This window comes from Molothrus ater, chromosome 1 (genome assembly GCF_012460135.2).
Source record: "Molothrus ater isolate BHLD 08-10-18 breed brown headed cowbird chromosome 1, BPBGC_Mater_1.1, whole genome shotgun sequence".
NCBI classification, from domain to species: Eukaryota; Metazoa; Chordata; class Aves; order Passeriformes; family Icteridae; genus Molothrus; species Molothrus ater.
Genome location: NC_050478.2, coordinates 50,141,755 through 50,279,683, shown reverse-complemented (window position 1 = coordinate 50,279,683; position 137,929 = coordinate 50,141,755). Strand labels below are relative to the sequence as shown.

The 137,929-nt window shown below is 39.0% G+C and overlaps 2 protein-coding genes across 4 annotated transcripts; one reads left to right on the top strand and one right to left on the bottom strand.

The window, feature by feature from the left end:
- The first annotated feature begins 30,127 nt into the window (after positions 1 to 30,127).
- Positions 30,128 to 82,481, top strand: CUL1 (cullin 1). The gene is made up of 22 exons (XM_036406487.2): positions 30,128 to 30,230; positions 45,159 to 45,448; positions 57,808 to 57,982; positions 58,657 to 58,824; positions 59,880 to 59,930; positions 60,834 to 60,924; positions 61,630 to 61,793; positions 65,044 to 65,206; positions 68,849 to 68,979; positions 71,687 to 71,794; positions 71,894 to 72,000; positions 73,139 to 73,187; positions 73,579 to 73,710; positions 74,248 to 74,365; positions 75,311 to 75,387; positions 76,137 to 76,268; positions 77,077 to 77,169; positions 78,351 to 78,398; positions 78,491 to 78,573; positions 80,033 to 80,138; positions 80,902 to 81,015; positions 81,940 to 82,481. The coding sequence occupies exons 2-22, from the start codon at positions 45,309 to 45,311 to the stop codon at positions 82,018 to 82,020; spliced, it is 2,331 nt and encodes a 776-aa protein (XP_036262380.1). The 5' UTR covers positions 30,128 to 30,230; positions 45,159 to 45,308; the 3' UTR covers positions 82,021 to 82,481.
- A 2,011-nt stretch (positions 82,482 to 84,492) lies between these two features.
- On the bottom strand, positions 84,493 to 134,979 carry EZH2 (enhancer of zeste 2 polycomb repressive complex 2 subunit). Of its 3 annotated transcripts, none has more exons than XM_054516696.1 (20): positions 134,919 to 134,979; positions 114,050 to 114,173; positions 113,433 to 113,561; positions 110,535 to 110,651; positions 109,004 to 109,142; positions 106,608 to 106,751; positions 105,954 to 106,056; positions 105,190 to 105,353; positions 98,569 to 98,660; positions 97,385 to 97,625; positions 96,125 to 96,294; positions 95,652 to 95,746; positions 89,988 to 90,028; positions 88,689 to 88,814; positions 88,148 to 88,326; positions 87,199 to 87,294; positions 86,488 to 86,569; positions 85,771 to 85,851; positions 85,574 to 85,658; positions 84,493 to 84,821 (listed from the first exon to the last, which is right to left on the bottom strand). In XM_054516696.1, the coding sequence occupies exons 2-20, from the start codon at positions 114,164 to 114,166 to the stop codon at positions 84,761 to 84,763; spliced, it is 2,262 nt and encodes a 753-aa protein (XP_054372671.1). In that variant the 5' UTR covers positions 114,167 to 114,173; positions 134,919 to 134,979; the 3' UTR covers positions 84,493 to 84,760. The 3 variants fall into 3 exon arrangements, with proteins under 3 accessions (XP_054372671.1, XP_054372682.1, XP_054372675.1); XM_054516707.1 differs by having other exon boundaries at positions 109,022 to 109,142; XM_054516700.1 differs by lacking the exon at positions 134,919 to 134,979 and adding an exon at positions 115,275 to 115,368 and having other exon boundaries at positions 109,022 to 109,142.
- Between the last annotated feature and the right edge of the window lie 2,950 nt (positions 134,980 to 137,929).

Here is a 137,929-nt window from a genome sequence, read left to right as displayed (position 1 = left end):
TGATTTTGGGATGAAGCATGCAATCACAACTCACTCACAGTGTCACAGCAGAGACTGAATTACCCAAGGGAAAAGGGTTGGAGGAGGAAAAATCTGTGAAGCACCATTATATCTTCCTTCTTTTCTACAGACCTGAACTGCTTTTAGGGCAATTCAGTGCTGGCTACACCAAGGAGACACAGGTAGGAACTTGAGCTAAAAGAATGGGGAAAAGTCTTATTATGGTCCGTCATAAATGTGATTAATGACATCTGGCAGGCAGAGACAGGGGAAAGAAGGGAAGGCAGCACAGAGGATGGAAGAGTAGCACTTATCACAGGCAGTGCAGCCAGCAGCTCGTGGTCAGAGAGAGACAAGGATGGAAGGCAAGGTGAGCCCAAGTTGTTAGTATAATTTCATTTTTAAGGGCATCAAGGATGGGAAAACACAATGGCAGCCATTTTCCTGGGTGAAGAAATTGCTGTGGATGGCAGCGTAAGGTATTCTGTAATTTCAGGAGGAGCATTCAGCATGGCACAACAAGAGATGAGAAAGGTTTGAAAAAGGGCAGCGAAGACAAGACAGAACTGCCAAAATATCTGGAGTCAGTTTAGGAGACTTTGGGTGCCCCTGGACACCTCATATCATCCAAATGGTAGGATTCTAGTACTAATGATGGGTATTGTCACTAGGGACTCAGCATCAGTAAACATTACCAGCTTGTTCTCTACATCACACTTCTTCCATTTGCTGCAGAGGGTGCCCTTGAGATTTATGGTGGAACAGCAATGGCATTTTGGACTTTTGTCAGGACTTGCATTTTATTACTGGAATCTGAAGAACTGGGGGATAAAAATAATTAAAGCTGTTTTTAAAAAAAATAGTCTGAACTGAAAGTATTTTAAAAGCTTCCAGTAACAAAACAACCATCATAAGTTAATACGTTAACAGCATCTGAGTGTTATCTTTTATGCACTGACTGACTGGTTATGATTTAGGACACAGTCCTCCTTCTTCCCATCTCTTACAAGGGTTGGTAAGGAGTAAGGAGGTAAAACCTGGTATATAAAACATACTGGCCAGCTTCTCTTTTCAATGGTTTTACCTCTCTATAAATCCATGTGACAGAACTGGGGTTTCAAACTGCCAGCAGAGTCTCAAAGAGATTCTGCTTCTAAAGAAACACCATGAATCATTTTCTTCCAAAATATTTCCTGTTGTACAATGGAGCACCCGAATCAGAGTGTTTGTGACCTGGTGTAGGTGTGAGTGAAACAAGATGCCAAGTTAGTTATTCTATGAGCTGCCATGACAATCTTTGCCTCCCCAGCACAGACGCAGTGTGACTGGCACCCTGCTATCCCCAGCACAGGCTGATGTGCATAAAGAATTTGCTATAGTTTCAGATTAGGGTTTTCCTTAACTCTGTCACACAATTATTGCTGTATTACTGCACAGCAATTCCTAGAGAAATCCACAGAAATTTCTACCACAGAAAGAAATTAACTGGGCTGGCCATCTGCTCTTTGGATTTACAGGAATTACAGTGCATCAGTTGCATATCTCATCATGTCAAAGACCTCAGCAGAGTCATAAGGCTCCACAGGTGGAGCTTGCTGTGAATTCAGAAAAGATTCTTAAAAGAGAGTCTCAGGAACAAAAATGAAATTAAAAAAAAAAACAAAAAAACAAAAAAAACATAACAATACAGCAAAAAACAAATAAAGCCAGGCAAAAGCAACACACAATTTACTTTCCTATGAACTCTAACAAGCACAGTGCTTCTCTATGAGCACAGAGAGCAAGGGCTGAAGTTTGGAGTTTCCCTGACCTTATCAAAACAGCAGGGCCTCCATGTAGCCCATTGGATGAGTCCAGAAAAGGAAGATAAAATAGGAGATGGGAAAGCAGAGACCAAGCAGGACAGGCTTTATGTAGGCAGCCCTTTGTGAGTTTGTGCCTTCCCACTTTTAAAAAGAGTAGGAAAAAATTTATCATCCCATCCCATTATTATACTGGGATTAGGGAAAAGCTGTAAGAAAGGCTGGTTCTCATGTTGACACTGGATGTTCATCTGTGCAGGTAATTTAGCAGCCTTGAAAGGTGTTATTGGAAGATAAGATGGAAATAGAAGGTGTCTGTTTACACTAAGGAGTTAAAAAGAGAGATGAGAACATTGGAAATCACTTGCAGTGCAATGGCAAAATCCTGGAAACTAGATTAGACTTTGTTCTTTCTCACTTTGTTTGGGCTTTTTTTAAATGATGCCTAAAGTAAAATTTCAGACAAACAGATTTTTGTTGTATCTTTTTTTCTGAGAACCAAATATCTCTCTCTGTGTCTGTGTGTGCATGTACATGTGCCTGTTTTTATTAATATAAAAATTTCTCAGAGCAATTTAATCCAGAGTGCCATCTACTGCTCACAAGAACAAGTTGCATGTGTAAGCACAGCAAATTTGGGTGCTGGATATGGCTTCCTGCACAAAGATGGCTTTATGATATGAAGACTTCAGGCATCTCAGACCATTTTAGATTCTTCTTGGGACTAACCCAAACCTGGGAGTTCTGCTACAGGGGCCAGCACACCCAGCAGTGCCACAGCTCTGCTGTCAACAATATTGAAAACTATTTTTTCCTTTTGTTCTCAGGTTACTTTCCAGTTTATCATCTCAAGGCAAGCTTAAACTGGCACTGATGTGCTTTGTGTGATGGTACACCTACAGCTTTCAAGACATTGGCTGTCTGAAAGCACAGAAGTTAAAGGGAAGGCTTCAAGATTGCTGTTTGGCACGCTGCTCAAATAGCAGGTTGCAGCCAAGCATAAAGACCATAAATTGCCTCTATGCCCCCATTACTCTTCCCTAGTCACTCACAGTTCTGAAGCTTGTCACAGTATCATTACACCTCTTCTCTTCTTGGCTGGACTAAAAACCTACTGGGGTTTCCAGGGTGTTGCACTAAGGTTGGTGCTGCCTGTCTGCAAATAACAAATTGAAACCTGTATAAATGCATCTTGTGTAATATCTGTTTGTATGTTAAAGCACCACTAAATGCCTTCCTGTGGACTGGGTTTTTTTACAGACTAGCTCAAGCTGGGAACTGAGTGACTTTTCACCTGACCTGGAGTACTTTTAGTAGTTGTTACACATTTCTTGTTGCAGCTGTGATGGTACAAGATCATGAGCTACCTGTGTGAAATACTCCACATTCACATATAAGGAGGGTGTTACTGCCAAACACCTCCAGCGAAGAGAAGGAAATCTTTGTATGTTGCCTGAGGAAAATACAAAAAGTAGGATCTTAAAATGTCCTTTATCCACCTACCTGGAAAGCTTAGATCAGTGTGTATTAAATCAGCATACTCTGAGTTCTCGGTTCAAAGTACATACATTTCATATAGTTGCTCTTACATAAGCAATTGTTGAAAAAATAACTAAATGCCAGTCATATCACAAGCATCACATGCTGTTATTGAATCATGATGGGTCCAGATTTATTATCTTAGAGTTCCTAAATTATGATTTTTGAAACACTGATACTCAGATGCAGATGTTTTCCTTTTTTCCTATGATATTGCAGAACATAATAACCACTTTATCTCATCCTGCCAGCCCAGAGAACATAGTACTGTAATCTGGATAGCATATTCATTCCTGAAGGAGAGCTGGTCCATTCAGGCCCAGATATGTTGCATGCACAATAGGCTCCATTTAGGAAACACAGCAGCATCTCTGCTACCCTTAGTTGTATCAACCCTAAAAAACCTAATCAGTATCCAGATCAAAGTTTATTATTTGACTGGAAAAATAATGAAGACATCACATGTGACCAAGAGTCTTTTTTGCAGCAAAGCTGCTCTCCCAGGCAAGGAGTGTCTGGCTGGGGAACTGGATGGAAGGTAGGAAGTAGCACCTCAGTGGAGCTGTTAACCAGCACCAGCACTCACTAAGCAAGATTAGCTTATACCTAGAGCCAGCCTGATTTTTTTCACGCATCCTGATTTAGATGAGATGTGAGAACTGCCCTGTCTACCTCAATAAATGTTAATCCAGGAGTTAATAGCTGATATCAGATACTAATGCTAACTACATTCCTTATCAAAGAATGGCAGAAAGGAAACTTTCTCAGTTAGGCAGAATTTGGCATTCAAAATATTTTCCAAGCAAGCCAGCTTCATTCAAAACAGCATTTTCTTGACAAAGTTTGGTTTCCATTAAATGGAGCTTTTGTCACTGAAAATCTCAGGAAGAAAAATGTAACAAAAGTCCTCTGACATCTGCCCAGGCATAAAAAATCCTCACCAGGTTCAGTGTCATGGTAATGAAAATTTCTGTAGGTGCTTAGCAGGGCAGGCCTCCCAGATTTTGCAACACTCATGGCTGCACCACTGGAAAGGGTAGACTGTCCCTCTTAGGGACTCCAGCAGAGAAGCAGAATGCCATGGGGAAGGTGCCCAAGTCATTGGCCATAGTAAGAGCATCCCTGCTGAGTGGCAGGCTTTCCTGGGCTGCTGCAGGAAGGCATAGGAGGGGTGACAGCAAGTAGCAAGACCCTCCTTTGTTTTCCTCTGCTGGTTTCTTGCTTCAGTTGCCAGCACATCTATTCAGCTCCACACCATGACAAGGCCACAGGCTGTCACCATGATGATTATCTGCTGCATGCTGAGAAGACATGGTCTGTATTTTTTGGGAGATGTACCAGGATTCAAGCTGTTTGCTGATTACAACTACTGTCTGGCCAGCCACCAGAGCATGCCAGCTAATCCTTTGGAATAGGTCAGTAACAGTCCTGGGAGGAGGATTAGAAGGGGTGGAAGTAAAGTCAGCTAGGAAGGGGCATCCAAGCAGGTGAAGTGGTTGGTTTTGGTAAAATGTGTGCCACTAGCTGAAGTGACATGACAGCTATAGAGATAAAGGAACTTTAAGGAGCTTTCTGCAGGTAACCTGCAAGAAGGAGAAGTCAAGCCAGCAGATGATGGGATGTGGATGGGTTATGGACAGGAGAAAAGTGCAGCAAGGCTTGAATGTTGGTCTGAACAGAAGCTGTTCCTGCAGCTTTTCCTGTAAAATGAACAGCATTTCAGGAACTCTGAAAATCCTTCTCTAACTTATTTAGTCAGGGGCTAGATGGCACTGTGTACCCAAAAAATAAGGTGCTAGCCACAGATTTCATAGTCAGATGTTTCTGAACAGGCTGTGAAAAGTGAACAGCAGTGAAAATCTTGACAAGACAGGAGCAGCAGCCAGAGAACCAGACTTCTGATGCTGTGATCATATATACAGAAGCTTTATTTATGGGGGGGGGGGGGGGGAAATGAAGGACCCACTTTCTGAGCTGAATATCCCCATGTTTCACCTCTTTCCAGACCTGCACATCTCTTTGCAGTCCCTTGCCACCACACGTGCCTGGTGTGTCAGGCTGGTTGTCGGTGTTGGGGAAGATCACAAGGCCTTTTTTGTCAAACCACAAGCTGCTTTTCTGCCAGGAGCATGTGGAAGCACTAAGCACAGCTTGTCCCCACCAAGGGGAAGCTGACCTCCTCCCACAATACCTGCAGGGCTGCTGGGACAGGTGCCAGGGCATCCAAGCAGCAGATTACATTGCCTCTTGTGGGGAAAGAAAACTTTTCATCAAAATAATTGATAAGACGTGATAAAACACAGCAAACTGCATTCAGCTCTGAAATCTAGTGGGATTTAAGACTTTTATAGTTGGGAGAAGGTCTTTTTTCCCCTTCCCCACTAAAGCCATGAAGGCAGAAAATTCAGCTCGTCTTAAAGCCACAAGAACTTTTCAGAAGCTGTCAGTTTACAAAAACCTGGTATTTGCACACACAGAAGTATATGGAACTTACATTGGCAGGTTGTTTGGGGTTTGTTTTTTCCTGTTTGCCCCCACAACACTCACAGCTTGAAAAGGTGGAAATGATTCCCTCAGAATTACCCCATGATGATTTATTCCAGCAATTACCCCCTGAAGCTCCAAGTGTTGCTTTCTTGATTATGGTACATTGGCACACAAGTGATGGGAAAGAAAGTGGCAGCTTAAGCAGTGAATTCTTTACAGGCTTGACTCTGAAGCTCTACCACTGATAGAAGCTGGCTACAACAGGAGGAAAACCAACTTGGATGGGGAGAGAAATCCTGTGTCCTTCAGGTGGTATCTTCTGAGGGCATCATTTGGCATTTTGCACCATTTGAAGAAGCACAGAGTAGACCAGAGGTCACAAGCATCTATGGATGAAATTGCCACCATGTTATTTTTCCTGTCCCAAGAGTATTTGGTGTCTGAGTTGCAGATTGAAGCCTGCAATGGTAGGGAAGAAGAAGAGGGACCTCCGGAGGAAGTAAGCCATTCTCTGAACCATCTATAAATTACTTATGAACCCTCATCCACTATCCTGCACACATTGATCGAGCTGCTGGGTGCTTGTCACAACATGCATCTTTTGATTAATTTCAGCTATCCTGAGGGGATGAAAGCTTTACTTGCTTGTTTTGGCTCAGAAGGACGTCCCTTCTACCTCCTCCTTAGAGGGGCTGTTGCTCTGAGTTCCTCAGACCAATAATCCCAAGCAAATCAATGGTATGGCTGACTCTTCCTTGACTTGCCCTAATGGGCCATGGAGATGAATACACAGATTAGGTGTGTTTCGAAATGCTCTCTCCCACTGAAAATAGTAACATGCACAGAAACATAACACAATCTGAGTTGCTGTTCTATAATGCTTTCCTGCAATTGCCATTTAGATTTTTTCTGAGACACCAACGAGTTATGTTTTGTTAAACCTTAGGGAGATGAGTTCTATTGCTCTAGAGTGCGGATGCGACAACCTGGTCAGAGAGCAAGAAAACTAGGTAAGTTTTTCCAGCATTGGCTTGTGAGACTTTAGGAGTTGAAGATAAACAATGATAGCTTATTATTATAAACAACCTGTAGGTGTTGTTTTCCTACTCTGTTTTCTTGTTTTTCTCAAAGATTGTTTCTAAGAAAGGCATTTTGTTAATTAGCCAATCAGGTGAAATGTATTGCTCAATTGCCAATCAGGTCTACCTGTATCGGAACAATGTACAAAAAGGAGAATCCAAAGTAAAGCTGCAATGCAGTGCAAACCAGCCCTCTGGTGAATCTGTAATGTTTCTTACTCATCAGTGACACGGGAGAACCAAATGAGAAGTTAAGTAAATGAAAAGAAAAGCTGTCCAAGGCAGTTGATATAAATAAGTGCAAGTGGAATATGAAGACTTAAGTCTTTTGGGGGCCTACAGGGAACAAAAATGTTTCCATCAAGTGGGCAGGATCAAATAGTAACACCACAGTGGGAAATAATCTGTCATATCATCAACAAAGGTCTCTGAAACCATAAATCCATTTTTTAAAAAATCCCCAGTGGATTTTCTGCTACTTCCAGCTCTCCTCTTCCTACCTTTGTCCTTCTTATTCTCCTATTTACCTTCAGGGCAGTATGTGCAGACATACCCAGAGCAGCCATTAACACAGATAAACTGGTTACCAGCAGCAATCAAGTTATTTGGCACATCCACATGATGTTTTGCATGGAGTTATGAAGTTACCTGCCCTGAACTCCTGGGCTGTCCTGACACAGCTGTCCCCAGCCTGGGTGATATCCACAGCATGACATTAAATATTTGGAACCTTGAGCAGATTTCTACAAATGATTGATGCATGTGCTGATGAGTCTTCATGTCCAAAGCATCAGCCACAGTCAGGCCCAGCATATGCCCAAGCCCATTTCCTTGTCTTTCCTTCTTTTTTTTTTTCCTGTTATTCATCCCTAGGCCTTCTAAAACACCTCTATATTAGGAAGTTTTAATGAACTATCAAATTCAGCTTATCGTCTTCAATCATCACCTTTTCTTGCAGAAAGGAGTGATATCAAATATTTGCAGCGCTGCTTCATCCCCTACTCCTCCATGCTCTCATTTCCAGCACAAGGAAGCTGTAGTTTCAAATTTGTCTCACCAAGCAGGTCACCAAGCACAAAATATACTTATTAATACTTATTATCTTTTCTCTCCATCAATCAGAGAAACTAGGACAAAATTAACCAGCAAGCAAGCAATTGCTCTGATGGCTATGGAAATGAGCCATTACATTTTATGCTCTTGGCTTGCACAGTACAACCAAGGTGCAGTCTGAGTTCATCTTCAGATGAATCTTGTTTTCAAGATCCAGCCCTGGGCAAGGTGGCAGAGCAAAGCAGTCATGGTAGGTGAGAGCATGGCAGGTGAGCTGAGAGACTGACCAGAGCATTATTTAATTCATGTGGAAATGTACCAACAGACTCTCGCTTCCATATGTAAAGGGATGTCTCAAGAGACTGGTTGAACTGGTTGTGATGACTGATTTACATAAGCAGAGAAGTGAGAATCGATTAGGGCAATGCCAAAATTTGTCCAGAAGTGTGGATTTATCCTGTGTTCAACCATGTAAAATAACAGGAAAAAAATTTTCAACAACTGTTTTGCTTCTAGTTCATGTAAATCACACCTAAATCACACATTTGCTTTTAATGGCAAAGTTAAGCTGGGCATTAACTTTCTCCTGCGGCTCCTCAGGAAAATTGCAAGCAATTGCCCAAGTGTAGGTTCAGCCAGGGTGTGTGCAAAGCTAACACAGGGAGCAAAGGTGTTTGGTGTAGCTGAGGGCTTATTTTGGTCTGGAGCATGGCTATTAACAACAAAAAGCATGATAAGAATGCTGTCAGAGTTCAGCATCCTTGCCTAAGTATACAGGACTGAGAGTTAATAAAAACACGTTCTCACACATGCAGAAGGTAAATATACACCAGCCTCCACAAAAGCATTGTAATAATTTCATAACTATGATAATTTAATAATTTTAGAGTGTATCAAAGCTTTACAGTCATCCTGAACTTACAGGTTGCATTACAGGTAGCACCACCATTGACCTGGGTGATGACCCAGTTAGCTGACCTGGGACTCAGAGTAACATACAGAGAAGTGAGAGGGATTTGACATTAAACTCAAAGCCTGTCTCTGCACAGATACTTCCACAATTTTTTTTAATCTATAACATAGTTATTCTGCAGTGCCAGTTTTCCAAAGCCTGTAAATTATTTCCAACTATATGAGTTTAGACTGTATTTCTACAAAGATCACAAGATATTGTTGCCATGTCATGAACTAAATATTTTGTGTGATATGTGGATGCAGTCAAAGAATGAATTATTGAGCAGTTGTCATGTGGTTTTTGTGATTTACCACACAATAATTTAGAAACTGTAGCTCCTGCTAAATTCAATTATTTCTCCTGCAGCTTGGCTTTTAAAGGTGCCATGCTTGTCTTACATTCAAAAGACTTTTCCTCTGCCCTCGAAGAATTAAGAGAATTTACAGGATGGACGTTAAGTGCTAGTATTAGGATTAAAAAAAAAAAAGCATTAAAACCATTTAAAGCAAGTACTATAAACTGTAGATGAACATCTAATAAGCTGAAGAAAAAATACCTGATTTAGCTTTCATACATGTACCTGATAATCCCTGAATATTTTTAAGTGACTCCAGGATGGGGTTTATTTTCCAGTTATACTGCTAATACAGACATGTAAAATTAGCATAAAAGTTCATTTAGAAGGATATTTTTTTAATATTACTGAAAGTATTAGAAATTTTCCTGCAATATATCACAAATGCATAGCTGAATTCATACTTATAGCACCAAAAGCTCTTGCCAGTCATTATGAAAATGTAGAAGCACTGCCAGGAAAAGAGGGATGTGGGCAGGAGTGATAGGTCCACTGGGTTAATCAAAACTGATTCTGCCATTAAATATGTATATCTATACATATTACATATACACACTCACATATCTATAGTATGCAATAGAAGATGTGTATGATATACAGCATATTGAATACCACATATACCACATATTACATTACATATTATATAGTATGAATATAATACATACTCTGGATTCTGCTATGCTATGTTGTGCTACATCATGTTACATTATTTATAGACATACTTACTGTATTTTAATGGTTCTTTGATAGTTGACTATATCAGAAATGTCCATAAATTCATAGAATCAGCTTTTTTCACCATGTTACTGCCAAACATGCCTTCTTTTACTGGACCAGTCTTTCTGAGAAATCAAATGCTTTTCTGTTCTGGATGGATCAGCTTTAGGGAAGGTACAGGACCCACATGCACTGTCACAACAAAAAGTCAACTTTTGCACAAAGTTCATCCCCTCAGTGCTTTCCTGTGGGAATGGGTTGTGAATGAAAGTAAAATATAATATTTTAAAGACAAGATCTAAAGCAGATAGTAACTTGCCTTCTGCATTTCAGGAACTGCAAGGATATTTTGTCCTGATTATATCAGCTGCCTGGGAGTGCTTTTTTTCTAGTCTATTCTGTAAAGATAACTCTCATGCAAATTGTGCCTTTGGAGTTAGAAAGATGGGCTGGTGTAGAAGTTATTAGGCCGTTGTTACTTTCCAAACAGTTTGAAGAAATTTCAGAAAAGGTTGTGAACAATGTGCATCCTCTCTTAGACTTTCATTTAAACTTTGTAATGATGCATGAGAGAACCCCCTGGGCAAATACCATGGTAGTTCAGCCATGGTCTGATGGCTATTTTTCTTATGTGTGGTAGCCTTGCTAAGTACATTAGACCAGGGCTGTTGATAAAGAGCTCCTGGAAGCAAACAAGAGGTAGTGCCATATTTTTATGGAAGAAGGGTTTTAGATTCTACAGCAGGTACTCCTGGCACTTGGATGGCTTTCAGCTAATCTACAGCATGCCTAATCTCCATCAGTGCCCAAGCTATGACCCATGACATTTGGGTTGTTAAATTGTACCTCCAATTTGGCTTCTGTTGTTAAATTGTACCTCCACTTATACTGTAACACCATGGAGTTCTTCAGCAACATATTCGGGCCAAAAAACCATCAGAAGTGCAGATCAGATGGAGCTTTGAGCAACCTACTCTAGTAGAAGTTGTCCCTGCTCATGGCAGGGGGCTTAGAACTAGATGAGCTTTAAGGCTCCTTCCAACCCAAACCATAAGTGATTCTAAGTACGTGTCTATAATGTGAGCTTGTGTGTGTCCTCATGTGTGCATAGAACATATGTGTGTATATACATGTGCAGGAAGATTTGGGCACTTGCATATACATGTATACATGTATATATATATATACATGTACACAAAAATTGGGTTCAGAATGGACTATTTCAGGCAAATATTTATAAGCAGAAGATCTCATAAACAAAAACAATGTACCATACTCATCAGTGATGAAAAAAACACTTTGTAGGACAGTGTTCTGGAGCCTGCAATATTCCTATTACAGACCCTCAAAGCCAGCTTTTGCTCAGCCAGAAGGTACAATGCAGGCAAGTCTGGCCCACTTTAAAAATATTACTCCCAGACTTTCAGTTTTCTTAGCACAGTCAAGTTTTGTTTTCAGAACTGCTGGTAATATCTTAAGCTAATACTTTGCATCAGTCCTATTGCTTCATTTAAACCAAATGACACTGCTACTAATCCAATCTGTTTCTCAATCATATAGTCAGCTATGTACTTAGCCATGCCCTTACTGTTCCAAGGTAGTTTTAGGGGTAGTTTCTCTGTATGCATCTATAAACTACAGTTAAACATACCATGAACAACTCATGACAATGAGTTGCCAACAAAAAAATAGACATCATCAAAATGCCTCTGATTTCTCACCCAGCCAGGATTCCTCATGGAGAAGCTTCCTGTGGGTTTGGGAAAACTGTTTGCTTCTTCCAAGCAGCAGTAACCAAAGAGAGAACATGATGGATTTTGCAAACAGGGTACATGTTTTATAGGTATATGCTCTAGCTCGTGTCAATGAAGCCAGGAAAGGTGGAAGAGGGTTGCAGAATGGCCTCTGAGTTGGATTTTCTTCTTGTCCTCTGCCACACACAATGACCTGAAAACACCTGGTACTGATGCTACTTCATTCCGAAGGCAAGTATTTTCTGTGCAGAGTACTTAAGGGTGAGCAGAAGTTCTTGCTTCCTGTTGTCAGACCAAAGAATTTACCCAAGGAGATGAAAGACTTCATTATTCCTTCTATCTCAGAAATATAATAACATACTTCTGAGATATCCCCCTGCAACAAATGAATAAATACATACATACATACATATATATATAAGTTTAACAAAAATTCTTTATGATCTGTATTTATCTAAATTGCATTTAGGGACTCTGGCCAGATCAGAATGGAGATTATGCTCGGAGAGAATTAAACCAAAAGTATCCTACTTGTCTCTGTGGAAGTGCATGTGCAAAATACAGATATATTACTTGCATCTGACCAACAGTTGCTATTACAAGAAACAGCTGGAAGTCAGCCCATGTTTGTCTTTCCCTGCTGATCATCTTTCTATTCATCTTCTATTCTTTCATGGCAGACTGAAAAATACTTTGAAAAAATTTTAAACTGATAACTACACATAAACTCACACCCATGTCTCTGTCTGAAAAATATCATAGTCTTTCCCTGCATCTAGAATTGAAAATAATTGCCCTATATGTAACATTAACATTTATTTTATCAACATTGCTGCTGATTTGTTTTTATTTTACACAGTATCCTAAGAAGCAACTCTTGCGTTGGGAGCACCATGAAAATTGCATTTTTTTCACCTTTCACCTATACCTGTTGTTGAGAATTCATGCTTCTGGATAAATGAGAAAAAAAAGCCCACATCTTATCTTCCAAGACAGGAAGTAACATGAATTTATGGGGCAAATAAGACCTTTTATAGGTCCTAACAGTAGGTGACAGGTCTCCAGTCAGAAGTCAGAAGGAGACAGTGAAAAGATATCCATGGAGCTGGTCTTAGCCACAGCAGCAGCCAGTATCCTCTTAGTCCAGGGGCTGGCTGGACACATACCTGAGGTCATTACTTCCATTTCCTAGCATTTGTTAAATGATGAAATTAAATTAAATTGCAACCAAATATGAAGTATGGAGACTTGAAAATATTCCTCCCCAAATTGTTCTGCTTTAATGGAGCACTGGCTCATGGTTTTTTAGCCAGTTACACTTTCTGACAGCATTTTAAAGGTAGTGACTTTGATTTGCTCCCATCCCTATGTCAACAGGAAGACTTTTAATCTATTATTTTCACCAGAATATTTTTTGTAGCTTCCCTTCCTGTGTCAGTGTCTGAAGATTTCCAGTACCAGTTGTGCATCATGGAGCATGTCCACTTGGTTTAAGGTGTGGAAGTCAACAGCTAATAATCTTCAGATTGAATAAAAATAATGATACTAAGGATGACAGGTTGGCTTTTTTTTTTTTTAATCTGAAAATTACATGTTACAAAGTATTTGCTAACAGTAAAAACAATATATAAATTCTTTTGCAATATTTTTAATTAATAACTGTACGGATACTTATATAAAGTTAAGGAGCAGTGATTCTTGAACAAATTAACTGAAAAAAAAATTAAATGGTGTCTGTTCCTAAATGCAACTAAAATATGAACAGAGAAACTTCAAGAGCATCTTGAAACAAACTTAAGGAACTGAAGGCTCTGTGATACAAAGTGTGACCATCAAGAGATTTCATTGTACTCTAACTGGGGCATGTTAATTTCTGCTAATACCTTGTGGTGCACTCATCATATAAAGGACTGGACTTACCTGACTTGTGCAACTGACTGGATGAATTACTATGTTATTTTCTAGGCAAATGTGTTTCAAAGTCTTTGTGCAATAAAGATAAAAAATTCTTTTTTTTTTTTTTAATTTGAGAGCTTGAGAGCTGTGTAGGGTGAGGGTATTTTTTTTCTTTTTTTAAGTTTTATTGATCTTTCCTTAGAAATGTGAGGAGACATTTTTATGTTCAAAATATTTGCTATACTGAGAAGAAATGAACTGAATTATTACTGAGATAACACTGTTACAGTTTCATTGAATTTTTTAAAAACTTTTCCATGAGAATGATACCTGAAATTGCTTATTTTAACATGGCATTTATTTAAACTGTTTAGGCATTAATTTGTTCTCCGTTTTATGAGTGTTTTTTCCTTTTGTCTTCTTCCTTAGGATCAGATTCATAGGTGGTTACAACATATGCCATTAGAATTGGGGAACTGAAAAGGTCAGTGTTAGATATAGCAAAACCTCAAGAATGAGAACCATTTTTAAAAAAAAATCTGGAATATCTTCCCTCTCCCTGAGCTCTTTCACTTGAGGAGCTTTCCAGATCTATCAAAACAGATATGCATACCAGGTTATTGCCTGTCATAGATCACCATTGCACCATGGGTGCAATCTCTTCTGCTGAGCCAGACTTGACCTAGAAACACCAAGCAGCTGAAAAAGCTGACACTGTCAATGTCTCAGGTACCACTGTGGGGCACAGAGGTTTGGAGACAGTCTAGTATGTGGGTTGTTTCACCTCTTTAAAATGGTCATTTTACTTCCCATTTCCAAATGGGGACATAGCACCAAGTCTGCTGTGAAGTGAAAGCAGCAGCTGGGCAGGGGAGGAAAGGGCAGGGGGGAAGAAAAAATTTTGTCTGCAAATCTTTTAAACATGAGTTTATTGAAATGTTGACATCTATGAGGAAACAGCCAAGAACAAACCAATCTTCTTCTTGAAGAAGCCAGCTGTGACCTTCCTGGTGAGCTGGAGCATGTCCTTGTGGAGACAAAAATTTTCATGAAAGATTATGAAATGTACATATATATAATATCTTTAGGACCTCAGTATTTCTATGTTAGCTTTTATTTGGATTTATAAGATTAATTTTATTTCTATTTGCAACATTCCAGATGGGGGGAGCAAAACCAAACCCACAACATCTAAATCATGGCCTAAGCCAAGGCTTAGAGTGGCAATCAAATCACAGACATAGTCTGTCCCATGTTACATGGGTATGATAGCATCCCCAGCATCTGCCCTGCTCAGGATGCTTTGGTTATTACAAAATACTCCTGCTAATAAAAACAAGCACCCCAGAAGAGCCATTAGTTTTATCTTCATTGCTGGGGGACCATATATAACTTATGCTAATAATTTTCCATATCTGAATCACATCAAATCCATAATTTTCCATTTCTAAATCACAATGCAGAAATCACTGTAAAAGATAAAAACAGACAGGAATCTTGCAGGTGAAAAATTCAATTTCTTTAAGCATCTTCTGTAGTATTTTCTAAGCATTATTTTAATTGATTTAAGGTAATCCCAAGCAGCGAATGTGTTCTTTCTGTTCTACAGCAAATCTGATTAGAAAGCCAGTTAAAATTAAGAGGATGCTATTTTGACATGTTAGCATTTTTTTCAGTCTCACCTCCTGCAGTCTCAATCCCCCTGAACAGCTTAATCAGCTCAGGTTGGGTCAGCTCCTCCTTTCCACTCCACAGCTGCTAGTGGACATGCCATTGTTGAACAGCAAGGATACAACCTCTGCTGCCTCTCTCCCTCCTTTTCCTTAGGTAGGCTTCACACAGGTCCCTGCTGAACCCCAGAAATGCAACACCTCTTCTCCTGAGGCTGTAACATCAAAGGTGACTGAGCTTTCCTGCTTCCATACTGGCCTCTTTCCTGCTGCTGCCACTCATCCAGGCAGTCATCCTCCTGAGATCAGGCACCATGGCCAAAGACCTGCCCAGAAACAGGAGGACAAGCAGGTTCAGCATCTGCTTTTGGCTGCAGCACAAACTAACCACCCCGCTTCTCCAGATCTCATTTCTGCCTTTCATAAATACTTGTGGTCTTTTCACCATGTTTTTGAGATCTGGGAAGGAATTTGAGGGAGTTATTGATGCCAGCTACAGGCACTGCCAAAAGAGGTTATTGTGTATGCATAGACTTAATCCAGTTTTCAGATGATATGGAGGCAACCTGTAAACAGACCCAGCCACATCCTTATAGGCCTCTGCCAGGTATGTTACTCTAGCTTCTGTAATGATACATTTGCAGGAATGCAAGATGAAGCAGAGCTTATGACAGAGACACTCTCTGAAAACTTGGGCATGCCACATAAAAAATTATTTGCCTGTTGTATTTTGTAAGACTACCATAGTACCATTGCCCTATGTATATTTAAAAAACCCAAGGATGACCCATGATTAATGAACAGAGTTGACATCTGGAAACCCGAGATCTGAATGATGGCTCTCCCAGGTTTTCTATGCTACTTGTACCAACCTCCTGCAGGTAAATGTTTCAAAACCAGTGGCCTGACTTTAGATACTCTAATAAAGTTGGTCTGTTTGCCAGAGCCACTGAGTTTAGTTGCTGCATATAAACCATGCAAAAACTATGGGTACTCAATAATTCTGATAATCAGGCTGCTGTTTTTCTTTTAGGTTACTAAATTGAGATACATCTCAGCACAATTAGAAATTCATCTTTGTAAACCTTGTTCTCTGTTTTGATGAAATTTGCTCTTGGGAAATGTTATATAAGCATATAAAGCCTAGATGAATATCAAGTTTAGGACCAGGAATAGGATATTTCTTGTCTGTGTTTAATTGTAGAATGGAGCTATGGGTATTAACCTGATTCACCAAAGGCATTAATAAACACATCCATTAAATTTGTATATTGCTAATCTTCTGTTTGTGGTTCTCCAAGATCAAGGATTTTCTGATCAATTGAAACTGTCCCCTGAGCCTATCCTTCACACCAATGATATCTTCTCTTTTTCATGTTCCAAGGATTGACTTTCAGTCTTTGAAGTCAACCTGAACATTTTCTGTTGTGTTCTGAGTATTATCATTCATGATTCTCAAAGGTAAACCAGACAGAAGACAGAGTTAAACAAGTTAGGAAGACTAAAGAGGCAGTAAAAAGAAAGACACTGATAACTGGAAAAGATAAATATGAATGAGCAAAATGCAAAAGGTTAATTTCAAATTTCATAAGAGCAACAAAATACCAAAGAAGAAAAGTTCAGAAATGAAAAATATCCAGAAAATCAAGGACAAATGTCCAGAACTAATTTTGTTGTTTTGATTTGCTTTTCTTTGTTTTTTAACAGAAATGTCACATAGCCTATTAAAACATTTAGGATTTAAATAGAAAAAAAAATGAGGTCATGAAATAGAAAGATTAGTAAAGAAAGACCAAAAAAATGGAGAGAAGGGAAAAAGAAAATATTTGTGGTAACTTATATTGCTTTTTTAATGATAGAAATGCAAAGACTGAGAAAGTTACAAAGAAGGACATCGGCCCTTATTTAAAAAGTCATGATTACTACACAGTTTAGCTGTAATGGCTTTGGGACTCCTCAGCTTTTCAGATATAAAATCCTCTCTGTTCAGTACCTATGAATGTTACAATATTATAAATTAATTGCTGCAGATTCTGTGATTACTGTGCAACAATAATTCAATAACTTTTAAACATGTTCTTAAAAATGCAGAAACTTGACCTTATTAATGCAATAATATTACTATATAGTTTTAATGTTAATATTCAATATAATATTAATGCAGGAACAGTATTTTTCTGAGATAATATTATAATTTTTCATCTTCTTCTGTCTCAAACAAATTTCTTCCCTGGGCATATTTAGTTCCCTGGGCATTTCATTTCCCTGGGCAAGTACAGATGTTTTCTTGTCTGACTGTGCTAGACCCAGCACAAGAGACAGAGTTCACAACGAAGGGAAGAAGGCTTAAAATTGCCCATGAAAACAAAAAATGGGCTGGCTTCACAGCCAGCAATATCTGTCCTGTTCTGGTGAGGAACTGCCCTTCCTATTCCTGGCTTTGATGCCATTTCACAGAGCTAGAACAGGGTAGGACAATAGCAGGGCTCGAGCACCTCCATTGTTGGGCAGGGTAGGTGGGATTTACATTACTTTAGCAGCATGAAGGTAAGGTGCCTGTCTCTCCTGTACTGCAACCACACTCAGCTTTCACTGGTACTTGTTTACCTAAAATTCTCAGCAATCACTGGTTAGAACAGAGGTTAAAAACTTGCCCAGTTCATTGACAGCTATAAAATGGAGAACAACCTCAATTCACAAAGTAGCTGAGTCCTTGCTGAAATACATTCCTGCATCTAGTAATCTCTGCACAGGTTGTGGTGTTTCAGTTCATAAATATTTGCTTTTGCTTTGATTAAACACAGAGGCAGTGAACAGCTCCTGGTGGTGTATGAGGTACTGAAAGGCCTGTGATGTTAAATACCAGCTCCCTGCCCATCTCTGTCCAGCTGGGAGCATGTTACAATTCAGGCAAAGGGACAATTCTGTGTTACTTCAATATGTCCCATTCTCTATGCTGCCTCCATGTACCAGTACATCACTCACCAATGGTTGCAATACATTTTTCCTCTGACTCACCATATTTTCTTCAAATGCTTTCAGTACTGAAGGTTTCTCTATTTTTTTTCCCAGAGCAAATTCTGTAGAGCTAGTAAAGAAAGAAATGAGAGGAAGGGAATCAGTTCCTGCAGGCTTTTGAAAAGGAATTGATCTATTTCAACTTGCAAATCATAATTCAGGTAGTATTTTTAACACCATGTCCATGCCTAACTTTTCTTTTAATGCATGAGGGGCTTGGAACCCATGTGATTTGGGAAATCTCCCTGTGTACTTGCCTTCATCTTTAGACGTGAAAAACAGGATCTTAAAATTTCAGTGCCTCTTGCAGTTTCTTACAAAAATAGTACCTCCCTACAACATGGATGCACTTTGAAGAGAATTGCACAAAATTATGACTGAATGATTCTTAGATTCTCTCTTGTCAGGATCTTATAAATTAAACAGCAATGTTAACATGCTTTTTTAGTTGCTGTGATGTTCCTGCTGTTGGTTTATTCTGGTATGTTGATGGCTTCAATCAGACCAGCTGATTGCTTTCTGTTAGGCAATATTTCTGTAAATACTTTTGGTATTTTATATGTATACTGCAGAAATTCAGACTGCACCTGCAACTAGCACTATGTATTCAACTCTTTCACTTATCAGTTTTTCTCTGGCTCACACCCCTAAGAGAAATCAAGTCTTTTCAATCCATCATGAGCTGCTATAAAAACTTGCTTCATAGAATTTTGCACTTTCCACTAGCAATACTCAGAGCTGAAAAGGCACAACAGCTATATGAAGCACACTGCAACCAAGGACTATGCTTATGAAGTCATGGAATAATCTTGCTAAGTTTCTGTGCTTTTTTATAAAGGATCACATTTTCAAACTTGGAGCCGTAATTGTTTGGCACTTCTATAAAGCTCCTTCAGTGCTGAAAACCAACAGCAGGCATAGAAACTTACATTTCCTCAGCACCTCTAAAAGTCAATCTCTATGCTGTTTGGCTGCACAAATATAAGGCAATATACCTAATCCAGCTATGAATAGTTGTTCTATGCTATACAATATACTTCCAGCTTAAAAGTAGGGCATTTCAAACCCCTCTAGCTATACTGAAATAGAAACTATGCCTGTTAAGATACCATTATTGAAAGGTTCCTTTCCTCCTCCTCCCCCTCAACCAATCCACTATCTTTGGAAGCATATGCACCATCTTATTCTGGGCACCACTGAGTTCCAATAGAGCAACACTGGCCCATTAATGACCTCTTTGATGAAAATATCCTAATAACCAGCACACGGGGAGTAACAGAGAGGGAGGGAGTCCCGATTCTTCACCACGTGCCCCCAAGGATATGCAGATTACTCACTGCCTAATGGCACACAGGGACTGTGCTTTGTGCTGCAGCCAGAGCTCAGCACCTCCCCATCATCTCCTCCCATTGCTGCATTTGCAGCTTTTATTTAGCAAGAATTTAATGAGAGTGATTGTTGATGCCTGGAATTTTGGAGGGTAGAAATGTCAGGGACAGCAAACAAAAACAACAGCCACCACATGTCCTTGAAGAAGATCACACAAGCCTTCTGACCAGCCTCAGAAGTGTGAAGCAGCCAGGACTCAAGCATCTCTAAGTAATTTGTAATGCTTTGCAAAAATGCCTGCCCAAACTTAATAGAGGAAGATCTGTAGAGGTCTGTAACTCCTACCTTTAAGTAAATTCTCAAAATCTTAACAAGGAGGAATGAGGCTAATATAAGACAGTTACAGTAATAACACTGTCATAGTGCTCCTTAAATCCATAAAAATTGAGGAGTCATTACAAAATAGGGGACACTTGACTTTACATGATTTTTATAAGGGAGATCAGTATTGCTTTGAAAAAAAAAACAACTGATATATGAATCACTTTATTAAGTTAGGATAATTTTACTGTTTGTTTAATCAGAAGTAAAGTGAGAACAGATCACAGTTCCAAAGTAATGGAGGCTTTAATGACAGGGATCACTTGAGTCACTCACTGAGCAAATGAAAATTTTTGGCTCACTAGAGATTAGTTTAACAAGTATTAACTAATAGTTCTGCTAAGTGCTAGCTTCTGAATATTTTGAAAACCAGATCAATAACTAACAATACTTCAATAAAATAAGGTGCAAGAACATAGATTCACAATTAAAAATCTCTCTGTGTGTACTTCATATGAACAGTAATAGTTGTTGTGGAGATTTCTGTAATAGTAGAGCCTATTGGCAATGGTAGTCTTCTGCTACTGAAATAAATCTTGGTTGCTTTTCCAACAGTAAGCAATTCGTATTTGGGATGTTTCAAATTAAATGGAAAGTTGTTCATGTTTGTGTCAAAGAGGAGTGATATTTAGCATCTCAAACATGTTTACACCAGCTGCCATGCTTGCATTAGCTACTACCAGACATTGACCAATAACATTGATATTAAATATTTGGCAAAACCAAAATTATTCACATGAAAAACTTAGTCACACTTAACATTTTATTCACTTATGTGTTCTAAAGCATGGTAAATATTTTTAGAAAATCCATTGGACACATTTCTTGAACATGGAAACAAAAAAAAAACAAACCCCGAGCAGCAAGCCCGGCATGTGCTGTCTAGAGCATCTTGGTAATTATTAGTCCCAGCTTATAAAGTCTTCTTACACAGAATGGAAACAAAAGGATCAGTATCATATTTACTGTAAGAACAGAGGAAAAATGTCTGCAGTCCAGCAGCTGGTGTGTGTTCGGCCTATAACTCTACAGCTTGTCAACTGTGTGTACTATGAGGGTGTACAAAGCACCTGCATGATTTACTGACTTTGATGTCATTAGAATTATTTCCAAATGTTTTCATATGTTGTCCCCCGGGGATTAGTTGCCTTGGGAATCACTGGTATTATTTACCATTATTTTCCTTACTGACATAGCGTGATCTTGACTGATAGCCTTAACTGGTGCAGAGGTGGGGGTAGTGTACTTTCTGACCATCAGTCTCACACTCTGATGTAACAAAATTGCCATGATTTTAAAGATAAGTAATCCTTCCCAAGCATATTGCCAAGCTTGTGTTAAAAGGTCAACATTTATGCTATTTTGTGTCCTCAGCAGAAAAAAATAAAGCTAACATGAATTAAAAACTGATCTGCATAGTGCCGAGGGATGTGTGTAGTGTCATAACACTTACCCTGGATACAGCACCTGAGCCCAAACACTACATGTAGCTCTTGACAAAGCATTTTGTTTTGTTGTCTTGCTATTTTGTATAACTGAAGTCCATGAGGCTCATACAGATAGGTGCAGTCATAATAATAATAATAATTATTATTATTGTTATTATGTGGAATACCTTGTTTCCAGAAACCAAAATACAAAAACAGAGGAAAATGAGCACATTTTCAGCTTTTGGGGCTATTTTTGTGTATTTATTTCTAACAGGGGTAGATGTGTTTTGGTAATGACTCTAAGTAGATGGCATTCTAAACTGTCCCAGATTTTAGTCAAGTCTAGTGCTATCACAATTTCTATGATAAATTTCAAGGAGTGGAGGCTTTGTTGCCTGTAATTATTGCTCAAGTGTACTTACAATGGCTTTTTGGAGCACTAGATTTGTCCCATACTAATACTACTATTATTCATTTTATGTAGTCTTTTGTTTAGCAAAGAGATAAGAGCATTTATTATCCAGAGAAGTGAGCTAATTTGGCAATGATATGCACAAAATCCTCTGTATACTGTTGAATTTAAAAAGCAAACATCATGACAAATAACTAAGAGCATTAGTCATAAACAACACAAGGTACTTGGTTTATTTTGCAACAGCAATTTTAATTCCACCAAAATTGACCTGTAATTTACCATTTTAAGAAAAAATGTACATCATCTATTACTATCTGGGTTTTGTGTACTTCACTCTGAAAAAAAACAAGGGTAAAACATTACTTGCTGTACTGAGTTTAAGCCTACCACTTTTTTTCTTGCAATGATGTGAAGATAGTTGCTATTAGCCAGCAGAATGGGTCTCCAAGCTATAAAGATTCATCAGGTTTTTCTCAGACTTCTAAGATAGGCACATTTAAGGCATTTTGGCAGTTCTCATTAGGCAAATCACTAAAATCTGTGTGATGTAGACAAGAATCACACAAACTATTTTTGGACATTTAGTCCAAATATACTACCTCAATAAAGCAAATTAATTCAAGGTTTTGACTTTACTGAACCTTTAAAGTCTAGAGACCAAGTCCCTGTGGTCAGGAGGCCATCCCTGTCCTTGGAGGCCATGCATTGTGTACAGCTGCAAGGCATCCCTGTAAATTCATCTGGAGATCCAGACTATGTAAAGAAAGGAATTTATACCATGGGTATAAATGAGTTCTCACTAGGGCATTACACAATCCACACCTTTCCTATGGAAAGGCTTGGAGCAGTTCAGAAATCTCTTCTGCTTTTGTTACAGAAGGGGTTTAGGAATCTTCTGGTGCTCATTAACATGAGTATATGTCTAGTTTGGGAGTTTACCTGTTGTATTACTACTGCTGATCTCAAATGCAACACTTCACTGATTGCAGCTTAATTTCATGTTGTTGACAGATCAGTAAAGCACTCAGATCCCAATTTGCTTTAAGTCATGTGGACTGAAAAGGTTTTCCCTGCAACACTCAAGGAAAACAAATAACCAACTCAGTTGTGCAGATCAGTTTAAAACACCTCAGATAAATATCACTGAAGGAAAGGGTCCTGTATAGAGGATAGAAATTGTGACTTTGAGAACATATCACCCCAGGAAGTTTGTTCACACCCTTGGAATGCATAAGGACTGTTGGTCTCTCCTCCATAAGGTTTATTTCTTGAGTGGTCTATGGGGGAAAAGGGAAAGCCACCCAGTGTGTCATTGGAGATGGTGTAAGCTACTGAAGACAGATGGATTCCTATCTGAAATGAGGAAACACTTGTGTCTGTCTGAACAAACTGTTCTTTTAGGCAAAACACCATTATTCACATTGAAAACAGCAGCAGAAAATGCTACTGCCTCTGCCCACTCCTGGTACAAAACAAGCATAATGATCTCTTAGAAACAACCAGGAAGAAAAGATGCAGGCACACACTCCCACATCTACACCTATGCCTGTATCTATGCCTCCCGTGAGCTCCTGAGTTAGTGCAAAAAAACCTCACACTCCAGCAGCACTGCCAAGGAGGGCCTGTGCTGAGGATCAGAGACAGCAGAGCTTTGCAGCCAGGCAAAGCTGGAAGAAGCTGCAGCAGCAGCTCTTGCAAGAGCTGTTCATAAGCAAAGGCAGGAAACAGAAACCATGAAGGAGCAGCTGGTTTCCAATCCCTGGGAGGTCCTGACTTGGTACTGAAAGAAAAGGGTCAACCCTAGAAGTAAAGGCTCAAGAAATAGTAACCCCCCTAGCTGGGAGAAGAGCTAGGGCATGGGGGAAAATAAGCAAAGGACTGAAATCTCTGTGTTAGAGAAATACATTACATGTTCAGTAAAGGGCAGCACTGCTGAGTTTTTGCAGTGCCAGGTGAAGGACTGGTGTCCTCTGGCACTGGCTGATGTGTCTCTTCGTAAGCCTCACTGTCAGTCCCACAGCAAGGGTCTTTTCATGGAAAGAGCAATTTTCTAAGCCTGCAGAACCCCAGGAGGTGCTGGAGCTCCTGTCACTGTCATAGGTACCCACAGACCCATAACACAAATACCAAAAGCAGGGACTTGCAGAGATTTCTGTGGTAAAGGCTACATTTCAGACAGCTTTTCAGGTATCATCTGATTTCCTGACCACAAAAACCACCTGTCTTCTTACCATTCCTGCCAACATTAATCTTACATTGATGCCATGCACTGATGCCATGCACATGTACAGATAACACATTAACTTACTACAAATCCTTCTCTTAGAGATTGTTTTAGAATAAGAATGTTAAGGGATTGGAAGGAAGCTTAAAGACCATCTCCTTCCAACCCCGTTGCCATAGGCAGGGACACTTCCCACTAGACCAGGTTGCTCCAGGGCTTATCCAGCCTGGCCTTGAACACTGCCAGGATTGGGACATGCACAACCTCCCTAGGCAACCAGCACCTCACCACCCTCAAAGTAAAAAACCTTTTTCTAATACCTCACTCAAATTTCCCCTCTTGCAATTTGTACCCACATATTTAATATATTACAAGTCACTAGGTTTACCTGTCAAGCTAGTGAGAAGTTAGCATACAAATATTTCCTCCACCTATTTTCTTACTAAAAACCTCAACAAGACCTAAACCATAAGGTTTAAGCACATAAACTCTGAAGTATCATGGCACTGAAGGAAAAATCAGAAGCTTGTCAGTATTTGAATACACTACGAAAAATCTTCTGCCATACTCTTTACTAGACCTTCCTTTTTTTAGGAATTCTGTGTATAGAGGTTAGACCCAATGCTGATCAGAGAGAATCTAAATACCCTACAAGAGAATGTGTCCTGTGAAGCATCTCAGTGGGCTCAAACCAAGGAAAGTGGGCCTTGGAAGGTCTGAAGTTTCAGCCTGAGGAAGAATGCAGTAAGGATAAACTCTTGTTTTGAATATGCTGAATGTGAAAAGCCGAGGTCTGGCTTGCTCCGGTGACACTGCTCTTCCTTGTTCTCCCTCCCTCAGGTAAAATTATAGTGAGAAACAAGTTAAGCCCAAAGAGCAGTGTTCCTCTATGAAAAATGTTCATACAGAACATCAATTTCCTTCATTACACATGCTGTGTCTGTAAACAGCTGCCTGTTCATCATAAAATATCAAATAACTACAGAAAACAAACAAAAGGAATATTAGCTTTACTAAAGATCAATGAAACAGAGTTCTGCTACATTAGCAGCAGATTAGCTGCTACTCAAATTTTAAAAAAGAAAAAAAGAGAAGCGTAACCGAGGTTGTCTTTCTGTCTGTAAAAACTCCTATAAAGAAAGAGCTTTAACGAGTTAAACCAATGCCAAGTCTTGGATCTCAGGCCCAAGAGAAATCTTCAGCTCAATGAAGGACAGGATGGAAAAAGAAAAGGCAGTGGATCAGTGCATTATTTGCCACAGTAGATAGCAGAGGCATTAGTAGACACCATTTTTGATTGAAAGCTTGTAGTCTAGAAATTACTGCAAAGAAAAAAAGAAAACAAAACAAAACAACAAAAACCTAACCAACCAACCAAAAAAACTGCCACCATCTTTCTATTAAGAATTCCCAGAGCACATGTGTGCCTTTAGATGTATGAACAAATACTCTCCATTTTGGAATTTAAATATCCTAAAGTTGACAACAAGGTGATTATTTGCTCATTTTTTACCCAAAGAGACATTAATATTCTTTGCTCTGAATGGGCAATGATGCTTCACTTCTTGTGATCCTATTCTGCATAATATCTCCACATCCCAATTTGAGGTCAGAACTGTTGGAAGTGATTAGGCCAAAATGCTCATGGGAGCGAAATATGGTTGTAGCTCTCTTCTAACTCAACTTTTCTTTCCTCTGTTTCTCTTCTCTGCTCTAATGCTGGAATTCAGACTGCTGCAAACCTCTAAAAAAATCAATCATCCAGGTGACAGACAACATGTCAGAGAAGAGAAAAAACCAAAGGCTTGAGGAGAGCTGGTCATGTGCCCTCTATACACACAGTTGTACACACATTGTATTGTTCCTGCTGGTGATACAGCCAGAGTGCTTGACAATAAAAACATTGACCTTTGCTTATAAAAGGAGCAGATTAACCAAAGGTTACCATGTTTGTTAACTCTCCTAGGCTGCCTTTTTATTCAATATAGGAGCCTGGCACTACCTGTCTGACACATGCAGGAACTGGCCTTTGTGAAGAACAATTTGATCTCTGCAAAATGATTTCCACCTTCCCACAAAGGTTCGCAGCACAAGAAGCAGCAGAGCAGTGGAATATAATCTGTCATTCACAGATTCTTTTGGGCAACTTTGAATTTGGAAGCACAGAAGATAGCTCTTCTCAGTTACTTTATACAAATGTGCATGACAGACTGAGCCCAAGACTGATTTACAAGCAATCATGGAAAATCCTGAAACTTAAATTTTCTACTCAACAAAAAAGCTGAAGAAATGGTAGTATGCTCACATACTGTACAGAACTATATATCCCTTTCACAAACATGTTTTTTTTTTATTTCCTGTATCTTAGCTTGCAACCCTCCCAAGAAACAGTAAGAGGAAAAGCATGCCTGCAGCCTCTCACTACCTCAAAAACAGAGGCTCTCAGAGCTAGGGAGTACACTGGGCTCAACTCAAAACCAGGAATGAAGCATTTAAATGGGGAACCACCACTTAGGAGCTCAGCCAAACATTCTTTACCAAAACACCAAGGAAAACAAATCTGCCAGAAAAAGCAAGAGATATTCAATACAATCATGCAACCTTTACCAAATCTGGTTGTCATCTACCCTGCCTATACCAAGCCTGTCCTTCTGGCTGCATGGAGGGGGTGATATAATTAATTACTGTTTTCAGATCATCACTGCACATGATAGCAGGGAAGGTATCCCTCCAAATCAGCCCAGACTCCTGACAGTAGTAATAAACTAGCAGCTGCTGCAACTCTGTGTCTTTCAATGACTCAGGCTTTTCTTCTTTGCTGAGGAAGCTACTTACTTAAACTGACAGCAAACATTGTCAGGATAATTTTCTTGCTTAGTGTATGCTGATTCATTGCTGATGCAACAAGTGTAAGACCTGCAAGTTATTTTGAAAACAGGCCCCTCTCAGCAGCACCGCAAATTCATTTTAGTAAAAAAAAGACTGGATTTCTCTCATGAAGTCTGTCTTTGAAATTCTGGCTGCCTCAGTCTCTAGGGGAAACTTCTCTCCTTTCACGCAAAGTACATAAATTCTATTGGACAATTTATAATGCAGGAGCCATCCTGCTATGAGTAACTTGGTAACAGGTATTTTGGCATTCAATTCCCTGCATTCAGTTCCCTTTGCTCTCTGTGATCACTTACCCTGCTGTTGGAATTCTTTCAATGGATGTACGAAGAAGCCATGTTATGCACCATGTCAGAATTGTCTAGTGAGGCTTTTTTTATGGCCTACCTTTTCAGAGTGTCAACTCAACTACCAGTACCATGAATAAAATCAGAAAACTGTGTCTTGCCTCTATAAAGTGAGCACAAATCATAATGCAGGATCTTTTTTCCCTGAGGAAAAAGATAAATAAATTTCGATACTCCAAACTGTCAAATCTCAGGCTTGTACTGCAGTTAATCACAAAAGCTAAAAAAAGAAAATACAGTTTAGTGCAAGATGGTGCCAATTCAGGTCTTCCTTCTCCCCTAGGTTTGTTCCTTTCCTGTCATTTTTTTTTTCACTTTTCTTGCTATCTATAGCTCTATTGTCCTCTTGTCTTAGGCTTTAAAACAATGATGCCTTTACCTCTTGCAAAGACAATTGCTGTAAAATACAGCACCAAAACCTAACTTTCCAAGACCAAAAAATCAGTTCTTATTTTTCAAGATCAGATCCTTTGGATTTGGTTCCTGTCCCCCACAGACTATTCTGTTTGCCCTCCCTGTCCCAGTGTTGAACACACCATGCAGAACTAGCCACGCTGATGCCAACTCACACAAACTGTCCTCTACTACAACTCACGTATGTCAGCAAACCAGAAATTTAGTCATGCCCAGGAATGGTATTTGCAAAGTACACCTTTGCAATAAGCAAAATATAAGCGTCGTGATGCCACTGAGACAGTGTCCCTGCGACACATTAAACCAGTTCCTCAGACAGTGCTCCTTAGTCAGCACTGTCTCATTGGAAGAGCTTTGTCACTGACTTTGCTTGTGTCCACTTCAGTAGGCTGGGCCATGGGAAGGCATTATTATACAGGGAAATAATTTTTCCAGCACCAACATGACTAAGGAGCATTAGCTTTGAGAAGGCCAATTTTCAGAAAAGGTGAACAGCAGGTAGAACCAGAATGCAAGTGAAGTATTTTGCAAAGAAAAGAAATCTTCTGTTTCTTCCTATTGCTTCCCCATTTCTCTTTCCTTTCCCATGAAGCTACTGAATTTCACAGGTTTAACTCTTGATACTAGTATAAAGGAAAAGTACTTTTTATAACATCTTTTACAAACTTTGGTTTTTTTCTTCGCAATACTGCTCCAGCAATATAATTCCAGTCTTCAGGAATAAACAAGACAGAACTGACTCCAAAATACTACTTTTCTGAAACCTGTCCTAATTTTGGTATGATTTTGTATCATCAATTTCATACTCTTAGTAAGAAAAAATAACTGCCCCACTTCCAATCCGCATATAAGAGATGCAAATTTGCTAGGAGGTTTATGTTTTATTATCATACATTAAAGTTACCTAGTAGGTAGCTCTGCTTTAACTTGTTTGCAGATTACAAACAGGTCCATGAAATTCCATATCCCTCAATAAGTCAGACCAAATACCATCACACATCTTCCAAGCAGCTCACAGCTGAACAATGTCATTTCCTTTCTTTCAATTTCTACCCTCTTCTCTCTGCAGTGTTGTTTCCAAGTTGTCTTCCTGCTACTCTGAAACTCACAATTACAGAAAGATTTCTATGCTCTTACAAAAGCCACACTTTAATCAAAGTTTTCAAGGCAATGTTCATGCACTTAGAGGCAATGATTCCTGATGTGAATAATTCAGAGAAGCTTCACAGTTTGGTTTAACACTTGCTTGACAAAGACACACTGTTAACTCACAGCTGTACCATCCATTTGGGCTCCCACACTTGGTGTGGTGCCATTCACTGTGCCCAGGACACTTTAGAAACCTGTGTTTCTCATAAATACAGAAGCAGAAGCAGTTGCTTAGCTATGGATGGGGGAAAGTCTTACCATGTCTAATATCATCCTGAAACACATGGAATGATAGAATGTTAAGGGTTTGGAATGGACCTTAAAGATCATCTAGTCTCAACATCCCCTGCCATGTGCAGGGACACTTCCGTTGCCTTAAACACTGCCAGGGTTGGGGCATCCACAACCTCCCTGGACAACTTATTCCCTTGTTCCAGCACCTCACCACGCTCACAGTAAAAAACTTCTTCCAAGTATCTAACTTAAAATTCCGTTTGTTGAATTTGTACCTAATTACTCTGTGTCTTATCACTACAGTTCCTGACAAAGAGCCCCTCTCCAGCTTCCCTCTAGGATTCTTCAGAAATTGGAAGGTTGCTGAGGTCTCCACACAACCTTCTCTCCTCCAGGCTGAACAGCCGCAGCTTTCTCAGCCTGTGTTCATGGCAGAGGTGTTCCAGTCCTTTTATCAGCTTCGAGGCTTCCTTTCGGCTTGCTCCAACAGCTGCATGTCATTCTGATGTTGGGGACACCAGAACTGTACACGCACTCCAGCTGGGGTCTCACCAGAGAAGAGCAGAGGGGCAGAATTACCTCCCTCGCCCTGCTATCCCAATGCTGCTTTTGATGCAGCCCAAGTTCGATTGGCTTTTTGGCTTGCGAGCGCACACCTGCCGGCTCACGTTGAGTTTTTCATCAACCATCACTTCCAACTCTTTCACCTCATCCTTCAGCTCTTCAGACACTGGACTAACTCGGGGAGGGGTGGGAGCAACGACCCCTCGGGCAGGGCAGGGCCTGGCAGCCAAGGAGATGGCGGCTGGCCGGCCTCTCCCGCCGAGCCGCTCATGCGGGCGGGCAGGCTCCGCCGGAGGCCGAGGCCGAGGCCCAGCCCCACCGGGCCCTGCCGGCGCGGGCAGCCGCAGCCCCGGTTCCCCGCCCGCCGTGAGCCGGGGCGGGGCGGCTGCGAGGGGCGGCTGCGAGGGGCGGTGCCTCCGCGATCCCCGGGCCGCGCCGGGGGGAGGCGGCGGCGGCGGCGGATCCGGGCCTGGCGGAGGCGGAAGGGGCGGGCGGACGTGGCCCTGACTCTGCGGGACGCGCGATGCTGGTGAGTGGAGGGAGGCCGCGGCGTTGTGTCGCAGCGAGGCCTGGCCCGGCCCGGCCCGGCCCGGCAGGACGCGAAGGCGGCGGTGCGGGGCACGGCACTGAGTCACGCCGCGGAGAACGGGGGAAGGGGTGGTCGGGCCCGGCCGGCCCGCCCGCCTTTCTTCTCCCGAGCGCGCTCCCGGCCCCGGAGCGCGGGGGTGGCGGTGGTGGCTGCCCGGCTCGCTTGTGGATCCGGCCCCGGAGCCGCGGGCCGGGCCGGAGCGGGGAGGCCGCGAGCTGCGCACTCAGAACGCTTCGCCCCCGCCGGGGTGCGGGAGCGCCCCGCTGGCTGCCCGGCCCCGCAGGATCTGCCCGGCTGCCCGCTCCCTCCCTTTCGTCCCCGTCCTTCCCCCGTGACCGCGGCCCCCGCATGGCCAGGGCGCCTCGGTGGCTGCCCCAGCCTTTCCGTCCCGCCCCGGCGGCTCTCAGACCTCGGGCCCGTCCTCCCGCAGCCCTCGCTGTGCCCTCCTCGGCCCCGCGACTGCCCACCCCAGCCATCCCAGGCCCTGCTCCTCCCACGCCTCTGCCCTCTTTTTTTCCCTGTGAGCTTTTGTCTGTAACCTCACCGGGCACTCTTCTGGGGAGTTCACCTGCTCTCTGTCCTCCCTGTCCTTTCCTGTGCTGCTTCCTTTCACCGTGTTCATCCCAGCAATCCCCACAGCCCTAGTGATACTTATGTCTGTCTAGGAGCTTTTTGGTTGTACCTAGAGACATTCCCTAGTGCTCTCAGTATCATTGTGGCTGGGGGATTTTTGCCATAGTTCATCTCGGTCAACTTCTCTAGGTTTCTCTTGCTCTCAAGGAGTGTGCGCCAGGCTTCCCCTTGTTGCCACCTACTGTTGTGGCCTTAGCAGAGAAGGTGCCCCCATAACCTTTTGTTTGTCTGTTTGTGTACTTATTGTCTCTATCCAGATGACTAGTCTTGCATTTTTTTGTTTCAAATAACCAGCTCATTTGTTTCCCTGTAACTTTGCCAATGCAAGCTAAGTGTGCCCTGATTGGAATCCTTTCCCCATCCTTCTTGTTTCCTTTTGAAGTTATATTCCAGCACTGTCATTACCCCTCTGTTACCTTTCCCCTTCCAGTTTTCTTCTGCCCAGTAACCATTTCCTTCTTCATGTTTTTTTTCCCTTCTGATCTTACTTTCCTGTCATTAAAACCTTCTTTGTGATCTCACCTAATACTCTTTTCTTTGCCCATACTCCTTTCCTCTGTAGATTCAAATGCTGTCTCCCCCACTTTGTATTTAAATCCTCTAGCTATGCCTTTGAGGAGAAAGGAATTTTACCCTGGGTTATCTGAATACTTGTGTTCTGGTTTCAGCTGGCATAGAGTTAAACACTGAAAGGGCGGAGATTAATTATTTGTTTTACCTTATTTTGTTTTGATTTTTTACTGACTTCTTCAGCAACTTTTCCCTTGATATATGTGTTCATATATAATTACATACCTCAGCCCTAATACAGACACATGCCCTGATGCTACTCAGGGAGAAAAAATTCTCTATTGGAAATCCTTTTGGCAGGACTGGGAGCAATAGTCCATGGGGGCTAGACATACCTGGTGGCTACATAGCTTGAATTAGGCTAAATAATGTTTGTAATACCATATTGTGAATTAGTTGATATGGAGCGTATTTGGGATGCCTCCTCTTTGGGGAAGGAGCAAGATACTATGCAGGTACCAGAGTATGTAGTTTTTACTCACAGTGAACTGCTGTAATGTTGTGTGTTGATGATTACGTGTCTGTGTGGCATCAGCACTTTGTGTTTCTGGTGGTGACTTGACCAGAAAGAAGTCTTTTCCATCTCCTCGTAGCTTTTTGTTTTCAGTGTTTGTTGTCCAACTTCTTAATTTGTGTCTGTCTTGGTTGCTTTGGTTCTTAAGATTTGGTTGCGTTTCATAGTCACCTCATGACCTCATGTTTGAGGTGCAGTTTAAGCACTGGGCACACTTGCCCCATGGAGGCATGGTGAACACATTAGATCTCGGGAATAATTTGCACACCTAACTCAGAATCCCAGTTCAGTGCCTCGCGTTAAGAATATCTCTGGAGGAAACTTTCCATTGCTTATCCAGGGATCACGTAGAAAAGAGTCCTAGTTTGGGCACCTAAATTAGGCATATGTGTTTTGCTCCTTGGCTGACAAAATAGTGGTGGTGGTTTAGCAAAATGATTCTTCTTCCACCTTGCTCCCTTGTACGCTGGTTTGAACTGGCATTAAAACTTGGGCCTGTTGCTTGGAACCATTGACATGAGAAAATCACATTGCTTTAAATTAAATAACCTAAATTCATTTAAGATAAATGAATGCACACCCTTATTTGGATACTGCTTTGGGGGTGCCTCTTTTTTGATTTAGCTTATTTGTAGTCTTGGTGCAAGCTCTTGGATTTTAGATGTATTATTATGAAAACAATACTGAGTCCTTAGAGAAAGTTCTCAGGTACTCAGCTTAAGAAGTATCCTATAACTTGTGTGTTAACATCTCAGAGTACTGCTTTTCATCTGTTGTGGTTCTTAAGATAGTGCCTAGTTTTGTGTAGTTACAATTATTTCAGTAGGGCCTAACTTAATGATGAGTCATATCCCAGGTGCCAGTGGTTGCATGGATTGGAAATACCTGGAATCTTCTCTCTTGCCATGAAGTTTGATTTTTTTTTTTTTTTAATTAATCAAAACCCCCACAAAATTCTAGTGAATTAAACAGCTTTAAAGATGCTCCACTTGCACTTACACCACTCTCAACATCAAAAATTTGTATTATGAGCATGAAGGGAGGAATTTCCTAGTAAGAGGTCAGCGTGTTACAAACTCTGCTGTTGTACTTCCTGTGCTGTCCAGCAGGGTCTGTCTCTGTGCATCAGAAGGAAAACAGGGCAGATGTCCCACTTGGATGGGATATCAGGAGGATGTGCACAGGCAGTCATAGCAGCCTGCAGCTTGGTGCAGTCTTCCTGCTGCACAGACCTGGAAAAAAGAAGAGTATGGAAAATTTGGCCTTGGAAGTTCTGCCTCTGCTTTACGAATGCATGATCTCATTTTAAATAAAATACTTAGGTGCTAGCATGTTTTTTAGGTAAAAGTACACTAATAGGAAAATTTTAGTTAACTGTATTTTTCAAGCTTACCTCCATGTAAGAAGTGGTTGTTGGAACCAACATTTAGAGGTCTGGTTACAAATTACAATCCATTCAGCGTGCAAACTTAAACAGCTATTTTTTTGGTTTGTCATGGAGACCACTGAGTTTCCCTTGCTTGATAAAGGAAAATTTTCAGTAAGAAAATATAATTATTGGAAAAATTACAGAGACATGTTGAGTTTGTCTACATGAGTAACTTACTGTTTTATTGTAAGAGTTGTAGGTTTTTCAGTAGAAGAACTACTAGAACAAGAACAGATTGGCTGTTCATGTTTCTACAGCACTGCAGTCCAGACCTGTTACAGACATGACTAAATGACTTGGTAATAAAATTGCTCTGAGCTGATGTGCCCTGCTATAGTGCTGTAACTTGTAGCCTTTAATGTAACCACAGATTTAAACACTCCTTGTGTTATCCCAGCTTCTGGAAAGAGCACTGCTTTAGGAAATAATCTGTGTCCCAGTGGGTAGTTCTCTGTCAGTTTTCTCTTTACCCACAGAACCTCTGATGTCACAAGAGAGAACCTCTTCCTGTTGCTGCTTTTCCTCTTATAAATTATACAAGTCAAATACATATTTTTTAACTGAACCAAACATTGATTACATTCCACTTTATTTAATGTAGTGTTTTTCAACTCCTTCTTTACGTATGAACCTTAGAAAAATTAATGAAGGCTACTGTGAAAATAGGAAAATAGTAATTTCATTTTGCACTTCAGGGAATGGATGTAAAGTCATACGTAAATTTTTGCCAGAGTTGGTGTCTCTTTCTCTCCAAAATGTCACTACTTTCTTTGCCAGTAGTATCCTGAACTTGTAAAAAGAAGCAGGTGATTCTCACTCTCTGTTCTGTTCCCTGGTGACTCTTACCTGGAGCACTGCATTCAGCTCTCTGGCGTCCAGCGCAAGAAAGACATGCAGTCATTGGAGCAGATCCAGAGAGGGCCACAGAAGTGATCAGTGATGGAACACCTCTCCTATAGCTGAGAGAGTTGGGTTGTTCAGCCTGGAGAAGAGAAGGTTCCAGGGTGGCCTTATTGGGGCTTTCATTCAGTGTGTAAAGAAGGGGGATTATGAGAAGGATGGAGAGAGACTTTCTACAAAGGCCTGTAGTGGCAGGACAAAGGACACAAATTTTAAATGGAAAGAGGGTAGATTTAAATTGGTTATAAGGAAGGAATCCTTTACTTTGGTGGGTAATGAGGCATTGGAACAGGTTAACCAGAGAATTGCGGATACCCCATTTCTGACAATGTTCAAGGCCCGGCTGGATGGGGCTTTGAGCATCCTGATCCAGTGCAAGATGTTTGTCTGTGGCAGAGGGGTGGTTACTAGGGATGTTTAAAGGTGCCTTTCAACCCAAACTGTTTCATAGTTCTTGAATAAACAGTATAACATCAATGTGATATTCTTCCAAAATCTAAGGAAAAAAAAGTATATTATCTCCTTTTCTTCCCTTTGGATTGTTCTGGTTTTGGAATCAAAAGGTTCCCTGCTTTAGTTTGGTCTAGTGAATACAAGTAATTGCTTGACAGCAGGACTAAGAATAAAGGATTAAGAAATCTCTGACATCTTTGTAGTTATGCACTAGATTTGAATATCAGTTCAATACCATTGACTTCTGTTTTTCTTTAAACTAGAAGTAACTAAAGTTGATATAAAATTATCCTCTGTCTTTGGATTTGATTAGATTTGCTCTAGTTTATGTTGCTGTATGTCTCAAGCTTGGTGTTACTGAGCAGAAGAAATGGATTTACATGTAGGATGGTGAGGATCGTGGGGATGGAAAGTTTCTGCAGTGCAGGGAGCTTCTCACTCTGCTCTGATAATGTACTTATCTTTTGAAGACATGCACATCTCCTATTTTATTGGAGACTGGTGGCTTTGCTACTGGGACCTGGATGTATTTGATTCCTTAATAAACACAGTAGAAAAAAAGTTAAGTTTTTAAATTTGAAGCAGGGAGCTAAAAAATATGGGTTATTAGTAAGGCTATTTCAGCCATAACTGAAGTCAGAAACTTCTTGTATTTTTAATATGCATTTGATGTAACTTGACTTTTTGTTCCTCTGTGTTTCAGGTTGGACAAAAACTTAATGTGGATTAGAGTTCAGAACTAAGACTGTGGTGTGACCTTAGTTCACCCTGTTTTGCTCTGTAATTTAAACTTAATTTCATATGTAAATTTGCAAGCTCTTCTAGTCTCACAGGCAGTGGAGACTGTCACTTGAAAGTTTTATCTAAAGTTTGGTGGACTGAATTAGGGAAAAAAAGAGAATTTTAGGAAATAGTTGATCGTTTGTTCGCTGTTAGTCTTTTCATCTTGCTTTTCATGGTAGTAATTTCACAGGCAAATGCTCTGCTTCTGGGTATTCAAAGGATAAACTTTTCACTGTAAAATTGAAAATGCTTTTTTAGAATGTTTGCTTTTTTTTTAAGAAAACAGACTGTTCTCTTACTCTCTTTTTTTCAGAGATAACTTTGAAGAAGTTTTGTTGTTTCTGAAAGTGTGCCTATGCTAGGATGCTGTCACTAATAGGAGTTGTATAAAAATAAAAGTTTATATCCTTAAGTAGTTGAATTGATTTTGTTAGATTCTAATGCAGGCTTAGCTTTAAAACTTAATGGTGCAAGCTTAATCAACAAGAAGGAGGATTTAAATGTGGGTGTTAGGGATGTGTGGCAATTTTAACTTTTACAAAATTAAGTTAAATTGCTTCACTTCTATACCAAGGGTGCCTGTTGCAGTCATTAGAGATCAAAACTGATAAATAATTTGCTGAAATGGTACTAAATTTAAGCATAACTAACTTTTTGTTAGGTATAAATTCTTTACTGTAAGTTAAGGCTGCTAGAATTCAGACTTCGTAGTTGAACCAGAAGAATTACATACAAATCCCTTTCTAGATTTTAATGAGAAAGTTCTCATTCTTTTTGGGCTGACTGTATTTAGGCATCTGGAGTGAAATATATGAGAGGTGTGCTGTTCATTGCCAACAGTGTTTGCAGCATTACACCACAGTAGGAATCAAGATCAACCCATGCACTTAATGTAAACACGATTTAAAAGGAAAAAAAGAAAATAAAGAGGGAGCAGCTTTCACAGGTTGTGATTTTGTCACATGCAGGAAATGAATGTAAGTAACTGCAACAGTCCTTGATTTATCCATTATTTGTCACTTCAGAATGAAACATTACTATGAAGGTGTTATGGGAGGAACTTTAAGCTGTACTTTTGTAGTACATTCAAATATCTGAAAATACCAGACTGTTCGCAAGATTAATCTGTGTGACCGTCATCTTTATTTATAAATTGAAGTGGCAAACTGGATTGCCTTGATCAATTGAGCTCTTGCACAAATAACAAGAGGGAAGAAGTTGTAAAATTATCAAGCTGTTGGGAAGAGATTCCAGCCAGAATTGGTTTTTGCTTGTTAGCAACATGTTAATGGTTTTTTTAAAGTTATTGGTAAGAACTGCTGCCTTCCAAGAGCATGGAAGAACTGTGGAAATATTATTGCAGGTGAAAATTCCTGTTTGTGTCTTTACAGGACAGTGTGAAAGTCTGTGTTGTGGTGCATTGAGTTCTGTTATAATGTTGGGGGATTTGTGTTAGGGTTCAGAGGCTTGACCTGGATGTTCTGGTGGAGGTTATGCTGTGTCTGAAGCAGACTGTAAGACCAACGCTGTTTTCTTGGTGGAGATCAGTAGGATTATGATGTTTTAACTTATTAAGTTGGATTTAGTTGAAGTTTTGATGTCTGGTAAGGTCTTTTGGGAAAACAGTTATGAGTAAGAATTGTCCTTGCAGGATCATTAAGGTCTCTAAACTGGCCCAAGGTATTTCAGAGTTTCCAGCCTTTCTGTGTTTTTTCTTTCTGAATTGCATTGGATTTAACTCTTTGCTGCTGTTGTTTTGTTTTTGTGGCTTTTTGCGGTGGTGTTTGGTTGGGGTTTTTTTTGTGGGGTTTTTTGGGTTTTTTTCCCCCTTTCTAAGGAAACAAGGTATGTTATGCTGTCTTCTGCTTGGAACATTGGGTATCTAGCAATTTTCATGGCTTTTCCTCCGTCATTTTCCTTTTCTCCATCTTCCTGACTGAATCAAGAAATGCATCTTCATGTGCATTGTCCTTCATTATTTATGTTTGTTTGGGTTTCATTGGGCTTTGTCTGGTCTTTTACTTTCTTGTTTGTTTTGTTTTTTTGTTTGGTTTTATGTAGGTTGTATCATATATATGATTAAAGCCAGAGGAAAAGTGGGAATATTCAAGGCTCTTTATCTTATTGTGGTTGTTTGACCCTGGTTGCTCGCCAGGTATCCACCAAAGCCCCTCCATCACTCCCCTCAAGTAGACAGAGGAGGAAAAATACAGTGAAAGGCTCATGGGTTGAGATAAGGACAGGAGAGACAGATCTCTCATTGATTACTACCATGGGCAAAACAGACTGGTCTTGGGCAAATCAATTGAATTTATTATTAATCAAAATCAGAGCAAGTTAATGAAAAGTAAAACAAATTTTTAAAAGACCTTCCCCCCCATCTCTCTGTCCTTCTTGGCTCTACCTCCTCCCCACCAGCAGCGCAGGGAGGCAGGGGCTGAGATACGGTGAGTTTACCACAGGCTGTTTCTGCCACCGCTCAGGGAGAAGAGTCCTTCTCCTGCTGTGACATGGGATCTTCCCATGGGGGACAGTTCTCCATAAACTTATCTTGCATCAGGCCTTCCCATGGGCTGCAGATCTTCTTTGATGTGGGTCTCTTTCCACAGGGTGCAGTCCTTCAGGCACAGCCTGCTCCAGCATGGGATACCCTCACAGGGTCATAAGTCCTGCTAGGAAACCTGCTCCAGCATGGGATACCCATGAGCTCACAGCCTCCTTTCAGGCATCCACCTGCTCTGACATGGGTCTCCTCCATGGGCTGCAGGTGGAAATTTGCACCCCTGTGGTCTGTGAGTGCGTCTCTGCATCCCTGTGTTCCTCCATGGGCTGCATGGCCAGGGCTGTTTCACCATGGTCTTCACAGGCTGCAGGGCAACCTCTGCTCTGGTGCCTCATCCTCCATTGACCTTGGTGTCTGCACGGTTTCTCTCACATATTCTCATTCCTGTCTTCTCTGAGTGCAATTACATCTGTGCAATAATTTATTTTCCTTCTCAATATGTACTCACAGAGATGTTACTGCCATCTCTGGTTGGCACAGCCTTGGCCAATGGTAGATCCATCCTGGAGCCGGCTGGCATTGGCTCTCTTGGACTTGTGGGGAGCTACAGCCAGCTTCTTACAGAAGTCACCCCTGTAGCCTCCCCTGCCACTGCCAAAACCTGCTACACAAACCCACTACACTTCTGTAAAACTTTCTCCCTTCTCTTCAGTGCACCCATATCTTGACTTGATTCTTTTTGTACTTTTTCTAATCTGCAGCATTCCTTTTTCCAAGATGTAAAACTGAGTGTTTGAAGAAGCTGTGAAGCACATTAACTGCAGGTTCAGTTAAAAAATACTGTAGGGTCTCTGTCCTGTTTTTGACACAGGAATATGCAAGACCTTAGGTTAGAAAGGACATTCGGTTTCGGAGCAATCTGCAAACTTTCTACATAAGGATTATTTCATCAACAGCAAAGTGAACTCTCTCTGAAGATGGCCAACCAAAACCTGAAGTGTTTTACCTATGTAGTACTTAAGGGTGTCGTCCCTTGCACTGTTTTCCAAATTGATGTTGATGCAGTAAAACAACCATAAAACCTGTTGTTTGTGGGATTCTAAATATTGACCAGAGTTTACTTTGGCTGGAGTTGTCTACTCTTTGTTCATGAGGCAGCATGTATATGTTAGAGTATGGCGTGGGTTGTTTGGGTTTTTTGTATTAGCTGTGGCATTATTGTAGGGAGATACCTGTCAAAAGCTGCTGGAATTGTTTGTTCGAGGAAGACAAAGGTAAAGCTGTGAGGAAGAAATAAAGAATGTTAAAGAGCTGGTAAAAGAATAGGCAAAGAGAAAAAGTGACACACTCCAAGTTTCTTGGTCTTATTCTGATGAATAGTTAATATTTTAGAAAAATCCTTGTATTCAGGCATACAGATAAACCAACCACATGAGTTAGAAAGGCTTTTAGTGAAGACAGCAATGGATAATTTAAGTAAATAAGAAAAGCATGAAAACTGCAATTCCAAGTTACTTACATATATTGTGTTTGAATTTGAACATAAAATTGAATTTTAGAGTTTTTCTAGCTGTGAAGAGCAGTCCAGGCTTTATTTGTTCAGCTGGCAACTGTATCGTTGGCACATGAAGTAATGTAGGAGTGTATTAATTACAGTGCTTTAGATATCATTGATCAGAGCTATAAAACACAGAGGAGCGGGCGTGGGGAGAACATTGGAGCCCAAAATGAAGTCATCGTTAGGGAGGTACAGTATTAACCCCTCAAAATTTACACCAAATTTACACAACTTGTTCTTAAATTACTGCCAAATTACACACACTTGCTGCTGCTTTTTTTTTTTAATGCTGTACGGAATTTTTTACCACCCAAAGACAACTTTTGGAAGGGATGAGTGCATGCATACATCTCTGTTTTTTCTCATAATGAACTGAATTTAACTTCCTTGAAAATGAGATGACCTAAAGCTTTTCACACTACATGTAGCTCAGTGTTTCGTAATAATACAGAGGAACTGAACATTGTAATTTTTGTCATTTGTCTCTTAAATATCTTTGTTGAAAAGGGAGAAAAAATTCTAGTATTTCTCTTCTGGTATTGATTTCTAGAATAACCATTTTTTGCAATAGTTGTGTCATTTTGCTGGGGCACAGTGAAAATGTCTGCTATAGGCAAATTCTCCAGATGTTGATTAATTACACATTTGTAGCATGTGAAGTGCCAAGGACATTATGCTTGTTCCTAGTCTTGCTTTAAGAATTGTGTCATGTGAAGTGCATAAATGGTCTACCTAGCTCATAGCCTTTATATTTAGTGGCCTAAAATAATTCTGGACAGAAATGTGAGTGCTATATGTGAGGACCATGGCTCAGCTAAGCAATGTTACAGTGTAGGGCTCATAATGCTAACACATCAGCTGAAGTCAAGATACTTTAGAAACTTCATAATGCTAAAGGTTTTTGAACTTATTTTTAGTGACATTCGTTCCACCATAGCTTATTAGTGAAACTTGCTTCTCTTCCCAAATGGGTTTGGGTGTAGTGTGATTAACTCCGGTCACTTAAACTCATGCTGTTAGACATCACAAGAAATTTTCCTCATATTTGAAGTTAGACAGGAGATAAAATAAGTCTAGAGCTTGTGCCACTTTATTGCATCTTTAAAACAGTGTTATCTGGGCTCTTGCATCAGCTGGGAAACCTTGCTCTGAACCTCTGAGTTCTTACTGTGCAAGAAGCTGACGAGTTCATATTCTATCTATAATTACTGAAGTAAACTATCTTGAAGTATGTAATTTAGAAATAAGGGGTTGTGGGAGAACAACAGGTGATGCACAGGCCTTGGGGCTGTAGAGCTGAAAGTTGTGTTGTGTTGGGATGTAAAAATCAGATATTTACTCCAGCAGATGGCTTGGGATGCTGAAAAGCCGGTGGGATCCATTACGTTTTTTAGATGGGACGTATTTTACGTTTAAAAGATGGGTTAACTTTCACATTTTCCTGAAGGCCTCTTCCAGCCTGCACATTATTTTCCAAAGAGGTGGGATATCTAAAAAAGACTATTATTAGATTATCAATAAAAACAAGCCCAGTATTTTGTAATGCAATGTGTTTCTTCGCATATCATGTTTATCTATCATGATGGGTGTCCCTAAGTAATGAAATAGAGGGAGTAATGTTTAAGTCCTTCAAGGCTATTTTAAAGTTTTGGCAAACGTGTAACCTCCTTTTGTTTAGACTGTTTTAATTGCAGTACTTGAGTGAGGGTTGAAAGATTGGCTGGCATTGAACACTATCATCCTGCTGCATCAAATTGTGCATATATTGTCCGGAAACTGCAGGGGTGATATTTCTCATGCAAATATAGCTGCTCTTGAAGCTATAATGAAGTTTGGGTTCTCTGGTCCAAAGCTGCAGAGTGGATGTTGCAAGTCAGGCAGCTGATTTTATCCTTGAAGCAGGTCAGCAGCAAGTCTGATCTGTTAGGGGGAGAAGTTCAAGACCAGCTTGTGCACAGTCCTGCCAAGAGCACTTTGCAAGGGAGAGACCTCACTGATTGAAAGGTCATGACTTAATGGTGAGGTTTTAATTCAGGCAGTTGTGCACAGTCTGGGCACTGAGAAATCTGCCTTAGGAACTCTTTCTCCCTCTTTTTAGCAGTGGGGATGTTGGGTGAAGAGATGCAGTGTAACTGCTGCAGACTCGATTTGACCTTCAAGAATTGTTGGCCTAGGAAAGGGTTTTTATGTGTGAATCAAATAATTGCACTTTTCACATGAAACAGAATATCATATGTTTGTGTATAATAACAAATGTGCCAAGTAACAAAGCCTTGTGTTACCTCTGCTCTTTCTATAAATTTATTCCATAATTTAGTTTAACCACTAAGTACGAGTAGTTCTTTTCGTAAATATACTTTTGTAGTAAAGTATTGTTACATATTGAAATTCTCTTCTTGTTAAAGTAATATATTAATAATTACCTTTCTGTTTTTCTGCAGATAAATAAATCTGGAAGAAATTGATAGTGGCTTATAGAATTATTCATCTATTCCTCTATTTTCCAATTAATATTAAGTAGTAATTAACTGGAAGAAGTACGTTAAGTCTAGGAAGTTAGCAAGATGGTACTGTCATTCTGTATTCATGTGTTTAATTGCAAAATTCAAATTGAATGCCAACCAGAGGATAGTGAGGTAGTGTCAATTGCAGTGGAATTATGACTTATAAATAATATTTTTATATAGTGGACTGCATGTTGAAAAACCCCAAAATTAAGTTCTTTTTCATAGCATTTTTAATAGCTACATCCTGACTTGAATACAGAGGTTTCCTTTAGGGGAAAGGGAGGGTGAATGAGGAACACCTTGAGTTGAAAAGATTCTGGGAATAGGTAGTATTTATAGATGCACCAGGGTACATAAAAACTAGGAGATATTTAGTTAGAGAGGAGAGTTAAATATTTCCATCATCATAGAAGGGGAAACTCAACATCTGCTGGTTATGCTTTCTGCTAGCTAGCAAGGGGTTGGCCTTTTGTTAGAAGCTCTTATACAGCAATTAATTATTTTGTGTTAGGTACACCAAAATGTGTTTTACACAAATGCACTCTAAGCTCAGGCTGTTTGCTATTGGCAGATTAATAAGCAAGTGACAGTTAATTCTTATACATACTGCTGTTTTTATGGGGTTGCAGATTCAGTACTATGTCTTCTTTAGTACCATTTCTAAGAAATAAAAGTGTTTCTGCTCTCCTGGATTGTAGACATGGAATTAATTTTCTTGCTTTTATTGCAATGCTGACTTAGGATCACAGTCCAAGACTGTGGGCGTGTAACATGCACAGAATATTTCCCTCAGTGGAGGTGAATGGCCACTCATGGACCTTTGTTCTTCCTGGCTTTTGTTGCTCAGTCCTGAAAGTCCATCGTCAGTAGTACTGCAGCAGGTTCAGTTTCCAGAAATTAAAGAAGTTAAATACAAGCAAGGTATGATCTAGATTACACTTCAGCATTATGATGCATGATTGTCATGTGTCTTTAATAACTAGCTTGCTGTGATTAGAGAAACAAAAATGGCAGGGTTGAAATTTAGGTATGTGTTTTCTAAGATGTATATTGATTGAATTCTTGCTTTTCCACCTAATTCTCTGAGTAACTGTTTCCCCCGTAAAAAATAATACTAGCCATATAATCAGTTGTATGTCAGATTAAAATGAGACAGTACTTGTTGCTGAGACACACAATAAAAATACTTCTTGGTGTTTTTGCTTAGAGTTGGAGATTTAAGTGTGTATGAGTAATGGGAAAGCAAAGGACTGTGAGGATTTCTGTGTTACTGTAGTAAGATAGTCACTCACTGGAAAAAATGTCTCTATCTCAGCTGGTCTTTTTAGGGTTCAAGAGAAAAGGCAGAAGAGAACTTCAGATAACTGGGTGGAAGTCAGGGAGGGTATAACAGAATACTTAATTTTCAAAACTCTGCAAAGCCTGGAGTGGAACATGGAATAGCCTAGAAGTGGCTGTGACAAAGCACCTATGACTTAACTATAGGTCCTGAAATAATATACTTTATTTTCTGCTGCTCAGAGACCAAGAACAAATAATAGGATTTATTTGATCTCAGCCTATACTATTCTTGAAATTATGGAAGGGTTCACATGAACCTTGGATGACAGATTTATCATAAGGCTATATTGTCTGTAGAAAAATGGAAAGCCATGTTTCACTGTGGTTTGAGTATTCCAGTCAGTGAACTCTAGGGTGCAGAATGACTGAGTGGTTTGGGCTGGAAGGAATCATCTAGTCTATTTTCCTTGTCTTGGCCAGAGACACCATCCATTAGATCAGGTTGCTCAAAGCTCCTTTCAACATGGCCTTAAACATCAGGCATCCACAACTTTACTGGGCAGCTTGTTCCAGTGTCTCACCACAACCCTCACAGTAAAGAATTTCTTCCTTATATCCACTCTGAATCTACCCTCTTTTTATTTAAAACCATTGACCCTTCTCCTGTAACTATAGTTACTAGTAAAAAGTCTTTCTCCATCTTTCTTATAGGCTCCCATATGAATGGGCAGACTCCAGTAAGATTAGGTTGGTCCTTAGTACAACTCTCTTGTTTGTGGGCTAATTTTTTACATTGTCATTTTCTGTTATGTTCTTAATTTGTTGCTTGGAGGATAAGACATGTTAAAATTGCAAATGTATTTTTATGGACTTGTGTAAAAATGGATCATCTCTGCTTGAAGTTTTCAGTGGACCTTTCCAGGTGAATGTGTTCCTTCACCAAAATATCATGAGGCCAATGAATCGGTAGCTGTCTTTTCACTATGTCCCAAAATTTGTGCACTTAAAACTCATGGGAGTAGTGCATTTTCTTACTTTCTGTTTGTTTCATTCACAATTTATTCAATATTTATTCTGTGTACTCCTATTAATAGTTCTTTCTTCCCACCATTATTGACTGTATGTTCTCTTGCTGGTAAAATGACATTGAAGGAAGTGGTGTTCTTCTACATAGCAAAGAAATAAATGTAAGCATATGCTTGCTAGGTAGAAAAATTCTCTGCTACCAAAATGCCTTGGCCTTTCAGGTTGCCTGTAATAGTACAAGTTTGGAAGAGCTATTGATAACTGAAGAAAAATTTGTTTGTAGTATCTTCTGGTTAATCTTCGATACCCATAAGGCTGTTTGTTAAACAATGAGCTACCACAGAACCCAGAGTTGCTCAGAAGTACTGGAGTTTTACTGTTGAATGGGGAGGAACTATTTACACTTGCTGGTAAATAGTGTCTGCTGCTTCGAAAACTTTTTGCTGTTATGTTTTGTTGTTAGTATTAGAGTTCTGTTGTCAGCTGCACTGATCTAAGTACCTACAGCCTTTGGATAACTCTGGGTACTAACTGTCTCATTTTGTGGTGAATTGCTAAATTATGTTTCTTAGTTTTGGTATTTCACATCTTAAGATGGATTAGCTGATCTGTGTAAATGACAGTATTTCAATGAAATAATAAATTTTGTGTCTTTAGTGTGGATAAATTTAGACTGTCGTATAACGTGTATATTTTCTTTTCCTATTGCAGGTTATCCTCCTGGGAAACATTTTTTGTGTATAAAGAATATCTTGCTGAGGTGCTGCAACTGAGTTTAGAATGTTACTTGACTTGTGACTCTGATGGAGGAATAACAAAAGCTCAGGCTGCTGCACTGGAAGACTCTACAGGAAATACAAAATGTCATCGAATAGGAGTCAGAACCCGCATGGACTTAAACAGATTGGTCTTGACCAGATATGGGATGACCTAAGAGCTGGAATTCAACAGGTTTACACCAGACAAAGTATGGCAAAATCCAGATACATGGAACTCTACACGTATCCTAGTGCCTATGATAGCTAGTGTTCTCACTGCTGGTAGATTACAGATAGCTTTTTACTTTTTTAGACAGAAAATTGGTCCATAACTATTTCACTTAATGGCTTTTAAGAATGCATGGTTTTGTTTGAAGATTGGCCTTTTCTATTTATTACTGGCAAATAGCAGGAACATTTTGTTATCTGGAAAACTGGCTTCCATAATTATTAAGGCTACCTCTGTATTTCAGGTTTGATTACTGTTATCTTTAATACAGCACACGTTTAAAGAGATTTTATTATTAGGTTGAAGTTTGAGTCCACAATGCGCACAAAGAAAACAGAAATTCCTTTTCTTTTTTCTGTTAGTCTCTGGCATTATGCTTCAGGTGTTACTGATAATCATGTCCAGTTACCTGGAAATTTTTCAGTTGTCATTCTCTATGTAATACTTTACTCTTGACTTGATTGTGTAATTTTGCAGCTGGAGTGAGAATGTCTCCAGTGGATTTTGCTTTAATTCCTAGCTTGCATCGGAGAGTTATTTTCCAGCATCTCTGGAAAATACATTCTGGGTGTTATTATAAGATGCTGGAAGGGGGTTAACCTCCTTGTTCAAATGCACTGAGGTACTGTTTGGAAGATTGTAGGAAACTTGTTTCTATCAGGTAGTGTATAAGGATTTTTTCAAACCAATATGTAGGAGAAATATGTCTCTTGTTGTATTACAGCTTAGGTGTTTGACTTTAGGACTTCATTTAGAAAGGAAATTCTTCTTTATTTTGCCTATAAGGTGCCATGTAAATGGATTCCATGACCTTTGTTTTGCACCTTTTGTTCTGCCTTGACTCTTGTAAGCTTGTATTGCTCAGTAAAGTCAGCACTGCTTAAAAAGGTGCTGGTCTACACACTTTGCTGTACATAGGATAGAAATGATAATATACATTCCGTATCATTAAGTAGTTCTGCTACTTTTCTCTATCAGTATTTAGAGTTGAGTTTTTTTAATGAAGTTATTATTCTGAACTAATGTCTGTAGCTGTTGCTGGCACTGATTTGGAATTGCAGCATGTAAAATTTTAGTCTGTAATAATTTTTTTGAAAGGACAGAGCTTTTATAAAAGAAAGAGGAGCTTGAAGGCTATAAACCAGTCAATTCTGTAGTTCCCTGGACTTTCTAAGGAGGTAGAAAAGTTTCTCTGTACATGTAATCTTAGCATCAGCATGCAATCTTTTCTATCCGTGCCTGCAGAATCCATGCTCCAGGCTGTGGTGGGAGAAGCCCTGAGCAGCCTGCTGAGTGTTTCTAGGGTACTTCTTTAATAGCAATGGGAAGATGAAATAACATCTGTATAGGGTCAGTACTTTTCCTAAGATTTAAAGTTAGTGATTTCTTGCCAGCACTAGGTTCAACGTTGGTTTTGACTCAGTGAAATAACTCTGTAAAAGTTGAATGTCTGATAGAAATTTGACATGCAGTAGAAGCTCTGAGAGTTTTTTCTTCTGAGTGCCTTTAATATATTCTTGTTCAGGAGCTCTGTTAAGCAGGGCAGCTGAAGACTAAGTACTGATTATAATGGTAATGGTTAAACATGGGCTTTTTTCCTCTCCTGATGTTCTCAAAGATGCTCAGAATGAAGCTGTAAAAGGGATATGCTCTCTATTAGATATTAGATTAGATCTTGCTCTCTAGGAGTTGTTGGTGTGAAAATAAGGACTGTTTATGTTAATTTCTTAAGTGAATTAATTTAGGGGGTAATTTTGGTGGTCAACTTGGATTTTTTTGTCCAAGCTTTTGGACATAATAGTTCGATAACCCAGAATATTTGATACTGGTTAAGCTGAGTATTTAATCTCCTGTGAAGATAGCAATGCATTTTGCATTCTATACCAAGTACATGTGTTCAAAAGTTGTGCTTAAAAGATTACACCCCTTTCAAAGCAGTAACTGTGACATATTTGCCCAGTCTTTGTGTACAGCAAGTCTTGTAGTCGGGTAGATGTTTATTTCAGGAAACTTTGCTTATCAACCAGCTTAGTTTGGAAAGCAGAACAGCTGCAGTTGAGTTTCAGTTGCAGCTGTAATTGGTCTGAAGATCAGCTGTACTTACAAGAATGTCTTGATAATTGATAGTTTAGTCTTTCCTCATCCTCTTTTGTCCTCTTTCTCTTTCCCCATCCAACCCCTTTTTTTTTTTTTTGCCAGGATATTGCTCCTGACGTGGATTTCATTTCATCTCTTTAATTTATAAGAGGGGAACCATGCATATAAGCAAGTCCTATATCTGTCCTATATCCTATTCAGTCCTATATCTGCTATCAATTTTCAATCAAAATTGATTGGAGATGTGGAAGATATTGTTGTGCCTTGGTCAAGTCCCTCTGGAAAATAATTAGAATAGGTATGCAATTCAAGCATTTCAGACCTCTGTCACACCTGCACTTGTTTTCTTTGTTCAGAGGGTCTCTTTGTGAAACAGTAAATTCATCTCTTGAGTACAGGCTGGAGCCTGTGCTTAAGGTGGGTTTTTTCCCCTTCATTTCAGTGGGAGCAGAAACATGATGATTATTCCAGGAGTTTTTTAGATCTGAATATTGAAGAGGTGAACGAAAAATTTTGTTTCTGAATGGTGGTTACCAAGGTCCTCATCTGTACTTCTTGTAATTTAGATTTATCTGTGCTTTTAACTGCAAGGTACCTTTTTTTATGAGATCAGATGATCAAGTATTTCCTTCTTGTGTGATTTGTTGTTTTGGTGTTTCATTTTTTCCCCCCACATGTGAGATTCTTGAAAATGAAATCTAGATGTTTTTCTGTTCCTTACTCAGATATTATGTAATTTCTAGCACTGAAGAGCCTAGTCGTTCCTATAACAGTAATTAACATCATCTGACAACAGTATTACAAGCTAGCTCAGAATTACATGTCAAACATTGACTTTATGCCAAAAAGAGAAATAGCCAATAAAATTAACTAGATTTCTAGGGACAATAGACCTAACAGCACTACTAATATTGTGAGGGAAGGGCTGTTCACCCTGTTTTCCATTTAGTGATTATGAGTTTGGAGGCTGTGATCCACAGGACTCTCTTGTTAAAGTCAGTGTTTAGGGGTATATGTATACATCTCCTGGCGGCATTTAGTCTGTTTGGAGGAAACTTCAATTACTCTGTCCAAGAGAAAACTGTATTTTGTATAGCAAGTTTTGGGTTTCTGTTTTGAATTGTTGGTTGAAAACTTATTACTTGGTTTACTAGAATTATTCTTATTGAACTTATTTATATTGCTATAGGCCACTTGTCTTTATAGCCACCTCTTCCTAGCTCCATTTGGCAGTGATAAAATATTCATACATCTTGTGCTATTTTCTTCTCTTTTGGCAGAAAGTGATGTCCATTTTTCAAACTAATTGTATAGTGAGCCTGCAATTTATTTTCCTCAAACCTCATGGTATGAGAGAATGAATGGGGGTTTGCTGGACATTTGCATCGAAACTGAATGGAGAGAATGAAAGGGGTTTGTGACTTTTCTTGTTTTATGTATCTTAAGAAGATTCTCAGGCCAAGTACTAAAATGTCAGAAAACTTTGCTGCACTGTATCAAATTAGTGTAATTTTTCACAGTGACTTAGACAAAGAGCTGAGAAACTTTGCTAAAATATTACTTTTTTTTAGAAGCACACATCAACAATTTTCAGATAGCATTGGTGAATGGAAAGCTTAGTGGTGGGCCTTCTCTCTTGTACGTGTGGACTCTTTGAAATGCCAAAATTTTGACATAAATTCATGCTTTCACTGCCCTGATTTACAAAACATAACCTGAGAAGCATTTTTAGGGATTCTTTTAAACAATCTAGTTAATTTATGCCCATACAGAACAGATTAATCTTTTTGTCCAAATTTAATATTTAAAGAAAATTTGAGAAAAATAAGATAAGTTTAAAGAGTCCAGTTGTTATTAATTTATTACAGATGAGACTTATATCTGTGTGAGGATATCTTAAAATGTTGTCATTGGTAAGAAGAGTTTATGATACTGTGGAAGGTATGATGTGGTTGTTTAACTAAGATATGAGTTGCAATGTCCAGATTGCAGTGTTCAGATTGGCTTTCAAGGCATTCAAATGTTACATACATAAAAATTACACTATTGATTTCAACAGGTTCCTAGAATACCTTTGAGTAGTCGATCGGCATCATTATCATATAGGTCTTACGTGAAAATTTGAAGAAAATGACTGAATTTATTAAGTAATTTGCTCAAGTCTTACACCAATAAATTGATCTTAAAAATGTGTTTCTTACATTATTCCATTATTAGCCATCATTTGTAAATATTTTAAAAGTAATTGCCTGAAGTTTGTCAAGGATAGGTAAAGGCTATGCTGTTCTGTCACATTTCATTATTTTATGAAAAATCCTTGCTTATTGTGATTCAATTTTGTTCACTTATTTTAACAAAATGGTGGCTACTGAATAACTGTTGGATCAAATGTAAGTAATTGTATATCAGAAAAGGTTACTGTAATCATTTTATAAAATGGGATTTTTTTTTCCTCACATATTAGCAACTGATATAGGAAGATACTGTGTTGAACATTAAATAAAGTGTAGTGTGCTTGCACTTCAAAAATACCAGATGACTCAGGATAATCTGTCTGTTCATAAAATAGAAAGTGTAAATATATTTAACTTTTTTTTCTCCCTGTGAGTAGATTCAGCACCAGTAGTATATTGACCAAAAAAAAGAGCAAAACCATTAAGCCCTTTTCCTGACATCCTTTCCCAAGATCTTTTGTAGTTGCTTCTATTGCAATCGTTTTTCCTTGTTGAATTTCTGTATTTTAGTAGGATTTTAGATCAGCAGATGCATATTAAAACTGTGAAAATATTTCATTTTCTAATCACATGAATCTGTTGTTACCAGGCAGCATGATATGTTCTTGTTTTTTTCTTTCTGCACAGATTATTATGCTCTTTTTATGCAGAAAAGATACTGAGGTGTTAGGGCATGCGCTTCTTATTTACATCTCAGACACGGTTCCACTTTCTCTTAAGATTCAATCACTCTAAGCTATCCTTTCACTTCAATGTCAAATCATCTAAGGTCACTTTGGATACATCAAGGCAGCCTCTTCTGTCTGCTAGTATTAGTCCTGCATATATTCAATATCCTATTTCATAGGACTTCTCATGTTCCAGTTAGTGTTTGTGTGAAACATGAAGGCAGAAATCTAAAGATCTAGGCATAATCTATTTGTTGACATGTTCAAAGGGTACATAATAGACCTTTTCTTGTGTGGAAAGGTACATATAATTGTATGCATTTGTTTGTATTTACAAAGATTGCATCTTCAGTTTGAAAGAAGGGCAGAATATGTTTATATTTGTGCAATCATTCCCTTTCTTTATGCACTCTTCCACAATGACGGCTTGCTGTTCTACTTGCTTTTTATAGTAACCAATAATATTCTGTTCAGAACCAACCTCTGTCAATGCAAAGAAAGAAATTTAAAAGCAGCCTCAGTTATGGAAGGTCTTACGCTCCCTGGCGTAAAGTCTGTACACTTTGTTTTTGCATTTGGCTTTGAAATTTTGTGTTTTCCTTGTAACTCAGTGTTTCTCTGTGATGCACATGAGTTTATGCTGTAGAGAGAGAAACAAGAAGTTATCTATTAGTCTTCAGATGGCTTTTGCTGAAAGTGTCTCTGATCTCAGACTTGTAGAAACCTGTTTGAGCTGAGTTATGCTTGGATTTTCATAGCAGCTGCATGACTGATGCTGTAATAGCTTCTCAATGTCTTGCCTCAGTCCTTCCCTGACTAAAATGGTTTGTCTAAAATGGAGTGATTTAGCTGAGCAGTTGTATCAAATATAAAGACTTAAATGTATCAATGTATCAAAATATATCAATTGAAACTTAATCACAAGTGGTGAATGTGTGGGGTTGGCTACAGGCTCTTAATTTTGTTTGTTTGCTTTCTCTGAATTGCTCTGTGGGGGTAACCCTTACTTACTGGATGATGAGCTGAACATAGATAAAATCTCTTGCTGATACCTCCCTGAAAAGAATGAAGGTTTCTGGGGTGCTTGTTTTACTGCTGCTCCTCACAAAGCTAAAATGAGTGTTCAAAGCACTTGTTCTGAAAAGTGATTGGTTTTTTACAACCTTATAGTTTCAAAAACTCATGCAAAATTCCTTCATCCGTTTGACTCACAAAACATTAAAAGTCATGTAGGCATGTCCGCTTCTCTTAGGTTCTCTTACCTGGGGTAATCCAGCCTAATCTTCTGGATTTCACCAGGACTTCACTGGCTTTAATTTTGAAGAAAATATGTAAAGCTGTTCTTTAGTAAATATAATAAGCTGTGTTGTTTGTATTAGAAGTAGTTCTACAATAATACAAAGCTTCTGTATCCTTCCCTAGCAATTTTCCTGTCAGTGTTTGCAGTAATTCTCTGTATGATGTTCTTGCATGGCTTTGGTGTAATCTAGGAAAATACAGATTTTTTACAAAAGTGGAATTAATCTCAATTTAGTCCTGCAGGCCAGCTACTGAACCTGAAGTTAATTACTGCTTAAGGTCTGTGAAATAGCAAATTTATGCCTAAAACTGATCTTTATAGTAAAGAGACTAGAAGTAATGAGAGAGAAATTGTGATTGGACAGTTGTTTGGCTTGTGTTATTGTGAGCATCTCTGCATTGTAGTTTTCTTCCGTGTTCTGTTAATTCCCTTTCAGTTCCTCACACAGACTTCTTCCAGTTATGTTAATTTTTCATAGCAAAATGAAAGAACTCTGGGGACCTGGCTGTGTTGGGGAAAAGCGAATAACTTATTAACTCAGCAGGACTGTTTGCTTTTAAAAACTTTAGGACTTAAGCAAAACTGAATGGTTTAATCTCATCATTGTAGAGTCTGAGTGCTTTCTTGTTGTGAGTTGAATTACACAAGGGATAGTTTTTCTTACATAATTTTGGTTTGCAGTTGCTTCTGGAGGAAAAAACCTGTATGGATTACTTTGGTACTTTTCAAGGGCAGAAGGTAGATGAGAGTTGACCATGGCATGCTCAAGCTTGTGTTTTGTTGGTATACTTGCTCAAAAAATGTATGCAGTGCTGCTGAAAGAGCCTGTTTCGCTTCCCCAGTGTGGGCACAGAAGTTCAGATCTGCTTACCAAAGGGTGTGGGGCCAGGGACCGCCTCTGGTTGTAGTGTTGGTTCCTTCCCCTGTCCTCATGACTGATGGCCTGCATGAACCCCCATGCTGCTGGAAACCAGGTGGCAAGGAAGCTCTGCAGCTGGGTTGTGTGTTAGGACCCTTTCCTCCAGTGGAAGTGATCTTGCACAAGTCCTTAAATCCTTTAGGGTGTGGCAGCACGGGATTTCTGTTTTCCTGTTGCCTATCTTTAGAAACTGAGCCAAGGCTGTCAAAAGTAGTGTAAATTATATTGGTGGCAGAGGTGGTAAAATTAATTTGTCTTTGGCTATATTTTGTTTTGAAGACTTTTGGAGGAGAATTCTGAAAAGGATTTTTCATCTTGAACAGCACAATGCTGAATCATTTTCTAAACTTTCTTGCAGTTTTCTACCTCAAATTTATTTTAGAAAAGTAAATTAAATTTCTCCTTCACTGTATGGAAGATGTAGAGGTTAGAGGAAATTGATCTTGATCTCTTCCTCCTGTAAGTGGTTTGTCTGCTGGGCCAAATCTGAAGTTCAGCAGCCCGAAGCTTGGGGATCGGCACAGCTTCGCTCTGGTTCAGACTTTTCTATCGATGAATTAACTTCTCTGCTTGTTTTGGTATGCAAATTGCTATACAGAATAGTGCAAACACCCCCAAAAATGTTTCCTGGTAGCTGTTTGCATATGTATATAACTTCCAGCATACCATGCATTGAGGGATTTATTTTCCTTTCTGCAACTAGGAATTCTTTTCATAGCATTCCCCTTGTGATTCTCAGATGGACTGTCATACACTTTGTTGTAAGCAGCACAAATCTGATTTTGTTTTGAATATGTCAGTCTTTCTGTCAGTTGCTGGCTCCAGCAGATGGGGGGACAGATTGTAAACAAAGTGTGAGAGAGCATGCTTTATGTAGAATATGTCAAAGAGTTACACTTGCAAACTAACTTCAGTTTGAATCGTATGGAACTATGAAACTAGAGCACTTCAACAGTGCTGTCTTGGACCCTTTGGCTAGCAAATCTCAAGTCAGAATAAAAGGTAAAGATGAGCATTACTGGAATTACTTTTGTTGCAGCTCTGAGGTGATTACTGTCAGACATGGACAAAAGGTCTCAGTCTCTGTGTTTACTTTACAATGAATCCTGGGTTTAATAGTAAAATATATGGGGTAAGAAAAAGGCTTATGTCTTCTGAACTTGGCCTTTTATTTTTCTGAAGGCTGTTTTGATTGTTTGTAGACATGAATAAAATGTTTTTGTCAGGCAGTACTCTCAAAACTGCAAGAATTACCCTTTATCTGGTCAGTCTTCCTATTTTCAGGCTTGCTCAAAGCCACTTGGGATAAGAGAGGGGAAGGAGGCAAGACTGTCAAGGGGGTATTTATGAATCAGCCCTAATTTCCTAGTATCATGATGGAGAGGTTTTCCATAAACAATTTAGATAAATTTATATATTAGCTATTTTAAAATAGCCCTGTTGGGTAACAGGTTACCTGCTTTTCTTAACCTGCTTTTCTTGTTTGTGGCAAGAAAGTAAGTTGCATATCTAGAGGAAAATGGTTGTGCTGTGTCTTGTTCTTCACTTGAACAGAGAATTCTGAAATCAAAGTGTAGATAGTAAAAGTAGCAACGGTGCCAGGGAATTTGACCAAACAAATGATTAGGAGGTGGAAGAAATCATTAATGTCCAGGAAATTAGTGGCTGATAAGAGGCTGATTAAAAGTTTAGTTGCTTCAATTCGATACAAATGAAGTCTTTATGTTGTTGGTTGACATTGTGAGAAATTTACTTACTTGGCATCTGGATGAGGTAACAGATAAGAAATAAACATACACTGTGTATTTTCAAAAAGGGTTAATCTTAGGCGAAGAGCATTACTTCTTTGCACGGAATGCAATGACTTTATAAACAAGCATGTAAATATAGACTGTGAGCATGCTTTCCATGCAGTTTGATGTGAAGACCCTGAGCCTTGTTCCTGGTGGCATGCAGGATACTCTGATCATTAAACCCAGTTTAAGGGTATGTTTTGTCTACAAAGTGTTTTATAAAATTATTACAAGGAGGTTAACTGGATATTTGGAGACAATTCTTGAGCTTTACTACTTAGAAGCAAATCTGTTTATAATGACTGTAATGCATCATATATTTGTGGTTTTTTTTTTTTTTTTTATTTTTTCTTGGTATTTATTTTTGCTGATGTCTTGCCATTTTATTGTGCTGGGCTTTGTGAAGGGAAAGATAAAAGTCAAGTCTCTGCAATATATTAATTTCCTAGTGTATCGTGTGCTGTGGAGGAAACCTCTCTAGTGGTTAAAGCTGGGTCCACTTGTGTTGAAGGTTAAAGTTCTGGAATGGTCTGCTGGTGGAGGTGGTGGAGTCACCATCCCTGGATGTGTTTAAAAAAGACTGGATGTTGCCCTCAGTGCCATGGTTTAGTTGAGGTGTTAGGGCATGGGTAGGACTGGATCTTGAAGGTCTCTTCCAATCTAGTGATTTTGTGAAAACACAAAGCCAAGTTAAACATTCTTGAATGGTTGATGCAATGTTTTCTAACGAGGATGTGACTTAAAAGCCTGTGCATGGACTGGCAGTAGAAGAGTGAGCACTCAGTAGCTTCATTCCTTTTGGCTGATTGTTGTTTGTGTGAGTCACTAGGGTGATTATTGTCAGATCTGAGTTCTCATTGAGTTCAATCTAGGTGGTACCTAGCTAGTTTATTTTTCTTGCTTGTGGAATGCAGCTTCTTTAAGGATGCCTTCTTATTTGAAATGTTTGGGGCAATGTGACTTCCACTTACTACTTTGGAAGAATTCTGAATATTTGAGTTTTTTAGATCAGAAAACAGAATATGTTCCTGAAATGTTACATTACTGTTACAGCAAGTCTGCCAGGCTGTAGTAGTATAAGAGGAAAAAATATTGCTGCCACTTGCTAGGGTCATCTTCTGCATCTCTGATACCAGGCTTAAAGGTGTAAAGAGCAGACTTCCTACCCTGGGACAATTCTCAGACTTTTCAGCTAGACAGCAGTGAAGTTGCAACAAGAACTCTAAAGGTAATCAAGAGACTTCAGGGACTTGGGATTACTGGTTAAGAGATCAGAAGTTGAAGTAGTTTTCACACCTTTCTCTTTCCAGTTCCAAGAAGTGATGAAGGAATAAACAGGAAGAGCTGAAAGATCAATACTTGGGTCTGAGCCTGGTGTCAGTGGCATTTTTTTTTTTTTTTAAACAACCTAGTGCTGGGTTTATATGGCATCAGACCTGCTGGTGACAGACATGGTACACCTGTCTCAAAAAGGGAAACATATCTTTGCAGATACCAGAGTTACCAGGTCTTCTAGAGAGAGATTTGAAAAGGAAAAGGGATAAAACCAGGGGGCAGCATGCCAGTGTTTGGGGGATGGTGTGCTAGTGAGGTCCTTCAATCTGATATCTCAGGGAAGGTAGGTGATGGAGATCCATGTGGCAGCAAAGAAAAAAGGGTCCCTGTGTTAGAAAACGCAGAATTGCCTGGTCACATAAGAATTAGGGCTTCTAGCCAAAAAAAGAGATGGTGGGATCAACAGCCCAACCAAGTGCATTTGTATGAATGCATGCAGCAAGGTAGCAAGCAGGCAGCCAGTCACAAACCTTCTTTCCAAGGGCTGGAGCCAGTTCTGTTCAGCAGTGCCTGAGACAAGGGGATCAAGTGCACCCTCAGTGGTTTGGCAGAGCACACAGAGTTGGCTGAGGGTGCTGATCTGCTGGAGTGTGTGGGGGATCTGCTCTGCAGGGGGGTCCAAAGAGGCAGGACCAGTGAGCTGAGGCCCGTGGTACGAGGTTCAGCAAAGCCAAGTTCTGGGTCCTGCACTTCAACCACAACAACCCCAGGCAGTGCTGCAGGTTGGGGGAAGAGTGGCTGCAAAGCTGCCATGTGGAAAAGGACCTGGGGGTGCTGCTCTAACAGCTGTCTGAACATGAGCCAGCATGTGCCCAGGTGGTCAAAAAGGCCAATGACATCCTGGCCTGTATCAGCAATAGTGTGGCCAGCAGCACCAGGGCAGTGATGATCCTGCTATACTTAGCACCTCGAATCCTGTGTCCAGTTCTGGGCTTCTCACAACAGGAAAGACATTGAGGGGCTTGAGTGCGTCCAGAAAAAGGCAACAGAGCTGGGGAAGGATCTGGAGCACAAGGCTGATGAGGAGAGGCTGAGGGAGCTGGGGGTGTTTAGCCTGGAGAAAAGGAGGCTCAGGGGGGACCTCCCTGCTCTCTACAACTACCTGCAAGGAGGCTGTAGCAAGATGAGGGTCATGTCCTTCTCCCATGTAATAAGCAACAGGACAAGAGGAAATGGCCCTAAGTTGCATCAGAGGAGATGTAGATTAGGAAAACTTTCTTTACTGTGTTGTCCTGCATTGGAATGATGTACCCAGATAGGTGGTGGAATCAAAGTCTCTGGAGGTATTTCAAAGACCCTTAGATAGGGTGATTAGGGAGATGGTTTAGTGGTGGACTTGGTGGTGCTATATTAATGGCTGGACTCATCTTAGAAGTCTTTTCTGATCTAAGCAATTCTATGACTCTGTGATTTTGCACTCAAATTTTGGGATTAATTTGTAACCTAAAATTGGGTTATAGTGAATCTCATCTTATGATGTGCGTTTAAATGTGTGTGTGTCTCACCATTACTGCTTTCCAGGTTCCTCCTGTGTGCCAATCTTAAGTGGCCAAATCTTTTATAGAGACTGGTATTTGAAAGAATGCAGAAGTATTCTCTTGTGTTTTCAACTACTGAATGTTGCTTGAGGCTAGTATTGAAATTTCTTTCAGTTCAAATGAAAGCTTATGTATTTATAGAAGGCCAGTATAATAGATCAAATAAATTCCATTTAAATAATCTTATCAGCAAATTCCACTGCTTTGTTTTCTTGATGGTCTTGTTAAGTAAGCGTTAAATTAATTTAATGTTGGGGTCAGTAGTTGCAGTGCTCTCAGTCTGGCACAATTTTTCTGCAGATAATTCTGCTGAAAGTTACTTAATTTTCTTAGCTGTGATTTGATTTGATGTAGGCTAGTGCATCTTGTAATGCATTATGTTTAGGTCATTCACAGTTGTATAGATAATAGCTTATTGAAATTAGCACTGTTTTTTAATTGTGTTTTTAATCTTATGGTGGCAAATGTATTCCTTAACTTTCCTGTCAGTCATGTTTATAACTACTGTACCAGTGTACACCAATCTAATCAAGCACGGGGAGCTGGAGTACCTCCTTCTAAATCGAAAAAGGGCCAGACACCTGGAGGTGCTCAGTTTGTTGGCTTGGAATTGTACAAACGGCTAAAAGAATTTCTGAAGAACTACTTGACTAATCTCCTTAAGGTAAGATGGGGTATGAGATGGATCTGCACTTGTAGTAACCTAAACTGGGTTGAGAAGAAAAGTTGTAAGGCTAGAGGTGTATGCAGCCACTGGAAGTAAACTGAATAATCTTAAAAGGTGCTTTTGTCTCCATAGCCATTAGAATGTTTTGTTGGCTTTACCTCAGACATAGATCAGTCCCTAAGTTTGCACCTGTGAGCTGCTTTTCCTCTTCAAGCCAAAACAACATTCCTGTGTTTTATAGAAGTAATGTTACGTGACATCTTAAGCTGTCCTGCACTTGAGCAAGAATAGCTAGGCTTTCCAAGCAATTAACCAGCATATTAGGAATGCTGAAAAAATGGATGCCTGTCATGTTGAAAATGCCCGATGGTAGCCTTTATTTTAGTTTAATAAATAAACTACTAATAGAGCTGGATGTTGTCTTGCATCCAGAGGGACAGGGATGTTTTCTGGAGCTTCATCTGTGCTATGCATTTTTTTCCCAGCCTTTTAATTTCAAAATCTCATACTGGCTTTGTGCTTTACTAATGTAGAACTAAATGTATTAGCAGTGTGTTTCCTGGAAGTACATTGCATGGTGTGGGTTTATTACACAGTCAGTTTGCATACCCTGATATGCCTTGGTTGTACCTTAAAAGCAGGCAACAGTACTGACAAACTTGTAATTTCAGGATGGTGAAGATTTGATGGATGAGAGTGTGCTGAAATTCTACACTCAACAGTGGGAAGATTATAGGTTTTCAAGCAAAGTATTGAATGGGATATGTGCCTACCTCAATCGACATTGGGTTCGTCGTGAGTGCGATGAAGGTCGTAAAGGAATATATGAAATTTATTCAGTAAGTAGATTTTGAACTGAGTGATTTGTCCATTCCATCTGCCGTGTTTGCATTATCATTCTATAGATCACTCCTTGAATCTTGTAGGAGGTGCATAGACATTCTGTAGAAGTGGGCAAAGTGGCATTCTCCCTCCTTTCCCTACTCCTACCTCGGTGTATTTGTAAAAATTCCAGGGCCTAAGTCTGTGAGATGTTTAATCTGCCTTGTATATGTTGGGACTTCAGCAGTAGACTATTGAGGGTTGTCTGAATGCTTAAAATGTCTGAATTTGCTGCTTAGTGTTATCTGTGTGCCTCAGCATGGCCTTGTCATCCCACTTAAAATTCAGCCAAGCATTTCAAACACCAAATGAAGCAGTAAATAATATTTTTTTTCTGACTTCAATACATTTCTACAAATTTTTTAGCATCCAAGCTGCTAAGATTCAGACAACATTTGGTTTGTAGTGTAAGTTATTTTGGTGCAGTTCTGAAAGATTGATATGTGATCTGGATAATTTTTTTGTAATGTGAGGTAATATAAATAAGAACAGTACTTCTGTATCCTAGATAACTAAAAGGCGTTTTTTTAAATAAAGGAGATAATTCTTGTCCTTACTGGTGAAGCATTAGGAAAGTGCTGTTCTATTTTCCTGCTTCACTTCATAATTCTGCATATGGTAGAAAATCAGTTTGTATCCTTAGTTCCCTTTCTCTTGACTTTAGCAGCCTAATGCTAAGGGACTATGTCAGCTTGAAAACTGCCAACAAAAAAAGCTGCGTGTTTTCAAAGTCACTCAAAGTGGGTTTTGTTAGTTTCCAGAGTTGGCAGTGGATCCCCTGGTAGAAAAAGGAACAACTTAGTAAAGGTAGTGATAAACGCAGTTGTAATTTTGTTGTGAAACAGTCTCATTGCTTGAGAAATGTGTGTGCCAAAATATAGTTTTAGAAGTTCTCATTAGCTTGCATACTTGCGTACATCAGCTTTCCCTAAAGGGAGTTACCCTACATGTATATGTGTATATGTAAATATTTTCTTCATTCCATGTTCCTTCTCCCCTCTTTTACCTCTAGCTTGCCTTGGTGACCTGGAGAGACTGCTTATTCAGGCCATTAAATAAGCAGGTATGTGTATATTAATATATTTTAACTATAGTGTTATTTTATAGGGTTCATTTCATATATTGTAAGTAACTGCTTCAAGGAGCCTGGGGGGATGAGGGTGTGCACAGACCTGGAAAATAAATGGAGACTTCTGCTTCTCCTTTGTGATACTAAAAAAAGATAGACATTTGAAGGAATAAGCCTTTGTGTGTGTGATTGAACCTTGATACCAAGACTGTTCTGTTATCTCTCTGCTGAGAGGACCCTTGGCTTTTTTTTTAAAGGTAAGGGGACTTGAAGTAGCAATTTCGGTGGCTACTAAGCTAGGCAGGAGTACAGGCTGATGACAGTCATGTCTTAAGGTTTGGGAGTCAGGATTGGATGAGAACAGATAGGGACAGGCCAGGATTTTACTGTGGGTTGTTGAATTTACACTGATGCCTGGGAGACTCAGGTCAGCTAAATGTTTAAAATTAGTGAATCAGCACAATACAACACAAGGCATTCCATCACAAGTCTTAGGTAAATGTGTAGGTTGATTTCACTTCTTATCAGTACTTCATGATGAAGTGGTTGCAGCAGATTATTTGTCCAAAGAACAGGTGGTTAGCTCAGGTCTTGCTAACAGTAAAAAAGAAGAGAAGTTTGGCTTTGAAGGTGTTTTTTTGAAATTAAAGAAAAAAAAATACTAAGCACTGTAATACCCATATACACCTTACTGCTAATCAGGCTGTAATTATGTTGTATAACTTAAAGGAGTATCATTCTCTGTAGGAACTTAATATGTTCAGATCTCCTTAAATGTTGTTCCCAAGGTGCCTGACTTTTCTTGAATATGGAAATAGACTCCTAATTAAGTATGGTGCTTGATCTACCAGCTGCTTTCTCTGTGCTTGACTTAACTTTTAATCCCTGTTTCCTAAGGTAACAAATGCAGTGTTGAAATTGATTGAAAAGGAAAGAAATGGTGAAACTATCAATACAAGGCTGATCAGTGGAGTTGTACAATCCTATGGTAAATGTGATTTCTTTAAGATTCTGTTACTTTCTTAAAAATAAATAAATTTATGTACCCTATCAGAACCCAGAAGTAATATCCCACCTCTTCATATGTCCAGTAAAGATTTTTTTTTACAGTAATGTCAATGCAGTTCTGTATTGTTTAACTTCACATTTGACTGATACTTTATACAATAACAGATGATTATATCGTATTTGTGAATCTTGAGAGTGCAACTGATAGACAAGAGTGTTCATCATTTACAAATCAGTTATTAAGGAGCTACATCTGGAAGTGGGGAAGGACGGTAGTTTGCATTGCAGAGTGGGGTTGCTTTTTCCTTTTGTATAATATTGAGAGCATTCCCATCCAAATTACTGACTAGTTTCATTAATAAAAGCAAAAGCATATAATCTGGAACTCTTAAGAGGGAAAAATTAAAGGAGAATTTGAACTAGCATTTGAGATAGTGAAAACCCTATAATCCTGCATTTAAGAAATGTATCTAAAAGTGTAGTTGACATTAGTAATGTCTTGTGCTGATATTTTTAAAATGCAAAATCAATGTACTTTTTAAAAAGTGGTGCTGATGCAGTCCCAATTGATTTCTTTCATCTAAGTTAGGAGGAGTGTCCTTGTTTATTTGCAGGAGACCACTTCATAACAACCAATTTTTTTATTTCTTGGTCTTTTTTGTTTGATTGTGATTTTTTCCTTTAGTGGAGCTGGGGCTGAATGAAGATGATGCATTTGCAAAAGGACCTACACTAACTGTCTATAAAGAATCCTTTGAATCTCAGTTTCTTGCTGACACAGAGAGATTTTATACACGAGAAAGTACTGAATTCTTGCAACAGAACCCAGTCACAGAGTACATGAAGAAGGTAAATTACTTAATCTGCTTTGTGATTTTTGTTTTTCTGGATACCAATTTTTTCTAGAGACAAAGGAATATAAATTCTGGGCTTTTATTTTCAGTTGCTTAAAATGATGGTTATTTTGCAGAAACAGATAGCTTTTCCTTGTAGTGATTTGCTTCTCTGTTTATCTGGTCTGAAGTTTGTCTCCTTACCACATTTCAGTGAGTGCAGTGAGAGTATGGAACCTTCTGAACAGTCAAAACAGAAGATTAAGTTAAAATAAATTCAGATTTTTTTTAGAGTTCAAGACACCAAAACAGTAATTCTGCTTTAATACCACAAGTTTACCATTCGTGTACAAGGAACAGTGTGTTGACACATTTATTGAAGTACCTTCCTGAGCAAGCTGGCTAAGGAAATACATCATTAATTAGCTTTAGTTCTCTCAGAATATTTTAGTGTCATGAACCCCGTCAAAGTACTTCTCATCAACAGAGGCCAGATTTAAATTCTGAACCTGTCTCTAGTTTTGGGGATCCCAGACAGGGCAACTAAGGGCAAGCAGGATAAACATTGGCTATTTCTGGCCTGGTTATTAGGTCAGTCCTACTGACCCGGTAGTAGATAGGTCATCTTCCACCTTGGACAAGTGCTGCTTCATGTATTTTATTCTCAGTACTTTTCTTCACTTTCAGAATTGCTGCTTTTTTATTCCCATTCAGCTTAGTTAAAAAATATGAGAAATTTTCAAGTATGTAATGTGCAGATACACATCCCTCCCTGCAATATTCTTTGTGTAATGCTTTTTACCACAGAACACATCCTTTCTTAACTCTGGGCATTAAAGTCAATTAATTACCCAAAAAGAAAAAAAAAGATTGGAGGGGAAGTCCTAGAAATAACACAGTAAAAGGAATTGTGCCTTTAGTAGTTTCCCAATAATTACCAGACCCACCTATGTTTACTTTTCTGTTGTTGAATTAATTATTTTTTGCTACCTCCCTTTCAAGTTCTTGTTTTAACTTTCATCCTAATGTATGTATAAAGAGAAATTTCAGTCATTCAGAACCTGAATGACTGGCTCATCCAGACTTCCTTGGTACAGGACAGTAAGAAGCTGTCTGAAGGTCATTGCTATTTCAAGAACTAGAGATTACAGGCAAGTAGAAATAACTGATTAGTACCCCAAACAATCCTCAAGGCTTCAGAAATACACAAAGCAACTTGCTTTGCTTGAAGCTGAAAGCACATACAAAGTTAGCAGGCAGCAGGGGAAATGTTCAGCAGGAAAGTGTGTATGTATCCTTATGTATCTGCTCAAATTAATATATTGGAGATGTATACAAGCCATTTGGGCACTCTTGGCATCTCCTTACACACTAGTGGCTGTAAGATCTTACAAGTAATCTGATGGAAGCATGAACTGTGAACAGAGTAATCTGCTGTTAGTACACTTACTTGACATTCTCATTGGAGCACTGTACTTTGAGTTCTCTCTGGCAATAAATAGCATTGCAAAATAAAAAGAAACCTTGGAGTACCCCAGGGCACACCAGCATAGCATGACTGTTACCCTATTACAGGAGAATTGTGGTAGTGTCTTGTAGAATAGTCAATGAAAGCTGAATGAACTAGAGCTAGGATTTGTGTATGTGGTTATATAGGCAGACTTACTGAGTTTAGAAGGATTGTGAATTTTTCTTCTCAGGCCAGAACTCATGAGTAAAGCTGGCATAGCCTGATGTGCTGTAGGGAAAAAGGTCAGTATTTTTTAAAACTGTTCCTTGAAATATAGTGTTCCACTGAACTTCTCATCTTTATAGTTGACACAAGTGAAGATACTGTTGTGTGAACTAATTATTTTTCTCTTGTTTCTGAAATGTGACTTTAAAAGGAAAATGGAGTTATAAGAACACCAAATAAAACAGAGAGTATAAGGAAACATGGAGTAAATATTTATTTTCATAGAAGAGTTCACAATGAGAGTTGACCGTTAACATTAAAAGCGAAAGTCTAAGGATATTTTAAGAAGCAACATCAGAAGTGGTGGAATTTCCTGAACTACAGAAATACAGAATTGATTAAATATAGGCTAAGTAGTTCCAATGTTCATAAGAAAGATTTGCTTCTATTTGCTCTAAGTAAGGAAGTTGTTATTCCTTACTGGTAAGAAATTGGCAAGTACTCTGGAGCTGGAGCTTGTATCCCTTCTCAAGTTACTGATTTCATTTCCTATTTTTTGATCAGTACTGGTTTAGCTCTAGGAGACAGTAATCCAGGACCATTTCACAGGACATAAGTGCAAAATCATTGCAGAAAGTGAAGCTAACAGTGACTTAGATGATTTAAAGCTGCCTATGTGTGGTGCAGTGCACTTGCAGTGTAGCTGTTCCTTTTTTATTGTCCAGAATATGATCTTTCATGCTTACTTGTTACTCTGGCATACTAAGACAATGAATTAACCTAATTCCATATTCTTGATGACGTTGTTCATTTAAATAATTCGGGCTGATAAGAAGGCATACGCCCTTTATCCCTAATAATGTGCTGCAGTTACAAATGGTTTGTAATGTGAATCCTTAACACTTTTGCAAATGAAATAGAGGTAATTGTTATGTAAACAATTTCAGTTTTACATTTCAGCATAAGTTCTATTCTTTGAGTGACATTTAGAATTTTAGTTTGCCAGGAAGATACGCATATGTAGCATTTCATACGCCAAATTAAATGCGAGTATAATTTAAATGACTGTAGTTTATTGGGAAGCTTTTCTGTGTAAGAATGTAGATGAGACTATTCAAATAAATTTGTCATGGGCATAGTGTTAAATTGTAGTTTCCTGCCTTTTAGTTTTGTGGAGCCGTGAAATACATTCATGTTTGTCTTAAACAAAACTACCTCTGTAGCTGGAGAGCTTGCTGATCCTAAAACTGCCAGCATCTCATGTCAGAGGCTTTCTCTTTTTCTGACAGCAGATTTCCATCTGTAAACTCCTTATTCACAAGCAACAGGAAAACAGTTCTGCTGTGATTCTCCCCCGCCATTTAAACAGCACATTGTATTTTCATCAACATAAACATCAATTCCAAATGTATATTATGATTCCTGGAAAAATAACTGCTAAAGTAGGTGGTTCACAACACCAGAGTAGAGAGAAGTTTGCTTCCTGTTGTTGTTTTCTAGAAGAATGGACTGAACAGTCACCTCTTTTCTGCTGTTGGATTCGTGTTCTGCCTTCCCTCTGGGTTTCATGTTTATGTCTGTGTTTCTGTAGGCCGAAGCTCGCCTTCTTGAGGAGCAGCGTAGAGTTCAGGTATATCTCCATGAGAGCACACAAGATGAGTTAGCACGAAAGTGTGAGCAAGTACTCATCGAAAAACATCTGGAGATATTTCATACAGAGTTTCAGAATTTGTTGGATGCTGACAAAAATGAAGGTAAGGAGTTTCAAACGCTGGCTTTAGGCTTAGAGCTCTCCTCCCTGATGAATTGTGAATAATGTAAAATCTGGCGCTAGCTAAATGTCTTGTGTTCAGGAATTAGATTAAGAGAGAAGATAGTCACTAAACTGATGGACAGGCAGGTTTTAATGAAATCAGCATGGCTGATGATACTGCTTCAAGGACCCTACCCCAATCCCGGATATTAAGGCAGAACAGCACAATCAAACAGTTTGATTTCTCTTAACATAGCTGGAAGAGTTTCAAGAGCACTTGAGCCATTTTTCCAGCAGGAGCTGAAGCTTGTGTGGGAGAGGTGGGAGGTGAAAAACAGACCAGTACTCTTTCCAGGACTTTCAGTTTAATCTGTGGATCTTCCTGAGTCAGCACTGAGAATTTTTAAAATCCAACGTGTTCAGAAGTATGTATTGAAAATGTTAAAAGAGGAGTAGATGCAAATAAGTAGCTTTTAAAATAGAATATATAAAATACATAATACTGCATTTAGAGCACAAGGAAAGGGTGGAAATTATTAATTGATGAGTTAATTTTGGCTGTGAAAATGATTCTTATATATTGTCATAGAGAACACATAGAATAAAGACTTCTTCGACACTTCCACTGAAATAAGTGAAGATTATCAGAGTTTAGGTATCTTTCAGGAATTGTCAGTTGTGTTGGTTTGTATTAGTTTCTTCAGGAGTTTGTAGAGAGCACAGAATAACAGCCAGAACTAATTCCTGTGGATCATGCAGATGATAAGGATGAATCACGATTCTGATTTCCCAGTTGGGGAACTAATTAAATCTGTATTTTAAGTCTGAGTGTGGCTGTATAGCTGAAATACTGCTCTTATGAAAGGGGCAGAAGGAAAGAGCTGTGGTTAAGTAACTAACGATAAAATTGTTCATTTGAGAGTTTTAAATTGTAACTATGACTCTGTCTCATTGTATATTGGTCTTAAAATAGCAACTACAAATTATTACTATCTAAAATAGTCATGTTGATATTGAAGAGATGCTTTGAAATCAAAAAGGGCAATTGAGCATGATTAGTGGGTCAGAAGTTGGCTGATTCAAATGTAAATAATCTGTACTAGTATTTGAGTCAGATGTTGTTTGTGTTTGTAAATATTTACTCTATAATTGGAAGAGATTTTAATGGGTGTTGGTTTGTGAAATGACTTCATAAATGACTAAATGACTTCTGACAATTGAAATAGCAATAGAACAAAAAAGAAAGTTTTTTCTGGACACAGGACAACTTCACAGACTTTTTTTTTTCCTCCTACTTTATCAAGCTCATAGGTTATGTGAACCCTTAGTACAATCACTTACCATAGTGATGCAATTCCATAAGTTTGTCAGGGTAAAAAAGAAAAGAAGTATCTTGTGTCTTGGGCACTGTCTAGTTCTGTATCTTTGGGTTTACTTTAATATGGATTATTTCTAAGATTAACTAGACTTTCTTTAAAATGCTTAATTTTTTTCTTCTTTTTCAAAATATTTTTTCTTCTGTTATCAAGCTTCACTTATGGAAATTGTAGCAGTTCCCTTGCCCTTTTTAAGATTCATGAGGTTTCAAGATTAGAAAATTTATTTTCAGTGCCAGTCTGATAATTCACTCTTTAATCACAGTAATCAGTTCATTCTCCAATTTGTGATATACTAGTATAGCCTTTGGTAGACTATCCTAAACTTCCAATAAAAGGTTGCTCTTGATTAAAATATTTATTGCTTTGCTCTTGAAAAGAAAATACACTGGTTTTGAGGTCCTTCCATGCAAACTGTGTTTGAGAATATCATATTACAGGTCACTCCTGTTGGTGTTCTGTAACTTTTTAATCCATTGTGCAGCTAATGCATAAACTGGTTATAAAGGTTGTGGGACACATTCCTCATGTGTTACATACTCACATCAGTATAATAGCTGTAGGAAATAATTGGGTTTATTGGGAGAAGGCTGTAATGACGTAGGTGGAGTTACCATGCAAATCTCCTATGAGACCTTGTAGCATCTCTTCCTTATTTCACCTAACACAGACATCCTGATAAACCAACCTGTGAACACTTGCTTGTGGGTAAATACAGCAGCAGCTTGTTGTATCTATGCGTGGCATTATTTTCCTACCTTTTTTCTAAAATTATGTAGGGTATTCATATGTTCTTATAAAAGTTAACATCAGGTTGCAATCATGGTTTTTCACAGAGAGAAAAAAAAGTTTAGTTTTCAAATCTGCAAGTTTAAGTTTGATGAAGTTTTAAGGAAAGAAAAGTGTTATACAGGAACCTAACTGAGCTGAAATGTCATCCCTTCAGTACTAGAAGGCATCAAACTCTGTGTTGTATTTCAGAGTTAGGTAGAGCACCAGCTTATTGATAGCTCTGTTTTGTTTAATCTGATAATCCTCTGGTGGTAATAAATTGCTCACAAGCCCTTCAGAGAAGTCCTTGCACCTGAGAAGAGCTAGATGCAGCTGTCAACCTTTCCATGTGTTCCACAAGGTGAAATATCCTCCTTAGTTTACAGTAAATAATCTGATTGTTTACTGTTTCACTGGAGCGCCTGCTCAGTGAGGGCAAGATTGCAAGAGGTGACTGGCAGGTTTGTGGACCTGGTGTATGGACAATTCATTGTTTGCCTTTTTTTTTTTTTTAAGAATTCTGCTCTCAGAAAATACAAAGTATCTATCCTGTTGAAACTAAATAATAAAAACCAAAACCCTCTTCAGTATTAGACTTTCCAGAATTGCTAATTGATTTGGAAAGTCTTGGCTGAAAACTGGTGAGATTTTAATATGAAGCCTTAACATACAGGAAATGACATGCAGTTTCACCGTCATTGGTTCTGTTGTAATGCTTTTCAGAACCTCTTTTTTCTTCCAGATACAATTATTACTACTGGTAATCAGTCAAAGTTGTTTTTTTTGAAGAGATGTCTCTTACTGACAGTGCTTTATTGAAGGAAATTTGATTTATACTGTTTCAATTTACCTGCTAAGGTTGTATCAACACATAATATTTCGCTTTAAATTTCCAACTGTTACCACTGATGCTGCCCAAAGTAAGAGTGTTGGTATACAAAGGGCTACAAGTAATTAGAGTACCAGAATACAAGTCAGTTAGATATCTGAGAACTGAGCTGTTCAGAATAAGATTTAAAGAACAGTGGTCAGCTGGAAAATGTTATACTCGTAGCACAGCCAGCAGTAACATTAATAAGAGTCTCAAATTCATGACAGCACCTCAAAATGTTACTTAAATAAGAGAGGTTTAACACCATTTTAAATCATTGCTTTAAACCTGCAAAAACTAAAAATCAGAAGTAAATTTTCTACCATTCAAATTGTGGGTTTTTATTCTTGAGATTTGTTGCATTCTGAAGGTAAAAAGTAGATCCTAGTATAACAGGTTATCTTCTCTTTAACTAGTGTTAGTTTTCCAGGTGAGTGCAAAGGTTTGCTGTACTGTATAATCGTTTACTGTCGTTTTTTTCTGGCTTTTTACAGGAGCAGTTGCATATGTGTTTTTGTTGACAGTGGATGTTTAGCTCCTATTGACAACTTGTAAATGAGAATTTGAAGTAATAGCCAGTACAGATGGGAGATGTTAGCTTTCCTTTTTTTTTCCTCTTTTACAGACTTGGGTCGCATGTATAACCTTGTATCTCGAATCCAGGATGGCCTTGGAGAGCTGAAAAAACTTTTGGAAACTCACATTCATAATCAGGGTCTAGCTGCAATTGAGAAATGTGGAGAAGCTGCACTAAATGCAAGTATCCCATCAAAACAAGTCTCTGTGTGCTGCCACTTGTATTAGAGGATAGTGAATGTTTCCTGAAAAAACTTCCAGTTTGTTCATTTTCCCTCTTGCTAATTTAATTTGTAAGGACTTGGCAATTCTCAAATGTTGGTAGAATGTTTAAAACAAAATTTACATCACTCTGTTTCTACTCTTTAAATTTTGGGGGTCTTTGGGGTGTTTTTTTTTTGGTTTTCGTTTGGTTTGGGTGGGTTGTGGGGATTGTTGGTTTGGTTTTGAGGGGGAGGGTGAGTTTCCTTCTGAGATTTTGCTCTCTGTCAGGATGTCATGCTGCTTGGAAAGCTGGCTGTGCAAATACAATACCCAGCACTTACAATACAAGTACACCTGAAAGTCCACTGTTTCAAGAAGCATTATCTCCAGTTGACTGTAATTCTTTTCATTGTCTTAAGGAATTCTGCCTTGGATGGGACTATCTAGAGAAATTTTCTGTTGGTTTGAGTTTTTTGATAATGTCTTTATTCTGTTTGGAAAAGCATGAGAAATAGAAAAAGAAGAAGGAACTGAAATGGTTGGAAAGGTCACAATATAAGGAGGAGATCAGGTCTTTGGAAAGGCTGCTTTTTCAATTTTTATCCCATAATTGTAATTTCAGACTTGATTTTGTATTGATTAGGGTTGCATCTTGGCAACATGGAGTTTTTTTAAACCTTTTGCCAACCTTCTTCTCTATGGACAATATGATGTTTCCCAGGGGAAAAGAAAGAACGAAACACAGCACAAAGCAAGATCAGGATAGAATATAGATTCTGGTAAATTAATTTAAAGTGGAATTCAAGAAGTGCTTGGAAAATGCTCTCAGGCATTGTCACTGATAATACCATCATTAGTGTGATTCTTAGGGTGAAACTGTGCAGAGCCAGAGGCTGGACTTTGATGATCCTTGTGGGTCCCTATACACTATGGTTCTATGATTAACTTAGATTTTTGACAAAGTTTATTTTAACTTACTGCTTTCCTGAGAAGTTCTTGAAATAGCTTCATACTAAAGCAGTAATCTGTATTGAAGGGTGTAGTGTCTGTTGTTCTTTTCTGTCGTTTGAAGTGCACAGTTTTTTAGCAGTGTTGATCTTTTATGAATCATAAAGTAATCTTGAAGCAAGTTCAGGAATCTTCAGTTTCATTTGTAGGTGTCTCTGTGAATTTTGAGATCAGATCTGCTCCATGGTTTACACATCCCCTAGTGGTCATCACTCTTGAGGTTTTTTCCTGCTTAGGCCTTGAAGAATTAGGCCACCAAAAAAAAAATGAAAGCTCTTTCTCCAGGAATTATTTCATCTTTCAGAGAGAGGAGGTCCAAGATTTGCATGTATTAGTTGACTCCAACCATTTACAAAACTCTTCCTGCCTCTGACACTTTTTCTTGTTTCCACATCTTTCTCTTTTGTTCCTTATTCCACACATTTGCTCTTCATTTTCATATGAAGTAGTATCTCTGGCTGTTACCCTTGGGAACCATCTTGCCTTTTCTTGCAATATCCCACACACCACTGTATTTGCTATTCATCATTGCATTGTTAGTCCTCTATCACACTTAGGATTGATTCTTCCCAACCTCATTTACCTGTACTGTGTCTAAACAGATAATCAAGTGAACAAATGCTTCTCACTTTCTCTGTAGTCAGTGCAGAGAAATAATCATACCACCCTGTCTCATTTCACCTATTTTAGACTTTAATGCAGAAGGAGTTGTGCTCTAGTCTCTGTTAACTGTATTAACAAGACTGCTTTTCAGTCAGAAGATTGGCTGCTTTTTGTACCTTTTGTTTGTTGTTTTTTTTTAGTCCTTGTAATCAGTACTTTTCTGAATGTCCTTCAAATCCACTTGCATTCCTTATCTCAGAAGTTCTCAATAATCTCAGTTCTTTGTCTCAAGCATGGCATGAGATTGGTGGTCCATGGTAGTCTGTGTCTGTCTTCAGTGGCAACAGGTAATGTTTTTCAGGATCCTGATAAAACCCTGCTCATATTCCACCATTTCTAGCCAACAAGAACTTCTGATCTCCAAATTGAAGACTTTTAGCCTTTTTTGGTCTGTTGTGTAGTAGTAGCTGTCCTGTGTGCCTGATGATTTACTTGCCCATCATTGTCCCTACTCCTTGCCTCCACTCCATCTTTATTGAGAAACAAAGATCAGTAACTGCACAAAGAACTCAGTCTGAGTACAGTAAGCTTGATGTTTATTGGCACTTGGCTGCCACCAGGTGCTGAGCACATCGTTTTTAAGTGCTGCCAATGACTGAGGTGTCTGTACTAAGTTGTACCAACTGGATTTACACTAGTCACATTCTTACTACAGAGATTTTCCTCTATAGCAGCTGCCACTTTATGATTGTCCAGCTCTCACAAGTGTGATTTGAAGCAAGTTTAGGTCTTTGAAAATGTTTGCAGTGGTTGAGTAAATACTTTGTTGTCTTTTGTGTCATGTGGTACACTCTGCACTCTGCTTGCTGTAAATGAAAGCTTGCAGTAACATGAGTCAGTCCTGGACATAGGACCTGAACTAGTCTGGGTACTGCTTTACCTTTAAAATGTTTCTAATACTTCATAGACTTTCTCCACACAAATTTTCTTGGGCCAGTGAATTGCTCCATTTTGAAGGAAGTCGAAAGCAGAAAGTCAACAGGTTGCAAAATCCAGTCTCTCCTTATTGCAGGATCCAAAAATGTATGTACAGACAGTGTTGGATGTCCATAAGAAGTACAACGCTTTAGTCATGTCTGCATTCAACAATGATGCTGGCTTCGTGGCTGCACTAGACAAAGTAAGTGCATGTAGTGGCAGATACTGGACTTGGGTTTTTTTTCCATAAAAAATTAAAAAAATTGTCTCCCAAAATTTCACTGTCTTTTGTGATTTATAGGCTTGTGGTCGATTTATAAATAATAATGCTGTAACAAAAATGGCTCAATCATCCAGTAAATCCCCAGAGCTACTGGCACGATACTGTGACTCTTTACTAAAGAAAAGGTATGTCCTCAAAGACAAATGATTATTTCATGTTGACTTTTATTTTAAAAGGTCTTAGCCTATGAAGTTTTATACTGTCTTCAGAAGCACAACTTCACTTTGCAAGAAATTAATTTTATCAAATTCTGGATGCAAAAATTTCAGCAGGACCATTCCTAAACGTTGTGTTGTTTGATACTCTTTTTAAGGAAAAGTGGAGGAAATAAGCAAATCTTTCTTGCCTTATAGGAATCTTAAGTTTTTGTTTTTCAGTAAAACTTGAAGGAGGGGTTTCAGGTAGGGGTTTTTACACTGAAAAACTTAAATTGGGTTGTACCTTGTAAAGAGATGCACATTCCCTTTTTCCATTAAAACTGTTGCTTCCCCCCTTTTGTTTTTTCTATATCTTCTTCTATCTGGGCAGAAATTGAGGAGAAAAACTGCTTTCTGACCTTTCATAGTTCATATTTTAATTCAAGGTATTTGGCTTTAAATGGTTCAGTAGCTCATACGCTGAGTTGGTATCAGTTCAGTTCATACTGAATTGGTGTCAGTTTTGTCCCATTTCTAGTTGTTTTGGCAGAGGAAAAAAAGGCACCACCAAACAACCCAAAAATGGGAGAACTTGCTCACTTTTCTCTTTCCCATCTCCTCCTTCATTCAGCAAAGGGTTTATTTTCTCCTGTACAACTACTGACTGTGTGCAGGGTAGATTTGGGGTTTACCTGGTGAACAAATGTGAGATGGAGGAAGACAGTGTGGTGCCACCTGAGCTTTTACCCAGTCAAGTCCTAGCTCTGTGACCTGGTTTCTTCTCACTGTACTATCTAAGATAAGAGATAAAGATAGCATTTAGCATCAGGAAGAGAGAAGTCCATGTTTAAGCTCATAAATCCTGAGAAATACCAGGCTACCAGCAAGTCCCAAGCAAGTCATGGTCCAGGACTTCAGCCTGTGACATTTGGGAACTTCAGAATTGAATTACTGACAGGTGGAGCAGTGAACTGTTCACTTCATTACATTGTTTTCTCTTTAAAGAGCCTTTGATCCCAGAACTACTCAAATTTACATTCTTTTATTTCTAAAGCTTCCATATGCATCCATATGTTGGTTTAATTCTGGTTTGGGACTCATTAAAAATGCACTTCTTTAATTGCAGCTCAAAGAATCCAGAAGAAGCAGAATTGGAAGATACACTCAATCAAGTGGTAAGATGTCTATAAATACATATAAAATATAAAAAAAATTTGTTTTGTTTATTAAAAAACCCTTTACAGCAGATTTGAAGTGGCTATATTGAAGCTATGCTTTTGCTTATTCTGTATATGCATATAAAATGTATAATTTCCATGACATCTTTTTATATCATTATATATCCACATATATATAATATGCTCTACATGTGGAATATACAGTTTGTGTTTTAAAATAGTATCCATATTTAAAGCAAACTCCACCAGTCCCTCCACCTTCTCTCAAAAAAGCCAAAAACAACCCCAATCTTTAAAATTTAGGTGCAAATTAAGTAGTTTCTGCTACATCTTTTTCAAGACAAATGTTTAAATATTTTTCCCTTACAAATTATCTTGGCTTTTCCAGATGGTTGTCTTCAAGTACATTGAGGATAAGGATGTGTTTCAAAAATTCTATGCTAAAATGCTGGCAAAGAGACTTGTGCATCAAAACAGTGCTAGTGATGATGCTGAGGCAAGCATGATCTCCAAACTAAAAGTGAGTATTCCATGAGTGTCCCATGATCTACTGCCTTGCAGATCTTCACACTGTTTTGGAAAGCATTGACATGCATCCTTTCATTTGTTTATTTTATGCACAGAAAAATACACAACCTATGGTTTTTTGTTTGTTTGTTTTTTTAAATCATAGGAACTTCTAGTGCATGTCTGCCTGCTGGAGCTAAGCTTAATTATTCTTAGCCAAATGAATGACATGGATTTAATTATTCAAGGGAATGAGTACTGAAAAGTAGCCTAATTTTTTTAACCATATTTAGGCAGAGTTAAGCAAAATACAGTTGACTACCCTTTGAGTAGTCTGTTTCATTGTGTTTTGCTTAATTTTTAAACAAAATTTTTGTCAGTTTTCAATGGCAGGTAAAGCTCATATTCCAGGGGGGATGGGCACTTTGAGTGAGGGAAATATGGAACTTTGTACATCTTCTGTTAAGGAAATAAGTTCCAACACTTTGTTCTCTTCATTAGCCTGTGTCCAAAATGTGTCTTGCTGATGTATCTGTGCTTTTAAATACAGCAAGCTTGTGGTTTTGAGTATACCTCCAAGCTGCAGCGGATGTTCCAAGATATTGGTGTAAGCAAGGACTTGAATGAGCAGTTTAAAAAGCACCTGACCAATTCAGAACCATTAGATTGTAAGTAACACCTTTACCTAAGTTACTGTTGCATAGTACAGCTTCCTCTTATTTCTGCAGAACTAAGTGTGTGAGGGAAATATTTGACTTACTCATACTGCCACAAATTAGTGTTTTTCTGACCATGATAGCTGGGATGTTTAAATTAGGTCTTTAAATTCTAGGTCTGCTCTTTGTCTTCTAGTAGCTCTTTATTTTCTGAGTAGCCTTCTCCTGATTTTAATGCTCACGTTTAGGTACATAAATAAATTAAATTGAATACTGTCTCATCTTTTTTTTTCTTCTTTTTTTATGTTTGATTGGAGAGATGTTTTTCTTTAAACAGTTTTGATTTTTAGCTGCTTAATACTTAGATTTATGTGACAGTATTAAGGATAAAAGTATATTGTGTTCTAGGTTGTTAGATGCCCCTATCACCTTTTTATGCTTTCCTTTTCAACTGAAGCACATTAAACCAAATTCTGTCAAGAACTGATAATTATTTCTTAGATTACAATTAGAGTTGTGTATCATCAGGTTTAAATTTTACTTAGTTTTTGTATTATTCATACTTGACCAAAATGCCTTACAAGTTGTGAAAGGTCTGTTCTTGCAGTTGTGTATTGTGGAGCGATGATGAACACTTAAAATTTTCACACTTCTGTGTTAAAAGAGAAACTCATTGTAGGGATAGAAACAGAGTAGTGACTTCTCCAAATAAGAGAAGATTGAGTGCCTGTAACAGTAAATCTGCTCTCCAACTCGCTGCTCTCCAACTTTAGTGACATCTCTCATGAGTAGCTTTGGTTATGCTCTGACAAAAATAAAATAGTGCTTAATGATTTTTTACCATGTTAGTTTGACCGTGAGCCAGAAACATGTCTGTGTTAGAACTGGGACTGTGTGTGAAGAGGGAGTTAGGAGAAAGTGGGATAATGCAGCTCATCCTCTTCACCTCTCTTTCAGTGGATTTCAGCATCCAAGTGCTGAGTTCTGGATCGTGGCCCTTCCAGCAGTCCTGTACGTTTGCTCTGCCATCTGAGGTGAGGCACTTGCTCTTGGTTCATCTGAGCATGGAATGATCATGAGAGAAATTTTTTTACAAGGCTGTCTCCTTCCATTCTGTTATGTATCAGAGAAGACTTTGTCTCTGTTATTTGCCTATTTGGCCTGAGGATATTTGGAACAAGATAATTGAGTAAGGTAGTAGGAGGGAACTGTGTGAAATATGTGTTTTCGTATCTTTCCCCTGAAAACTCCCTGGTTAATGAATGTTTCTTCAAAATATTCAACAGCAACGAAAGCAAATCTTTGTTGGTACATTTTTCTGGGTTTACTTAATTTAAGAAACCTTTTCATACCATTGCATCAGCTTTGCCCAGTAAAATCTTTAGATATTATAATCAGTTTTCTGCTGAGTGCTTCTCCAGAAAAAAGACATGAATATTTAACATGAGAAATAAATTTAATGCTGTTACTTGGAGGATGAAGGTGGTTAAAACAAATTGCTTTTCTAGCCATGCTTAATGTATCATAAAAGGAAGAATGAACCTTAAATGCCTGTTTACATTTGTACTGTTAATGATATTCTAAAGGGGAAATTTATAACAGAGGAAATTTTTCATCCAGTCTGCCGAATTTGAATACTTTAAGTTTCCATTTGGGCTATTTAGACAACGTGGTGGTTGAGGGTGATCAGATTTGATGATCCCCTTTTGCTTCCATAGCATGTTCTAGTAATGGTAAAGGAAGGTAAATAATACTTTATTTATTTATTGATGTTTTTATACAGTTAGAACGGAGCTATCAGAGATTTACTGCATTTTATGCCAGTCGTCACAGTGGAAGAAAATTAACATGGTTGTATCAGCTGTCCAAAGGGGAATTGGTTACCAACTGTTTCAAAAATAGATACACATTACAGGTAAGGACAAGTCATAGCAATAGAAACACTTGATGATGGTTGTTTTCAGAGGACTGGATGCAGCCAGTAGAACCTTTATTGTATGTTTATTTTATTTACTATACTGATACTAAAGATCTGTGTTTAAAATTAGGACTTAGGAAGTGGAACACATTGCCTGTGGTTTAAACAGGCATTGAAATGCATTTTGTGAGATAAATGCAACGTCTTTGCCTAGGATCTCATGCTGCTTACACTTTCCTGTCTGCTTTCTCTCAAAAAGTAGATGGGCGAAGAAACAAGATAATGTCAGACTTTGACCTTGTCATCATAGGTTAACCCTGTGATGGTAGAGGTGGATAAGCTACTGATAGCTGCTTGGTGTATAAATTTAGTTTCATTATTCTGCTTGAGTTGGGAGGGTTGTGAGGATGAATTCAATAGGCTATATTGGGTATAATGCAGATTAAATGGGCAAGAGTTGGAGTGACAGAGGAAAACAACTTAAAACTATATTGGCAAGTACAAGGATAATGCTTTGATGCCACAATAGACAATTTGATGGAGTGTCTGAAGCAAGCTAAATGATTCTAATCCTGGGGTTCATGTTTAGATAATGCTGGAAGGGGGAGTTCTGGTTGTAAAAGCAACATTTAATTTTTTATTTTTGTTTTTATTAGCACCTCTTGGGTATTCTCTGTTGTCCAAATATTCCAGTACATATGTTTACTGGTGTATTTCAGGCTGTTCAAATTCAGAAAGTGTTTGTAAGTTCTCATTTTTTGATTTCCCCCCTCTCCCCTCTGTTCTTTGTTTTTGGATTTGTCAGGCATCCACATTCCAGATGGCGATTTTACTGCAGTACAACACAGAAGATGCCTACACCGTGCAGCAGCTGACAGACAGTACTCAAATAAAAATGGTAGTGACTTTGCATGTTTTACCACACTCTTGTGAGCAAGTTTTTGGTCTTCAGGGCTTTTCCTGCTATCATAAGAAATTTGGATTACACATGCTTGGAGCCAGAACCAGTTTCTGTCCCAAAGGAGACAGATGTGCTCTGTTCTTGGTCAATTCACTTTCCTGGTTTACTTTCCTGTAATCATAACTGCCTTCTTATAACGGTCTTCTAATGAGTCTTAGTGCATGCACATGCCTTTTCATGACTGGAGTGAATTGTCTAGCTTCCTGCTGAGCTCTGGGTAGAAGTTTTCAGTGTTTCAATGCATACATTTTAATGTTAAAAGACAACATTTTAGCAAAACCAGCATTTTCCTTAAATGATTGATCTATGCATCTGTCATTCTTTTATATCTCAAGGCTTTTTTACATGAACATAGTAAATCTGCAGTTCATTGGCCAACTCTCTCCTGTGGAAAAGGTTCCCTCCTTTTCTTCCCAAGCAGGCTTTGTGGCCCACAATTTGACATTTATTTGACCTTTAGCAGTTGGTTTGAATCAAGTCTGCTCTGACTTCTGGAAAGTTAGGTATTCCTCTTCAGTAGGATCTTTACTTCTAGAAATGCATACCTAGAAATTATTGTTGCTGATGGATTACAGCAAACCCAGAAGTCTTAGGGGGTTGCCATTTATTACAGACTGTAGTAAAAGAGCAGCTTTGCAGGCCTGCACAGAATATTTCCAGTAGCCTTCTGGGGGAGCAACCAGCAACAGCAACCAGAACTGATCCCTGTTAAAATAAAAATATGTTAATCAGAAAGCAGAGAGTGCTTGCTTTCTGAAGTTTAAGCTTGCCATGGTATGTATATTTGCATGGTTTGGGAAAAATTATTTCTTAGGCATATAAATCTGCTTTCAAAATAGTTTCTAAAGCTCCAACTGGAAAAATCTCTTGCTTGGAATTAGTATTTCTCAAGAATTTTATGATATTTGACCAACCACAAGGGGGATATGTCATAACACCCAAAAAGGACATTGTTTTATTTCTGTGAACTTAGTTTTTACTGCTTTTTCTTGCCCCCTCATGTTGCAGTGTTCTGCACTTGTTAGTTCTTAGTCTAAATATGTTCATTCTTGTTCTAGTTTTTAAGTTAGACAAAGGTGCTGTCTACTGTACTGATAATGTTTTTTATAATTTTGTAGGATATCTTGGCACAAGTTCTACAGATACTGTTGAAATCAAAATTGCTTGTAAGTACTCTTGCTTTGTTATGACCTTAACATACAGTGAAATATGTTACACTATTTATTTGTTTATTTATTTGTTTGTTTATTTATTGCAGGTTTTGGAAGATGAAAATGCAAATGTTGATGAAGTGGAGTTAAAACCTGATACTTTAATAAAGCTGTATCTTGGTTACAAAAAGTAAGCAGCATGCATCACTTCAATGTAATGGGTAGCATCCTCTGCTTTCAAAATCTGGGTGAAACCTAATATACTTGGGATGAAAGCTTTGGGGTTCAAGTGCCAATTCAAATGTAGATCCAATATGTACCAGCATTAAGGGATGGGGCTCGTGAGTGGTGGGGGATGGGTGTGATTTCAGCCCTTAGGCTTTGACTTTGTCATTAAGTCATAAAATAAAGTCAAGGCCTGATGTATTTTCATGTGTCCTTTTTGTTCCTCGATTCTTGTCTAATTCTTGAATAATTTATTCAAGTGCTGCCATTTTGCCATGGTGTTACTCACAAGCACTCAGCAAATCCATGATATTTTATAAGGTTACAGTAGTGTCCAGTGACCAGCAAAGGTCAAAGACATAAATGTTCATCCACTACTGCTAACATGAGAAGATCAGGCTTGTTTTATAACCATACTGCGTACAGTGATTTGAAGACTTAATAAACACAATTTTCAGTAGGTTTTATTACTTACTTTAAACAGTTGTGTATTTTAAGCTGTTTACAGCACTGTGGTACTTCTTATCATGCTTACCAGAGCATAGATATAAACACACATAAATTCAGTGAGGAGTTCAGTGCTTCCTGAAGATAAGATCTCAGGTGAAAGAAACATTTTAAAACCTTTTCTTGTACCTCACCCTTTATCTGCTTTCTGTCCCCCTTTACCAAATTAAAGGTTTGAGAATTCATGGTCTGTTGCATTAATGCAGTGATGGAAACAGCTCAGTGTTGCTGCATTGTGCAGCAGCTGGTTCCCAATTTATGATGGAGAGCACTGTGCTAAATAAATAACAATGCAGCTGACAGGCTGAGCAGAGCCCTGTGCTCCCTGGTGCTCTGATGCTGAGGTTTGCTCCCCACTTGTGACACAGGACCTTGTCTTGAGTGGCCACATGTGGCAGTGGGCTCACCTCAGCACAGCTCTCAGTGCCAGGGAGTCTGAAAGAAAGGCAGAGCCCAGGTCCACAGAACAAACAGATTTCTCCACATTATGGTCAGAATCCAGTCTGTAAATCAGAAAGGTGATTCTGTTTCCATTGACTTCCTTTGCCCTTTCACTGACTCCAAGCTTCTTACTACACACAGAAATATTTTGAATACAGCGTAACTGTACAGTGCTAGTTACACAGATCACTAGGCTGGGTTAAGCATCTCACTAAGCTGTGAGATACACAGGGACCCACCAGAAAGGTATTTTGTTTCATTGGTTGGTTGTGGCTATTCTTTATTTTTACTTTAAGTTTTTTATCTTGAAGAAGAGCGTCTAAAGTTTTCAGAAGAGCCAAAGTCCTGTATTGTTGTAAAGTAATTAATGATGCTGTGGCTTTTATTCTGGAGTTGGGTTTTGTTTGGAGTTTTTTCTGTGTTTCTTAGGTTTTTAAACAGTCTAATTGTTCATTAACTTCTGCTTTTCTTTACAGCAAAAAATTAAGGGTAAACATCAATGTGCCAATGAAGACTGAACAGAAGCAGGAGCAAGAAACTACACACAAAAATATAGAGGAAGACAGGAAACTACTGATTCAGGTGAGTTTTATTGCAGCATGCTGTCATGAACTCAGAATCACATCTGTGTAATCATTTAATGAAGCTTACTGTAGGGTTTTCCTAACTTTTATAGAAGACAACTACATTGCTCTAACTACATTAGAGTTGAAAAAATGTATTTAAAATATTCTTAAAGGCATTTGAATCTGTAGTAGAAACTGGAGGAAGGCACTTCTACAGACAGGATGTGTTCATTCACATTTTTCTAACCTGATGTTGATGAGTGTTTGGGTTCCTTGGATACACATTCACCAGACCTTGTCCTGGGTGAAAACTGAATAATAAAAAAATAGCAATACCCAGGTAGTAGGAAATCAGCAGTGGTTTTATATCAGCTCATTTGGAATCCACTTGAGAGGCAGGGGAAGGAAATAGAGATGTACCACTAAGACAGTGTCACAGTAAGGTTAAATATATAAAGAAGGCTTTTTGCTACACAAGCAGTTTTGTGTGGCTCTTGTTACCAGTTGGTGCTATTATTATTATGACTGACTGACTGTAAGCACAGTTCTAAAAATTCATGTGTCAAAACCACTTTTGATGACTGTGCTGTGGAGACTCTGAGTTCTTGAAGTCTGTGTGAGTAGCTGACACTCATGGGCAAGCTTCTCCCTGTCTGGTGCTCGAGTTGGTGGTGGTGGTGCTTCTGCAGGGGCAGACATGATCTAGAGGACTTAAATGGCTCTACACAGAGGGACAAGTACTTTGCTCCTAAACACACCTTCCCAACTTTGCTGTGCAGGCTGCTATTGTGAGAATCATGAAAATGAGGAAGGTTCTAAAACACCAGCAACTGCTTGGAGAAGTGCTAACACAGCTGTCCTCAAGGTTCAAGCCACGAGTTCCTGTAATTAAGGTATGTGAGACCCACATCTCTGAACCTGGATTCCAGGAGGTGAGGAGTATATACACAGACAAAACACATGCTTCTGAATTAAAAAGGAAAGCTAAGGAGATGGGATGGGCAAGGACAGATTTGAGTTGCAAGTAGGAAATATTTTAACCAGAAATATTGCATTTCTCTTAGGGTACTATCCGTGTTTCACACTGTTGACAGTGGTGGTAAAATAGGAGCTAGATTGTGTCTTTTTACATCAGTGTCAGCTTGCCATAGCCCTTGATCCAGGCTTACCTTTTGCTCCTGCTCTCCCAGTTGTGGGACAACAGTCAGCCTTGGGGTTAGCTCAATAGAAGTTTCTTGCTTTCCTTTACAGTAAAAACACTGGGGAAGGGGGCATTGTATTTAATTATTTACTCATAATTATATTGATTATATTAATTATTCATTTATGTATATTAATTTCTTCATCAGTTTGTTTACGTGAGCTCACCAGCAGTTGTTACATCCACAACTAAGGGGTAGGTGAGGCAAAGGACAGGCAGTGACAGCAGTTGCATAAACTGGCACCAGGGCAGTTACACAGAGAGCCCCTCACTGCTGCTGCTCTTTCATGACCTTACATAAGCTCTCTGCATCTTGGTGTAATTTTTTATTTGCTGTCTTACTATGAAGTTGTTCAGCATACTGATGATCTCCCAGTCACACCCCTGGAATGGCATCCAGTAAGTGCAGTTCAGTTTAGTGGATTAGCAAAGCCTTCTGCTTGGATGTGGTCAGAAAGAGGAGAGTGAACTGCTGTGGTTTGTGTCCTTTGCCTATTCCCATCCTCTGTTTGCCAGGGAACTCCCTTGGGGAGTCAAAATCAAAGTTTGGAGCAACCCCAGAGAGGGCTTTTATGCCCATGTCCCACAGCTTACCTCTGTTCTGTTCCTCCCACAGAAATGCATCGACATCCTCATTGAGAAGGAATACTTGGAACGTGTAGATGGTGAGAAGGACACCTACAGTTACTTGGCTTAGCATTTTTATTAGCAATGACCTGACTGTGTGACACTCGGCAAGTAGGTATGTGATGGAAAGAATGAAAGCAACAGAACTTCATAGCAGCCACCCTGCTGCCATTTGGACCTCCCTTTTTAATGACTGAGACCAGGACTCCATCAGCCAGTCTCAGATTTACATCAGAACTGCTCAGGATTGATACATTTCAAGTATGTAAATATGGACACCAATGCCATTTAACCTAATTTAAGAACAGAAAGGAATCAGACCCTTCTCATTTAAGGGTTGCATGCTACTGCATTTAAATCAATACATTGGCTATATGATAAACAGCTGCCATCACAGGCAGCACTTATACATGTTGGCAGCACTTGGAGAGCGAGTCTGAATGGACCCATGTGTAATCTGCTATGAAAAACCATTTGTATAGTGTGTTTCATTTTTTAATGTGTGATAAATAATAAAAAAAATTTAAAAGATTTCTGTACAAGTTGCATTTGGTTTTATTGTTTTAAGTTTCATGACTTATCTTTCTAAATGTAAATAAAAGGTATAATGGTTATGAAAGCTATTAGAAATTCGTTTTGCTTTTCCTCCCCATTTTCTGGTGCTTCAGAGAACAAAGTGTTCTTAAAGATACTGTCACCTATCATTATCTGTGCATGTTACTTCTTTTTGAAGAGGAAATGTCTGCACTTTGAAAATAAAAGAAATTTGTGATGATTTCACAAGATATGCAGAACAGAAAAATGCTCAAAATATATGTGGCAATGCTTGGTCATCTGAACTTGGAGCTGGTTTTAATATTGCTCATTGTGCTATAAAGTGCATCACCCTTGCATAAATGCTGCCTAGAACAAAGGAGGTTTAGGCTGCCCATTTCTTTGACTGGAACAGAAAATTGAGTGTGTTCTTGAAGAACAAATCCCATTAAATGCAACCTTTGATGGGAATTAAAATACTTTAAAGTGTTACTAGACATACCTTGATTGACCAGGCCTCATTCCATTCTTCTCACAACATTTTATGAAATGAGTATTGGCGTTCATATGCTACAAGCACAATGCTGCCATCCTCACAGCTCTCACTATTGGTAATCTATATTTTCTAATCTTGATCATGAAAAGAACTTCTGTAGTCATTTTACCCTTTATGCAAACTGTGCTTTTGTTCAGTGTTTCTTCTCGCAGGAAAGGAGCCAGGCTTCGTGTTTGCTAATGTTTCTCTCTTGAGGGAAATGGTAACAGTTGAACTCTGGGTTAAAAAAAAACCTGAGCAGTGCTAGAAGAGAGGGGTGTCATCATTTTGTACGCTTGCTATTTCTGTTCTGAAAGAGCTAAAGATTGCCATTAGGGGAAATAGAAGCATGTTGCTGCTCAAAGTTGCTTTTGGAAATTTAGAAGAATGGAACTAGTGATGCCTCTTAATTTTTTCTTTTCCTAAGATACTGTTTTGTTTTTGTAAACCCCTTCTTGCAGAAAGTTCAGGGCTAATAAGATTTCTTTAGCAGGATGTGTGTGCTATGATGACAAAGAGGCAACCTGAACTCCTTTCTTAGTTGGAAGGCCAGAAATCACCTGCTCTGAGCTGCCTTTCAAAGCCCTTGGCCGGTTAAAGCAGTGCTTTGTGTACTGTGCATCCTTCAGACCAGGAGCTGTGCTCTTCCTTAGGAGGGAGAAAATCAGGCTTATACTTTTGGACTGTTCTTTTCCTCATGAACTCTTAGTTCTTACTTGGGCCACCACCAAGGTGGAGGGCATGTGATAGCTGCCTGCTGTACATGGAGTGTGAAAGGAGAAGAGATGAACTCAGCTTGGATCCCCCTCAGTGCAGCAGATAACTGGTCACCATGGACAGGATTTCATGGACTCAGTGTGATAATAATGCCACCCTGTGCTGCCCTCCCACTCCAACTGGTTTGACCAGAGCATTGTGTTCTGCTTCACAAAAGGCTGCAGAGTTCACATCCACTAGCAAGTAAGAAATAAATGTGGTAGCCCTGTACAATCTAACTGCAGTGTAAATGTTTCTGGATGAAAACTATGCATTTCTCTTCTGCATCTCTTAACTTTTTAACACAGGTGTAGTTACTGTTGTATTTATCATTCAGCTTGGTGCTTCAGAGAAGCCACAGTGAGGGCACCTTGTACCACAGCTTTGTCTTGAAAGTAGTGTTTGTCACAGAAATCACAGCTACTCTGGCACTTGCAGAAGTTTCTGGGCTGCAGCCATTACTCCACAGAACTTGGATGTAGCTGCATCCAAGGGAAGCTGAGAAACTGCAAGACCACCCCTGTCTCACCTAGGCACTGCAGCACCAATCACCTGACTGCCATCTACACTGTTTCCATCTTCACACTGATCTTAAACCTGACCCAGAGTAACAGAAGGAGACAAATATGGAGCTGCCTTTGCACAGAAGTTACAGGTTAAATTCACATTGCTTTCTCAAGGGGCTGACACAAAATTCCAACTCAATGCCAGTAAAAATGAAGAAGTTCAAGTATCCTTTATTCAAGGTTGAAAAATGTACCACACCACATTATTGCAAAAGTTCCTAGGTACAAAACACTTTGCAGCTGGTGAGAAGGCAATAAAAAGTTGTTTTCTTTAAAATCGTTACTATAAATTACTGTTACAGTACTTTGCAAATACAGAATTTCAAATTGCATCATTTGTATTTTTCTAAAATTGCCCACAGTACTAGAAATTCCTGAAGATAAGGCAGCTGTTTGTTTAAAAGAAGAGGTAGCTGGTGTCAAGGGATTTCCATTTCTCTTTCAATGCCCACATACTTAAGGGCATCAGCTTGGCTATATCTGAAATAAAAAAATAAAAAATAAAATAAAAAAAAAAAATCACAAAAAGCCAGTATCATGGAACATTTCAGCTTCATTATTCTGACAGAATGGCGCCACAGCCTGGAATACTCTTATCCTTAGATTTCCCATTATCTCCTCACCACCTCCTTGTGTGAATTTGCAGGTGCATAACGCTGCTGACCCACAAGAAACTACTTTCAGAGGTGTTTGATCAAGAGGAGACAAATCACTAAAATTCCATACTTTTTCACCTTGGCTCTCACAGTCCTAAAGTTCATTTTCAGTACTGGAAAGCAACCACATTTCTCCAGGTTGACCTACACAGTATTGCCAGTGGACAGCTTACTTTTTGCCAAGTAAGATGATTGTAGGGGACAGTAAGGACACATTGTTATCAAGCATTCGTCTGTAGGAATTCTGAAATTTCATTCTCTGAAATTCTTGCCTATTTCTGAATGATGGGGGAGTTAACTTGTACTGCTACCAAGGTAACCCAACCAGAGAAAGTCTGTCCCCATTTGTCACTACACTTTGCTCTATGAGAACTGCTTTTCCAAGTTTGCAGGCTCTTAACCAGCTGCATTGCTCAAATCAGTCTTGCTATGGCATCTGCCTTAACAAAAGCAGTGTGGGGAGTGCTGCTTCTCAGCTGCTGAAACCTGAGGCTGCAGGGGCCAGGCAGGCACAGGCATTAACTCTGAGCTGCACAGATACTGGAAGCTAATCCCACCTGAAATCCATCTACCCACCTGTAGTCAAAGAACAGTTCTTCACCAGTCTGAATGGCTCTTTTAGCAAATATTCCTATTCTGTGATCACCATTAACCATCATAACTGTTTTAAAAGAAATTAGCTATGTTAGTACAAATACTGATAAAATGCATGTTAAAGAAATATCTCACAGTATTTCATACATTGATGAAAAGCAAGTAAATGTGAAACTTACCTTTTGCATAGCAGTTGGGATTTACTGAATGGTTTGCAAATCTAATTTTGTTGCCCTTGCGTGTTGCATCAACCACAAAATCTAGGGGGCAGAAAAAAACAACAAACCCCACAAATGTTGGAAGGGGTACCTACAAACACATTTTTGAGTTTATTACCTAGTGTGCTTGGATCTTAGCAGCTGGAGAAGATAACTGCACATCTTCCCCATGGAAGAGCAGGCCCACCACCCTACAACAGCTGAACTCTGCTGTTCCACACGGTGCTTTTCCTTTACCTCCTGCCACAGTGGCACCACCTGAGCTCCTCACTGAAGCTTCTCTACCTTTATTCCACAAGGACAAGCTCCACAAATATGCTAAGTCAACACTGACATAAAGCAGCAGGTTTTTTTCCCCATTTCAACTATTTTCCAGTATTTTATGCTTGACACAGTGCAGTCTGTATTTTTTAAGTGGCAGTAGTTACATCATACCACATGTGGCTTTTTTCCCCCAACACAATTACCATCATAAATTACTGATTATTGAATTCAGTAAAATTACTTCAGACAACACTTTTTACATTCAGCAGGATGAATCCACACACTGATAGAGAAAGATGTGTGGAAATAAGTTCTCATTGTTACCTGCTGTCTGCAGAAGAACAGGGCTGAACAAAATGCTAAGCATACATGCTTTACTTATGCTGCCAAGGGTTGCAACTGATGCATACATACCATTATTCAAGTTAAACAGAAAGCTGCACATGTATTTGTCGTACACTTTTCCTCTTCTGTCTGCCTCATCCTGAGAGATAATCTGAAAGAAACACCACTTGTAAAAGAGAGAAGCACTCCTCCATTGTGTAACCACAGCAGCTTAATGTCAACCCCTCCCCAGCCTTCTGAAAGACAGGTGGGAGTGTTTTTTATTCTCTGGGATTCAAAGTATTTCCAAACAAAGTGTTGTTTTCAGGAAGCATTTTGCACTTAGCAAACATCCATGCTTTGCTTTTAGCATACATAAACTCTTTCAGAGCAGAAGAAAAGCAAGAATTGCTTCTCCTCTCAAAATCAGGGCTGCATACCGGACTCAGGGTTTTATTGCTACAGAATACAGCTTAGCAAAAGCTCCTACTGACTTTCAGTACTATACTAAATAATTTGCCACCAAATTCCAAGCATGTTTGAACTGAAATTCCATCTGAGATAAAAAGGACATTCCAGCCTCTCCTTCTCACAAGAACCTGTTTCAAAATTTTTGTGACATTTCAATTGTGTAGCTCCTGGGGTCTGGGGAGTGACAGCAGTCACAGCCTGTGACACTGAGGCAGCCACATGGCTCTGTCTGAACGAGGTACCTGGTCACAGACAATGGCACCCATGCTCAGTCCCTGTCAGTGCATAACTTTACCAACTAAGCTCATATCCAGTGTTCTCCATCCTTACCTCACCACAGTATTCAGAGATGAATTCATTCTTCTGTACAGGATCTTTGATAAAAATTCCCCAGCCTGCCACATCTGAAGGTGCCAATAGTAAGTGCTGTGGAATAGAAAAACCAAGAAGTTTTGATATGCCTGGCTTAGATTTGAGTTCAGGATTTTTTTTCCATTTTGTTTTGTATCACTTAGCAAAATGTATATGTTGGGACTCCACGAGTGCAGACAAATCCAGAGTCTTCTAATGATCAACACACACTAAAATTACAGTTTGTGCATCAGAAGATGTATGCAAAAGAAAAATGACCAAGTATTTGAAAACTACTAAAAATTTTAGTTTAACCACCCCAAGACATCTTGAAATGACGGGATTACATAAAAATTCATTTACTAAAGACTTCAACCTCAAAAGGTCTGCAGACAGGAGCCCACTACTCATTAGCTCAGTAATCAACTATTTTGTGAGAAAACATGCCAGAGTAGAAATAAACTTTGGCTTATTGATTTATTTGCCAGAACTGAATGGGCTTTCAGGACTTTAGTAGACTGTATACAAGTTTATACCTTTGAATCAACAACTGAAAAAAGAAATAGCTTCTAGACTCTGGGATAAACTTCTTTATGCTGATCTGGGGAAAGACTGCTGAGCTCTTTAAAACAGCAGCCTATTTGCAATTAAGAAGCAAAGCCTGAACAGGGAAAAAGAGATATTCTGCTGCTCTCCTGCACAGAACACACTAATTGGTACATGACAAAATGTAGACAGACTTAACAGCAGCACACGAGCAAGCTAACAAGTGACAACTCCTTTCCTTGCTGTTTGGTTTGTTGTTTTTTTTTTTTTCTTTTCCAGTTTGACAGTATGAAGGCAAAGAAATTCCATTCTCTGGCTTGAAAATATAAGAAAACCTCTAGACCCAGGCAACAGGCCTGCAGTTGTATTACTCTGGACGTACTTTTTTGGATCCTCTCTGAATGCTGCAGTTCTTGCAAGAAACATTTTTGCTGTCCCAGTGGTCAGCTGCTCCACAGGTCAGGCAGAGGTCAGGGTCACACTCACGGACAGCCAGGTAACAGGGGCACTGCTTGGTGTTGCACTGTGCTTTACAACGACACCCAGGAAAACGATTTTGGCCTACAAAGGAATGTGTGGAAAAGAAAAACAGCAAATATGAAAATATACCGTGTAAAATTAAGACTGCGGAGATTATAGTGTATCAGAATATTGGTAACACAGCCACTGACATCTGCATTCAGGAGTACTGCAAATTCTTCCCTTCCCTGATTTTAATAACTCTTCCTTAATTTTAGGTCTGAAGGCTGCTTATGACTTCATGCAATGGCCAATTACAAGGGCCAAATTAAACTGAACGTGCTCACACTGTTGGACACAATTTGCTGCTCCTGGAACTGCCTGCAGCACGGACAGACTGGTAGTACAGAGCTCGTGGTGGACAGTGAGAGAAGTTTATGGATAACTTTAAATGTTTTACTTACATTCTGAGCTGCACTGACAAAACTTCTCACAGAAGTTTTGAGCAATTACACATGGGCATGAGCTATCACAAGGCTGACGTGGGTGATCACATGGCTGATAGTTGTAAACGTGATTCGATGACCCATCTGAATAAAAATAGCAACATTTTGTAAAGATGAAAGTTGCAGACAAACAACATACAGTTCCCCTCACTCTAAAGCAGAAATTCCCTTTTAGTCATTTAACTAAGAAAGCCCAAACATGAACAAAAAACCCAAACCCACAACAAGTGGGGTTGAAAACCCAAAAGACACAAAACCAGAACTGCAACATTAGTGAGGTGTTTTACACCATTAGCTCCCTTCCTAGTGCACCTCATTCTGCCACTGCTCAGCTGCTTTGAGTATTCAGAGCTGAAAGCTGTTTATGTGGAAAACTGAGAAACGAAACTACAATGGTATCATTTCCTGTCTGAACATGTTTTGGAATAGCACTGATATTATTCAGCAAAGTAAATTTGCTTAAATACTGAAAGCAATTTTTAATGTGGAATAACAGTCAACTTTCAAACAGGTAACACTGGTAATGTAATTCCATTATTATCATTATAATTATTATTATTATTATTACTATACCACTGTGCTTTCCCAAGTCAATTTTCCAGTACAGACAATGCTGAAGTCTTCTAGGCAAGAAAGGAACTACCAGGGACAAGTCTAGAGCTTTACCTATACAGAAGCTAGGAGAATTTGATGCTATATAAATTATTTTTTCTATTAATACTCTTGAGCTTGTTTTGGGTTTGCATGAATTTGTAAATTTATAAAAATGCTCAAGCTAGCAATCAGCAACAAAAAATGAGAGAGACAAACAGATCAATTATTTATGTTGCTACAAGTCCCAACTATTCTTAACAACTTTTCAGAGAACTATTTCTAAATTAAACTGACTTACAAAAAAAAAAAAAAAGGCACTTTTTACTGCAGCTCTTATCCTTAATACCATTTTTATCTGTGCTTCAATGAAGCCATACTGGAAAGACAGCAAACTCAGCCTCCTTTCCTTTTTATGTAATTATACAGAGCTCTTCCAGCTATGTAAACCAGAGAGTACCCTTTGTCCCTACAATACATGTAAGCGAGAGTTTACATTTTTAATTTTCATTCCCCTAAAATCTCTAGCTCCCCACGGAACATACATAATGGCCTTACATTAAAAAAACAAATAACCAGGCCCCCCCCACAAACAACCAAAACAAAAAAAAAGCAATAGTAGAATCTTAAAAGTTCAGGACATAAATTGAATGGAAAGATGCTAACCCTTTTTCAGCTGTATCTTTCTGCAATGAGCAGCCCACAACCTGCAAAAACACAAAACAAACAAGAAGGTTGACAGGAACTCCTCCTGCAGTGGGCTGGGAAAGGCAGCTGAATCTTGCTTAGGATGGGAAAGTTTCTGGAGACATGAACACCTGCTAACTGCACACAAGTGAGAGGGGCTGCAGCAGAACCACCCTGTCCCAGTCTAGGGCTGGCCAAGACCAGAGCTCTGCAGGCTGCTCCCCCCGCTCCCCACACCATTCCTCCAGTCCCAGCATTGCACAGAGGAGCTGTCCCCACCCAGCCCAACCTAGAGATGCTTAAACTCAGATGCCTTTGAAGGAAGCCCTGCCAAGAGCAGCTGCTGGAGCTGCTTCTGGCAGGCAGGAGCAGCAGTGAGGGAAGGGAACGAAGGTGCAGATCTGGAGGGTCATGCCTGAACAGGGGCACAGAAATGGGGCAGCTGTTTGCTGCACAGGACTTGGCCCCTAGCACCACTCTGGTTGTCCCCTACAGACCACAGCCAGGTCCTACCCTTCACCAGAGGAGCTCCAAGTACCTGACAGGAGACAGTGCCTGCCTGCCACAGCCACACTGATGGGACCTCAGTATTCCTTCTGGCTGGACATGTTTCCCCAGTTGTCCTGGCTGGTGGTGCTGCACTGAGCCTTTCCCCTTCTGCCTCACAGCCCACACTCCTTTCTCTTATGTCCTTACAGTTTTCCTTCAGTGTCCCTTTCTCAGGCAGCTCAGCCAAGCACACCCTTGGCCAGAAGTGGTGTTCTTGTTGTGTAGTGGATTTTATTGTTTGTCTTTGTTGCTTTGCTGTGTTTTTTTAAGAGTAACGTGCTTTTTGGTTAGCATTCACTATACTTCAAAGTTCTTGCATGTTACATTTACCCCTTTATTTTGTATCCATTTCAGATTACAAGCTCTTCGGCCAGGGAATGTCAGCTATTCCATAAACGGTGTGTCAGAAACAATCAAGCAAAAACACCTGTCTGGACCTTTAGTACCAAAAGGAAAACCAGACTTTAATTTCAGTAGCCTTAAAATTAAAGGAGAAATCAGTTGTTTTATTTTTCCTTCAATTCTATGCATTTTAATTACTACTTGTATATAGTAAACAAACATAACAAAAAAATTAGATTAAGAATTTTCAAAGTTTATACTTCTTGGACTTCCTTAGTATATCATGTAACAACATGAAGACAATATGGGAGAAGTCTCACTCCCTGGCCAAATAATACATTGCCAGCTGCGTCAAGCAACCTCACTTTCTCTGCAGATTTACCGAGCTGCCCAAAACACTCATGAGCACAGGTACTAAAAGATCCCCAGCACAGAACACCTACAAAAGCTATTCTGCCTTTCAGTGAATGCAACACTCCTCAGAAGTCTGCACTCTGAAAAACTATCTCCCACTGTAACTACTCAATAGGACTTTTTAGCTGCTACTTCTTTCATAAAAGCATAGCAGCTTTTACTTCAACTAAATGGTGTGCAGTGCCCTCTAACAGCTTCAGATAAATAAGATTCTCTATAAAATTGCCCTTCTAAAGCATTACTATGAGATTTAACTCAATAACCAATTTTCTTACAAGCACTGAAGGAACCCATACAAGTTAGAAACCCACAAAGGCAGACTTGTCCAAGTAACTAAGGCTGAGAGGAAAGAAGAAGCCCAGAATTACAGAGTAGTGTAATAAATAGATGACATTCCTATTAAGAGTGATTCATGCTAGAAGAAAAGGCTACCAACATATATTTATGAATTATGAGACATTGACTCTGCAAGAGGACACTTCCTATATGCCTGAAAGGAGTGCAATTTTGACTTAAATTACTCTTATGCACACCAAACTACTTTCTTTCTTGTCTACCTGGTATTTGGAAAATGTAACACGCCATATTTTTGAACCAGTCTTTCACAGAAACTTGTCTGTCACTCCAAGATAAGAACCTACCAGCACAGCAAACTCTTAAAAGCATTCTGTGGCCAGACTTGTTAAAATACTCTTTCATTAGCAATTAGCAGCTTCACATTTTCTCCTAAGGTAAGCACTCTCCTAATACTTTAGAAGCACACAAATGTGCATACACATCAAGAAAGCATTAATAGTAACAAGGCAAAGCAGAAGGAAAACTATAGGTGGCAGTCACAATGGGAAAGGCATCCATGTGCTCTGCCCCTCTTTCTTTTGGAGAGATTTTTGTCACAGGAGAGAGAGGGGAGCTGGAGACACAGTGGCAGCAGGAACTGTGGGCAATGACAAGACAACAGGGAGCAGGCTGCCAACACTGACCAACAGGAGTTTTGACTGGCACAATCCAAGAGTATTCATTGCCTTGTAACTTCCAAAAAATTGCCACAAAGCGCTCAAGTTCCCCCGGTTAGTGCACAAAGCTGGAGCCTGAGCAAGCACTACACTAAAGGCAGAGTCATTTTTGTATCTGCTCTATATAAATCTGCCATCTCAAACAGAAGCAAAAGGCAAGACCTGGTCCCACACAGCAGGAAGCAAAGGCAAGGAAAAGACAAAGTTGAGAAAGCACTCACAACTTGAAGCTTCATTACAAAAAGCCAACTGGAAACTGCATAGCAAGTTTCCAAACAAGCCAGTGGATTTGTACATCTGGTTGCTGACATCTGCAGGAGAGCCAGCTTAGAAAACAAGTGTTTCCAGAAGCATCATGACAGCAGCTGTCAAAGATATCATTCTTCTCTCCTGACAACCTACTAGACCTCTAAACTTTTGCCAGTGGTTCTGGGCAGCAGCAGCGTCAGCCAAGACAGCACTAAAAGCACCCTTTGGAAGAAGCTGCTCCAGGATTTCTTGCTTTGCACAGGGATATTCTGCTATCAGAAAGAGCACTAAAAATTCAAAATACATGCCAATTATGTCAAATATGTAGTTGAGTCTTTGCAGTGTTTGATTTTCTGGCATCACTCAAAGACTTCAGTCTCCCACATCATCTTACCCACAGCCTCCCCACCACTCCAAGACTCAGCCTTCCAACCAGGTAGCACATCAGAATATCTGTACCAATGCCTCAGCTGCACCTTTTGCCTGATAACAGTAAGACTTTAAATCCCTACAAAAAGGCATCCTGAACTCTTGGCAGAACTACAAAAGCTATTCAAACACATACAGTGAACAGCAGCCCAGCAGAAGGAGGAGGAAAATGAGAAAGTGGGGGGAAAATAAATTATTTTCAAATAAAATTACTAAGTGGCCTCTGAGTAGGGGATGAGGGAGAAGAGGAAAACCAAAATAATAAAGAAGCAGCTTTAAAATCCGTACCAAAATAGAGGAAGGAATGCTGATTAGTTAAAGCAAATTCAACTCAGCTCCCAGCAATGGAAGAAAAATATACACATGAAAGAATGAACAGTACTGAAGTACACTCTCCCTCCAGCATACACCCATGCTTTTCAAAATTCTTTCTTCATTCAGGTTTTTTACTGGCTTCTATGCAAAGTACTCACTTCTCATCAAGGCAGAGTTTTCTCAAAGTAACAGGTAAATCTGATCCACAGGCCAGGCTCTGACACTTACTGGCTCTCCAAAAAGCAACTATATTAGAAGTCTTCTCCCACTGATCAGCCTTATTACAGCTATCTCAACAAAAATGTCACAGGAAGGAGGCAGACAAGACATTTCATTATCCAAGAGGGATGCAGCCTTGCCAGCTAGTTGCTCAGTATGCTCATAGGGCACCAAGATGATATGGGAAATAGGCAAAGTTGTGCAAGAAAAGACTTTATCTGCCCTCAAATTGGTTACAAGAGGCCAGCAAAAGCAGCTTTTTGCTGCTGCTTTTCTCTCTGGTGTTGCTGCTTTAGCTCAAAGCCACATGCACACATGGACAACCTGCAGACAGGTAAGAGCCCTGCAAGGGAAAGGGGAAAAGGGAAAAGCCTTCCTGGCTCTAGGACTGGATTTACTCTAAGAGTGAGTAAACTCAACTAAAAGAAAGGTAAGAAACAGAGAAAGTTTTCCAGATGGTTGTCCCAATTGCTGATTGTGGGAGAACTTCAACAGCAGGATGTAGGCAGGCTAAACTGCTTTCCTTTTTAAAAAGGCTACTGCCATAGAAGAATGGAGACAGCTTGATTGCCACATATTCTGGGACATTATATTTGTAAAATTATCTCCTTCCTTAAATATGAGTTTAAAGAATTAAAGGGCATTTCAAAACTAAATGGCTACCAATAAAGTTTTTAAATTGGCAACTAATAAAAAAGCAAATAAAGTCAAGAAACTCCATGCAATGGAGAGTGCTTTCATTTACTTGGGGGAAAAAAAAAACTCCTAAACTAAAAAAAGTCTGAGAATTCTTCCAAAACAATGTCAGCCTGGTAATCATACAATCCATTTCAGCTGCAAAAATATGTTTGAACCTTTTAGCTGTTCTTTTAAGTAGATGTAGTGCACCATTTTTATAGCAATTTGTGTAAATCTGACAGCAAGCTAATTCTCAGCTACATATTCCAAACTTGCACCATGGCTAATAACCTAAATTTAAACAGCCAAGCCCACCAAATGCCCAAACACTTGAAAACTGTGCCAAGAGCATTAAAATCAATAGCTTTTGCTGAGAACAAAATCTTTTCCAGATGCTCACTCAATCTTTTCCCAGCTCACGTTGCCTGCCTCTATGCTACTACAAAGCAGAAATATTCTACTCCACGTCAACAGGATCTTTGAACCAGTTCAGGAATTTCACTAGGCCTGGAAATAATAAATAGACAAGCTAAGACAGCAGCAAGAAGAATTGATGGGAGAAGAACTGGAAGGACAAACTTGTGGGAAAATAACGCAAGTTAAAGGGAGAAATAGGAAATTACATGGGAAAAAGTGTACTTATTGCTTGCTAAAGAAATGTTTTTGCTAATTTTCAGTCAGCTTTTATTGCTCCTATGTTCTTATCTCTCAGAATAAAAATAATCAATGCAGAGCTGCATTCTCCAAACCTCAGAATTCTAAAAGAAAATGCATTTCACTGACAGACAGCAGCCACAAAGTTTTGCAATTTCAACAGAAATTGTGTCAAATAATCGTTTGTTCTTCATTGCAGCTTCACTTCAAGTAACAACCTGTTAACCTAGTTCTTTAGTTGGTGTTCTAGGTGCTGATGAAACTGGGGTGCCACAAAGGAATAGTCTCTCCTAGAGAAAAAGAAGGCAATCCTACTAGCTTGCTATCTGAAGCTTGCTAGAACACATTTCATCATTAAAAAACATCAGTTTTAATTTTAAAATATCATATAATCATTACTCAATCCTATTGAAACACTCCTGAATTTAATGTTTATTGTTGTAAAAAATAATTATTCTACACTATCTTAAATGTTGCAACAAGCTGCATAGGTGATTTCTAATCTAAACGGAGTTTTGACAACTTGCATCAATACACCTACAAGAACCTGGCTGTTAAAGAACTTAAAAAGAAAGGAAAGGGAAAGAGAAGAGGAAGGTTATAGTTGCCAGTGCAGTAAAATTTTGTCTAAAACTAAAACATCATTTTGTTTTATTGCTGCAACTTTTGGTTTTGGAAGCAAAAGAAGAGTTGCACAACTTTTCTTTCAAAATACTTTCTGTTCTGATCCCCTGTATCTCAAATTTATTGTTATGCTAAGGGTATTTAGTAACAGATTTACCTGTGTTTCCTTTTCTTCTTTCTGGGAGGAGTATCAACATCTTCAGCAGGGACTGGTGCAATAATACTAGATTCCTTTACTCTAAACTCATACACCTAACAAGAGATACCATAACACATCCACGATAAATCTCTCACTAGTACAAAGTTGCTCATATTCTAAGTTAGTATGATTTCCTCCAACCAACAACTTACAGATTATATCCAGTCATAGTCTCTTTTCAATACATTTAAAGTTGATTATTTTTGTCATTTAAGAATTGATACTCTAATTTAAACCTCCTGTAAATTTAATTTTAAAATAGTTTTAAAACTAACTTCTATGTATTTGTGGTATGAATTCTGGACCATAGCATTCTTGGGAAAACCAAGAAAATTAATTATTTTCCCTTTTAGTAATCAATACTAGTATTTGTATACTTTAGCTTTAAAAGTAAATCACTTTGACCCTTAGCAAGTATCTTCCCTGCTTACCTGTCTGCACGTTTTGGTCCCAATCAGTCTGGCAATTGCACAGAAGTTGTCATAGTAGGTGCCAATAAGAACTCTAAACATTGAAGCTTCTGCACCACTCCATTCCACGTTCTCTGGAGGCTCAATATTTGGCTTCATCTTTATTGGTGTTTGACACCTAGAATTTGCTTCTGTAACAAATAATTGAGAGTAAGGCTATGTATCAAAATTTACTTTGCCCTTCACATTATGATTAACTGCAGTTAAAAAATATCCCAGGGTTTTTGCTGTTTCCCAAGTGCCAGAAAAAACAAACATTTTCACATGCCTCTTACAGAAGCTAACAGCAGCTACTCAAATTAATGGCCTACATGTAAATTGAGACAATGCAGACATTCTCTTACAGTTTGACTAAACTCATTGTTCCAGATTGCAAGGCAAGATGTATTCTATTACCATCTGTATGGCAGTTGTCTTTTGTCAAGTGGACAGTTTGCCTTATCTCTCTCTCTCAGTGATCATAATCACCCCTCCTTCAGGAGGGGACATCTGCTGATAACGGGCTATTGAATGTCACTGCATGGCTGATAAGAACTACAGCATCCCATTGGGAGATGCTTCACCCAGAGGGAGGAGCCAAGCATTCCTACCTGGATATAATCTGGAGGTTCTGGAACACCAGCACAGCTTCTCCACTGGATTTCCCAGAGGAACAGCAGCTGACTCTTCTTCCACTGGATCTTCAGAGGAAGACTACACCCCTTCTACAGGATCACTGCTCCAACAGAACCACACCTGACACTCCAGGAGGACTGCAGCCACAATTCCAATTGGACTGCTACCAACACCCTGACCAACAGGGTGTCAGGTGTTTCTGACTATATCAGTGTTGTTTTGGTTTTACTGCATTGTTTATTTTATTCTTTTATTTTCTTCCCTATTAAAGAAGTGTTATTTCCTGCTCCCATAATTTTTGTTGCCTGAGAGCCTCTTAATTTAAAATTTATAGCAATTTGGAGGAGGAGGGGTTCATTTTCTCCATTTCAGGGGAGGCTCCTGCCTTCCTTAGCAGGCACCTGTCTTTCCAAGCCAAGACACTCATATTATTATTCTGTCTTTTCACTCAGTTCCATACATTCCAAAAACACATTTTCTAGGATTGCACAGCTTGACTTGTTTTGGCTTTGTTATTTTTGTAGCATTGGTTTTTTTGTAGTTTTGGTTCTGTTCACCCTCCAAGCACCGCCGCTCTTTGAAGGAAGCAGCACTGACCATCCTTACCAGAGGAACTGGATGTTTCATCTTTCTTTTCTTCCTCCTCCTTGTCGTTGTTCTCCCCGCCGGTTTCGGTGCCGGCCTCGCGGTCGCTGTCAGTGTCCTTGGACTCCAGGACGTTGATGGTGGGCGTGCTGGGCCTGCTGGTGTTGTTGGGCAGCCGGCCCCGCCGCCGCCCGCCGGGGCGCTTTGGCGGCGTCTTGATGCGCTCCGCCGTCAGGGCAGCCGCAAACTCCTTCGCACCCTCCTGGACACAAAACAGCACAGTTTACAGCACAGAAATCCAGAAGTGGTTCCACTTGTGGGTCAGCACCTTCTGCTTGCATCCTGAGGAACTTCCCACTGTTCTACAAAATAATCACGTGCACCAAAGTTCCAGTTAAAGGCACACCAACCATGAACACAAGTACTTTTGATGCTACCATGAAAAACGTCTACACTTACAAAGTACTCATGTCAATATTTCGGTTCCCCTTTTAATTTGGCTGCCAAGAGAAAAATAATACAGCAGTAAATTGCTATTTTCCCAGATGACAGAAATAAATAAGAATTTCCCCACAGGAAACACCCATAAAAATACGAGAACTCTTCTTGCACATGGCACTTAGACAATATGTGTTCTACATTTTTTAAAATACAAGCATTGGTAACTTGTTTTCTAGTGAAAAGGGGAATGATATAGTGTAGCAAGTTTTCAGATGGGGAAAATTGCATAGTTTCTCATAGTAAAACATTTAGGGGCATTATGAGAGAGATTTGAAATTATATTACTAAAGATTTCACTTTATTAATTTCCATCCTATTACTTCTTAAGAGCAGAAGTCCCAGATGGACTCAGCCTTTGGCAAATTAAAAAAAACCCTTATAAGTAAGTTTTAGTTGTGATATAATTTACAAGAGCAAAGTCTGCAGTTCCTTGACTAGATTGGACAGAATAGCAGCAACACCATTATTAGGGGATAGTAATATTCCTTCCCTACAAATATCTCAGGCTACATCTACAAGTATTCCTACTTAAGATGATTGAAAGTTACTTTTTCTCTTGCAGCAGCTGACGGTAACATACTTGACTGCAAATGGCCCACAAGCAGATGCACTATCCTAGACACAGCATGCCCTTAGTTTAAGTATCCCCTATACTGCAGCCAGCACTAACACTCAGCAAATTGTGACATATAAAATTATCTTACCAGATGCTGATAACAGTGAGGTCCACAAGGCTTATTATCTAATGCTGTTTCTGTATTCTTTCGCTTATAAGTATTGGGAGTTGCATGGAATGCTGTTGAATCAAAACATCACATTTTTTAGTTGTCATATAAAATACATTAAATATGTAACCTCAAACTCTACCCAAAGCACAAGGTTACCAAGATTTTACTAAAACCAGAATAAAATACTAATAAAGGGAATAAACAAATAAATAAATAATAAAAGAAACCCCATGTAGTGACATATGACTTACCACTTAAATACACAAAGACAGCACATAGGTAAGTTTCACGTATCATGGAATGGTTTGGGTTGGAAGGGACCTTAAAAATCAACTCCTCTCTGCCATGGGCAGGGACACCTTCCACTAGACCAGGCTGACTAAACCCCATCTAGCCTAGCCTTGAACATTGTCAGGGATGAGGCAGCCACAGCTTCTCTGGGCAACCACTTCCAGTGTGTCACTTCCCTCATGGTGAAGAATGTCTTCCTTACATCAAATGTAAATCTATCCTCTTCCACTTAAAAGCCATTCTGCCCTTTTACATCAACAAAGGCAATCACATTTGCTTCATGTATCAAGGAAGATTTGGTGTATCACCCTTTCCAACAAAAGAACAGATTTTACTTTGTTGTCATGTTAAACAGAATTATTCAGGGCTTCTCCTATTAACGATCATCACTTCAATGTGTAAAATTCAGTTGTTAAATTTCTATCTTGTCAAAAAATCCGACCTCATGCACGCTTTGCAAAGGTAATAGGACTCACTTTACATTTTCATCAGTGAGAAGGACACATAAGCATTTTTGCTCTATTAGTTTACCAGCACTCCAGCTAAGCTGGCAGGATATAAGAATTCAGTTCCTGTATCTCAGCTGCAGGGTAAAAACAAGTTAGCATTGCACAGTCACTGGATAAGTGAGCCAAGTCTGCACCTTGCAGAGAAGTGTCTGCTCCTGTACCTGAGGGACTCTGTACAGCTCTGAAAAAGCTGCAGAACAGTGACTCAAAAAGGAGCAGAGCTGGGTATGTTACACATGCAACATGAGCACCTTGGTAACAGGAGGGCAGAGTTTCCTACCTACTGTCTTTGCCTCACAGGCAAGCCCTGTCTCCCAGCAGGGTGTTCTCAGGGAGACTGACTTCTCACAGCTTTCTGGAAGTCTCAGCAACTACTCTGTAACCTTTACAGAGCTTTTCTGAAGCCTGGAAAACCTGCCATTAGACTCTCACCAAAACTCATACATTCATCCACATTATATTCGGAGCTTTTTGAGATACTATCATTATTGTCTTTTTAAAAACAACTTGTCTGTGCTCAAGGAAAAAAATACTTTGTTTTTTAGAGACAGAGGGAGAGAGAGAGAGATAGATATCAATAAATACTTTTTCCCTCTAAATGTGTAAACAGTGGCATACAGAACTGCAAGGAACAGAAATGAAGAATGGACTGAAATTTAAAAAAGAAGAACAGTGCTAGCTGTCTGTTTGCTAATGCTCCACAAAGGCCCAGAAAAGATGCTCAACTTAAAATGTGCCATTTCCAAACTATGCAGAAGCACTTATGCTGCAGTTTTACAGCAGCTGTAGTTGGGTAACTGTAACTTACAGTGAAGGTTATAAGAATTCAGTGAATAAAAAGCGCAAATATGTTCAAAATTAAAGAAGAAATCCCTCCCCTCCTCCCCATATTAATCTAAAAGGGCTGTTCCACACCACCACTTCACACATCTCCTTCATTAAGCCATTTGCTATTCATTTTATTTCCAGATGAGGCTCAAGGCTTCTCTCTCTGTGTCCACTAAGCCTTAAAGACTCAAATTTTAAATGCACTTCCATCCCTGTTAAAGCATGTGGGCAGAGCTCATGTCTTCCCAGACAAGGCTATCAAAAGCAAACTTCATTTCAGTGGTCTGGTGTGCAGCATAGCTCTGCAAACACCTGCTTTGGCAGCAGTTGGGAGGGTGACCAGGTCCATCTTGGAACTTTGGAAACACTTCATGTTTCCCTCCCATAAAGGGGGGTGAGTTGAAAAATCAAATAATAATTTCTATAATATTGTGCCTGTATTAATGATAGCAGCAGGTGGGAATCCCACAGGAAAGAAGTGCACTCTTTCAAGGCTTTCTTAAAATGGTACAAATAAAATAAAAGTAACAATAAGTAAATATTGCATCCCATTCTCCAGACAAATATGTTATATTTTATAAATCTGGAAACACAAAAAAGCTTTAATTTGCTATATATGGGCTTATAGATATGGGAAAATTATTTACAAGCAAGTATAGGAATGTAATTTATGTATATTGTTGCCATTAGTGCTCTTTCTTCCCCCAGATTAGTTAAAAGCTTTCATTGCTATGCCACTTCTCATGTTTCACATATCCTTCAAGTGTTCATGTATTCGGTAGGTAAAATATGTTACACTTTGTTACAGTAACAAGAAACCATGCAATTTAATGCCAAGTTATTTCACTTTTTTCCATCTTTTAAGAAACAATGAGATGATGGGAGCCATTTACCCGAAAGTGAAGGGGAAAACTCCCATGTTTTTCAACACTGCATCTTTAAATTTGCACAGTATACCATTTCATTCAAGATTTTTTCCCACTTAACTGTTTTACCTTCTCTTCATACCACAAAGAAAATAATTTTTCAGCAATGCAAAAGAACACTTAGACATTTGCAAGCCATGATCTATACCAGACTGCTGCAATGTACAGAAATCAAAGCTATTCTTCTTACATGTCACTTGCAGATGCAATCATTTCTCTCACAAATTAATTTGTGCAAGGTCCTAAAATGAGTGTTTTTTTAAAAAGTGTTTTCCTTCAGAAAATGAAGAAATGCTTAACTTGTAATAGAATGAAACAAACCAACCTTTATTTTTATTTTTTATTTTTAAACTGATGAGACCTCAAAAATAGACTATATATGATACTTAAAATTAGAATCATATCTTTGTTCAACTATTTTAAAAACACCCAACATGGTACAGTAAAGACAACTACAGTCAAAATCTACCACCTCTATTGTGAGGTATTTTTTGGGGAGGGTTGTTATAACAAAATGACCCAGAACAAGAATAAAACTATTTGTATTGCTGTATTATGATTTTTTAAAATATCAGTAGTAATCTTTTTCAAAAGAAAAAATCACAGAAAACTTTGTAGAATTTCCTAACACCTAAAGTCTGTATTTCTTTAATGATTTCCTTAAGAGAAATCATTCTAAAATGGTGTCTCTGAGCATGTTTTCTGTCTTTGAGATTTATTATCTGCCTCATCCCCAATAGGCTCAACTCTCATTTTCAATAATGTGAAAGTACACAGGCAACAGTTTAGCCTGAAATGTACATTTGCTTCATAGTCAAGCTATTTGGGAAATTCTCCCTACCTGATATTTTCCTTCTTCTAAATTCTTTGTTAGTCCAGACATTTAGGCATAATTCCTTGCTGTCAGCAAATGAAGTCCACAAGTACACAAGTTTTTTCAGTTATGTCATCACCTGCACATAAAGGGATTGCCAGGTCGTCAAGGGGACTTGACACGTTAAAAATCTAATGATAACTTTTCCTATATTTAACTCAAATGCTCTAGAACAAAGATTGGAAACTCCACAAAATAACTAATTGTTAACTAATCTTAACAAAAATGGAATCTAAGAGGGGGAAATATAAAAAGCAAAAACAGACCTAATAGAATTCCTGTTGTTTTTTTTTTAGTTCTCTGTTCCTTCTCCAGAGATTTACACCTTTCAAAGTACCAACGTGATCACTGTAGCCCACCACATTACCAAAGTAATTCATCAAAAATGTCATCTGCAGAAGCCAGGACATCATCCCACAGCACTTGGCAAGTGCATGAAACAGAACATAGAGGCAACTGTAGAAATGTAATAAAAGTTAAATTGTTGCAGAGACACTGAAAATTGCTACTGCAGCCTTCCAATAACCAAAGCATTCTTTTTAAATTTTTTTTTTTTTGATGAGTTACTTATTCCAAGCTATGAGCTGGGTGAATTTTGACCAACAGTCTAAAGATTTCACAGAAAACAAAGAGGCCAAACAACTGACTCTCTCCGTTTTTAACAAAAAAATTCCGTGCTCTAGACAGACACGCAGACAGACAGACACGCAGACAGAAAACAATCCTCTTTCCTTGGTGTAACTACAAACAAAAGGAAAAGGAAGCAATGCATCCAAAGCAGCGAGCAGTCATTGTTGCAGTGGAATTTGGGTATGTTTTCAGGGAGTGGCAACTAAAGCATCAGTTTATGACATTCAGGGTCCAGCGTTGAGCCCACACAGCAAAGGTCAGAGATCTCTTTGCAGTGATTATGTATCAAACACATCATCATCAGTGACAACTGCTAAATTATCATCAGTGACAACTAATGAGCTGCACAGGCTGTCACAAAGAGCACTGTCATAGCCACTCATTGCACCCTCCACCTGATACAAAGTCCTAAATGCTACCACACTGAAAGTGCTACGCATCCCTCTTTCTGTCATGGCCCTGAAATCCTGAAGGGATGATTTAAAGTTTGGGCACTTTTAAGCATGAGGGACAGTTTAAATAAAGCCTTGGACATACACTGCTTTGGAAAGAACTGCAGTTTGCTTAAGGGACATATCAAAAGTCACCAGCAACAAGAACTTAGGCAATCTTTTAGTATAAACACTTTGTCTTCTATCTCAAGATTATGAACACAGAGAAAGAAGGCACAGAGCTTCTGGCTTTAAGGATGCTGCTGGTATGAGAGCTGAGGTCCTTCAAGCAGTGACATGGCTCTAGACATTCTCACCCAAGAACATGAGAAAAAGTCCAAGACTGAACCCATTCTTCACAGCACTTTTATAAAAAAAGTCTCTCAGAATTGGTGTCTGAAAACTGTGGTCTGGTAATGTAGAAGGTACCCAACAGGTAGTCACAGCAAAACTTTTCAGTTGTCCTTCTATCGGTCTGCAAAAAGGACCATGAAAGGCAAATCTACATAGACTAACGAAATAGAGCAGTGAAATATATGTGTGTTTTTGAGGAGCAACCATCTCGACTGACAACTAAAAATTATAAAATCATTGAGAAAAATGCCTAAAATCACTGCAGCAGAAACATCTCAAGTCTTCAGAGGTGCTGCTAGAGAAAGCCTGTCCTCACTATGTCCAGACAATGCTTTTTGGTTGACTTAATCAAAATTGGCATTCAATATCTCTGCTAGATACTATTGAGTGTCAAGAACTCCTAAAACCCCTGCCAGACAAATGGATTGCCAACAATCAGCATACAGCTTCATTTACCTGTCCTACAGACTACACACAGCACTTCTGGAATGAGTGTCCAGGCAACTAAGACACCACAAGCCCTACAGCTTTGCAGAACACACTGTGTTGAAGCTGGCTGGTCAAGGCAGCAGCTTACTCCAGAAACTTACTGTTCTTGAATATTATGCAGAAGTAACAGCTTCCTTTTATTTTTTATTTTGCATTTTCTAGCAAGGCCTGCCAACAGAATATAAGGAGAAAGTGAAACTAACAGACCTAACTCCAAAATGCTCAAGTACTAAAGGAACCAGGAACATGAAAAGCTTCCCCCCTCCCCACCATCTGAGAACAACTCCAATTCCTCCTCAAACTGAAAGGCAACCAAGGGATATGAAAAAGCAGCAGCACTGTGCAAAGCCTTCAGTGTGGAGTACAAACACAGGCAGATTGCATGTGTGCTGGATGGGGAGCTGCTGACAAAGCACAAGGATTCCCAAATGAACATGCATGAGCACTCACAGTGGAACATGCAAATGAACAGCTAAGTCAAAAGCAAAAATTAATTTGGTATATCACAGTATACGGCTACAAGTTGAAACCACTTCATATTTGGCTGTTAGTTTTCCCTTTACATTTAACTCTCTGTCCAGAATAATTGTATCAAGTAGCACTTCAGAATCTCTTCACACTTTGCAAGTGAAAGCCAACATCACTGCTAAGTTCTTGTCAGCTTGTTGGCCCAAAAAAACGGGGCAACATGAAAGCAGTTATGAGAATAGACATCACAATTTCTAAAACTCAACTCTGAAACAATTCTTCAAATAACCAAGTAGAACTAATGTGACTAGAAAGTAACATGGCAGAAAAAAAAAGAAAACCGCTCATGAGTGCTCATTCTCCCTAGTGGAAAATGAAGCAAGTCTGATAAATAACCAGGATTTTTTTATAGAAAAATACATCCCATTCTCCATGCACAAACTGAGAAAGTGTAACACAAACAATAGTAGAAAACAAAGTCGTTTTCTTGCAGACTGTATAAAAAGAGAAGTGATGTTACAGATTTGGTCCAAGTCAGGAATTCTATACAAAGTCCTAAATGCAGAAAGGATAACAAACTACCCACACAGGTACATTCAGTTTTCTGAGGTAAATTTCCACTGCAAAATAATGTCAACATGTACGAGCTGTTTTCATAAACTTTAGGGATGTTCCTGGTTTTATTTTTCTTCTCTTTTCCTTCCTTCTGCATTGGATCCTATGGTACTTCTAAGTCTCCTGACTTACAAAAAAAAAAAAAAGTAAGACATTTAGGAGCACACTTTAATGGTACTTACGATGTAAGAAGCAATCATATTTAAAACAGCGCCTACAGAAGAGTGTGTGAAAGGAGTGCAGGCTTTGCTCCCTCTGAACAGATTTAGCATTTGGTCCATCTATGTTCGGTGTGCACTCAGGAGGAAGAGCTCCAGGAAGCTGCTGCTCAGTGAGTTCTTTGTATCTTTACAGCAAAATAATAGAAATCATTTATTGAATATAATTTTTTTAAATGAAAGTGGTTTTTATTCCAGTACTACTCTGCATTTTGAATGACAACTTTAAAAAATCCCTAAGAAATATGTGTCAGCTAAAAATGCCAATCTGTTAGTGAAATGGCAAATTATTAATTCCATACTCATTAATACAAATTGACTAGGAAATAATGCATTTGTTTTCAAGACCATCACAACCCCGTACATAGTATCATTAAAAAGGAGTAGTATCATCATCATAGTATCATCCAAAATGGAGATAAGATTTTTTTTTTTAGCAGTAGCTTTTATTTTGCAACCTCAAAAAATAACAGATTATTAGAGATATATAAGCACCCACTTTTCAATATTTTAAAGGGAAGGCTAATAAACACTTCTGTATTGTTTGACCTGGGGGAAAGAGCCAAGTCCCTTTCAGTGTCACTTGCAGAAGTTACACAAATGCCACAGAACTAGCTGCAAGGGGAACCATTCCTAATCAACCAATATTTACTGAAGGATTTATTTTATAGAGAAATCTTTGTTTCATAAAGCAACACAGCAATATACTGTAAGAAATACGTTCTTACTTCTCTTTCAATTCTTCTGCTGTACCCTTGTCTGGAAACATTGAGGAAATGGCTTCAAATATCTTGTCAGAAGGAAATCTCCGAGGTGGGTGAGTTTCTTTCTCTGTCAAGGAAGCAAAAACATTTGGAAAACAAAAAAAATATATTTCTGCTTCTTTGCTACCTCAAGAAGGTGTTCAGAGAAAGGAGGTGTTCACCAAAATTCTAATGTAAAAAAGAAGTAAAGATTTTTATTTACAAATCACTTACAATTTTAACTGTGTTAAGTGATCTTTCCTGATGAGAAAAATCTACTAGTAAAATTTGGAGAAACCATTATTTCACCAGCAGATGGAGATGGAAATTCAGAACTCTGCCTGCTTTAGAATAATGATACATCATTTTCTGAGGAGTACCAAATCATTTATTAGACAGATACCTGACTGATTTTGGGTGTATTTGACTGTCTCAGTATGCCAATGAACAAAAATTGGCAAAAGTGCCTTTCATGGTGTTCTCAATAGAAATCTTGAACTAAATGACAAAGGAAATTATGAAAATTATGCTACTTTAGACCTTAAAACTATCACATAGGAAGACAGGTTTGAACAAACTTATTGAGTGGTTAAACAAAATGTTTTGGGTTTCATTTCTAAAGTCTGCAGATAGACGTACCTATCCTGTTACCTTCCCGATCTTTTTGCTTGTCATCTCTTTCATCAGGATTGTCATCTCCATCATCATCATCTTCATCATCACTATATTGACCAAGGGCATTGACCAACTCAACAAATATTTCATCATTGATAAATCCACATTCTGAAATCCAGCAAAAGTGGGAATAAACAAAAAAACACAAGGTGTATATCAGGTATTTTTAATCCTCTCTACATTTTAATTAAACTAAGGCAAAGGCTGTCATTTATGAAAAGCAATTTCATAGTTTTCCCCTCTTAAATAGCAGTGTATAAACCAAGACCAGTTAAAAAAAGCTCATTATTCATTTCTTAGACTAACAACAGGGAATGAAAGAAGAAAAATTACCACAATTTTTTTCCCAACTCCATGTGCTACATACATATATAAAGCTCTCTTCCTTGTAAGATAAATAAATACTACCAGCTATATTATTTAAGAGATTTTATGCCAGAATCCCAGTTGCAACATGGTTAGGGTCAAGCCAGTCTGGAAATGCATGCTAACAGTCTATAAACTAATCCTTAGCCAGCTAAGGAATCTCTAGAGAGATTTTTGGTTGATTGTTCCTTAGCATCTACTTCCCACAATAGACCCCCACCTGGATGAGTGATAAAAAATGAATACATGTATATACAAAAAATTCAAGAGAAAACTGAATTTTATATAAATATATTTATATTTATTATATATAAATATATAATAAATCTATTTATTAGATTATATTCTGCATATATCTATTTATTAGATTATATTCTGTTTTGACATTCAGATTGCAAAACAGATTAAACAATAAGGCACTTCTGCACAAAGGAAAAATCATAGTTAGTGCTGACAAGAGACTATTTTAAAAAAAAAAAACAAACAAACAAACAAAAAACAAACATGATGAACTGTGTGGGAACTGTAGTGCTTATTACCATCCTTTTGAACCTGGACTGGGTTTGCATGTCAAAATAACTTGACAGAAAATAAAGACTTTTATTACTATGAAGACAATGAAAATACCACTCGGATGTTTTAAATAGACTCTTAATATACAGACACAGGTTAGTATAAATTGTCTCCCAAAAGTGCAATTACAGAGCTAGTTTAGAATTCTGACTCTTACATGGGAATGCCTCTGGATTACAGATTCGCACAGTATTTACATTTAATTACAGTCACACAATAGTTTTTATTGGGAGACTTCTTTTAGTCTCTTTACCTCTAATATATTTTACATATTATGGAGAACCCGTAGGAACAGTAATTGCCACCATAAACTTGCATCTCAGGATGCTCAAACAGGATTAATTTTAAAGCTAAACTCCTTTAATAATAAATTAAGTCAATAATAGAAGACATTTAGTAGTAACGTCATCATTTTGACATAACCAGTTTTCTGACAGGGAAATCAGCAATCAGGAAATGTTTAAAAATATCCAAAGGCCAAAGCCCATGAAACATTACATGTTTCTTATGAAACACAAAGGCACTAGCTATACTGAGGACATTAACAAGTCTCGTAGGGCTGAGTAGCATTTATTATTGAATCACAGGTTTAACTTCATGAATGGTACACGGTGAACTCAAAGTGTGGTTCTCTTTCTCAAATGCATCAGCATTAACAGGAATATGACTCATTTTAAGAAGCTATTCTCTGTTTCAGAGAAGGGTGGAGTGTGTGGGTAATATCTCTGAGAAGGGGGAATCACAGTAGTCAATAGAAGGCTCTACAAGGGAAGTTGAGGCTTGTGTAAGCCAGTTCTGAGGGAGCCCAGAGCAAGTGTAAAGTCACCACTTCACTGAGACTTTAGCAAAGTAAGGGACAGATATTACACTGCAGGTAGCCCAGCTCCCACACAGGAGAACAGACAAACTACACCTCAGAATAAATACATGTAATGCTTCTGTACCAATAGAAGGATACAACTTTGCTCTATAAGCTGATTTACAGAGAGGGGGTTTTTAAATAGCTGGCAAGTTCCTTAAAGAAAAGAAGGAAATAAAACCCCACAAACCTACAAGAGGTTATTCTGTTGAATCACATTTGCAAATGTCATTATCAGAGTTTTGCATAATCATCCTGCCACTTTCTGCTAAGCAGGATACATACACACATCACAATATCATATTCCAATGCTCTGAGCACAAAATTGAATACAATCACTGTATGGCATAAGGAAAAAGTTAATGTGCTTAATTTCTCCACACTACTGCTTAAAACTTTTCAGCCTAATGAAAATGCAGAACAATACCTTTAAATAAGAAATCCTGTTATACCCAATGTTTACACAAAACAGTAGTATCTCTACAACTTCTGCAACAATCACACATCAGGCCTTAAGTAACACTACAACAATAATTTATATAGGAAAAAATGATTAGTATACCTGAGTGTTTGGGCTCACCTCTGTCTCCATGCACTTTCCCATCATAATTCTTGATTAGTTCTTCAATAAAAGTACCATCCTGGTCAAGCACTTCATCTCCCATATATGGAATGTTATGTAAAACAGTTTCATCCTCTACCTAGGAACAACAGTGATAATCAAATCACTTTAAATTGTGCTGCCAAGTGACCATTTCTGCATTGTTTTTCACTATCTAGAGGAATCTGCCTACAACAGTAAATTAACTAGCTTCACTACTTTAGCACATTTACCATTAACTAGAAAAACAAAACAAAACCCTCAATGACTTTCAACAATTTTTTGCATTCTCGGTAGCTGGCTCAAAATATTAACACCAGCTCCTAATCTTAAGGTTAGCAGAGCATTTCCAAGAAGTTTCTAATATGGAAACTCATTAAGTTATCTGGCTTTGGGAAGCTTGCATTTGGAAAATTCATTTGTCCTCCCTCAGTTCTCTCTTACAGTATTGTAGGAAAGCACAATGGGAACCACCCTTTCATTGTTTGGCCAGAGATAAGAAAATATGCTACAAAAAGACTCTAAATTAAAGTTGTCTAAAGAGCAAACAGAGAAACATGCCTGAAAATTTAATCTGAACTCCACTGTTCTTTTTCTTTGACTGTATATAGACTAAATGCATTAATACTCCCATGTTTTATCAATAGAATTTACAGACTTTGATACTCAGCTGCATCTTCCAATACTACAAAAGAACCTTCTCTTGTTAAAAAATTAAACTTTCCTCCTGATCATGATTCTGTACCCACCCAGAATATCCAAACACTCTTGAATTGAAAGCAAGGAGAAAAAGGTGTGAAAAAACTGTGTATGTATACAGATAAAAAAACTGTTGTTTAAACCACTTCATAGTAATTATTACCAAAATAACTAGTCAGCAAAGGTGGTCATATACAAAATGATGTGATAAAGATTTGCAATAAGCTAAGATTTTCAGAAAGTCAAATACCTATATCAGAAATATAATGCTATGGCTTCTGCACACAGTGAAATTAATCTGAAAAAAAAAAGCATACTCAGATATGAGAATGACCAAGATGTGGGGGAACTATTTCAGGATTTAGTGCCCTTTATTCCACAAGAATTACTATTCTGTTACAAATATGCTGGTTGATTGTCTTATAGTAAAGCATTCATATCCCTCAGAAAACATTTCTCACTACACTAATTTGATACTTTCAAATAAAACTACATTTGTTAACTGCCACAAAAGACAATAGGTCACCTGAATTAAATAAACTTTACAGCAAAGATAATAAACTTTAAAGCAAGATTTTGGAGATACTTAGGTACATTGAGGACAGAGATTCAGTTTGCAAAGTTACCTTTCTATTTATTTTATTTGGAGGAGCTTATTTCTGATGATTACTGCCCTATTACCAGCACCTAAAGTAGGGAGGGTAATTGGCAATAGATTTTGCTGGCATACATCTAAAATCAACACTTCCCTTTTCTCCAAACCTTTCTTCTCCCTACACTTGTTTAAACTTACCATAAAATTCTGTTGAAGGGGAGACCAAGAGTACATTATAGGCACAGAAGCAACAGCATTGAGAGTCTTCAGTGGGATGACTTGTTTTGGAAAATCAATATCACTGGTAACAGAGCACTGAAATAAGAAGTTGAAGTTACACTTACATAGCAACATCAGGAAAAAACCAAATAAAAATAAATCAGAGAACACTCTACAATGTACAAAATTCAAAGAGTTTCTCAAAATTAGCCATATCAACCTTTGAAAAATACATCCATTTTTCAAGGCATAATAGGAAAAAATAGTTTTAGCAAGAGAAAAGAACCTCAAGAATTATTTCTATGTCAATATATTCATTCATAGATCATGATGGCATTCTTCCACTTATTATTAAGTGGTTGTGATAGTATTTTACTCAGACTATTCAACCTACAATATAAATTAGGTTTGGTATCTCAAAACTGATTTAGTACCTGTTGCTGCTGCTACACTGATGTTAGTGTATTCACTCAGGCCATCTGAGGGGCAAGTGAATTCCCCTGGCTTCAGATCAATACACTGCAGAAATCATGTATTATTTATGTTATAAAAATAAATAAAATTTTACTTTAATGCTAGCTAGACACCTTATAGAAATAAAAACTCCATATGTCTTTTTAATTCCTGCCTTGTTTCCCAATTACTGTCTGTTTATCCTATCCTCAAGCCTTTCATTATGCTCACTGCTTGCAAAGGAAAAATGAAAATTAATTCTTAGTATGGATACATCAATGAATTTTTCAGCTACAGGACTTCTGTTTTGGATAGTCAGAGATTTATGTAGCCTTCAAAGGATAAACAATCCATAGAAATACAGACAACAATTAGGTTATTCTTGCATTTAATAATCAACAGTTAACAAACATAGATCAACTTTTCTCAAATACTTGGACTGCAGTATGAAGAACTCTGGGAAAAAAGTTACAAGTTAAAAGCAGACAGGAACAGAAAAAGCTTGGGGAAGTACAACAGAGAAGATTTGGAGGTAGGTAAAACAAAGTTTAGAACAGCTATCATAGCTACCTGAAAGGAAAAAAGGAAGTGGAGACAAAAGATCTTTCTCCTTTCCAGAAGGGAAAGATGAACAGAGCTTCACATTTCTAAAGAAATACACAAAGTAATGTAACAAACAATATACAGAAACAGTACCCCGGCAGAATGACACAAGCCAGATTTATTTCTTTTCTTTTTAATCTGCAGCAAATGAAATTAGATTTTTGCTGTGTATATTAATAGTCTAGACACCATCCTATGCTACTGCTTCATTCCCATTTCAGGTTAATGTTTAATTTTCTAGCTAGCAGCCACCTAGCATATTTTTCATGTATTTTTAAAGCAAAATACAAAAGTAAAAGAATTAATTACTTTTATCTTTGGAACTAGAAGTCTCAGGCTGACAAATGGGCTACGTCAAAGTGCCTCAGTTTGGCACTAAGCCTCAGTTACACTGCTCTGTTGTCCTGCTATGGAACTCAGGTTGATGTCTGGGGGGCCTGCACAGGGCATGCGATGGTCTCCACTTGATGCTGACTGTGACCAGCAATGCCCTGCACTCTTCACCAAACACAGGGAGGCTCTCACACAACCTTTATATTTCTAGCCAGTGTCTTATGCAACTCTGAAGAAATTCAATATATTAAGAAAAGAAGATTTTAAAGTAATATTTTAAAGTCCCCAGCATTTTTTCATCTCACTTCTCTCACTATAAATTATGGCAACCTTAAATGAAGCATTAGAGTTCTGATTCATGAGACAGAGACTGGATTGAATGTAGTAATTAGTGTGCTCTATCAATACAGGCAGGAAATTAACATAAAGAATAGTGAACACCACGCTTGAAAGAAAAAAGAAAGAGGAACAATCTTCTACTAACAAAAAAAAGTGAAAATTGGATGTGTACCTGTGTCAATTATTATCAGTTCTGATCCCACACAATAGCTATAGAGCTGTACATGAGTAATTGCATATTCAAGCACGTTTAAAAGATAACACATGAAGGTCCTCTCCTCCTTGCATTTGAACATGCATGCACACAAATGCACCTCTGTGACACACTCCCACTCCCCAGTTCTCCACTGAAATTTTAAGGAAAAGAAACTCTGCAAATTTATTTGCAGATGAAGTTCTTTGGTTTGCTTTTTTTAACCTATTCACAGTAAAGTCTTTTCATTCTCACCCTACTGAAAAGAGTTCGCTTTTCAGATCATTACAAACATCTTTAAACTTCTTAAGTGTGAAGAAGTGCCTAAAGAGCAACTTAAAAATAAGGTAAATTAAGCTGGGATGAATATAGAGAGCTGGAATGGGCTTAAATCACTGTTGAAGCTACCACAACACAGAACACAAGCTCTAGGACGACCCTGCTTGACCAGGAAAGCTGCGCTAGATGACATCCAGTGGTCCCTTTCAACCTTACCAATTCTGTAGAAACCATTTTAGGTTTAGGCATTTAGCTCAAATTATGCCACAACTATGGAAATGTTTTTCCCAAATTTAGCATCCAGTCTGCTTGTGCAACACAAGAATTCATTAATGTAACTCCAACAGGAGCAGGAGTAAACTCCCAGTACCACAGAGACAGACCAGTTTATTAAAGGATGCTGAGGTATGGTCCAGTCATTATCAGAAATAAAGAAGTTTCACTTTTTTGTGTCATTCAAAGCCAGGTAGCCTGCTACATATTTATTCCTTTGCAGAAGTCATATGATCAAAGTACACAATAAATAAATCCTTTAAGACACTCATACAAAACACATTGGGCTGCCAAGTCATATCATGCTGAAAAAAAAATATAAAGAACAGCCAACTTTACAGCAATAAAATGAAAACGTGCTAACAACCTTGTAAGTGGAATTACCACAACACATGTTAACCAACCTCCCTGGTCCCGCGCAATGAGCTCACAGAAGTCATGATGTGGACAGGCTGTATCCTACGTTGTTTCCATTCTTGATTTAAGATTTCAGTTCTTTCCAGTATCTTCTGACGATTAGAATTAAACATACTCTAAAAATTAACCACAACATTATAAATAAATGAAAGACTCTAAATTCATCTGCTAGCATCTTAAGGCATTCTAACATTTAACCAGACATGTTATAATGAAGAAAAGTGCTCAAAACATACAAATTTAGTTTAAACGTCAGCGAGGTTCAATATAGTTCATTGTCTCTTTCTTCAATTCATACCATGTTCTCACATTTAGTCACACATTTAGCATGGAACTAAATTCTAAACTGAATTTGAAAAAATGTGCAGCTAAAGTTGCCATATTAGCTCTCCACAACCTCTTCTGATACTTAACATTCTTGACCCAATCACATATAAATGTATCATACGTGTTTATAAGACCACAGAGTGAAGACAAGTTCTCAGTAGGTTGACAACTTATTCAATGAAATTGTTATAGCAAGTGTTAACTGTAGGACACATACTACAGAAAATAATCAATACTTGTAAAATTTAATAAGCAATAGAAGCAAAAGATAAAGTACCTTTACTTCATCAGCACGTCGGAACCTCTTGAGCTGCCTCAGTCTCATATATTCTGATTTTACACGTTTTCTCCAACAAATTGGTCCCTTCTCAGATTTTTTTCCGGTTTGACCCATGATTATCCTACAAGAGACAACAGCATGTTTGTATTACCAAATCTGACACCACTGCTTACAGAAATTAGATAGGAAAGCAACATTCCTTTAATATCTTTCATATCTAATTCCTTTCAATCACACACTTGCAATACCATCCCAATCCAAGAGAAAAAAAAGAAAAACATATTTAAGTGATAGGCACCAGAAAACAGTAATTTTATTTGCAAATTAGTGGACCCTTCACATTTGCACTTCTAATGCCTCGATACAAAAAGGTATCTGATGGATTTAAAAGGGTGAAGAGGAACGAATCCAGATTCCAAGTAGCCTTGTAAATTAACTTCTAGAGAACTATGTTCACAGCAGACAAACCTTTTCCTCCTTGCAGGCAGGGTCGTCTTCACTAAGACACCAACTCCTACAACAGACTTCTGCAGTTGACCTCAAGTACAGAGGTACCCCAAGGAGTACTCAGTCTCCCCCAGTCAGCCACTCAAGCATGAAAAAATTGTAGAAATTCAGGCAACAAGTTTTGAAACAGCCAAACACTTGAGAAAAGAGACTTTGCTCTTTTCTCAAGTATTCTATAAGACCACAAGCTGCCCACTGATTCCACTTTACTGATCACCCTCCTAGTGCCAAGTGGTTCATTTTTACATTACAGGACTGTTGGCAATGAAGTTGTATTTTTATGTTATAATCCAAATGCCTTGCTAGAATATGCCAATCTGCTCCGTATTTTTCAAAATCAAGGACCGTATGCTACAGCTATGCTGGCAATGACTATTTTGACAGCATCCTGAAACCAAACCACTACATCAAAGACTGGCTTCTTCTCAAGAGCTGCATTGTAAAACCTACAATATTTCACTGAATAGCTCAAAATATCATTCACATGGACTGAAAGGCTGAAACATCCGGTTACCCAGGGCTAAAACATTCTCAAGCAAGCATAATCAGTATGAGCAGAAACAATTCCAGCCCTTCTAATTATCAAGGCGGGTCAACATGAACACAGGTGTCATCTTTGGCCTCAAATGCAATGCCCAGTGCTACCTTCATGGCACACACTAGAGCTCCCCTAACAGTCATGAGCACAGCTTTATCCAAGTTACTGGAAACTTACTGCTCTATCTTCAGCAGTTCTGTAGAGGTCAGATTTGAGTTCTACCAGACTTCATGATGATGCTGAGAGGTAGAAATCAATACAGAACCTGTTTATTCTCAAGACTATGCATTCATTTACAGTGAACAAAAAGGTAGTAAGTCTGTAAAAGCCTGAACCCATTTTCATGCAAGACTTAGTAAGATTTAAAATAATATTTTGCAAGAAAAAATGCTGGGGTTTTAGATTTAGGATGAAAAAATAATTGACAAACAGATAGCAGAATTTCCAACCCAAATCATGGAAAACATCCTATGAGGAAAAAAGACGCAGGATACAAATAACTACATGATGCACCTGACTAGACAGAGGGTGAGGACATTTATCTCACCATGGGGAGATAAATCTAGAACAAAGCATCAAACACAGTTACCTTGCTTCCATGCACAAGACAGCAAGTAAAAACCACCTGTACCTCATTCACCACAACCCTAGCGGTTACAAAAGATAAAAAAATAAAATTATACTTAAAAAAATAATCCTAGGCCATTCATGTTTGAACACAGACAAGACAATCAGTGATTCAAAGTGCACTGTGATACTGATTAAAGAGCAGCATAAAAGCATTATGAAGTATAGAAAAAACACTATCATATACTAAACTAGGCAAAGTAAAAATACTGAAAAACAACCCGTTAACTGGAAATAAATTAGACATAGAATAACTACCATTAAATAACAGACAACCTCAATTTGTAACAGTACAGAACATCAAAATTGCTTCAGTTACGATTTAGCCAAAAGACATGGAAAAAACATCAATGCACTCAAAAGATAAATGAAAGCTCAACTGATGATACTGAAATAATATAGCCCATAAAACTGAAACACAAATTACATTTACTTACTCTAATATTGCCCCAACCACAGCTCTTCTTATTCTAGTTTCCTGGATAATAACAAATGACTCCAGCTTTAAAAAAAAGCTTTCTTAACTGAAATTAAATTGCCAGATACGCCCTGCTCATCAGAAGTAGATCTATACAGAAGTCACATATAATTGGATTAAAAAGCAATAAACAGACAAACCCAACAGAATTTCCATCTTTCTTTCACACAACTTAAGTACAGTCCCAAGAAGACCTGAGAGAAATACAACCCCATTAAAAAAAACAAAACCAATCTATTCAATTTCCCAGTAATGAACATCATTGCTACCTGTTGTATTAAAATGGTAACAAAATAATATTCTTAAGATTAGTAGTTCCTTTCAAAACAGCCTAACTTACACTTGGTTATTCATCTGAAAACAAACATAACTTTTAAGAATACTCTCCTCTTGCACTAGTTTCAAGTTGCTATCTGGGGTGCAGCAGAGACAACCTAATGGTCAAGGCACCAAAACATGTGATAGAATATGAAAAAATCTGTGCTGTTGCTTACGTCAAGTTACAGGAAGAAAAAGTTCTCCTACATAAAGCCAAAATGTTAATGTGCAACACTCAGTGGGATATACATCATACATTCAGTCCAATGTGCATAAACTACAGAAACTACATCTTAAATGGTAAATCCATATTAAGAGACAAAGCACTTAGTGGAAAGGAAGTATATGCACAGAAAAAAATTATAGCTAGGGAAAAAAAAGTGTCTTGGATGCATGTTTGTAAAAAATTTTCAGAGATTGTCAAAATTAATATATTACTGGTCTCTGAGCAGAGCCAAGTGAACCGTGTTTGTATGTTTTTGGCAGTCTAACGTAACCAAAGTAGAATTACTGTGTTGCTAACACATGTACTGTGGTAGGAGACAATTAATTGGTTTTGTGTCCCAAATCTCAGAAGAAAGTACAGAATAAAAATAAACCAAGGCAGGGGGCAGGGCAGGAAAAGCATATTCACAGAGTTAATACTCATACTGCTATTGATAATCTTCACATTAGGACTACAGATAAATGCCATCGATGATTTCTCATGTCAGTTCAAAGGTCGTCCCCAAAACTTTAAATTTAAGAAGCTAGACCTGAGAAACAGGGATAAGAAGTTTCGCAGGCAAAGACAGCCAGTGTTGGGGAGCAAAAAACAACTATGAAAGCAGGGTGCTGTACTATACTTCCCATCCCTGAAAGCAAAAGAAATTTGGAGAATTAAAAGACTTCAGGGAAACATCAACATAATCTCTGGGGCAAGTTCAGGGTTGTAGAAGCTGTCTCAAGCCTACTAGTGGTCTACTTGCCTAGAGCCTGTGTGTAAGACAAACCTCTCCCAAATCACTTTCTTGTGCACGTAAACAGTAGAACTGGTGAAAGTACTCGGAACTGTAACAGACTATACTGTTCCCACTTTGCTAGGTAAGACAGAAAAATTGCACATTTTCCTTAAACTGTATTGTATGGGAGTCACAGCTAGGACTGCAGAGCAGAGAAGCTTGTCAATGTTAAGCTCAATTTGTCAGAACTAGCCAACTTTTCACATAAAGTTTCAGAATACTCCCTACAGGAGCCGAAGTGGCACAAGCTAAATCCCATCTGTCTGAGAATAGTTAAGTCGGTCTTAAGACAGCACAGTTTGAAACAGTTTCCATTTAATAAATAAAACATGATACTGATTATCTTAGTGCAATGGTCCGATTCCGAGAGCCCTTAGGCCTTGTCCCTCTTCTCCGTTCCCATTTCCCCTTCTGAATCCCATCAGTTGTTTGTATTGTTTTGAAATCTTATTCTTTCCCCATTTTTTTTTAATTCTTTTGATTAAAATGGTCCACAGAAACCATCTAACTGCCAAAAAGCCAAGTCCTGAGAAGTTCTATCCAAAAAACAGAAAAGAAAAAAGTATGTAGCAGCCAAGTAAGTTATTTATGGGCAGAGTATTGCCTCTCCAGAAGAGATACAAAGAAAGCAAGCATAACTCCACAGCAGTGATACTGTTTCTAGAGAAAGCTCTTCTCCCAAAGCGCACTATGACTTCCACGCACAACCTCAGCTAACCTGGACAGATCTCACCTGGCATCACAGTAAGGAGGGAAACCTTGCCATAACTCCCTGGACCCTCTTTGTAGAAGAGAGAATGCTGTGGGCTGTCTCATTCCAACTGGGCAATCACCCCAATGCCATGACAAAAAAGGAGATAATTATACTAACAAGAGGACCAACGCTATTCCAGACCCCCACCAAGTACAAAATATAACAATTGTTCTCTTAAGGAGAACAATAAGGGGGTACTAGGAATGTGACATACTAAAACCACTTAAACAGAAATTTAAAAGAAAAACCTACAGGAAAAAAGAAACAAAGACATAGGTGTTCTTTTCAGTTTCTACTCATTCTTGCATAGCTGGAAATGAAAAACAAAAAAATGGCAGTGTCCTAAAGCATATACATTTATTTTTTAAAGAAACCCTGCTGAGCATTTCATAATTCTGTACAAGACCCACATCTTTACAGTAAGTTTTTAAGAAAATTCATGCTATAAGTTTAAATCAGGCAACTTTTACTTTCAGCAGACAAATTGTATACAATACATCTAGGATTCACAATGAGACAAAGAAGTGTAGAAAAATTTCAGCTCAATTTGCTCCTGTTTTGCCTACAAAACATAGAAATAGCCTTATGTAAAGACAACGTCCTATTTTTCTTTGATCATTTTGGCAATATCCATCAGTAACAGACAAGCACACAGATAATTCTCTAAATTAGGCAGTCTATTCAAACAGTCATACAGCTGTCAAAAACTATATTTAAGCTCCTCTGGCTACCATGCCAAATTTCAGGAAAAAAGATAAATTAATGAAAATTTTCAACTAAGAAGCATGGGAGAACAAATGAGAGGGTCTGCCCTTTTAATAGAACACTATTAGTTTGCAATTGTGCTTAATATTACACAATATTTTAAACTGTATTTGATATTACATTATCTTCCCACTACTTGTATATGATATTACATTATCTTCCCACTACTCACAGGATCCCTATTTGGAGATATTTATGAATCAAAGCATATTTTGTACAGTACAGTATAATTTACAAGTTCTTTATTTGTGAATTAACCTACTCATAAGGTTATTCACATACTTTAAATATATGGTAATATAATACAGTACTTCAGAGCACTCTTAACTACCAGTTTCAGTGCAAGGGGTGAGGGGACAGTGAGGTTGGAGGAGAACATAAAACCCAGTGGAGAAACTGCATTTGAAATCTGATGCAAATAGAATAATGAAAGAAGTAATCATGGGGTTGTTTGATGCCTGGAGTAGTGGGAGAGTAACGAAGGTATAAAATAAATCAGATGGGGCACAGGCAGGCAGGGGAGAAGTACTGCTTCTACCTCCCACAAAGCCAAATGCTTTCACACTCAGAAGCTGAGGTCCAAAGGAATGTATTTAAGTGCAGGACCCAGCTCAATGGATGACAACACAGTGCTGCTTGATCTCCCTTCCAGCTCTCCATCAGCACTGCCCACTGGAGCCCCGTGTACAGTGACCTACTGACACTGCTGGAAAAGCCTGCACTGGCTCCAGGAGCTGGCATTTCAAATACTACACCCTTACTAATCTAGAGTCAACACTACATCATGAAGGTCCTCACAAAGTAACTTCCTCAGCAGCAATGGCACCTTACCATCATCTCACCCTTCCCAACTCTTTATCTTCACCCCCGTACAGCTCATTAACCAGATACAACTGACTAAGGATAAACAAAAACTTGCGATTGCACTTGTTTTCAGAAACACAGATGAGTTTCACGATCCCATCCACAGCTGTGGCATCCTCTGCACAACTATAAAGCAGGAAGAATTTTATAGAAAATCAGGCCAACACTAGACAAAAACTAGAGCAGGCAGTGAAACCACAAACGGGCACTGGTTTCATACATCAGTGTGCTCTGGAGTGGCAGGCATGCTCTTTAGCTGTAAGCTGTTATCAGATCCAGACAGCATACAAGTCTTTCAGCCTGAGCTTATGCAATCTTACTAATGGACAAATTATTATATAATAAACCCTACCTGAAGCCAACACACAACTCTTTCAAGCATCTACAGAAAGTAAAGAGAAAAAAGAAAAAAAAAAAAGACCAAAGAAAACCAACCACACCCCATCACACCCTTCTATGCTTATTCACAAACCAAAAAAAACTTTTTACTTGGGCAGCAGAATTTAGGACAACTTTCACATTCAACCCAAAAATGCAGGATTTTAGCAACAGAAGGGATTAACAACATTTTTCCACAAGCCTGCAGAAAAATTCAGTACTTGCTAGAAAAGAGGAAAAAAACAAATATCCCCATTAAGAATGCATTTCAAGTGTCAAAATTCAATGAGTTAAGCTTAGACCTGAAGTTGTTAACTTTACCAAACTACCTCATAAAGAACTAATAAAATCTTTTTGTTACAGGATTTTACACAGCACAATACAATAAAATGATTGTTCAACTGCAGCTAACTATTTTTCAGATATGTTAAACTAAACTTTACCTCTTAGAAATTTCCTTTTAGTATTCTGTTTCAAGCACCCTAAATGCCAAAACAAGAGAATACAGTCCATGAACCTATCCTAAATCTTTCCAGAGTAAACAGTTTCCAACACTCTAACTACATCTACCAAGCAACTGAAAAAAAGAAAACAACAACAAATCAATAAAACATACACATATAGCCAGACTTCAAAAAAACTAACTTGAAAATAGATTATAAATTAATGTTTTAATCTACCAGATCTGTCTTCTACATTTATATCAAACTTTTTTAATAGCACAGCAAGATTCATAGAAAAAAAATATGTTCAAATCCCAATATTCCTTTTTTGGATTAAATAAGAAAAACTGTTCAGTTGTGATTTCAGAGCTGCTAAGTCTTTCACATTAAGTTATGCAAGCTGTAGGTGGGTGGGGGGGAAATGACACTCACAGAAACTCAAAGGGCTTTTTACCTGTGCTATTACAGCAAACACAAAAAAAGATATGACCAGAAGTTTTATAGTTGCCACTCTGCTTTCTGGATTTCCTAAAGCAAAACAAACCATGGTTTTCTTTCAAACTTATCTATGTAAAATACCACGTTCTCATTTCCATGGGAAGAAAAATATTCCCAAGGCCACTGTCATCCTGGGTATTTCAGAGCCCAAACTACACCAACTAACAAGAATCTCTGAAATACAACATAGGAAAGATTAATTCAGTTTATTAATAATATTTTATAAAAATAACTACAGCACATTTAATCTTTTACAGAAATAATCAGAGAAATAGATGGGAATAAACTGTAGTGTGTTTTTACTATTTTATATCACAGAAATGTGGTATTTAAAGTCTGTAGTACAGTTCAACCTATTTTTAAACAAGAAATACCTAAAAATATTTATATATTAAATTTATATCATGTTGTTATTCCATATGCTGAAGTACTGTGTCATTAAAGGCTGTTTAAATTTCAAGAAATAACTTGCATCAAATGCTACCATCAGTTCAACTACCTTCCTCAAATGCTATTTGGTGTCAGTTTGACCTGGAAAAGACATCATCTGTCCACTGTATCAATGGTCACTCATTTCTACTTCTACACAGCCTTCTCTACTGTGAGTGCTTAAGTGCTTATGATTCTGTAATCAAACTAGGTCAGGCAGGAGAAAAAAAATCTGTCTGAACAGCCCAGAAAATGAACATACTTGGTTTTTAAATACATTTTTTCAACAAAACCAGCTCCACATGCTGGTTTGTTCAGCAGCCACGGATTTGTTCAATGTGTTCAAGCCGTGAATTCTTGAATCCACGCAAGGGACAGAGGGGCGACATAGGGGCAAAAACAAGAGGCAAAGAACTAAAACAGGAGAGGGCAACAGCTCAGGCTTCAACACAAGTGTTTCTGAAACCATGTCATCCCTCTGATACTCAGTTTTCCTGGTACAGAAAAAATATTCTTAAAAAACAGAAACAGGAAGCATTTATTAAGGTATCCATGCCAGCTGTGCCACTCTTTGGGCAGATAAAGGCCAGCAGCTTGTATTTGCCTACAAAGGCTTAACCAGTACAGGTTCTCTTTGGGAGTATCTAAAAGAAAAGGATCAGTTAACTGATCTAAGCAGGTAACTCCAAACATGTCATCTCATTTTCCTCACTCTGACAGGCTTCAGTGGTTGTGGATGATGTAGGTTAACAAAACACTCATGATCAGTTCTGACAAGATCACATGTTCTGCAAGAATGTTCTTGATCACTCAGGAGATGGAAACTTCTACAGGCTATTATCAAAGACAAAACTATTAACTAACTAATCTGATGGAAGGAGAAGAACCATCAACAGCCTCAGATGTACCAATGCCAACCCCAAACTAAGGAGCAATGACTGTGTGTGAAAATTCAGACTATTTCCGCTTTTTCCTCCTCAAGTTAGCAGAAAACTCCTGGCTTGCAAGCAGAATTAAAAACCTGTTCTGTAGCATGGGTAACAATCACATCCAAGACATTTCAGTGTCAGCCCTTACACCAACACAGACTGATACTGGCTATAGGCTTTCCAGGTAATATGGCAGCTCCAAAACCAAAGGTCTGCTGCTATAAATAGTCATGCTTTTATTATAAGCAGTCTCATTATAAGTAAGTGCCTATTATTGTGACAGCTATTTATTTGTAATTACTATTTGCAACACTAAAATACACTTCAATTAGTAGAATCCCTTTTACACTACCCCGTCACTACAATATTGTAGGGTTATGTACCACCAACCTGAAGATTTTGCTTCCACTGAAACTGCTGTTAAAACCAAGGCCAGTGTACTTTTTCCTTCCTGATATAAACAATGGTTACTAGCTTATTAGTAATTACCCAACAGAATTTCACTTTGAAGAACAACATTTCAACCAAAACTAAACAGCACATACACTTACACATACACTTACCTGTTTGCTTTTGGAAGCTGATAACAAATACATCCTAGTGTACTGCTCAACTAGATGTAGGAAAGGAAGTGGGATCTTAAAATGGCATTTATTTCCTCTCTTCATTGTCTGTCTACACTACCTCAGCATCTCAGACAGACCTTACATAGCAAATATGGTAAGTTTGATTGTGCTGATCAGTTACTTCAAATCACATATTTTCTGCACTCAAAAGCATAGTTTTCTAACTGGATCAGAGCTGTTCATGCTGGCATCATAAATATCCAAACTGGCAAGGAAGAAGCGGAGTCAAGGGAAAGCAGAAAAAAACCTCTCCTCTTCAATGCAAGCAAACCATTCCAGCATATCATCCACTTGTCTTAGACTAGAACATTTATCTTCCACATCATGTAAAACATATCGTTCACACTGTGTAGTTTTTTGTTCTTTACAGCACTTTGCACAATCAATGCAGTTAATGTGTTAACTACTTCTGCAAGAGTAGCTTTCAAGAAGCTGCTTCCTGCTATCTCTCGATCAACGAAAGATTGCTCTGAAAAGATGTAGTCAGTGGCAAACAATAGCAGCAAACTTGTCTACATCACTTGCCAGTGCAAGACAGATGAAAAGCTTGTGTAGGTTCCTTCAATTGTGTTCTGCCACATACATTCCACATCCCACTACAGCCACTCAACGAGTATTAGCACAAGGCAAAGGCTTCAAGGCACATTCTATTTATTCCCACAAATACTCTTTTACAATATCTCGTGTAAGCTCCCCAAACTCCTGAGCACACTCTTAAGAATGTGTCATACTTCTGTCTGTTTCTGGGCCTTATCAAAATTGAACGAGTCACTCTGAGAATTTCAACCACTACATAATGGAATTAACTCCCTGAATAACTTGCTTTCCTACACAAATCAGAGCTAAACAGAATTTGAGCACTGTTCTAGCTCTTCTACTGAAACATGCTAATCTATGCTAAAATGAAAATACAAGAGACAACAGACAAGACTCAGACAAGGGATTTCATTTTAATATAGCAAGAAAATTCTTCCCAGTGAGTGTGGTCCAGCATAGAAATGTATTAAACAGAGGTGTCAGAATCTCCATTCTTGAAAACATTTTATAAGTGATCTGGAAAATATTATTTCAGTGTTGGCCTAACCCAAGTTGGAGACTAGATCAGAGGACTTCTAGATCTAAAACTATTCTACAAGTCAATATATCTCTCAGCTGGGCCCAACATCTCAAAACCAGGACCACACTATTTCTAAAGCTCATGCCAGGGAGTTTGTTTGCCTTTTAAATTTCAGTTAATATTCAAAAGATGAAAACAATGAGCACTAACACTCTCAGTACTTCAATCTGTTACAGACACAATGTGAAAAACACTATCCTTAAAGGAACAATAATTTGTGAATTAAAATGCTTAAGAGCTTAATTAGACTAAACTCTTGGGTTTGGTGTACAATCACTGATTCTTATAATCAGTAGAAACATTAGTCTCCTTAAAAACTAGCTAGTTCACACACTCTTTTCCACTACTATTCCATGTGTTGGTTCATTTGAAAGATGCCTTGTCTGGTTAACAGTACAGTTAGAACTTTCAGCTCTCTCTCTTAGAAACTGTAATAAAAAGAGATTGGAAAACTCTTCACTAATTAAGAAAGCAGTCCAACTAGAATGCTTAAACTGAACATTATGTTTAAAATAAATAAAAGACCACATATAAGGGCTGTTATTTTCAAATTAGTTGTCTTCATATCCTAATGGGGTTCTGCTTCTCTTATAGCCCAATCTTTGTGCCTTTGAAGTGTCACTTCTTTCAGACCTTTTACTTTCTGCCATTTAAATGACTACAGCCTTAGCTTGCACTTGACACACTTAAGATCAGAAGGCTGATCTCTACCCTGGTATAGTAAATGGCTGGTTGTCTTCTGGTTCAGGGTTTGTTTTGGCTTTTTTCCACTTTTTTTTTTTTAACTTAAACATATTCTAGAAGAAATCACTAAGTGAGTCAAGTGGTAGACACATTCACAATAAGCAACTATTCTATGATTTGCTTCCCCAAAATATGTTGAAATATGTGCCACCTCAATTATTTCTTCCCAAACACAGTGTTTTGTTGGGCCTTGTTACTAAGCCACTAGCTCTTTAAGTTAATAGCCACCAATTGATATTTCAGGATACTAATGAGATGATTTCCTTTTTTTTTGAGTAAGAATATCAGCTAATTTTAAAACAGGCTTATAGAAAAAAAAATCCCCATTTTACAGCAATTTCACACCTGGTCATGATGCGCTACCTTCATCTATGATATACAAAATGACTATGCACAGCCTTTTCTCTTACAGCTATGTACAAGTGGCTATCTCAGTGAACTAAGAGTACAGTTTCATGGCATATTTAATCCAATTAAACTACTTATTTGTAGTAGTACTACTATGAAGCTAACTTATTAACTATATTAATGACGATATTTTTACTTGCAGGATTATTTCCCAAACCAAAACTAGTTACCACTGGAGGGGTTATTAAAATATTGTAACATAGGTAATACCTTGAATCTGAGCTAAGCAGCGTGTCAGAATTTCCTCTAAATGGTTGACTTTTAGCCTTCTTGTGATAACAAGGCTGATGAACCCTTCTGCATACATACTCTACAAGAACTTCTGATGCAAATGGTAAACATAAATCAAATGTGACATGGTTTACTGTCCTGTAAGTTACATATATGTTCTGCAACAGTTTCATGAAGGACTACAAGTGCTCTGGCATAATGAAAAACTTCAGCATGAACATATATTCTATGAAAAATAAAAACCTTAAAGAGATTAGGGAAGTCATTAAAAAGCAAATTACTAGGGGGAAACACCACTTAGGGCTGCAGACACTGATGTGTCAACAGAGAGCAGTCCCTACCAAGCAATGCCACTGCAGCCAACCACCATTCCAAAGACTTGCTTGTCACTGCTCTCTACTCCAGTATGTAACATAATTACATACAGTATTTTACAGCAGCTACAATCCTGCACTGTACACCTAGATGTTGCTAGGGAATGCTCCTATCTTAGATATTAGTCCAGATTTGGCAGGAGCACCCGTTTGCCCTCCACGTATTCAACTCCTGACTTAGGCTTGCCTAGATCATAACACATACTTTCCTTCATCAATTACTGTTTCCAGTCTGTTTTTAACAGTTGAAGTAATCTCTCCAAACACAGCTCCTCATTACTGCCCAAACATATCAGACAAAAACTGCTAGCTTTGACTTTCAAGCATCACCCCCTACTTTATGCTGGCATTGCTACAAAAAGAAGCTCTTTTACTAGCACCTGTGCTATCATTTCCCTCCTGACAGCAGGAGCATTTCTCCAGCCATTGACAGAAGCAAGGAAGTCCTCTGGCTGAAAATATCTTGCTGCTTTTGACTGAAGAAAGTGAGCATCCAGCCATTCTGGCCCCACCTAAGGACACTGAGCCATGGCCTTAGGCCTTCCAATTTTCAGCTCCTTGTGACAGTATTAAATGCCTATGTCTGCAGATCAGTTTCTGGATGTGCTCAGTTCATACCACTTATTTTTGTAAATGCTCTCCTCACTTAGTAAGGCAGAGTAGTTCAGTTTTACTGACACACAAGACAGGAGGGGAACATGTCAGCTCGAGGGCTCACAGAATTCACGTTTTCTTCAATGATGCTCCCCATCTGATTTTTTTTAAACTATAAATGTTAGTTTGCCTGCTACAGCGTTTTGTTTCTTGCTTTCTCCCCTAACAGTTCACATACATAGTTTAACACTATGCTGCATTAAAATCCTCTCAGGAGTTTCTATCATTACTATATACTGACCAGGCAGATACTAAAAACTCCTTCAGACAAGGAAGAAAGAAAGGAAAGAATGAAGTGTCAATAAGCTCTTGGATATTAAATAGAAAGAAATGGTCCTTCACTCCCTTTTGCTTCCTGGAAAAACATGAGAAATCTTAATTTATCTTCTTGCTCTTTTTAAATGAGAATCTTCTATTTTTCTGCATTAGAAAACTAACAAAGCAAAGCAACTGCCAGTATTCAACACCCCTTACTCTATCTGCCAGCATGTTAAAAACTTTGCAGCTCAGAGTTTACAAGTAACTCTCGATCTTCCAGAAGCATTTCAGAAAATAATCAAATTCATGTTCCTTAACATCTAAAATAATCTTAAACAATCTGCTTCAGAAATTTAAGTAGCAATCATTAAGAAAACCCACCAGAACTCATCTGATCATGACAAACCCCCCAACAATTTTAAAAGTTTTTGTAACTAATTATAGGTTGATTAAACATGAAGTGCCTGAGCAAGATCCCACAACAGCAGTGGTCTAAGCTTATTTCAGATTTTCTCTGATATAAGGAAGGAGAGCATCAATTTGATGACTTCTTTTTTCCTAATACCACACTGCCTTCAGATTTATTTTGACATTATCTCATTTTGTGGGAATTCTTCATTTAGAACATTTACTCTTTTAGAAACACCGGTATGGATTCTTCTCAGTTTCATTCTCTTCAGTAGAGAAAAACAAAAATGTTATGTCTGTTTATAAGAAAATAAGATTTCAATACAAATAATTAGTTTTTCAATACATTTCCCTAAACAAATAAAACAGTAGAATACAAAAAGTAACAGAACATAATTTGTTTTCAGACTGTCCTTAAAGAAAAAGATAAATCCATACTGGAGTGTTCTATCTGGATAAGCAAGCTTGCAAACTTCAAAGCTATTCTTCCCTTCAAAAAAATCTTTGCTGTCCCCACTTCAGGATTTAGAGAAGTAAAAACAGACATTAAATCATTACTGAACACCACTCAAGGAGTAAGAGCAACCCATTTAAAAGAAAAAAACTTCTGAATTCCCTCCATTACCACTTTCTTCCAGCATATTTCAACATTTGATACTTTTAGAAAAATACTGGTTTGGAAATAAAAACAAGAAGTTCAAGTACTTGTCCACTTGGGTGGGGGAGGGGAAAGGGAGAACAGGGAGACCATAACCAAATATTTTATATTAAAGACTGAACCAAATTGGCAGTAACTGAAACTGACTGACATCTCACTTCACTTTGGGCAATGTGAGCCTTACACCATGCACCAGGTAATGCAACTACTTGCTTTTCACTTGGATATCTGCTTCTATAAATATTTCTAACATTTGCATGGATGAGTAAGATTATTTGGCTCAAAAAACAAATAAAACATTTTAAAACTCCAAGTAGCACCGCAGCAACAAAAAGTTTCAAGCCCAAATTTGATCATACTTTTTACAAGTCACAATTAAAACCATCCCACGTTCCTCACAGCAAACCAAGCCTGGCTAATTGTCAGGAGAAAGAGTTCTATGCATAAAGCTGGAGCTTCACCTTTGAGTTGCTCAAATGCATACCTCCAGAATTACTCTTTTCACACTCATTCACAGACACCCAGAGGAGTTAGATGACTCCCACACACATTCCAATTAACCTCTATTGCCTAACACCTCCAACTCTTAAAAATTTAGCTTTTTGATATCCTGGATAAATCTGGCAGAAAAAGTAACACTTGCTAGGAACACTTAAGACATGTCTCCACAGGCAAAATAATTTATGATGAGAATTTGAAGAGCATAGTCTATTCCACCTGAACTTGTTTTGTGGACACACCTTTTATACTCTAAAAACTAAAATAGCCATAGGTTCTTCTGTTCAACCCATACTTGCAAAAGCAACAAACACTCCACACAGGAAAAATCCTGAAGCACAACAATTCAGGTTCAATAGTTATTCCATACTCCTTCCCTGCTTAGGCAAATAGCCTAAAAGCTTAACTTTGAAAGACATTACACTTCCATGTATGCAGAATTTACTGTAGAGCAGTGGGGCAAATTGAAGCTGAACTGGTATTTGCCATTTGCCTGAATAATTCCAAAATGAGTTTCAAATAATGAAAGTAACCACAAGAGTTATTTTAAAAACAATCATTTAAAAATTCACAAAATAACTGGGTCTAACGTATGGCATCCTTATTCTGTAAGGTATACAGCAATAAATCCACCTGCACATTATATTAGATGCTGCTTAAAAAGGAAAAAAAACCACATATACAGATATTGCTTTTCCAGAAGCTTGACTTAATACAGAAAACTAATTAGAAACAGTTTATCTTGGAAAAAAACACAGAAAAAAAGGTAAAAGAAAAAAAAAAAATCCAAACATGCAACCCCCAAAAATTCTACCACCCTTCAGTGAAAAAGAAAACATCTCCCTTAGGCTGTGGAAGAGAACTGCAAATACTAAATAAGGTCTTGGGACCTTATATCTCCCCACTTCAAAGCAACCATGTACATACATTGTTTTATTCTTAACATAGTTTAACCACCATAAATGGTTAAACTAGGTTAAGAATAAAACAATGTATGTCGACCTCTTCCTCTAATACTTACTGGATTTAGCTTTGCACTAAACACATTGGCAATAAATACTCACTAGAAACGTGGCACAAACTAGTCATACAACAGGAAGAAGTTATCACAAAGGACACAATTTACACTGTCCTGGTTCTATACTGTAACACTAAAAAAGAGACTACAATACCGACTTCAATCCCGTAATTTGCCATGGTACAGTTCCACGGGTAAATCAAGTATCTATAACACACATCCATACGACTTCTTACAGAAGCAGCAAAATTAATTCCAGCTCTGGAATTTTTTCTTATTAGTAAAAACGAAATCAGACTACACACCAAAAATATAAAGCTTGCCAGATCCACTCATGCTAAGAAACACGGAAAGGAAACCAGCACACACTAAAAAAAATTAAAATTACATATGGGTTATAAGATTTGAGTTTCCTTCCTTTCAAACGCTTTGTTTCTTTAAATTACAGCTGATGGCTTTGGGATTTAAACCGAACATGCAGGCTGTGAATAGAGAATGCATGTCAGGAAAAACTGAACTAACCATGTAAAAGGCAGAATGGAAAGGAGCCAGATACAACAAATAACTGACAAGGGAAATAGGCCTGGTTCTAGATCAAAAAACAATTTAAAAATATAAAGAAATCATACCCTCCTGTACAGATTTATTTTCAGTTCACATCCAAAAAAGCTTAGGATGTGAACTGCAATTTGTACTACTTTGCTAGCATAATTACATATACAATGTTATTCAAGCAGGCACCATATGTATATACAAAAAAAGAAAACTAATAGCAAATTCTGCAGTATTCTGTAATTGTGTATCAAGGAAGTCTTTATTTGCACACAGTAAGACACCAGTTTTACCTCATTTGCTAATGAAACCATATATATATCCCAATTAGAAGCTTTGGAAGTACTACATCACATTTTCAAGCAAATGACAACACTATGCTGATCCCCTCACATCATTACACTGTTATTTTTATCCATAGCATTCAGATCACGCACAGTATGTATCTAAATGTCCAAATGGCCTTCTTACTTTAAGAATACTACTGATTTTACCACTAGATAGGAAGCAGAGAATGCATTATAAATCATTCAAGTCAACAGCAGTTTTTACAAACAGAGCAGAGGCACAATAAATGAAAAATCATATGTCCAAGCTTCAGCCAGGTAGCCAAAAGCTTTCTTAAATAAGAGCATGATCCACACTAATTTGAGGGCGAGTGCTGTTTGGTTGGTTGGTGGGTTTTTTTGTGGACACAGCAAGGGCATTCATAGACATCCTCTTCTCTCCCAATATTTTTAAATTACAATCCATTTACAAACCTGTGGCTAAATATTTATTATATATTTAAAAATTCCTTTCTTTCGAAGTATTTTTAAGAAAGCTTAATTTGTCAATTTTGTATGCAAATTACACCTTTCACTCTTCTTCTTAATAGTTGCCTCTACTCAAGTTTAGTAATGTTACTTTACCTTTTAATTCAGAACCAAGTCCACAGCCTGACCCATCTTAGTGGAAATCTAGGTGTATAACCAAACTGCCTATTACTATCAGTTACAGCATGTTTTAGAAAACTTCTGTGTTTCTTGCTTGGAGGGCAATAGAACCGTCCCTCAATAAATTTTATTTTTAGTTTCACCTCATCCATAAATAGACCTACACACTATCATCCCAAAGCCTTTAACTGATCTCTGTGAGAACAGATAGAATACCTGCTTAGTAATTCTGTACATTGTTTTCCTTTTAATCTTTAGCTCAACAAAACCCTTGGGCATATACTCAGCTAAAAAATAAGACTGAGCGTTTGACTAACTTGTAACAAGTGTTGTCACCATTCCCCTGTGAAGCACCCCTCTCTCTTCTGCATACAATTTATTACAAGATTTTGCTGGTTTGGGTACATTTTATACAAGATTTTCGTTTGCCTCACTGTTCTCCTCTCAGACATAGTTTAAGGAATAATTTTAGTTAAAGTAGCTATGTCAGTGCAGGAGTAACTCATCCATTTAAAGACTGACTTAAGCCACTCCAGAGCAGTTGTACAAGTCATACACTTAGGTGTTAAATGTGTAGATACATTTATAGATAGATACATTTACAGATGCTGTCTTCAATCAGACACCACTTCAACAGGCCCAGCACAGCTCTCCATGGACCCTGCTGACGGAAGGAACAGAAGGCTGGAAGCAGCTTCAACTTTAAAATAAACCTCCTGTTACTGTCCTACAGCTCCTGTTAACAGTGGTCTCGTTTGTTAATGTAAGTGTTACGCAAACACCTCCATCAAATCATTAAGAATTGTATTTACAGTATGCAGCCCATTTCCTTCACTTTAAAAAATCTGGTAAAGTGAATTTTGCTTGGATAAGTAATACTGCCAAAATTACTTTATCAATTCAGTGAACTTCCTTGCTTAGCAAAGGCCAAGTTCTGGTTCTGTTCCTGAGATTTTCAGCATCCCTGCTGGGGAAAATGTTATTCCTCCTAAAGCTTCACAGATACTTTTCCTCAAGTCACCTAAGATCCATCTGTAAGTATTAACAGTGGAATTACAGAACTTCCAAATTACAGCCAACACTAAAGTTCTTCCACAGCACTTGTCCTCAAACACAATGTAAAGCAGACATTTATTAAATGCGCCTTCTGTCAGGATTGCAGCCATTTTTAAAAACAACTCTCACTGTTCAATCACATGAATATAGAACTATCACCTAAAATTGTTATTCAGTTTTACCATTACAGCTGTGAACTTACTAAAATGCATCCATGATCTATACAGCTACAGAAGCTGAACTGTCTCGTGAATGGTGACAGAGCACTTCTTTTGACTAATTGCAAGAGGAATTTTAGAGTGCACCAACTTTCCTGGGAGTACTGTTGGCCTGCACTGGATTCTGGATGCAGTTTATTCTGACACAGCTTTTTTACAGAAAGGGGCTTGCACTCTCTCCATATCTAATACAGCCCATGCATACAATTAATACACTAAAATTCCCTTCTCCCTAAGCCAAAGTTTCTTTGCAGGTAAGAAATAGCACAGGAACATTTACATCTCATCTATGAAGGTTGCAATGTTACAGAACAAACAAAAACCAATTTGAAAGCATGTCTTCAAAGAAATCACCATATTTCAGCTTGTTGGCAGTTTTAGGAAGAAAGGAAAAAAACACAGCAGGGGGGAAAAAAGTTGAGCTTGAAATTCAAGTCTCTGGCCTAAGCTTACACACCACCACTTCAGCTCATTTTAAACTGAGCAGTGACATTTTAAGACTATTTGAAGGTGCAGATTTCCAGCGTCTGCCACTTTTCAAGGTGAAATTACATATTAAAAAATCTATGAAAGAACCCAAAAGTTTTTCCCAATTTTCCTTCTAAATTTAAGTCTTGAATCCTTCCAAAGTTCCAGACAAAAATAGCAGTTGGCATCTCATGGAACATTATACTGTCACAGATTTCTGCACAGGTTGTTTAACTTTAATTGTTACTTTCATTTCTCATGGAGGCGGAGGAAGGAAAAAAATATTTTTCCTTTTTTTTTTCTTGTAAAGGAAACTCCTGAACAAGAAATGTGACTTTTTTATCCAGTACTTTGTAAAGTACTAGCTCTTAAAAACATTCAACGCATCACAGAAAACTTTTGAGTCACATCTCCTAAAATACTGGCAGTGTGTTTTCTGAAAGACTTAGTAGCTTTCAAATATTCACATTTTAATAATCACAAGTGAGACTAGTTATACTACTATGTACAAGTAATACTCACCCTTCTGCAGATGCTTTATTGTTACCACAAAAAAAACATTCCCCGGACTCTCAATTTGATATAGACACTGGGGACAAACAAAGAATGACCTTTAAATTTTTATTAATTGGTTAAAGAATCTGAATGTGCCAACCCTAAAAAAATTAACCTATCTTTGAGAAAAATCCCCACTTAGATGTGAAGATTACACTAAACGTGCTGGTAAAAACTCTTCACTGAAATGTGTATTAGTAAGAACCAAACTCACAATAGCTGAAACTAGAGTTGCTAGACTTAAGCAAAGACAAACCTATCCTGCTAGAACTAAATTAGCTTCTCCAAACTGTTAAATGCTTCTCATCAGAGAGAACAAGAATCTGAACTTCCAGCTTTAAAAATGAAAAACTTTTCTCTTGCTCCAATACAATCAGTATGGTGCTTTGTAAGTTAGAAATAAGTATCTCGAGTAATGTACAAGTCTGTTGTCCCATTCCTGCCACACATTTGTGCACACACTGCCTTTCTTTCGTGTATGAATAACAATTTTGCAATCACCACGGAGTCCTGGTAATGTTAAATACACGTGCATGATGCCACAACACACCGATTTCTTTATCCAGCCACACATTTGTTGCTCATGGACGGCTCAGCCCGGTACTCTCTTTCGCACCTCCCTAGACACCCTAGCTTTAAACAGCGCTCCGTATCGCCGTGCTTGGCGATATGGGACCCAAACCCCCACAATTTCCAGCTATCGATGAACTTTCTTGCGGCGCTCTGGAAGATCGGGATCGCACGGAGTTCTCCACGACTGGGAAGTTGGCAGGAGCGGCCGCCAGACTGAGCTCCCCCCCGGCCCCTCCCGAGCTCCCTCCCCGAGCCCGGGGCGCCCCAAAGCCGAGGCGGGAGCCCCCAGCCCAGCCCCGCCGTCCCGCCTGGGGCGCGCTCAGTCTCCCCGCCCGGCCGGCCCCGGCTTCCGGGAGCCGGGCGGACCTGTCCCAGCCTCCCTCCCGGGAGGAGAGGGACGAGCTGCGTGCCGCGCTGCCCACAGCGGGCACACGGATTTCCCCTCATTTCACACACACACACTCACACACACAGAGACACGGCCACACACACAGACACGCACACCTCCCTCTGCCCGCGCCGGAGCCGCCGCCGCCGCGTGCCGCCGGCTGGAGCCGAGACGAAGGGAAGGGAATCGCCGCCGGGTCTGCCCCCCGTTCTGCCTCCCGCCCGCCACCCCCCGCCCTTCGGAGGAGTGACGGCGAGCTCGCCCCCAGCCCGGGTGTGCGCCCCGCCGGGCGGGGATCGGAGCCGCCGGCCGGGCTGGACGGAGCCAACTTAGACAAAGGGCACTCCAGACTCCATGTCTCCCCGCTCCAGCTGTCACCGGCCGGGAGCCCGCGTGTCTGCCCGCCGGCGCCCCGCGGGAAGGGGACGCGGCTGCTCCCCGGGAGCCGCCGCCGCCCCCATCCTCCCCTCCCTTCCTCCCTGCCGCCCCCTCCCCTCCTCCCCTCCCCCATGACAAAGGACCCGGGTATAAATAGCCGCTCCCGGCGCCGCCGCCGCCTCAAGCCCGCGAGGTGTCGCTCGCTCTCCCGCTCACTCACCCGCCCCCCCGCCGCCCCGGCTCCGAGCCGCCGCCGCTCCCGCCGGTGCCGCCGCCAGCTCCGCTCGGCGCTCCCGCTCTGCCTCCCTCCGCCTCCGGCTGCCGGATTCACCCTCCCGGACCGAGCGCCAAACACGCCGGCCCAATCGCCATCGCGCTCATTGGCGAGCGCCGAGCGCCGCCCCCATTGGCCGGACGGACGCGGCCGGGGCCCCGCCGGGCCAATCGAACGCGGCGGGGGGCGGGGCGAGGGGCGCGGCCTCGCTCCCCACGTGCGGGGGGGGCAGGGAGGGGTGGGGAGAACTCTTTGTTCTCGCGCTGCCCGCGCGGGGGGACGGGGGGCTCGCGCTCCCCCCGCGCCTGCCGCCCCCCGCCCCCCGCGCGCCCGCCCCCCCCGCGCCGCGCGGCGGGGCAGGGCCCGGGGCCGCGCCGCGCCGCGGAGGCTCTGAAACCCTCCGGTCCCCTCACGTGGAGAGGGGCAGAGGGAGGGGACAGCGCAGGGAGGCAGGCGAGAGGATTGGCGGGCACCGGGAGGGGCCGCGCTCCCGCTCCCGCTCGGCGCCGCTGCCGAGTTTGAATCGGTCCGAGAGCGGGAGAGGCGTAACGGCCCTAACGGTCCCGAGGGGCGGGAATGTCCGGAGTGGGTCTTCCGTGCCCGCCGCCGCTCCGCTTGTTGCTGCCCCGGCGCGGGAGCTCAGCCGCCGGAGGTCACTCCAGCCTTTCTCCACCTTCCGCGGGGAAAAATGAAATTGCCAAGATAAGTTTTCCTGGCGGGTACTTAGCCCTTCCCGTGTGACCGCATCCCTTGCCACTTCCGAGATACGCTGGAGCCGTACCCTTACTTCCACAAGTGCCGTCGTCCAGCCTTCCTTACCAAATATCACCTCCCCTCTTCCTTGTGGCTACCTCAGCGCATCTTCAGGGGCAGAAATGAGCAGCGGCCACTGTAAGGGGGTTCTGACTAAGACAAGTCTCTCGCGGAGGAAATAAATCACAAACGCGCCCACGTTGCCAAATCATGCCGTGGGCTTGCGTGGCTCACAGATGTGACACGTCGGGAAAACGAGGATGTATCAGCCCTGGAGGCTGGGGACAGCCCACGCCCGCGGGGCAGCCCCGCCGCTCCCGGCGGATGTCTCGGCCGGCTGAGTCACTTCGCAGCGCTGCTGCCTCGCGTCCGCCCGCCTGACCTTTGCTCGCCCAAACTTTACCGCCGCCAGCCCTCCTTCAGGGCTTCGCACCGGCGGCTTCCTCTGCCTCGCTGCTTCGCATCCAGCGCGGCTTCCCCCTGGCATGGGGGGATGTCATAAATCCCAGCAGCAAAGTGCTCTCTCCGCATCAGGCTCGCATCCTGTTGCTCGCTACGTGCTGTCTCCAGCCTCTAAGGTTGCTGTCGTTTTCCCTCGTTTCTAATCCACGAGCCGTGCTCATCAATCTTGTTGCCGAGGCTGTATTTAAACCTTCAGGGTCCGTGCACCTTTACTCTGCTGTCGTCCTGCTCTCTGGTCGCTCCAGCCTTTACTCGGCTTCAGCAGGGAAAAATAAAATTGCCAAGATAAGTTTTCTAATTATACTCTCCACCTCCCTTGTGACCAGGTCCCTTTCCCATTCGTCCCACATCGAGTGCCACTTCGATGTGCGCTGGAGCAATCGACACATCCTTGCCATCCTTCCTCACCAAATATCAGCTTCCCTCTTCCTTGCGCTTCCTAGCGCTACCTTAGCGCTTCTTCAGGGTCAAAGTCCAAAATATGAGCAGTGGCCACTGTAATGAGGTCCTAAGTGATAAAAATCTCTTGCGAGGAAACCACATATGCACCTTCATCCCCAAATAATGCAGTTGGCTTATGTGCCAAGTGAGGCTCAGTGTTCTCCTACTTAAAGGCAATGTACTTGTGTGTTTTTATAGTCTCTTTCTATGTGAAAGTGCTTAAAATTTCCGGACTTCATTGTGTATTAAACTTGGAGTGAGGTCTCAAGTGTGGACATTCCTGCACTATATGTTCTTGATTTACCTCATGGCCGTAAAATGGGGTTTCTAATAGTAGCTCTTCTTTTTTTTTTTTCTTTTTTTTTAATCTCTGGGGTTTCATGAGTTGCAAGCAAAAAACATGCAGCAGAAATTATTTCCTGTTACAGTTACTTATCATATCGTGGTAGATAGCTATAACCTTCCTCTAATAGAGTGGCTGACAATTGACAAAAATATTACATTTGAAAAATATTAATATTTTCTGGAAATTCAGCTATTTTGAATCTATTCTGCCCCAAGATGGCTGCCACCACCAAAATGGCTACCCAGTCCCTTCACAATTTAGGTTTTATAATTTATTTTGATCCTTCAAGTTGCACTTCATAAGATCTGGTTTTGGTCAACAAGAAAAAAATACAATTGCTAGATGAGTGTTAAGTGACTTAATGTAACAGGTACGTTCAGCCACAAGGTAGAAAGATCTGCATCACAGAACCTACCCTGTGAACTAAACCTCAGCACAGATCACATCCTTTTCCTCTCTTGCACAGCACATTATTCACACCTGAAACTGATGCTCACTAGAAAACCGTACATGTTTTGAACTGAGTTACTCTTTCTCCTTTGCACTGTACAAAACAATCTCTCCACCATCGCTCTATTCTAGGCTCTTAAAGCGATGAACTCCTGTCAAGAAACTCCGTGAGGTGATGATTTCCTGATCCATAGTTCAGGCTGCCTCAAACATCCTGGAGAATTTTAGTAACAGTTTGATTCTCTACACAGGATAATGTTGCAACGAGCTCCTCACAGACTTTCTGTTTTCACAGAGTAAACCAGCCAAGTAGTTCTCTGTTTCTGCTGTATTTCTGTGATTAAAGAGCAACTATTTGAACAAGGATCTGTATTATGCAGAGACATTCAGATTGGATCTTTAGGCAAAAATAGTGCAACAATTTTTGAAAGAATTACAAAACCTGGTATTTTGAGGAGTCCTTCTCAAAGGAGTGAATTCTGGTGGCAGCATGGAACAGTGCTTT

Bases quoted from the DNA above. Each gene is read 5' to 3' on its own strand.
- EZH2 (XM_054516696.1), bottom strand. From the start codon at position 114,166: ATGGGTCAAACCGGAAAAAAATCTGAGAAGGGACCAATTTGTTGGAGA. The intron at 98,661-105,189 runs GTAAGTACCATT...TTGATTCAACAG, and splicing joins ATATGATTGCTTCTTACATC to CATTCCATGCAACTCCCAAT. The intron at 88,815-89,987 runs GTTAGCATCTTT...ATTTTTATTCAG, and splicing joins AAAGATACAGCTGAAAAAGG to ATGGGTCATCGAATCACGTT.
- CUL1 (XM_036406487.2), top strand. From the start codon at position 45,309: ATGTCATCGAATAGGAGTCAGAACCCGCATGGACTTAAACAGATTGGT. The intron at 73,711-74,247 runs GTGAGTATTCCA...TTTTAAATACAG, and splicing joins GCATGATCTCCAAACTAAAA to CAAGCTTGTGGTTTTGAGTA. The intron at 74,366-75,310 runs GTAAGTAACACC...CCTCTCTTTCAG, and splicing joins CAATTCAGAACCATTAGATT to TGGATTTCAGCATCCAAGTG.